At 38.7% G+C, this 119,531-nt stretch overlaps 1 protein-coding gene across 3 annotated transcripts; it reads right to left on the bottom strand.

Moving 5' to 3' along the window:
- Window positions 1-21,393: 21,393 nt before the first annotated feature.
- Window positions 21,394-119,008, bottom strand: Flrt2 (fibronectin leucine rich transmembrane protein 2). 3 transcript variants are annotated; one of them, XM_037210762.1, is made up of 3 exons: window positions 118,356-119,008; window positions 114,947-118,118; window positions 21,394-29,226 (listed from the first exon to the last, which is right to left on the bottom strand). In XM_037210762.1, exon 3 carries the CDS (start codon window positions 28,827-28,829, stop codon window positions 26,847-26,849), a length of 1,983 nt encoding a protein of 660 aa, XP_037066657.1. In that variant the 5' UTR covers window positions 28,830-29,226; window positions 114,947-118,118; window positions 118,356-119,008; the 3' UTR covers window positions 21,394-26,846. The 3 variants fall into 3 exon arrangements, with proteins under 3 accessions (XP_037066657.1, XP_028731703.1, XP_028731721.1); XM_028875870.2 differs by lacking the exon at window positions 114,947-118,118; XM_028875888.2 differs by lacking the exons at window positions 114,947-118,118; window positions 118,356-119,008 and adding an exon at window positions 72,425-76,118.
- Window positions 119,009-119,531: the final 523 nt, after the last annotated feature.

Below are 119,531 nucleotides of genomic sequence, written 5' to 3'. Positions count from 1 at the left end.
ATAACTTGTTGATATTTTCTCAAAATTATATAGTAAAATTTTGCTTGAGCTTCCTCCTCTATTTTTTTTTTATTAAGAATTCACAAAAGAGAACTAAATAATCCAGGCATGGTGATATGCACTTATAATCCCATAGCTTGATAGATAAGGAGACATGGATCAATACTGATGTCTGGTCAGCCAGCCTAGCCTACTTGTGAGCTCTAGGCTAATGAGATTCCCCCTACTCAAAAATAAGATGGGATGCACTTGAGAAATGACACTTGAGTTTAACCTCTGGCATGCATACATATGTACATATACATACATATGAATCTGCACATAAATGCACATATACACATACATTTATATATATATGTATATATATATATATCACCTAAAAGTGACATTTGAATAATCTCCAAATAATATATCAGTCCAAATACTTAAGATATCACCCAAATCAACAGTCATTAAAATAGAATCCAAATGGAAGTTGGATGTTTATGTACGATCGTTCAACATCAAACATGCTGTTAATACTTTTTCTTGCCTTCTGTCTAAGAAATATTGTTTTCCTTCATCATTATTCTACTTTTTAAAAACAAAGCTGATCCAATGTGACCTATTTGATAAACATTATTCTCTTAATTTTGTTTTTAATGCCATGTTTAATATAGAAAGGTTTATAAAATATATTCATTTGCTCCAAGCCCTGGTGAGAAAGCATATGTAAGTAAGCAGGTGGTGACCATTAATGGTGTGTCTGATGTTCCTTTCTTTGTTCAAAAAACAAGAAAGTGATGATTAATGCAAACTTTAAGTTAAAAGGCATGCTGAGAGTCTGAGTGAACCATTAACAATATAAGAAACAGAATGTGTGTGTTCAAAAGCATTCAAGAAAAATTATCCTTGGAAGAGACACAATTTAAACACATAGAAAAGCCAACTGTTGAGAAGATATTTAGAGGTTAATGCTGGTTTGGTAAAGGGATAACTATAGGTTCTCCTCTTATTGTTCATTACTGAATGATCAGCACTGAAAACATATATATAACCTTATACAGATTGAGTATGTTGCATTTATGTATTATGAATACACACAGACACATGCATATGCAATGATTTTTAAAAGAGGCTATACATTTGAATGAGTGTAAAGTGGGTACATAGGAGGGTTTGGAAGGAGGAAAGGGAATAGAGAAATGATATAATTATATGGTAATCTCAGAGACTAAATAATTATTTTAAAAACACTAAAAAATGATATGAAGAAGAAGAAATAATAACAGTAAAATTGCATGTAAATACATCAAAATATTCAAAGTTTAACAAATCAAAATATCTCTCTTAGAATGTGAATCATTATTTAATTGAAAATGAATAATTTCATAAGTTCATTCTAAAATAAATCCATTTAAGGTTATAGAATCAAATATAAGACATGATTGTCTGATATTGACACACATACAATAATTTAATTTGTCAACTTGATAATTGATTAAACTATCAATAAGGTACACAAATAAAAGTTTTACAAAAGAAAATATCAATTATTTGGAAAAGAGAATTTTCATGTATTACGGGTATAACAATTTGAAACTTTTAAGATGAAATATGGCCATTGAAGTTTTAGTCCAGCAATTCAACCACTAGACATCCATGCCAGACAAATTTCATACTTACAAGAAAAGACATTAAAATAATGCTTAGGAAAGGATTCTTTATAATACTGAAAACTCTAATACACTTGACATAAACATCCATATACTACAGGAATATTAGAATTAATTTATATCTATTAGGCAGTGTATAGGAATACATTGTAGTCACAGCAGTCTGCCTGCTACAGACTCCTGAGTTCTGAGATTATAGAAGTTGCTTATACTCTTTGCATAAAATGTTGTCTTTCTGTTGAAGCAAACCAAGCAAAACCAAATGAAGAACTCAGAGTTGATATACATGTATTAAAAATATGAATAATATTATTTTTTTCAATGAGGACAAGGTGTAAAGCATATAGTATATATAGTATTTTATTATGGAAGCATTCGACCCTTCATCTTTTGCTTACAAGTAATATGAAGAATACCCTGGCTCTGATTGTTTGTTAGACTAAATCTAGCACCATTATTGCACATCATTCAAAAATTTAAGCCACTATAATCCATGCCTCTCAGAAGAAATGTGCTTCAAGAATTCGTTTGACAAAATATTTTGTACCACTTTATGTTATGCTTCAAGACACACATATCCATCTTAGTTCCTGATTACTCTCTTGTTTTTAAAATTATTAAAATCTCATAAACCAGAAATTTAATGGATGCAAATAGGAGGTATTGTTATGTGCTTGAGGCAAATTCTTACAGCAAGCTATTAAATCATCAAATTTGGGTCAAGTGATTTCCACTCAAGTAAAGTATTACCCAAAATAAATGCATTGGGGCTTTGCTTTATAGAAGAAAATATCTAATGGAAAAATCAAAATTAGTAAGTTGTATGAAATTTAAACATTTAACATTTCTAAAAATGTTAAGTAAGTTAATAAGCTATGACACTTAATCATAGCCAAAATTAATGTGTTTTACATGGAATATGGATATGATTTTTAAAAGGCCAAGAGAATTTTTTTATATGCATAGTAAATATACTTGGAATACTTTGGACATCTAGTGTTCTTCATAAACTGTATCTGCAAGAAAACACATGACATACTCAAAAATATCTAAAGTATCAATCAGCTACTCATTTATGGCACACATATTAAAAAGAGGTACATAAACTCTATAGTATAGTCTATACTATTGTCTATCACTTGAAAATTTAAAGTAGTATGTGGGCTGTGACAATTTCTACCCCTTAGGGCAGTTGGCCATTTCTCATTTACTGTTCTCATAACCATGCTATCAGCAGGGAAAACAGACCACAGCCAAGGACTGGAACCTGAAAGTTTTCTCACCTGGAGATTTAGGTACAAATCTCTACTGGGCTCACATTCAATTTCTTCTGAGAAATGTGGGGATGTACTTTGTCTCTTTCCCATTAATGTTTCCACATGACACTTAGTACAGGAGTGGGTGGAAGCCACATTCAATATGCATTACTCTAGACCACATATCTTATTCTTAATGGCAGCACTCTCAATATCCAATGGTACTTTCAATGAAATGGTGCTATAACTGAGTCTTCAATAGTCCATTATCATGTTTTAAATAGCTAGGTGCTTCATGCAGCTGGTGGCACATAACAGTAATGATAGCTATTGACTCAGTCCCCTGGGTCCAATATCCAAGATTTTGGCCTCACCTAAAACCTATTCAAAATTCAGAGACTGGGTATGAAGAGAATATTAATATTTTAAAGAAGGCGTGATTTCATTTTAAAGCCCCAGTATTATAAACTATTAATATCTTTCAGATTTGAAATATTTTCCAAACTGTATGACCATATTCTTCAAACACTTTATGTGAATTTTTTGAATCACAGTAATTAATGGCAAAGATAGCAGCTTGTATCCCAGCATATGCGTGCTGGGAAGGGTCTTATTTTGGAATGAGCTAACTTACTATCCTAGATATTGGATGCATGTGTCTCAACAGCAGATCTACAATTGGAATGAATTCTTTCAAACACTGGAGAATTTAACATGTGCTAACTCTATTTCTTTAGATAAATTATTCCAGTATACCCAATGAACACAGAAACTCATGAAAACGTGGCAGGTGTGGGGGTTTTTCATGATCATTTTTTTCTACCTTCTTGAGTGCATTTGGATTTCCAAATTACTCCAAATTCCAAATTACTTAGGATGGTTTTCGGTCTCAGCTCTCCATCTTCAGTCATATGAAGTATTAAGTTTGAGACAACTTCTGGTATAAGAATGTCTTAGAACTGTGGAGTAATTTGTGATGTACTCATATGCTAGGATATAACTCTGTTCCCACAAAATTAATGTATTGGAAACTCAATCCCAAACTCATGTCAATGATCCTTACAGAAGAACCTCACTATGATAACCAATTTTAGGTAAAACTATCAAGTCAGTATTTCTCTCATGTCATTACTAATTTTATAAAAAAAGATGAAGACCCAAGCTATTAAAGTTACTCTATCTTCACCATGTTAAGAAGAAACAAGTTGGCATTCACCAGTTGCTAAGTAGATGCCTGTCTCATACACTTGCACTTTCCAGTTTTCAGTACCAAACCAACAAAATATCTATTCTTTATAAATTATCCAGTCTTGAGTGTTTTGTTATAGCAATTGAAAAAAATACTAAGGCATCATTAGTAATGTTGATGTCCAAGCATTTTGATTGGCCATTGGTTTTTACAGTAAAAATAAATTTTATATTACTAAGTAGCTGCATCTGATATGCCATAGTTCAGTTGACTTTTCTCCTGTATGAAATTAGTGACTGGAATTACCACTAGAGTAAACACCTACTGACCTGCTAGTTTTCAAGTACAGCCAATTTCTTCATGGGCAAAGGAAGGGGGTCACATGGAGATTATATATCTTGAGGGATATATATATATCTCAAGGACTCTATTCAGTTCAGAAATAGATTGAATGATATTATTATTCTACATTGTGATAATTAATCAGGTTTCTATTTGCTAATCCTGGCCTTTTAATTGTATAATTTGCATAATTCAGGTACAAATTAAGTGATTATTGTGCTCATGATGTTATGCTGAAAATTTACTACTCTTAAAGAAATGGGTTGCATCACTTTCCTCCTGTTATGTCCTTATTACTTAATATAGGCAGCATCGTTACAATGTGGCTTGCATTGCTATTTGTTCTTTACCACACGAGTATTACATCATCATCACTTAAACCCAGAGCTCATTTCAAGGGTGACATTCATACCTTTATGTATGTCTGAGAAAGAAAAACCCACGTTATGATTAATATTGATTGTTATCTTGATGAGATCTAAAAATCAATAAAAGACAAGTGTCTGGCTTCTGGGCATCCCTAGCCGGCTATCTAGAATAGGTGGAGTTGGGAAGATCCCTTTAACTGTGGCTGCTTATTGAACTGAATTAAAAGTAAAAAGTGATCTGTGAATGGGCATTCATTTCCTTTGCTTCCTGATTGTAGACACAGCATGGCCATCTGCCTCAACCCCTTGCTTCAATAATACCATGATGGACTGCATCCTAGAACTGTGTGAAAAAAATAAACCATGCTTATTTTAAGCCCCTTTTTATCAGTTTTATTTTTGGGTTTTCTTTTGTTTGTTTGTTTTGTTTTGTTTGTTTTGCTTTTGTTTGTTTGGTTTTTAGCCATAGCAACAAAATAAGTAAATGATACAGAAAACAGGCACCAGAAAGTAGGGCCATTTTTTAGATAAACCTTACTACACAATTCATAAACTTTTGGAACTGGTCTGTTGGAAGTATTTAGAACTTTGGGCTTGAAAAGCCATTAGATTATTTGAGCACAGCATTAAGATCCTTGCTGGTGGAAACTTGGAAGTCACGAATGCTAAGAAAATTGGAAACAGTGTAGCCCTGGTCAAGAGGTTTCAGAGAGGAACATGATCTGTATTAGAAGCTAGGCTATAAGCCCTTTGTGTAAACTATTCTGGCAAAAAAAAATGTGGCTGTATTCTACTTGTGTACTTAGAACTTGAATAACATCATATTTAAGATAATAAACTAATATATGAATTTCAGTAGAGGAGCTTTCAGGCTGTGGTATGACTACTGCTTATTGTAGTGTCCTCCAAAAGTCAGGTCTGCAGTGAGAAAGAGCAAAAATATTTTCAGAAGGAAACCTAAATAAAACAAAATAAAACTGCAATGAAAAGGGAAGGAGCAATTTTAAGTTGTGCTCGAGGAATGTGCTGAAAAGAGGCCATAACTGTTATGAAGAAACCTCTTGCTATATGTTATGACAGGAAAAGAGGTGGCTTGGGGTCAAGATACCATGTATCAAAAGCTCCAACTGTAAAGATGCAAATTTATTTGAAATGGCAAAGTCTGAACTGGGAATGAATGTGTCTTGCCACCCTTTCCTTCAAACAGGAAACTTTCCAGAACAGGAAGAGAAAAGATTTTAAGAGCTAGTAGGGATGGAAGACACCAAGGAAAAAGGACCTTCCAGGTACAATAGGAGTGATACACATAGGAACTCATGGAGACTGAGGCAGCATGAACAGGGCCTGCTCAAGTCTAAAGAAGATGGAGACCGGGCACTGACAGGAGAAGTGGACACAAGCATCTATTCCTAACCCAAAAGCTATCTTCAAGAAACAACTGCTCCAAAGGAAAAAAATTTTCTCCAATGGAGTATCTCTGGGTATACAAATCACATTTAAAGACAGGCCCTATGGCCAGCAGTAGATGGCCAAAACAAAACAAATTCAATGGTATTTTTGGAGGATATTGTCTCAAAATGCTTTGTTTGGACATGTTTTTATTTTACAAGACTTTTTTTTATTATTATGTTTTCCAATTTTGGGGGGGGGGTTGGAAATTCTGTGTGTGCAAATGCAAGTTTCTTGCATCTGTATGTTTTCTTGTAATTTTTCTGGATTTTGCTTTCTAGACTAGGCTGGTCTTGAACTCACAGAGATTCCCTGCCTGTGCTCTGGAGTGCTGGGATTGAAAGGCATGCACTACCACACCCAGCTATTTTGCCTCATTTTTAAATGTTGGCTTGTTTTGTCCTATTCTGTTTGATTTCATTGTTCTTAGTTATCTGTTAGTTTTATGATCAGAGAGAGAAAGAAAGGATGTAAATTTGGGTCAGCTGGAAGGTGTGGAGAAACTGGAAGGACTTGGGAGAGGGAAAACTTTGGTCAGAATACAATTTATGAAAAAGATCTATTTCAATAAAAAACTAAAATAACAAAAGAGTAACGAGCCACCTTTCAAAGTGTTTCCCCAGGATCAGTGTGAAAGGTACACAGATGCTGAAGGAACTGTGGTCCAAGGAGGACTAGGTTCCATATGGAATAGGCGGCAGAAATTAGCAGCACACTCACATGACATTGCTATTGCACACATAAAAGATACAAGATTTACAAAGTTATGGAGTATCGCCCCATGGTTCCCCATTGCCACTAAAGCTAGACTATGTAAAACAGGTTCAAAGTCCCTGCAAGGAGGCCCTGATAGTCCAGTACATAACTCCGCGGAGGTGACCTCTAAGCTGCATTGAGGACTTCAGGGTGTTGGAGATGTCAGGACATTGAGATATCTGCTGAAGTAGGCTGCAGGAATGAAACTGAGGCAGCCCAACAGAGAAACTATATGTATTGTAGATTGCAGAACTGGAGGGGTGAAGTATCCAAGTCCCCTGGAACATAGCTGATCCTGTCGCAAGCCCCAGATGTCTAGGATTTGGTACTTACCCTTCTGCATTTTGGACTTTTTTTTTTTTTGCTCATTCATTCCTTGTTATGCCCTATTCTTCCCTTTAGAAATGGAATATCTGCTCTGTGTACAGCATATACCAGATCTATGAAATTTGTTTTTTGATGTTATGAGGCCTCACAGTTTGCCTTGAGTCTCAGAAGAGTTTGGGCTTTTGAACTGTGGCCGAATTGTTTAATATTACAGGGATTTTTGAAGTTGGAATGAAGACATTTTAAACCTGGAGCCTACGGAGATAAAGAGGAGATGATTGTGGCTTGATATTTTGATACCAAGTTGACAAGGGGTAGATATGTAATGGTTATAGAGAGAGGATCTAGAGGCATCTGTAGTGGGTAGCCATTCCAGCTTTGATCTGGAAGTTCCAACCCCCATTGAGGCTTTGGTAACTGTCACGCCTACAAGGCGGGGCTAAGAGAGGACCCTGAAGACCTGAGATCCAGATGGGTCACTCTCTTGTTTCCTGGACCCTGGATGCTAGAGGTAGATGGAGGAGAGTTTTCCAGAGAACACCGCCGGACTGCGCTGCATCTTTCACAGAACCCGCAACCTACCTATCCCTTCATTTGTAAGTTATGCCATTAAATAAATCTCCCTTTTAACTACGTGAAGTGGCCTTAATAATTTCACCAATAGGCATCTAGTAAGCAAGCATTTCAGAACATCTATGCTGGATTACCTACAATAGGTTGGCCTCTGAGAATGCCTGTGAAGGAATATCTCAGTTGGGTTAATTGAGATGGGAAGACTCACATTAGCTGTGGGTATCACTATTCCACAGAGTGGGGTTCTGGACTGAACAAAAAGGATAAAGCAAGCTGAACATGGGAATTCATTCTCTGTGGTTGCCAACTGTGAATTCAATATGGCTAATTGCCCCAAGCTCCTGCCACCGTGACTTCCCCATCATGACTCTTACACTTAGAACCACACTCACCCTGTCTTAAGCTGCTTTAGTTAGGTATATTGTCACAGAACAAGACAAAAATAATAAAATTCTTACCTGGGTTTCAAAACATCGACTTTTGTACAAGACAATGCTAAACACTAAAATAGGTCAACATCATAAGTCACTTCAGTATCCCTGTTCCCCCTTTATAGGCTACAAATTTGAATCCCCCCCTAATCCCATATGTTACAATTGTAAACCATGGTGGGAAAGATTTTGGACTTGTTTGCTGGAAAAAAATGTGGCATGTGAACTGAGCCCTAAAATAGATAGTGCCCTTTAAAGAAGAGACAAAAGACACTTCTCTATTGTCTGTCTGTCTCTATGTCCCCTCCCTCATCTCATTCTCCACAAACACATGTGTGTATGTGTGTTGGAGGTGTGTTTGTTCCTTTACTGCATGCTGAAAGCAAGTCTAACTCTAAAGCTGGTAGTGGTGAGATAATAAGAGAAGTTCATGAGTAGAAATGTTCTTACTAGTCACCTCAGTGACTTAGTTCTCCAAAAATGGAAGAATTAGCTTACACAAAAATGGACGAGTTTCCTTTATTGGCAATAAAACAAATGCAAGTTGTTAGTTCACAACTCTGGACATTCCAGACTTCTGATCCCTTTCAATCAATGTCTCAAATTCCACAGGAGCCCGATTATGCTGACAATCAACCTCCTTTTAATACAACTGTAAATATGATCAGATACTGCATTTTTGTCAATAACAGTCCTCAACTATAAGACTATGAGATAGTAGTCATGGATGCTGCTTGGCTTACAGACTTACCTTGAACCAGTATTTAAACCTATTTGCTATATTTTTAGTACAGTTGGAAAGATAGTCTATCCCGTAATTGCTGAATTTATATTCTCATCATGAAATTCTATTGAAGCAATCACCCAGTTCATGAAAACCTCTGTTTTAATAAGCCTTGAATTTCATGTGACCTCAGGTGATAATTTAGTTACACAATATTTTTATTGTGTTTTCCTTTTTAACTGCAGAGCACTTTTGCTCTAGATTCACTATTCACTAAAAGAGTCTCTCTTCTTTTGAATTTAACCAGGTTAGGGAACCAATATTAAATTACATCCTTGAGTAAACAATTCTGCTATGGTATTAGTATCAATAAAATGCAGGAAATAGAAAGTATTCCACATGCTTCCCACAAGAAAATACTTACTATAAGCCTTACATTTGTGGGGAAAGATTGTAGTAACTCTCTCGAACAGTTCCATCCAAAGACACAGTAAAGTAGCCCTTCTTAAGGAATGAGAACTCTCTTGCTTCTACTAGACTTTTGACATAGGAGCACTGATTATGCCTTATCTCCTTGATTGCCTTTGTGTTTAAGTCTAAATTTTGCTGTGAAGATAACTTCTATCTCTGCCTTGAAATTTGATGCATGAACATATGGGTGGCAGAGATTAGTTCATTAATAGAATGTAAAAGGAAAGGATTCTATTGACTGGTTGGTTCTTTCCAGAAATGCAAGTGAATAGAATTAGGAATAATGAACACAGCAAATCCTATCCAGGGCTTTACCAAAAGAGTAAATCTTCACAGCTTGACATTTCATCCTTCAATATCAGATTTCCTTCTGTGTTTCTCTGAGGTTGTTATATATGTGAAAGCTTTCTTTGTTACTAGATATAATTTTCAGTGGATTGTGTCAGACATAAATAAGTCATAGGCTAAACACTTTGTGGGTGGTATTAGAAAAATTGGCACCTACATTATAAGGACATGTACTAGATGTGGTACAATCATGATGTACATTTTAAACTCTTGCCACAACAAGCCCCAAAGCTGTCTGGCCAGATAAATGGCAAGTCAAGAAGTCCACACAGGCGACATAGTCATCCTGGTTTAAAAAAAACCATGCAGGGTAAATGTAGTTCCAGATGCTTATTTATACCAAGCAGGGTAAGGCATGGGTAGCAGGGACTCACAGGTCTCTTTTAAAGATGTGTTTCTCAGAATGTGTAATTCTCTATGTTGTAGTCACGAGACTTAAATTTAATTGCAGAAATATTTGCCTCACCTTGCCCACAAATACTAAGATTATAAGAGGGGTGTGTGTGTGTGCGTGTGCGTGTGCGTGTGCGTGTTTGTGTGTGTGTGTGTGTGTGTGTGTGTGTGGTGTATTAGAGGTGGGGGAAATATGGAGGAGTGATTCTTTGCCCATTTTTCTTCCGTAATTTCTATGAATCAAACTTACATCCCTGCACTTGCAAGTACTTTACAGATGGAACCACCTTCCAGCTACACTTTTTCCACCTTTACAATGGATGATGTGTTTAATGGAGGCGAAAATGCCTGCACATAAAAGAATACTCAGCAGCTGTCAGTCATTCAGACTCCTGAGAAGTAAGTCTCAGAAGGTAGAAACAGAAGTCCTGGGATTCCTAGTAAGGTGCCTTTTGTTGTTGTTGTTTGCCTTGCAAGAAAGAGAGTATATTTGGACCTTAAATGTTTGATGGTCTTTAATGTCCATCTTCATTTTCCTCTTACAGTTAAGCCACTCTCCAGAAAAGCTGCTTATTTTAAAACCATAAACCACTTCAGAAGGAGAATTCAATTCTCTTTTACTCCTGTCAAGGCTCTGTCAACTTAACACGAAGACCTGCTCATAAACAGCATGCCATCTGATTAACTGAATTTTCGAGGAGTATTGTCACTAGAAGGAAAACAGGGCAACCATGAGTGAGAGAGTCTCCACTTTCTCAGCTTTTAGTCAGCAAGTGAGACAATTCACATGATCCTGCAGGCATCATTAAAATAATTGGCCAAAAGTGGCTGCAGAATACAGGCTGCCAGCTCCTAAGATCCTGCTGAATTTAGTTTATTTTCTTTTATCTAACCACAGCAGACACTTGCCCTATCACCAGTAAATTTGACTGCCACTGGCTTACAGGTTTCATGTAAGGTGATGAACAATTTCGTTTTGTTTCATTCGAAGGCATGGGTGTTAGGCAAGTTTTGTTTGCTTCTGCTCAGCTGTTTGTTTATAGCATTGTGGGGTTGTATCCTTGAAATTACAGTCATCACAGAAAGGTGCAATACTGACCAACCAACAGAGGTTTACGACACACTGATTTGTTGCAAAAACGTCAGCCTCTGATGTTCACAGTGACCATTCAAATTCAAAGAATGAGAAGAACCAAGGGAGGCTACAAAATGAGGTGCAATTTTATTTCACTTTTCTCAATAAGACAGGTAGTCCTTTGAGCTCAGGCTTTTAAAGTTATATAGCTAACTGTTCTATCTCTGCTATCTCTGATTAAATTTAGGACAGTTTTTTTTTTTTTTTTTTGTTTTTTTTTTTTTTTCAAAATCTTAATTGTCTTGGCAGTTTGTATTCTCAGGGAAGCAGACACAGGCAGAAATAAGCAGGCACAATCACACAAGGCTGGTCTTTTGAGATGGACACCATTCAAAGGCACGGTAAAGAGACAGGGTTGGTTAAAGGAAGAAGTAGTATCATGATGGCATTTAAATGAAAGCCTGAGATAAGCCTGCATCCCATTTGAAGTGCATGGCACTTTTGGAGTTAGTCTGTTTAGAGAAAGATGCCCAGGTGCCCCTTTCCTACTTTCTTTCTGTAAAAGGGGATCTAACCTCTGAGAAATCTCTCATCAGCTTGGTGATACCAACAGGAACTGACTGAGTTTTTTGTTTCTTTGTTTGTTTTTTGTTTCTTGTTTTTTCAAGACAGGGTTTCTCTGTGTAGCTTTGCACCTTTCCTGGAACTCGATTTGGAGGCCAAGCTGGCCTTGAACTCACAGAGATCTGCCTGCCTCTGCCTCCCAAGTGCTGGGATTAAAGTCGTGTGCCACCACCGCCTGGAAGAAGGAGGTTTTAAACTAATAATAATAACTCAGTAGAACTTACAGGGACGCCAAGCACACAAGCAAAGCTTGCTTTTCTCACTGCCCCTAAGTTGAAATCTTCCCTGCTGACTGTTCATTTGATTGGGTTTTGCTCAAATCTCTTCTATTTGCATTTCTACAATCTCAGTTGTCTTTATCCCATCCTGTATCACTTAATTTTTGTTAAGATTTTGCGGTTGTGGTTGGTTTTTAAATAAAATCTTGAAGAACTTTTCTTCACAGAGACTTGAGGAAAAGTAAGATTAATCAGGAATTAATTAACTAAAGGTCCAAGTGACAGGTGAGCAGCAGGAAGCCAGGACAGAACACACTGAAGAATCAGAGATGTAGTAGATGTGGTCCTAGAGACTTGTAACACTGAGAAACAGTGAACATCCTGGCTTTTTGCTGGGGAGTACCTCTAGCCTGGGTCTTCATCCTTGAGGTAGCATAAGCTTCAGTACTTCAGTCATTAAGAAGTTTCCTGGCTCTGAAATTCTTTCTCTTATTCCTACTAATCACTGGGATTAGAAGCCCATACCTCTGCCTATCCTACCAGAATACCTGTGAACCAGGGTCCTCAGGAAGTCCTTGGAGGTCACATTGAAGTCTAGTGGGTGTACTAGCCAGGCCAAGTGTGGTTCAAGCTTTATGGAGGACAGAAGGAGTAGAAGAGGAACCACACTGGGATGGAGGGTCACTACCAGGTTGCAATGTGAGGATGCATTTTGGGGAAGGGTCCCAACTTGGTTCTTCAAAGCACAACGGCAACTGACCAGCAAGACTGTCAGGTGGGTGTTAGTGGAGAACACAGTCTGTAAAAGGAAGTTAGCCAAGGGAAACCTAGAAGCCTAAGCTTCGAAGGTTCTGAATGGGCATATGAGAGAACAGAGGTCTCATGGCACTGTAGTGTATGTAGGAAAGGAAGTGAGAAGAGGAGAAAGTGGCACTAAGGGTACAACAACTTCAATCCTCCCTTAAAGACTCAAGCAATACAAACATTGGCTCATTTCCTCCACTGCCCCCTGCCCTTCCAAGGAGCTATTTATTGTCCCACTTGGCCACCCTTGTATATGCAGGTGTTGGGAAGATTGGTTCATCTTCCCATAGGCAGAGAGCTTCTTCAGTGACTCAAAGTAAGCTATAAAGACTTTCAGGGTTAGAAACAATCCTTCTGGAGACTTGATTCAAATACACAGTGCAAATCAGGGGTATCATAAGCAAGTACTCCACAAATGTGTGGCCTTTCCCCCTACTAATTATGGCTACTTTTCAAGGAGCTCTGAGATCATAATTCTGGAGGATTTCATCAAGTTCTCCATTCAGTTTCTTGATGCCTGGTCTGTAGCAGATTCTGGCCAGGTGGTTCAAGATGACCAGAGCCTCATTCACCAAAATGTCCACAAAAAATTTATTTTTCTGTCCTTACACAGGTTGTGCCTGGTGGCAATGTAGAGTCAGATGATGTTGCTCTGGGTCACCTTGTGGAACCAATCAATTAAGAGGGCAGTTTGTGAAAGGTCCAGGCCCAGCTTAAGTTTCTCATTCAGCCACTGGCTTCTGTCAGAGTGTCCATGATGTATTGCTTCCTTTCATGTTTTGAGTATATATATTACATAAACAGGCAGGTGGTATGAGACAGCCAGCAAATGTCTCAGGAACCCTGTGCCATGGGAATTGTGCAGATACTATAGTTTTTATCCACTAGTCCTAGTGGATCTGAGCTGTGAGTTGTAACTTTATTCTGGTACCTTGTAAAATCCGGGTATGGATGGGCTGGTGTGGCTTTGCTCACCTCATAATCTGCCCTTGACTAACACATTCATTCCCTGACATTTTCAAATCCAGCAGCTAAATTATTAAGCTAGGTGTCTTATATTAAAGACTGGGAAAGAGACTAGGCTATGTGTACACGTCTGGGTGATGATGCTTGGACTCAAGTGTATAAAGATTATTTTGGGTTGTTAAACCAAATGGAGGATTCTAGAGAAAAGAGTAAGATCAGAAATTCAAGCTCTCTTACTGACATGTCATATAGCTACAATAATTAGATCTTCTGTAATACTGGTATGAGATTAAATGTGAAAAGTTTGCAGAAGCCTTTCTACAGTTGTACATATTTAAGTGCAAAAACCATCAGTCATCATTTAACTCTCATTTCAAGTCAAATGATATATCACCATGCAAGGTATGGCAGAAATGAGTGATGGACCCATATTTGAGACTACATCACTGCTGCTCCTTCAGAGAACATGATGCTGTGGGATGTCAAGAATAGCAGTCAGGTCTTCAGTATTGGAGGCTAACTACTTTAAACTGCTTGTTAGTGCTTTTGATAACTTCTTAGTGTAAATATCACTTTCCATTGTTTTTATATTACACTGATTTAGATATGTACCCAACTCACAAATGTTTTATGACTAATGAATGTTTATTCATCCACAATCTATGTTGATTATTTTCTTAAATGCATGTAGTGACACAATTTACTTACTCACATTTTGTTCTTTTCTGCTGCTTGTGACAATGTGACCAATTTCACGTGAACATTTTATTTTTAAATAGACCCCTTCCTTATATTAATTTGACACATACTTTGGGGGAACACTGGCATTCAAAAACAAACTTCATAGTAATGAGTTCATTGATAGCAACTATATTTAACAAAGTAAATTGTTCCAAAGATGTATCTCTTCAAAACGTAATTATCTGTCACGGCAAAGAATTAGATGAGATTAATAGGAATGTGGCATCTTTTCACTCTCGTGACTTCACCTCTGATTTTCTGCTGTTAGATAGCAGTGTTGAAGTTCCTAAACTGCCAGGTAGAATTTCAGTGTTTACAATAAAAGTGTCACTAAATACTTTTATTAAATTTCCTTTGTGAAATTCCTTTTAAAAATATAATTTGCTTCTACTTAGGGGAACCATAATATTTATGCATTTTGAAAAATATTATTTTAATAATTTGATAAACTTTTATCAAATTTCCACACAGAATTAATTAAAGGTTTATAATTTCATGACAAAGAACTAGTTATTTAGAAATATAAATAACAGTTTATAAAAGAATAGATAATGTTACTTCAATTTCAGTCCTTTTGATTACTTTTCAATTGTACAATTAAAAGCCATCAATTTAAAATCTTAGTCATTAGACAATTATAAATTATTGGGAAGTCTACACTATATAAATATCTCTATTAAAACAGTGTTCCATTATTGTTCCAGGTGTGTGATGTGATCAAAAGAAAGCTGTTTATACACAATTATTGTAAAGTCTAAGCACTTTGAAATTATCATTTCATTGTTATGTGTTCCACAGTAATTTTATCAATATACTGAAGAAGTTGGGAAAAGAATCAACTAATTATTCTGAGAACTCATCCTCTGATTTTTTTTTAAAAAATGTATTGTTTCCAGAAATGGAGAATGGAGTGGGAGAGTTGGTGTTAAAATCTGTTCTGTTTATTTTAAACTACATGCTTATGATTTAATATTATCCTTTCTATTATTCTCTTAATTTCATTCCTCTAAATATGAAGCAAGTCCCAGCTTCCAGCTTCACACATCAAAGACTTGCAGAAATAGAAGACAAATTCAACATTTCAAGGAATGTAAATGAGGTTTTTTCCTCAGTATGTTTTATGACTTTATCTCCTTAGTTTTCTCTCTGTTGCTTGTGTAGTTTTTCAGTTGCAATGCCTGTCACTGACCTCTTCCCATCGCTAACTCCATTAAACCTTGAGACGTGTTAGTGTCCTGCCTCCTGTGTGGGGAAACCGAGCTTGGAGAGCACTGGAGAATCCCACATGGATTCAGAGTCAGCTACTTGAGATTCGATCACTCGTGTTCGTTGTGCCTATGTTTGCTCCTCCCCTAGCCTGCCTGTTTTAACGTTGTTACATTTTATTTTAATTTTTTTTTTAAATTTCATGTATGTCTATGCCTGAATGAATTTATATTTACCACATGTGTGCAGGAGCTCATAGAGACCAGAAGAGGGAAGCCAATTCCCTAAAACTGCAGTTCCAAATGGCTGTGAACCTGTTGACCGGGGTGCTGAGAAATGAACCCACATTCTCTTGAAGAGCAGTAAGTACTCAATGGCTCAGCCACTGCTCTGGCATTACTTGTTAATGTTTAACATGTCAGACTTTATAATAAAATCAGTGGCACTGATGGTGTGGGTATTCTCTGTATATATCCTCTATGCACCTTCCTTAATTGTTGATTTTTAAAATCCAAGGCATAAGAACAGGACTTCTGAGAACACAACAAGCTCTTCTGGTTTTTGACAGCAAGTAGCAAACAAGAAAAATAAGTGGCCATACCCATAGTCCACTAAATAACTGGTGCATATAGAATAAATTCTGAAAACCAATTCCACATATTTTTCAGTGACTGGAGTTGTTGTGTATTTGGTATGCACCAGGCACTGTGTTGGGCTGTTATCGTGGAGGTGAGTAATTTAATTCCCAAACCTAGTTGAGAGAAGCAATGTATAAATATGCTCTGGTTCACATTAGTACAAGCTGTAGCATCAACCTGAATCTAGCTCTATGCTGGGGATGTCTTTCTGTATGCTGTGAATGTGTTGCTCTGACTGATAAATAAAACACAGATTGGCCAGTAGCCAGGCAGGAAGTATAGTATAGGCAGGACAAGAGAGAGGAAAATTCTGGGAAGAGGAAGGCTGAGTCAGGAGTCACCAGCTAGACATAGCGGAAGCATGATGTAAAGATACTGGTAAGCCACAAGCTATGTGACAAAGCACAGATTTATAGAAATGGGTTAATTTAAGCTGTAAGATCTAGCTAGCAAGAATCCTGAGCCCCAGCCATGCAGTTTATAAGTAATATACATCTCTGTGTGTTTATTTGGGTCTGAGTGGCTATGGCCCAGGCAGGACTAGAGAAAACTCCAGCTACAGTTCTAGATAGTTTTTACCCAGGAAGTAAACAGATCTGTCATTTTTGAATAGGTTAGCATTTGGGTGGTAGTCTAAGGGTCTAGACTGGTGCTTTCATTCTCATGGGTCCCCGGCATATGAGCTGACTTTTTGGAACCTACACCCTATTGTGGGATACCTCGCTCAGCCTTGATGCAGGGGGCAAGAGCTTGGTCCTGCCTCAACTTGATGTGGCATGCTTTGTTGACTCCCATGGGAGACCTTACCTTTTCTGAGGAGTGGATTCAGTGGCCAGAGGTGGTGTTAGAAAGAAGGTGGGGGAGAGAAGGGGAGTAGAGGTGGGAGGGGAAACTGTGGTTGGTGTGTAAAATAAATAATGAACAAACAAATAAATAAAAATTAATGACTAATAAACAACAAAATCAAAACAACTCACTCTAGCTTCTTCTTACTTCAGAAAGACTAGGGAAACAGACATTCATCTTAGCAGTGAAGGCCAGTAAAGAAGCTAACAAAATATAAAGAACTGAGGGCCAGTCAAGCAACATTCGTCCAAAGAGAATAGAGATTGTTTCTATCACAGCCCATAATGCTGTTTCCTTGGACAGCTGGCAAATAATTTTATTGAAATAAATTGTACAATAAAATTAGGAGTGGGCAGAAAAATATGTTTCAATGTAAGAATGAAATGTCTGGCTTCCTCCATTTTTGAAAGAAGAAAAGATGGGGGAAAGGAACGCTGATGCAAACCACCGTAAGCAAGCTGATTTGACACTATTTACTTTCATTGACAAAAAGTATATTCAGAAAAAAAATACAAAAACAACATGACATGGTATGTAGAGATGGTTCAGTGGTTCCAGAGGACAAGCATTGGATTCTTAGCACCCATGTGGCAGTTCACAACTGTCTGTAACTATAGTCCCAGGAAATCTAAAGGCCTCTTCTGGTCCGTGGACACAAGGCATGTACATGGTGTACAGACATGCATCCAAGATAAAAACAACATACAGATGAAAGAATAAAATATTTAAGAAAATATTAAAGCATATATGTGACTATAAATTACTATCAGAATATAAAATTAAGAAGCTCATTGATTGCAAAAAGTAACAGGCAAGTGGTTAAAAAAAATAGCACCTGCTTTGCAGAGCCATAGAAATGTTCTCTCTTTGGGTTGCTCCCTGCCTGGCCATTGCAATCCCATGGTGGGTTTACAAGTTATGGTGCTGACATGGTGGCTTAAACTACCATCAAACCATTTAAAATAGATTTTTTGGAATTCAGAGTACAGCTTAATATAAGGCCTTAGGTTTGATCTTGAGCATAGAAAATAAAAACTAAACTTACAGATTTTAAGACAAATGCATTTTAATTCATGGTTTTTGGTTTTTGTTTTTTGTTTTTTGTTGTTGTTGTTGTTTTAGGGTTTTTTTTGTTTTTTTGGTTTTAACTATAGTATCTTCTGAATGCTCCATTCAGGGATGAATGCTTACATATCTTTTACTTTCCACAATAACCACACTTATTTGCATTCTGCATGATGGAGGGAATGGGCTACATTTACAAAGCAGTCTATACTCACTGCACTCAACAGTTGTTCAATGGTCCTTCTCACCAAGAAAGAAAAAGCCCACTATTTCTGTATGCTGTTATGAGTCAACTCACTTCCTTCAGTTCTTTCAAAACAAAAACAATCACAAAAAAATATTAGGACAACAGAAAATTGTCTGGCTGTGATACTCATAGTTGTGCACAATTAAATTGGATTTGGAAGGCAGCTACTTTCAAATAGATCATATCTACATGGAATTTTGTTAATTATTCTAATGTTGAATTTTCATTATAGAAGAATGAATATAGGCCACCTTATATTGAACAAACAAACAAAAAACACAAAACATAGGACTGAATGTCATTCACTTGGTGTTTCCTCAAAAGCATATACTGTGCCAACTGCTCAACAGGCTGACCCTTGCATGAAATATCATGATCCCCATTGACACAAAATGAAACAGGTAACTTCAAAAGCAAGCCATTGCTTCCATTAGTTGGTTGACTAATAGCAGGGTCAACTATCTCAAATTAATCAGACTAATTTCAAGTCTGACTTTTTAATTACCACGACTGTATTTTTCTGTAGGGAGAAATTATTTCTAGAAAGTATTATAGATTCCCCATAGCTGAAAATAAGACAATATAATGTGACCCTATGAGTGATCTTTGTGTATTTTCATCTGAGCTGTGACAGTGAATAACAATGGTCTGTTCTGATTTTACTGCTAGAAACGAAAGTAACATCTACCTATGCTTTTCAAATGTGGAAAATTGATTTTAACACCCAAACTGTCAGAATGTTTGACTTAATGTGGACTGGTACTTTGTGGACTTTTCATGATTGTGCCATTTTATTGCAAGATAATTTTAAAAGATATTCTTTTATATGCCATTAGTCCCAAAAACTAGCTCAGAATTTTGAATTTGCCTGTAACATAAAACAAAGTTCTTCAATTCATGTGATTTATTCACTCAGCACACCCTTGAGGCATAACACAATTCTTTAGAAAAATTTCAAATCAAATATATGGCCACAACTTTTTCTTGTAAAATGAATATGAATGGGTAGTCAAAGTTTTTTTTTTTTTGTGGTGTGTTCTGATCATTTTCCCTCTTTATATAAAGCACATTTTCAGCTATATGATCAAGGCTACCCCACATGGTTCAAGCTTTTATTTGTAGAAGGCATTTTTAGTTTAAGACTCCTGGGGTCCTGGAATTGTACTCAGCAATGGACAGGCTGAAAGAATTGGTAAAATATGTTAAAGATTTCCAGGGTGTCTAGAGTATAATGAAACAACTCTATGAAAAATTAACAGGACAATGGCTGGAAAGTTGACTCAACGTGTAAAAGCATTTGCAGCCAAGCCTGACAAACTGAGTTTGAACCCCAGGATCAAAATGGTGAAAACAGAGATCTGACTTCAACAAGTTGTTTTCTGACCACCACTTCCCAAGTGATGGCAACAGATTTTTTTTTCGTACTTCATCTTTATTTATTTATTTATTTTTTAATAATTGTTTATTATGTATATAGTGTTCTGTCCCCGCCAGTAGAGGGCACCAGATCTCGTTACAGATGGTTATGAGCCACCATGTGGTTGCTGGCAATTGAACTCAGGACCTCTGGAAGAGCAGCCAGTGCTCTTAACCTCTGAGCCATCTCTCCAGCCCTGGCAACAGATTTTTAAAGCAAGACTAGGTTCTACTCAGGCATTGTCTAGAGACTGTTTCCCTGAAGTGCATAGGGAAGGCTGAAGACAGAGGACAGAGAGGAAAAAAAAAATTGAAGAGCTCATGCAAATGCTGGAATGAGCTAAATTACCATTTAAATTTAAATGAGTTAAATTTAAACATAGATATGTGAACCCTTGAAGGGTGTAGAACAGGGAGAATCCGGGCCATGTGTCAAATATTTGCAGTTTCTGGGAGAGATTCTGATGCAGCATATTAACTCCCTGGAATACTATGCTATTCTGTACTCAAACTTTCAGCAAAGAGTCAATGAATGGTAAGGATAAAGCAATAACGGCAGATACTGCCAATCCATGGAGTTTAACAGAATCCAAGACTGTGTTGTGTATCATTAAGGAAAGATTACCCATTATTGAGGTTTATAAATCACTGAAATAATAAGAACCACCTTTGCCTGGAAATATCAATGTGTCCATCTAGTTAGTATTGGTATCCAATGAAAGCCTGCAATAGCTCTGTCATCAAAACTCTTTAAAGAATGAATACTATTTTATCATGAAGGTCAGCCTTAATCTAGACAATTAGTGGAGATTTTATGTAGTCCTGCTGGAAGCTAAATTCTGACTCTACCATCTACACTTGGAATTATGGACCAAACACTGAGATTTTCCTAGTTATAAAATCTGAAAAATTACTGAGAATGAACCTTATATGGACATCTTAGAAACACAATGGGGAAGGCAGAGAGGAAAGAGAGAGGGAGAAAGGGAGGGGAAGGATGAAAATAAGGAAGGCGGCAGAGACAGAGTAAGAGCCAACTTATCTCCATGTATTCTTCACACTTCCCATGTATGTTTATTAAATTTGATTGATTCCTTTTCTGGTTCTTAATAGAACATTAATATGTTGCATGTATAATTTGCAAATACAATTTCAATCTCGTGTTGTGAATTTGAAACCTTAACTCCAATTGAGCCCCAACTGAGCACTGTCAACATGTTTTCACTTTGTAACACTTTAAGACACTTTATGAAAAATGCATCATCTCACTTCCTCACTGGTAGATGTACTCTTTTATTAGTGTGGGTATACTGTTACTATAGGGAAATAGTGTAGAATACATTAGAATGTCTTAGAAAAAGTATTTAGGAAGGTATCTTTTAGTTCCTAAATAGCAAGATCATTCTTTTATGAGTTAACAGAGTAAAATGTAACATACTCTTGTAAAAAGTAGGTTAGTAGCAAATACATTGAGTACACAGATTTCCAGTGGGCTAGAAAGTGCAGGTGGTTTGTCTAAGATTTCATTGCATTCTTCTAAAGTCTCCAAAGTCACCCTAGAGCCCAGAAAGTGAATGAAGATCTTAATAAATTCTACTAAATGAATGATTCTTATTGGTTGAGAGCCTAGTTACAGCAAACTCCACAACGTTTCCAAAAAAGGGGGAAGATTAGCAATCACATTACTGTATGTAAAGGCTTCTCAATGTAGTAATATGAATTTCCTTCTAACCCTGGGTTTCACAGTTTACTGTCCAGTTGAAGTCCTATAATTACTAATGCTAGTTAACTGAAAGGTCATCATTTTATTTCCCAATTCATTCAGCTGATGTCAAATACATCAGTGGTGAAATGGTCAAGTGTTAGAGATCGTGGTTCTGAAAAATCCTTTAAGACTAATCAAGAATCAAATCTGAGTTATATGAGTAGATGCACCACCTTGAGTATCCATCTAAAAGTACAGACAAACAGTAAGCAATACTTAAGTAAAAGGGACAAGAATTCTCAAAGGTAACATTCAAAAATCAATAGTATATATTGTGAAAGAGAAAGACTTCTGTGATTGTGATTAAAGACACATTAGTTACATGTGTCTGCTTGTGTTGCTCAAACACAGAATGCTGTTCTTCCTGTGGTGGTGTGTTTATAAGATCATTTTCTGAAAACATTTCAGTGAGGAAAAAGGAAGGAACATTAGACTACCACATTATCCTCTTACACAAAAAGACCACTGTCTTTAAAAATAGATGTTGCTTTTACAGTAGGAGGGTATGGACACTTTACAGCCTGCTTCAATTTTTGCCATCTTTGTTGTATAAGAAGAATTTCTCTTTTTTTTTTTTCATTTGCATTATAGCAAAAGTACTGGTTACATTCCAGTGAATTTACTCAGATAAACACAATGGGTTTTCTTTTAAAATAAGCCTTTACTGAATATATCAACAAGGTACTGTATAGTGTAGAGTGAAGTTTGTAGTTAACAAAGTGTGCAACATGGTAGGTCTCAGAGGATGCATGACACAGAATCTTCCAGCCCCTTGCAGTCCCTTGTCAGAGAAACACACTAAACACAAACCAGAATCAAGTCAACAAAGGATTCAAACAGTAACAGATCATCAAAGTTAACGTTCAGTAAATATTATCTCATGAGGGCATACAGCAGTGATGCCTCATTTTGCCATAACTGGTTACAAATCTCACATCCCACAGACACCTTTACAAACAGCCCATGTATATGTATGCATGGAATTGCATGTTATATTAATTTAAAAATGCCTGTTGCAATGGCCTTGGTTTGTGCTCTTCTGGTGGATGTGCAGCTAGAAAACCAAATACTATAACAAAACAACCTGGTTTGCTAAAACAGTATCATACTGTGTACAAAATGTTTTACCCACAATCAGTGAAAAGCATCCCCGCTGCCAACAATTGCTTCAATCCTGCTGATGAAACTGGAGAAGGGTGTAGATACAGCTTCCCATCATTACTCATTTTAACTTAAAAAAGAAGAAGCTAAGTTGGACAAGATTAAGAATTGAGAGTTGTTATTTTGTGTGTGTATCATTTTGCTGTTGGGCACTCTTCTATTTTGCTTCCCCATTCAGTTGGAAAAGCAAGTAGGAGTTTATGTGTTATCCTCAAGTTCTAAAGCAACATCTAATGTCCCCTTTGGATAGGTCAGAGATAAACGCTGTAAACAAAGACATCAATGAAAATTAACCACTTCACTGTCAAAAGCTGCAGAGGATGCTGCAGCTGAAGTTTGCTGATCCAGTGTGGCACCTGCCTCTGAAGAAAACAATGGTGCCTTGTATTTGGAATGGATGCTCTCCTCATGTGAAGAGCTACGTTTTCTCCAGGGGAGAAGGAAGGTCTGGCTGTGCAACATAACTAAGATCATTATGACCTCCATTATTAAGAAACAGAGGTGTAATATTAGCTACGCCATTAATACATTTTTCCAAAAGATCACATTATAATTTTGGTTTTATCTTGAGAGAAAATATCTAATATTATATCGATGAATATCTGGAAAATTAGAAATAGCATTATTTCTCACAAGAGATGATTTTTCCACTTATATCATAAATAAACAGGGAACACCCTTCTCATGTCTGTCTTTGATGGTTCCAAGTGTTATACAGCCTAGCTAAGGCATGTTACAGTGTTTAAGTAAAATCCCATTGTCTCCCTAGTGTCATATGCAACTCTACAAGCAAGGAGGTATTGGTGACTATCTTCTGTTTAACTATTGATACATCTCTGTGACCATGCTTTTCTTTTTCTTTTTGCAATGTCCTCTGTGTAGGTACAGGTATTGTACTGACAGGGGGTGACACTATCTGAGATCAACTAAACTTTGACTCTTAACTAATCACCTCAAAATAAATAATGAGGCTGAGAGAGGACCAAACACAGAGGAGATATAACTGCAGGATAGTCTCCTGATTAAAAATGCCAGCCAAAATGTCATCCAGTAAGGACTGCTGCTCATCTGTTCTTTAAAGTTTCATAAGACAGTACAGATTATATGATGTGATTTCAACTCTGATGTACGAGTCCCTCAAGCACACTACTACAGATGGTAGTCTGATTTTCACGGTAGATGTCTTTGTCATGCTGCTCATAAGATCAAAATAAAGATTTTTTTGTCCAGAATCATCTTCTATCAGAGCAAGTTTGAAAGTGTCTTTACCATTTTACATGACTGGGCCTCTACAGTACCACTTCAACTCTCAATAGTGTTGTGGATGCCATACAATATTGTGGGAACCTCTCTGCTCTTCCTCCTGGGACAAAGAAATGACATTTCCACAGTCCCAAATCCCACTGGGAGTTAAACATACAATACAAACAGACAAGAATAATTATCTTGTTTATAACAAAATAAAAATCCTCAAAAATTAAAGTACCATTATATTTTTCAGCACACAGTTTTACCTACAGTGAGATGCAAGAGGACAGTGAAAAGGAAACAGTCAGCTAATACACAGAGCCCCATGTCACTGTCCTGATTTTAGATGATGTAACGCTACACTGATCACCATTCCAGATGGTCTTATTCCTTCACTGTGTGAACCTACTTTTACAGAAACCAACAGCCCACACCCTCTAGCTAATAGACTAAAGAGGAAACCCGAGTCACTTTAGAATTAATTAAATTAATTCATAACTATGTTCAGCTCTACTGACTGCACAGTTTCAATGCTTGTGTCTACAACATTATCGCTGCAGTTATATTTTCTGCTTATTCTGAGGGATGAAGGAGATTAAAACATATAAGTCAGGGTATATTATTAAAGAAAATAAAGCTCTCGCTATAAAGAAAAGCTTGCATAGCATTTTATACCTAAACTTTTACAAGAAGACACATCACAGTTTTATTTTGCTTAGAGATGAAGAGAAAGCAAGAAGAGTGTGACATTTATTTCATGAGTCCCTAAAGTGATAGATGGTTGTAAAGGAACACAGAATGAAATGCCTAAATGTGGCTTTGAAAAGAATTCCCCAAGGGTAAATTTCTTTAGACAATGTATGTGGTCTATAGCCCTTCTACACCTAAGGGATGACAAGAATTAGAGTAAATTATGTATCTTTTATGAAAATGGACTTGCTTCAAAAAATATCTAGCATCAATAATGGACATCCCTCTCGTTCCTATACCCTCTGCTTTTGGCCCTCCTCTGCCATGACTAGGGAAACCTTGCTTTCTCTGGCTTACTCATTTTTCACTGGTCGTCTTTTAGCATAAGATTAATTATCACCCTATGAGTACAAAATTAGAGGGATATCCACAATCTAAAAGGAACAAATGGAATTTAGTGGAAGAGGACCAAAGTTAATTCAAAATGGAAACACAGTATTGCTTTTTAACAATACGCATTGTTTTGGCCAGTTTTGGTGTCTTCACAGAACCATTGGCAATGAATGTCAATATGGGTTTTAATATGTAGAAAATACACGGGGATATTTTGTACAACCAAGATTTGTGTCCATAATTTTCTTTGAAATACCAAGCAGAGGGAGAAAACAAAGGTGGCATATACAACTTAATCACAAAAAATATATATGCAAGATGATTGGAAGACAACAATTTGAGAGGGGATATAGGTATTAATTCAAGCTATTTCAACATGATACTAGCAAAGTCAGCAGACACAGTGTAAGAGAATCATTGGTTTTTCTTCTAAGTGGTATTAATACTCTTTAAATAAACACATTACTGTAATATATTCCAAACACTGTTCTTTGTTGGTCTAAATACCATGTTGATATAGCCTTAGTGAATCTACCCAAATAATTTTCATTATCAAAAATAATTCCATTCAATATAATTCTTCCCATTATTTTTATTAGCCTCTTCTAAAAAATTATTCTAGAATATAACTCTGTTGGATATGATTCAACCTGACATGTGATTTGAATAGTGACAGTTTTGAGGGGAATTTTCTTGCTAGAACTGATCATATTGGTCCCTGAAGATGACTAGAATCAGACTCAGGTTTCCAACTCTGTTATCACATAAGGCCAGGGAAGCATGAAGAGTGATTTTGAAGTTCACAGTCAGAAAGCCAACCCTGGGGTTTTAAGGACATTTCAAATCTCTCACTTTCTTTGATTTGGTCAAGTAGGCCTAACTTATCTCATGGGAACTGGCTTCCTTGTGATGTTCTTTTTCTTGTACTGGGTCAAATTGGAATAACTACCTCTATTATTATATTATGGATTTTTCAAACAGCGTTTCTTCCAGGCCAGGAGGTATAGAAAACATAGAAATAACTAGGCCATTCTTTCTTTACTCAAACTATTCCTCTTACCCTGATTAGCCCATCTGAATCTATCCTTTCATATGACTATCAGCTCTACAGCTTCAACAGCAAAGTGGTTAATATGCATCTTAAGTATGAATCACTCATTCTTCTGCCTTGGCATTGGGTCCTCATTGTACAACCCAGTACAGTACTTCAGCAACATTTTTTTTTTTAAATTTTAAAAAGCAAAGAGTTACAAAACTGTTTGTAATTAACTTGAAATAGAAAAGATAGCACTTTTTTTTAAATCCCATTATATAGTACACCGTATAAATTACAGAGTATTCAAATGCACAAATGCATCTGGGTAACATTTATCAAATGTAATTTGCGTGTCTTTATGTGCACACACATGTGTGTTCTTGAGAGTTTGGTTGTCCACCTTTCTCACGTTGGACCTCTGGCTGTTACGTATGGCAATGCTCCAGATCTGGCACACTGCTGTTGCAGTATCGCATGTTGTTGGGGATGTGGCAGTCTGTGTAATTAATGCCCCCATTTGGGGTATAAATGGGCTGCAGTCTGAAATCTCCTTTAAGGAGCTGGTCGTTATTTAAGGAGACAATCTGAAAACTGGTTTCCGTCATCTCCAGGATGGAGTTGTCCTTTTTGGTGCCTGCCTCGCAATAGTCATCTTTCCGTCGGCCCCGGTTGTATTTCCACTTCTGGGAGGTGTAGCGTCCCTTTTTGTGCATGTGCCAGCAAAACACGCTGAGCAAAACCACGAGCACAAAAATCACTGCGCCCCCGATGAGGCCCGCCAGCAGAAAGGGGGAGCCCATGCTGTGGGAAGTTGTCTGCTCGTGGCTAGAAGCAGTGTTGCTGCCGTTGTTCAAATAGGAGGCATGCGTAGTAGCCTCCGAACAGATGGTATCTTCCACAGTGCGGTAGTTGAACGCATCCAGCGGCACTAAACAGATCCGGTAGGTGGATCTGGGCTCCAAGTTAACCAAACTCAGGTGCTGCTTCTCACCACTGACAATCCGTTCCTGAACAATGCCCCCTACAAGACTGTGGCCCATTTTCACCCACGTCAGTTTGTATGCCGTGACAGTAAAGAGAGACAGCCAGCTGACTTGCATTGAAGTATCGTTAACAAAGTGGATGGAAAGTTGGATCCTTTCAGAAATAGGTGGGGTCACTCTTTCTCTGCCATCCCAGTCAGGGATGGTGGGAAGTTTCGATGGGGTAGGAGCTGGAGGCGCAGAGCCTCTGCTGGGACTTGGGACAGAGAGCGTAGGAGACGGAGTTGTTGGAGCAACTGTACTGGGAGCCGGAGTCAGGATAGGTAGGCCAGGGGTTGTGGTGGGACAAGACAAAAGATTCATATTCAGCTCCCTGACAGCCATCCCCCGGACTTGCTCAGGACCTTGGCACATGAAACCACGCACATTAAGAGAAGAAGGGATATATTTGAGCCATTCTGTGACCCATTTAATACTGCAGTCACAAAACCAAGGGTTATTCCGAGCAGTGAGCTGTTTCAGGTTGGAGAGGTGATCAAAGACCCCTCGAGTTAACATTCGTAGCTGATTGTTAGATATATCTAGCCGTTCCAGCTTACGGAGGTTTGAGAAGGCTGTCAATGGGATGTGGTTTATCTGGTTATCTTGCAAGTAGAGTCTAATCAGATGCGTACCTGGGAGGTCAGGAGGTGGGTGGGAGAGCGAGTTCCGGACTATGGAAAATTCCTTGAGCTTGGTGAGATGGCTGAAGGTGCCCTCAGCAATGCCCTTGTTGGTCAGGAGATTCCCATCCACAATCAGACGCTCCAAGCTTGTGAGGTTCTGAAAGGCCATGTCTGATATGACGGCAATTCGGTTCTCATCTACTCTCAGCTCTTGCAAGTCCACAGGAAGCCCAACAGGCACGCTGCTCAGGTGATTCTTTGATAAAAACAACAGTTTGAGGCTAATGGCCTCTCGGAAAGCTCCGTCCTCGACGCCCACTGTAGATATGGAGTTGTCATCTAGGTGGAGTTCTTCCAGCTTCAGAAGCTGGGCGAGAGCAGCCCGCGAGATGGTCTGAATGTTGTTTTCCTGCAAGTGGAGGACTCTGACGTTCTTGGGAAGGTTCATGGGGAATTCATCCAGTTGGTTGCCATAAAGGTAGACCGTGTGCACTGACTGTACATTGTGCAGCTCTGCAGGAAATCCAGCATTATTAATTTGGTTGTTGTGGAGGTAGAGTACGGTTACGCCCTCCGGGATCCCAAGAGGCACTGAGGTCAAGCTTCGCTCATTACAGTAGACAAAGTTCCTGTCACAGCGGCATACACTAGGGCAGGCCAGGAGATTTGACACTTGTGAGTAGAGCCCCAGGGAAATCATAAGCCAAAACTTTAGTAAAAAAGCCCTGTGGCTGGGCCACTTTGTAGTCTGCAGGCCCATTGCTGAAGGACAGAAATAAAATACAATGTGATGAAGGGAGAAAATAAAATCAAAAGCAACAACAAATAACAGTGAAAACAGAAAACAAACGCAAAATGACTGGATCTTGTTCTGTCAAAAGTCTAGAACTTCTGTTGAGAGGAAATGACCTGAGGGCAGAGGGTAAAACAATCCTTCTGAGTGTTTAGTCTGATCTGCCTAGGTTGCCCTCACGCAGTGGTCCTCCATGTGCGAAACCACTCAACAGGGGGAATTTGCCGCATGAGCAAAGAGTGACGCCACGTGATAAGTACTGTCAACAGAAGTCCAGCCAGGCAGGCAATGCTTGCTTCTTCTACAATAAGTCGGGCCAGTGTAGAGCAGCCTAGGAATTTCTCGGTTAAACAGAGTCTGCAACCTGTTGTAGAAGAGAAGACAGGAGTCAGTTCAGGGTAACAAGAGGATAAACAGTAACTACATACAGCTATCTCCTGGAGCAAAACACGGTGACTGGAGCCCAGTCTCAGGATCCAGGTCGGTGGCATTTCAAAATGACAATCGTTTAGTTCCAAAGATGTCTAAGAAACAAATGACTGCAGTATGAGTTATTTCTTTAAAATGAGATGGGACTGTTGCATTTATTATCAAAAAATTCTTTGCACATCAATCAGTCCTTTTTCTTAAATATCTATCTGCATATCCTTAGGCAAGTGCTACTGACACCCTATTGGATTCCCGCTGTCTGTTAATGAAGATTAGTTGAAAGCTCTGTTATTTTAAGGTGGAGATGGGGGAATTTAAGAGCAATGACACGAAGCCCTACAGAATTATCAACTGTAAAAACGCAAACTGGGAATTAAGCCATTTGAAAATACAACCTTATTAAGAAATTCTCCTCAAATGTGTTGCATTCCTAAACATAGTTACCATGTAATATTTTAGATATGTAAAAAATCTAGAAATCTGTAAGTTTCTATCTCCTGCAAAATGTATTTTTAAATTCTGGTAAAAAAAAAAAATCTTATTTTTGCTTAATGTGGAATCTAGAGAATGCATTATAAAGGACAAGGGGGCAAGGTAATAAGAGAATAAGGGTATCCCAAGGCAAGCATTTACTTACTTCCTCTTTTCTGCTATGAATAAACACACACACACACACACACACACACACACCCCAAAAGTGGAATAAGTATCTAGCTTTGTGCTAGTTAACAGTACATCATGACTACACCCAGCATGATTAAAAATACCACACATATCTTTCCTCTGATAGCAAGATGAAACATAACTCAAGTATGAAGGCAAAGATTTATCTTTTATACCTGTCACCCTTTTTTCTCCCTGTAGAATACCTGAAACTCATTACCAAGGAGATTGACCACGCAACAATATAAAACATATTTCTACTAATCCCCTCCATGATGTAGATGCAACCAACCATCTTATTAAATAAGAAACACAGAACCAATGTAAAACAGAAAGCCGAGAGGTCAGAGCTCAGAGCTAAAATCTCACCCTTCCTCCTGCGTGCTCCTAGCTTCCCAAAAGAGAGCTACTTCCTATGTGTACGTCTTTCATAGTCTTTTTGTTCTGCCTTCTCATTGGTTGTAAACCCAAATACGTGACTGCCTCGTCACTGTCTGTATGTACAGCCCCCCAAGTCTTAAAGGCATATGTCGCCAATGCTGGCTGTATCCCTGAACACACAGAGATCTACCTAGCTCTTCTACCAAGTGCTGGGATTAAAGGTGTGTGCCACCACCGCCACACTCTTGCTATGGCTCTAATAGCTCTGACCCCGGGGCAACTTTATTTATTAACATACAATCAAAATCACATTTCAGTACAATTAGAATACCACCACATTTCCCCTTTTCTATTTTAATAAAAAGAAAAAAAAAGCAAAAGGTTATATCTAGCATATAACTTCTAGGTTTAACTGGCATAGGCCATTGTGATTGCCCTAAGTGTCAACCTGAAACTGAGAACACATTTTGTTTCAATGGGACCACTTTCCAGTGTGAGAGCACTTTCTTGTCGTTATAGGATGACTTTTAACAAGTTTTGAAAAGACAGAAGCTACAATGGAGGCAGCCAAGGCAATCCAAGGATAGCACTTGCGCCTTCCTGCTCCACAGTGTGTTCCATCTGCTTTTAGATGAAGAGGGAAGGAAGTTAATTGAAAGGTGCCAGATTTGATTTCCCTACAAAATGAGCTAACATGACAGGACATGGCGGGCTGCAAGTTCTTCACTTCTCACCAATAAGGATTGGAACAACTTGTATCCACAGCAGAACAGCTATGCTTTAAACTGTTTCTCTAGCTATCTTTAGACTTACAATTTGAAAATAAAAAAGGAGTACTGTAAATGTTATCTAAGTGCCAAAGACAGTATACATTTGTTCTGTAATTTAAAGGCAAAAAAAAAAAATGAAAGAAACCTTGGAACACTATATACATACATACATGCAAATATACATCTATATATCTTGGTGCCATACTTAGCTTGATTTGCAAACGGTCTTAATGTTTTCTAACACCTTGTTACTCAATTGTGGTGTTTATCTCTACAGCATGAGCCTAACATGAGTTGTTGGTAGGAACACAGAATCTTAGGACAGGATATGCATGTGAGCAAAAGCCTTAAGAGAAAAATGTAACAAGAAGCCTTACTTGTCTTTCCATTAACTTAACTTTCCACTAACTGAAGTTAATGCATAGCTTTAATCTGAATTCATGTTTTCTTCCATGCTCCTGACCCAGAAAAAATGTATATTTTTTATATATACATATATTGCTGAAAGCAACAAATACAGAGGTTGAAAGCAATCTTCTAAAATAAATGCTGAATATATTATTTATGTATATTGGTTGTTAAATAATGATATTTATAGTACTGTTGTCTGAGTCATTTGAGATCAGTGGCATCTAGTGACACAATATCCTGTAAAACTCTCTTAAAGATATTTTGTAAAGTATCTCATTCCTTCCATACATGTTGCTTTCTGTGCTGTTGAATAAAGACAGAGCAAAGCCCTTTATTTGGAACAGACACACATAGTCACACACAGCACATAGACATGCAAGGACAGACACAGACACAAACACAGGGACAGATTCACAAGACAGCCTTCAGGCAGGCACAGATTTCGATTCATATGGTAAATAGATATATAGATGATAGGTAGATAGATAGATAGATAGATAGATAGATAGATAGATAGATAGGCAGGCATACAGAAGACACAGGCAGGAAGCATGAAGTAAAACATTCAAATCTGGACTCACTCTTGATTAACCTACTCAGAGGGGAAGTACTTTCATTTCCTTCCTTAATGCAATACCTATGCATTATTATTAACTCCGAGTTAACTACTACTGTGCTTAATTCACACAAGAGGGCCCATGTGATTTTTTGGCCTAGTGGGGTTTAAAAGTTTAGTGAGGGGGAAAATATGTAAGCAGGGAATTAGCAAACTGTATCAAGAGCTGTGAGGTTACAACACCCAGAAATCTGGCACTATGTAATGGTCTTTAAAACCTAATCCATGGCTTACCAGAAAACAAGGGGAACAAACAAAAACATGCTAGAGGCCGGGCAGCCGGCGGTGGTGTACACCTTTAATCCTAACACTTGGGAGGCAGAGCCAGGCAGATCTCTGTGAGTTCAAGGCCAGCCTGGACTACAGAGCAAAATCCAGGACAGGCACCAAAGTCACATAGAGAAACGCTGTCTTGAAAAACAAAACACAAAATGCTAGAGACAGGATGGATCTGAAACATAGACGGCCCAAAGCAAGAGTCCATCTAGAGTTTGTGCTATGAATACAGACGGCCTGCAACTTGAATTAAGACAGAAAACCCAGCTCAACCCAGAGGACTGTAATTTCTACTGCAGAACACATTCTGCAACCCTTTATTGTCCTTTTAGAATATAATAAACTTTTCAAAATCATTCTAGAGTCCATTTACAAGGGTTTAAAAGTCAGGGTTGTATAAATATGTTTTATAAGATAAATTCAAAATATAGACAGCAGACATTTTTTTCTTTACTCATATGAATCCTATGTGGAATGTGACCCTCCCTACCCCAGGAAGCCAGATTACAAAAACAAGAATGGTTATATAGAACTTTCTGGGTAAAAACAGAAAGCTGCACTGATGGTGGACAGCACAAGACCAGAAGCTACAACGTACAAAAGCTGTTAGAAACCAATGAGAACATGGTCCATCCAATCTCTTCAAGTCGTTATTCTAGGCTACTGTGAGTTAATTCAACTCTTTTCAAGGGAACTAAGACTCAAAGCACATAAATCATGCAAGAGCTTTCTGCAGGTTTCTACCAAAGTTCAGCCTAAGAAGTGGGCCTTTTTAATTAATTCCAGAAGGCTGAATTCCAGGAGCGCTTAATAAACTCAGACTATAAAAATCACAGAACAGAAAATAAGATTCGTCAATAAGCACTGCCAATTGCATCACATAATGACACCAGGATAATCCTAATGAAATCTTCATGGCTCCAGAACTAGCTACACTGGCTGGACTGTGAGAAGAGAATGCTGAGTGTGATGGGATAGCCACAAGAAAGTCTGGGGATGCAGGGCATGTGGGAGTGCTGACCCACATCCACAAAGGCCTGGCTTCCATACCCATCACCATGTAAACTGACATGCTGATGCACACCGATGATTCTAGTAACCAGATCAGAAGTTCAAGGTCTTCCTTGGATACTCAAGGAGTTCAAGGCTCATCTACCACACATGAAACACTTGTTGACAGAGAGAGAAAGAGAGGGAGAGGGAGAGGGAGAAACAGAGAGAGAGATTTGTATAGGGAAAAGTTTTTCAGGATTGTGTTCCACTCAGACCATTTTTGGAGGGTAGCAAATCTGAGATTGAAATTGGACACTTACAGGTGTGGTGTCCACACAGGCAGCTAGCCTATAAATGAGTTGCTTGCAATCTGGACTCACCAAAGCAGTTTAGAGATTTTGAACACAGCTCTTATTCCTAAGCACAAGTCATAAGTATTGTGATATAAGGATGGACATGTCTTGTGAAATGACCCAGATGTGGAGTTAGAAAGGGAATTTGAAAGAACAGAGCAGCCTCTCCCCCATCTTGAAAATCTTTTTTTTTTCCCTCTTACAGTACATCATCAGGTGAATATTCTTCTCTTCTGAAGCAGAAAGGGGCATGAAAGGATGCCAGGGAGAAGAGAAAGATGAAGTGAAAAAAACGATAGTTTAAGCAGTGAGTCTTTTCCTGGCTCCAGTAAGTCTAGAGCTGGAAACATTAAAAGTAAAAATAAAATCTATTCTTGCCAAGCATTGACTCTAGGGGGCTTAAAAGGTTTTTCTCACATGGTTTCCAATTAGTTCGAATGGTAGGAATAAACTACTGCAGAGTCAGATACAAAAAAAAAAAAAAATTCTGAATATACATTCACTACTACCACCTTTCTGGCTCATTCCAAGTGACTGCCTTATCATTCCTGCAATATCAGGGGCTGCCAGAAATAGACCACGTTCCACCTTAAGCACCCTACAAGTTGCTTTGAGCCAGCAGTTATCATGACCAATTGTCTTGATGGATGCCCCTAAAACAATTCCTGATGACTACTATGAGAACTGTAGATTAGTAGTCATGCAAAGCAAATTGCAGAAGGAGGAAATGAAAAAAAGAAGGAATGGAATACAAAAGGGCATGGTGCATCCAGAATGACCCTCCTGTAGCTTATACCTATAACAAACATTATAGTTCATTTTTTTTAAGGTGGCAAGGCATGTATAGTGTATTGATGTTTCTTGAGTAACTAAGCGATAGTCTACCCAGCTACTCCCATCAAGAACTGCTTTCATGGCATCTAAACAAGATGTCCTTCTCTCTTCTGCAACCATCATGTAGGAGCTGATTTGGCATTCTGAAAGATCAGTGGGTTTGGAGTCAATCCAAATTGGGTTTGATCTCAGGTCATCCACTCACTAAATAAGAGCAGGCTGATGGTGCCAGGTTTCACTTTGGATTGGCTGTGTTTACAGAACATTGGGAAGATTAGATATAGAGAGGATAACCTGGGAACAGTAGCAACACAATGGTTTTAAGAGAGGTAGAACACAAGAGTGTACTGAGCAAGAGGTGGGCTTTGAGGACGTATAAACTCAAACAGCATTTCTACTTATTCTCTGTGTTAACTCGAATAGTTTGCTTCACCTCAAATAACCCAAATAATCCAGGTAAGGTTGAAGGAAAGAGTACCATCATCTCTTATCATCAACAGGATGATAAGAAAACGATGTTCACTATGTTGATCCTCCCTACCATCAGTTTAGACAGCAATACTTCTTGCACCTCAGAGCATCTGCTTCTCATTTGATAGAGGCACTTCTCTCAAACCCAGACAATTTCACTTTCCTTCTTCCATTCACTGATTGCAGATTTTCCCTTTGGTGTTATGTACCTCTACCCAGCCACTACGGCTGTAAATGTATGGGCACATGTAATGGCTGATCAGTGAATAGGAGACATGGCTGGAATCTACGAGTCCAGACATGAGCTGTAGGACCTTGTTCCTCCATGCAGTATCCTTGTAGGCAGAACCTGGTCAGCTTTTGATCTTGGCTATTTTTCCAGAACACACACCTGCATGTGGCAAGCATTATAAACTCTTTATAAAATATATGGATAAATCGAAGAGTGACCTTCAGATATTGCTCTGTTTGAAGAGGCAATTTATAAAGGTCTTTAAGGTCTTCAATCTGAGGTTCCATAAGGAATCATAAAGATAATATTTCAAAATGGCCTTAAAGGTTTTAGCTACACCAACGTATGTAGAACTACTGGGGGATAGAAAGATGAATGAATAGTCCCAAACTTTAAGAAACTAGGTGACCAGAGAAAGAGGCACAGAACATGCAACCAGAAAGAACTGCAAATTCCTGTAGCACTGTACTCGCTTTACAAAATAACACTCAATTCTATGGTCTTATTAACTTAGAAATAGTGTCAGTGTGAAGCATTATTGGAAACTAGGTTTCAAGGGGGCCATGTCAGTACCTAATGCTTCAGCTCAATGAGAACGTGAGCTAAAACCAGGAAACCATTGTGGTGTACTATAAAACGTATGTCTTTCTGTTCACAGAATATCAATAGCTTCTAAATGTTTACAGAAATTCATTGGGGCTGTTCAAGTGAACTTTAATTGCATAGCATTTTATCATTGTTCATAGTCAGTATCAATAAAAAATAGGCCAGTATCTTTGAGAGCTATAAAAAAAAGCCAGTGGGAAAAAATAAACTGAATCCAAAAATATAAACATGGCCTACTTCTCTACCAAAATATTTTACCACACATAATATACATATCAGAACAGAAAATCTTATGTCTCCTTCACAAGGAGAATGCAGATTTCAGTGGGCAATACTGATTATGCACATGAAATGAAATTACATACTGTGTTTTTCCAGGTGAGTTATCTGGTTTTGAGTCTAAAAAATGAAAAATTCATCACATAAGTGCATTTTTGTATCCTAGTCACGGCTCTGAATGGAAATGGTGTGAGATTCCTTTCTGAATAAGTAGTTTTTACAATGGGCATTCTCATCCTCAGGAAACCTGTCATATTTAGGTGTTAAGGCTACATTACTTGGGATATTTCTGGATTTGGGAAATGAGAAGTGGAAGAAAGATGATTTGTTCTTATCCTGTCCCTCTCTCCTTCTCTCAAGGATATGCTATCCCCCAAACATGATGGGACACAGGTTAAGAACAAATCATTCCCAAAGCTTAAAATAAAACCACAGATAAGCACAATCAGCATCACACCCAGGGTGGCTGTGGGATGCACAGAAGAAATTACTCCAAAGGAAAACATATTTTAAAAATACATAATAGATTATAGAAGCCTAGATATACAGGAGGAGGGGGAGGAAGACAGTGGAACAGACAAATATTGGTGATTGCTTGAGAAATCACATAGATATGTAAACATACAAGCAGATCCTAGTCTAGGTTATATACAGTCAGAACACTGTACTTGTACTTTATCCCAAATGCAATAAGGTTATGCACTCTGCACTCATATGTATATATTGACAGTTGGTTTAAGATATTTAATTCTAGAGAAGAGGAGAGGAGGGGGAAGAAAAGGGAAGAGAGGGGAGAGGATGGTGGATGGGAGGGAAAAGGAGGGGAGAGGAGGGGAGTAAAAGAGAAGAGACCATATATGAGACCCAAAAGAAAGAAAGTATACCCTTACTTCTCAGCTTAAAACTCAGGCTGCATTTTGATTTGGTACATGTCTCCAGGCCTATGTTATTAAAATTACCATATTACCATAGAGGTAACATCAATGAAAGGTACCCAAATCTCTCTCTCTCTCTCTCTCTCTCTCTCTATATATATATATATATATATATATATATATATATATATATACATACACAATTATATATTACACACACACACACGTATATACACATACACAATTCACATGAAAGATAGACAGTTAAGCTTCATTTTTGATCTTTGTTTTAGCCAGTTTATTCTTGGGTAGAACACCAGCCGTCTTCACTGCTAAATGTAAATGAAACAAAAATGTCAGAGAACAGTGGAAAGTGAGCAATAATAAAACAGATTAGAAACAGAGACGGTTATGAAGCCATCACTACATATTTGCACAATACTGGGCTACTCATGCCTTGGCTGAAATGTAGGCCCTGGTTGTGAGGAGTATTGGCAGAAGTCCACAAAATGAAGATCCTTTAATAAATTAACTTGGGGACATGACTTCACCATTCTGCACCTTTTATTGCTCATGTAACATACAGGAAATATCAATCTTTTCCAATCACCTAAACTTCAGAAAACAAATTTTCAGCATGCTGGTTCTGTTTATCTTTAGCTTTCAACAACAAAAGCAACTGAAGCCCCAACAGTAGGTCCCTCATGTGGTAGAACTGCATCTGCTGATACATTCAATTTCACTCCCTGTATTCCACCTATGGGAGTTTTTTGATAAAGAGCTGTGGAAAAATGAGTTGAGATGTGGCCACCATGGATGACATTTTAGAGAATGGAACTCCACTGTGAATTTAAAGAGAATGGCATCCAAGAGCAAATCTTTACCAAAAAAAAAAAAAAAAAAACGATGACAAGGCAGGAGTCAAGGAGAAGGACACACGTGTCAGAAGGATCGATGAGCAGATGACCAATTCCATTTGCCAATTACACTCACTGTTCATGTCAGCTCCCCAGTATTCACATTTCATCATTACTACCGAATCAAGTTAGACTACAATGCTCCCTTCAATGACCTTCCACTCCAGGTCCTCCACATTCAAAAATTTGTTAATATAAAATAATTAATTTAGATTAGAATGTTACTTGCTCTACAAGTGCACATTTCTGGCAGACAGTTTAAATCAAGATTTGAGTGAGGTATTTTAGATATTTGAGTGTATGTGCATATATGCATGGGTGTGTTATGATCATGGTTGTGTGTAGAGTGATGTGTGAATGGTACATATATGAAAAAGTTAGAAGACAACCTTGAATGTCACTTCAGGTGCCTTCCACATTTTTGTTTGAGACAGGATGGCTCATTGAGCTGGAACTTTGCCAAGTAGGCTAGGATGACTGGCCAGTGAATGTGGAACATTATTCTGTCCCCACTCCCATCTTGCCATCACTCAGGTTAAAGACACATGGCACTATGCCCAGATTTTTATATAAATTCTCATGATCCAAACTCCACATTTGTGAAGCCAGTGATTTACTGGCTGAGTCGAGTTCCTAAGCCTAGATCTTTGCTTAAGGCTAGTGTTTCTATTCCCGCATCCACTGTTTAATGACTCCTGTACAGTACAAAGCAATAGTGATAATGTTCCCACAGTCAGCACAGTCACATGAATAGGAAGAAAAAAATGTAAAAATAAAAAAGCAATATATGAGACTTGAAATGATAAAAGTATCAGTAGTGTCATGAAGGAAATAACATATGATATGGAATAAATAGAAAGAGATATAGGAGGAGTGGACTAAGAAAGGGCAGGTATATGAAAACCATCATGAGTGTGAGATGTGAGGACAGCTGTTAAACATTAGCACTCAGGATGAGGAAGGGCAGTCATTAACGAAGAGGCGGGAGTACATTGTCCAGTCCCAAGCCACGTACAACACCAACAGGGGAAAACACCTTGATTGCCTTAAGAAACTAAGGACAATTTAGCTAATGAAAAAGAAGAGACTCAGGAGTTCTGTTGGGTTAGGATGTACAAACTATGCTACTTTGCTGAGCCTTGAATAATATTCTTGAAGGATAGAAAGGCTGCTTCAGAATTACATTGAGCAAGGAGGAAATATCAAGAAAACAAAAGATTTGGACATTGTGTGGATGAATGCAGTGAAGAACCAGGAAAAAAAAGTCATAATCAACTAGATGGGTAATATGGTCAAGAAAAAGAAATTGAAGAGGAAAAGGATCCCCCAACCACTGTCAGAATTCTTTTAATGACAACTTCGATGTCTCCCAAAATCTACACATTTTTTCCAGCTGGCTAAGATTCTCTTTGGAACTAGAAGAAACATGAAGAACAAGCAAACAAATAAATAAGAGAAATACAGCTTTGAGTAAACAAGGACATTTCATGACAAAGTGATTTATTGGGGCTGGATGAAGGCCGTCATGAAATTAATTAGGTCTTCTTTCTCTCATGAGCATAGAAGCCTCCCTCCCAGCCTACCATAGTGCCCCTTCCACAGGGAAAGGCACAGGCCACCTTCTGTTCCCTGGCAAGTAAATCGATTGCTACCTATAAACTATTTGACATGGAAGATAATCCCTGGCTGCCTTTCTTTTACTTAGGCTCCATTTACAGCCTAGCAAACAACCATGGATCACTTGAAAATTAACTTTAGTAACCCCAATGATTAATGCAGAGTTTAGCAGATTTCTTGAAGGCTGCCCTGGTGAGAATCTGTGCTGCCTCACCTGAGCAGAAGGATGCAATGGGTCAGCATAAGTTCCATCCACTGGAGGCAGGAGCCCACTCATGATCTACCTCTTCCTGGAATCTTATGTGCTTCTAGAGCTCTGTCTCCTCACTAGTGATAAGTTGGTTTTGGAGACAGGTTGGGGACACAGGGACTACCAAGGCTGCAGAAACAATTGGCAGACTAGAGGGTTAGGGCATGATGTATATACTTTAAATCAGCTGTCTATTAACAACAAACTAGGCTCTCTTCTGGTGTTTGGAGAGTGTTGAGGAATTTTTCCCTCTCCGTGTTCTCTTGACCATTTTTCAAAATATCTGAAGTAGAGATCCATGGCCAGGCACCAGGCTGAGCCTGGGGAATCCAATCGATGAGAGAGAGGAAGGATTCTGTAGGCAGGGAATTTCAAGATCATGATGGGAAAACATGCAGAGATGACCAACCACACTAGTAGAAACACATGAACTGTGGACTAATAGCTATGGATCCCCCATAGGACTGGACTAGGCCCTCTGGATACGCAAGACAGTTGTTTTGCTTGAACTGTTTGGGGGGACCCCCAGGCAGGGGAATCGGGATCCATCCCTGGTGAATGGGTGGGCTTTGTGGAGCCCAGTGCCTAAGATGTGACAACTTTTGCAGCTTTGGTGCAGGGAGGAGGGCCTTGGACTTGCCTCAGCTGAGTTTGCCAGGCTCTGCTGACTCCCCATGGGAGACCTTGAGTTGGGGGAGGTGGGAATGAGGGGTGGATTGGGGGAGAGGCTGAGGGGCAGGAAGAGGGGGAATCTGTGGTGGGCATGTGAAGTGAATAGAAAAATCTCTTAATAATAATAATAATAATAATAATAATAATAATAATAAAATTCAAAGCTTATAAATGATCTCAAAACTGGTATTAGTTCCAGAAGTAGCTCAAACTAACCAGATCAGATCACCACCCCTAGACAAATGGTGCTCTGATTTTCAAAGCCTGGGATGCATACAGTCACAGTGACATACTTGATAAAGCCTCTTCCCTATATAGATAATACCCTAGGTACACAGCTTCCATAATATCCTATGCTAAACCTTTCTGGGCCTGGATAGCTCAGGTTATGATGTTTCTAGGCTCGTTGAAAGAGAAGGAGAGTGCTCAGCTGGCCCTGGAGTGTGTGCAAAGCCATCTGGAAGAATAAAGGTCCAATCCTACTTACATTGCCAGCTTTCCAAGCAGAACTTGATGGATTTGGAGAATTCTAATGTATAACGTGCCTGGCCTTCTAAGACATTCTGTGATGTAGGTCAGCCACAGTACACAAACTATATACACCTCAGTATAAACTGGTTAATAAGGTTTGTAACTTTTTAATAATTAAATCTATGGCATACTTCTCTAAAGGTCATTCAGAAGAGCTTTGCAAATGTCTCTGAAAGGCTTTCTGATGGCGAGGGCTTCTCACAAGACATGATGGCTCTTTACCTCCTTACATGAAGAGAAATTGTGCTTAATTATTGAATAAATAGAAACATCACTGAGGAATTTGGTTTCCTAACATATTGGCAGAGTAGGCAAAAGCACAAAACTTTTGAAAATGGCATATTAGTTAACTGTAGAATTTCTAACTCCTAATGCATACTAAAATTAAATAAAAATCCATTATCCATTCATGCATGCAAATTCATTTGTTAAAGTCTTTTTTTAAATCTTTTTTATTAAATTTTTAAATCTATTTTACATACCAAACACAACTTCCCCTCCCTCCTCTCATCCCGTCCCTTGCCTCCATCTCCTTTCTACTCTCCTACCCACACCTCAGAAAGGGTAAGTGAGGCCTCCCATGGGAGTCAACAAAGCATGACATAACAAGTTGAGGATGGACCAAGCTCCTCCCACCTGCATCAATACTGAGCGAGGCATCCAACCAAAGGGAACAGGTTCCAAAAAGTCAGCTCATACACCAGGGACAGATCTTAGTCCTACTGCCAGGGGCCCCACAAGCAGACCAATATACACAAATATTACCCAGATGCTGAGAGAGGGCTTAGGTTGGCCCCATGCAGGCTCCCTAGCTGTTGCTCTGGAGTCTGTGAGTTCCTAAGAGCTTGGGTCAGCTGTCTCTGTGGGTTTCTCCTTCATGGTCTTGACCTTCATGGTCATATAATCCCTCCTCCCTCTCTTCAATTTGAATCCTGGAACTCAGCCCAGTATTTGACTGTGGATCTCTGCATCTGCTTCCATCGGTTACTATATGAAAGTTCTATGATGACAATTAGGATAGTCACCAATCTGATTATAGGAAAAAGCCAGTTTAAGTACCCTCTCCACTACTGCTAGGAGTCTTAGCTGGGGTCATCCTTGTGGATACCTGGGAATGTCTCTGATACCAGGTTTCTCCCTATTCCCACAATGGCCCCCTCTATCAAGATATCTCTTTCCTTGCTCTCCCTCTTCATTCCTCCCCCAATTCCAGCCATCCTGGTCCCTCATGTTCCCATCTCCCATTTGCTCCCCTGTACCCCTTCATGCCCCCAGTTTACCCAAAATAAATCATCTATTTCCCCTTCCCAGGTCAATCCTCTTAGAGTCCTCCTTGTTACCTAGCTTCTCTGGGTCTGTGACTTATAGCATAGTTATCATTTTCTTTACATCTAATATCAACTTTCAAGTGAGTACATACGGTATTTGTCTTTCTGGATCTGGGATACTTCACTCACGATGATTTTTTTCTAGTTCTATCCATTAGCCTGCAAATTTCATGATGTCATTTTTTTTCTTAAGAAATTTTTTTATTCATTTTACATACCAACTACAGATTCCCCTCTTCCCTCCTCCTGCCCCCAAGCCTTCTCCCCGCAACCTAATCCCCATTCCCTCCTCCAACAAGGTAAGGCCTCCCATGGGGAGTCAACAGAGCCTGGTACATTCAATTGAGGCAGGTCCAAACCTCTCCCCTTACATCAAGGCTGTGCAAGGTGTCCCACCATAGGTAATGACCTCCAAAAAGCTAGCTCATGAACCGGGGATGGATCCCAATCCTACTGCCAGGGGGTTCCTTAAGCAGATCAAGCTACACAAACATTTTGCTTATACAAAGAGCCTAGTCCACTCCCATGGAGGCTCCACAGCTGTTGGTTTAAAGTACAAGACGTAATTGTTTTTATACTGCTGAGTAATATTCCATTGGGTAAATATGAATGACACTATATTTAGAAATAAAGGCCAATACCTCTGATGCTTTTATTTAAAAAATAGGAGAACAGGACATAAGAGTCATACTGAGGACAGTTCATGACAAGGAACACAGGAAGAAAAATGTTCTTATACAATCCAAGGAGAAGAGACAATCCACTTGCACTAACCCCCATAGTAGTTATGATACATATGTTCAACTAGAAGACACATTTTTCTACATGATGCCCATTTTGAACCTAATTTCAGTTGTCAGGCATCTCCCAGAGCACATCCTAGGAGCTGAAAACTGTCATTTCCCAGGTGCTGTGGCCTTACCAGTTCTAAGAATCCACCCACCACCTCCTGTCCAGGACAATGAGTTATGACTTAATATCTTCAATGACGGTCCATTAACAAAAATGAAAACTGCTGCTAAGTGTTCATTAAGATAAGTGATATCACCTAAGTCTAATTGCTTTCTCAGACTATGAAAATCACTGATGTAGTCTGATATTTTACTGACCCTCTGCACCAATAGCTTCCAAAACTAAGTGTCTATCTCAGGAGGGGAATATGCCAGAGAGAGGAGAAGGAAACTTTCACGCTGACATTTGATCAATCCACAATTAACATCATTCCCATGTTAACATGGTTCCCTGATGCTTGATCTGTAGAGAGCACAATACTGGGAACAGACCCTACATCCTCAGTGAGGGTAGTAAGCACCAGAAGAAAAAATTGGTTCTTGACAAAAGGAGAAAATTCACCTAGCAACATTATATTGTTTGTATTCCTCCAATGACATGAAACAAACAGAAGAAAAGAATGTAAGCTACCTTTTTGGATAACAGTAATGAAAAAGTATGAGTGACAGTGTCTTAGATCACTAATCATGGAAGTAATTAACGTTACAGAAAACCTGACATCATGTGAAAGGAAGTATACTACATGGCTGTGTGAGATCTGTCAACTGATTTCATCTTCCTGACCAGATAATGAAATAGCATTACTATGTTATCATTTCTGTGATGCAGAAACTGAATAGTCAAATATTTAAGTCACTTTTTTAAGATCTACGTACTGGAAGGTTCCCTGCTGATACTACATTTAGATACTATCTTCTCATGCCCTTAGTAAAATACACAGGCAAGGACCCACAGTCTGAACAGGATGCCAAGGATATATTTTTCTAATTTCTCTACCAGCACTCTTGTTTAGAAGTTGGATTTCTGAAATAGTGAGACCCACTGTGCAGAGCAGGCTGATCTTAAGCATCCAATCCTCCTGCATCAACCTCTTTTGTGGTAGGATTCCAAGTATCCAGGACATCTACGCCTACTCTCGACAGCCGAGGACAAGAATCCAAGATTATGTAACATCATCAATACTTCTTTCATTTTTTTCACTGTAATTATATAACTGAATAAAATTTTTTTGTAATGAAATAAAACATGGATATACAACTACAATGGAGTCACTTATGAATGAAAATGCAGTTGGTTAGCTAAAAAAAAAAAAAAAAAAAAAAAAAAAAAAACCAAACAAACAAAACCAAACAATACCAAAAAAAAAAAAAAAAAACCTCCCACATTTTCTTGACCCAATCAAGGATTGGAGGATGAAGTGGGGGAGGAGAATGGGGAGAAACATGAGTAACATACAATAAAATCTGTATGAAACTTAAAAAGTAAATAACTGGAAGGGAAGTAAGGTTGAAGGGAGACACAGTGGAAAGAATCTTAAAATCTTCATTTCTGTAGAAGAGGGAAAATGGGTAAGGAGAGCTGACTCCATGAGACGAGAAAGTAATGCTGCCTCGGTCAGTAACTCCATGTGAAGAGTGAAACCTGGGCTCCACCACCTGGCAAGTTCATGTCAAACTATGTATGGTTTATGTATAAACTGGCATTTAATGTTAAATTCCTCATTTTACTGAGGCAGCTACCAATTTTGTCTGACACTGGGTAACTTGATTACAGTAGCAATTTCCCAGTGCACGTGATGCTACTATGAGCCCTAAATGTCAGGTTTACTGAGGCAAAACCCCAAACCAATCAATCACCATCCAATAGAGAGACAGACAATTACCAGAAGAAATTCGTATCAAAATCTCCACCTGTGAGTGACTGGAAGAAAAGTACACCAGTGAGCATCCCAAACTCCTGGTGCCTTTAGACCAAAGCAAGTGTGGGGAAGGATGTGAGTTTTAACTGAGTCAGATGGAAAGGTCCGAGATGACATTAAAGGAGAAGAGGAAGATGCTAACTTCCAGGTCCACACAAATCTGTATATCTGCACTATTGATCAGGTTCATGACAGGCAGGCCCCAAAAGGGCTATGATCAGTCAGGGGCACTTACTGTGCAACGTGGGAGAACCCTGCACAGAAGAATCCTGTCGTTGCCAACAGAACTGAGGGTCAAATACCTCTGGAAAGTGTCCCATTTTCTCCTTTTGTTTCCTAATGCCTATATCTCAGTTCTTAGCACACACAACCAGTAAGGGCAAACCAGTGCCCCCACCCTTAGCTCTGTGGTTGTAAGCCGTTTTCGAAAACACTCCTTTAGCCCTGCCCCAAACTGCAGCTATTCAAAGAAATTTCACTCATCTGTACCCATTTACTGACTCTATAATTAGTCCAATTAAAAAAAAATACTAAAACATATTGTTGAAAAAAATCCCTAAGCTTCCTTTTAAAACTTTCTTGGTGGAATTTTCCAATTATTTCTCAATTTCTCCACTCATATCAACTGGCAAAAATAAATGCAACCCACAGTAATAATTCATCCATGAAGTATGGCCTATCAAAAAAAATTGTAATGTCAAAGACATGGGCTAGATAATCATCTGCCCTTAAAAAATGTGACCTACTGAAAATGATAATGTCCAAGATGTGGACTATGTAGTAAGGAGTCAAAAGATGTCAAAGATAGTATTTTTGAAATATCTTTAAAGTCCTTGAAAAATATAGACTTACTTGGTAAACAGAATTGGAACAACAGAGAAGATTCAAACATGTAGAAAACACAGGAAAAAAAAGAAAAAGAAATTCAAGATCTGGAGAAAAGGTGGACCTTCTCCTTTGAGTTCCGACTATGACAGAAATGCAGATGTGTCACTCAGATTTCATTGTTACCACTCAGGGTACCCTCATGGGAGTGAAGTAATCTGTTTTCCAACTTTAAAATGTGTGACAATCTTTCAACACCTATCTAAAATAAACAACACAACACTTTAAAAACTTATTAGACAGGTAGAATGGCTTCTTGAGATCATTTAGCTCATCAAAATAATGTAAAGAGCAACCGACATGAACATAGATGAAAGAAATATACCTTAATACAATCAAAATAGCCCCAATTACAACTCAAGAAAAATATTTTGTTACTTAGAAATCTGTACGATTTGTATAAAATTCAAGTTTTTAATTTGTTCTTTTCACATCCTCTTGAGAAAGCTTCTATTGGCAGTGGGCAATAGTGCAGAAGCTTTGTGATGTGATTATCAGATACCCAGTGAATCCTAGTGTTCTAGAAAGCACACACACAGTCTCTTCTGCCCTGTGTAAGAACCAATGCCTAGGACTTCGAATTGCCTTTTCCTTATAACACAAAGGGACTTCCATCTCTTCTCCTCTTCCATTGACTCCAGAAGAATAACGGTATTAGTTCATAAAAAAGCATGCAAATGGACATTGTATACTAAGCAGCTTTCAGGAACTAAAAAAATAAAGCATTTCAATGTCCACCTGCAAATTATTTAGGAGAGAGAAGACAAGGATGAACTAATGAATAACTGTAGGCAGAACATAAAAATGAGAGGTATCACCAAAGAAAGAGAAGCTATTTGGTTAGGGAAAGCTGAAAAACTGGACAGAAAGTTGCATGAGAGATAAAGCTGTGTTTGCCTGTCTATACTCCCCAGTGAGCTGCAAGAAAACTATCCTGAGGAATCCCCTCCTCCAAAACACAACCCAAGAACATGGATGGCCATTCATCCAGAGTTAGGTCAGATTTCTCTGCAATGTATCTTCCAATCGATTATTAGTCTCATTCTCCACATCAATAAAAGAGCTCCACACAGAATCCCATGCCTGAAAAGATGCACCATTTATCTGTGACATTACAAGTAATTTGTTTTTCAGTAAGTTTCCAAACCAATACAGTTGGTATGACAAAAACCACTAATGTGAAAGTGCAGTTGCTAAAGTATAATTACTCCCTTTTCAATTCATTCATCAAAAATAATCAGAAGTCAAATTATATTGCTCTTCCCTAAGTGTAGGACATCATTCAATGACTCCCACTTTGAAGACTCCAAAGATTTGGACAAACCCTGATGCAGACAAAGAGAGCAAAAAACGTAATCAGTCCTGATTTCTCCCAATTTGTTCTTTGAACTACAGGGGGCTTCTATGAAATCAGAAGTGCCATCTCCAATTTAAAAAAAAAAAAATCAGAGCAGAAAGAAGAACCAGTGATATAGTAGAACCCCATCCACAAAGAGAACTCTAATTACAGCAGAAGAATTGTCCCAAGCTTATATTAGCAGGATTGTGACTCTGAGAAACTGGACCAACATTTGAGGAAACACCTTAGTCAGAAGAAAGCACAGAAAGTCATCAAATATATGTGTCTGAGAAAAATCCATACATACTTGTCTTCATTTACTTTGTTTATCTATAACTAAAATATATCAGAATAAGTGGAATACTACCATATATCATTAATAAGCATTTAATGACAAGTTTTGTTTATATTTATATATGGTTAGAAAGGACACATCTATAGTGACCAAGAAATATTGTTGCACAAGACAGTGAAACCATCACTCAATCTCCAAGTGCCATTCACAGATCTTAGAATTAAGAGTCGTCTGTGGTATTAAAGGAAAACTTTCCCATTCATGAGTATCCTGTGCCTTGTACAGGGCAGTACCTCTGTTAGTACTTTTCTTAGCCATCCCAACCTCTGAAGCTTTGACAAAAATCATGATGATTAGTAAAGATCTAACATTTGTATGCAGCTCATCTATTAAACAATATTCTGATATACCTCACTGGATATGTCACAGTATATTGGAAGCAATATCATCACAGATCTTCCTTTTGAAATGACAAAACAGAGCCTTACCAAGGATTTGCTTAGGGTCCTCTAGGCAACAAGTAGCAGAGCTTAGAGTTAAGCCACAGTGTTCTGTTCCTTCTTTTGGGTTGGCAAAATCTTCAGTGTTTATTCTCTGGGTCATATACCTATGGTACCTTGCCACTAACCATAACTGCACCTATTAATGAGAGAGTCTCCACTTTTCACAGGTGATGGGTAATAATAGGCATAATTTTAGGCATACAAATCTGACCATATTTCTGAACCCTTCTATGAAGTTCTGGCCTTATTTAAAATTGAATGTGACATAAAAACAACTCTGGCAGTGGTGAAATATCTTTCTCTCAAGTTGAGCTAACAGCAAGTGCCTTTTGGTCCTGATGGTATGGAAAGCTATTCACTGCCCATCAGAAGGCAAACTCTGTTACGGGTCTCTTTCACAGTGCGCTTCCCCTGAATGTTTCTTTCACATTGTGCATCCTGTAACTCCTTCAGCACTATCTTATGCCCCATATCAAAACACTTACTGTGTCTTAGTCCCTTTCTTTATGAACTTAAATGCATCTCTCATACATCATCCTTTCTCACCTCCCTGTCTACACTAGGAGCCTGCTGCCATTTGTGCCTTTGGATTCATGATTCAGAAACACCTTCAGAATATAAAATGTGAGGAATATGTGCCATTCTGTCTTGACAAGAATGCTAAATTTGTCATTCAAAACCCATCCACTAAGAACTTGCACCAGGAAAGACATTGCAACATGAAGCATGAGCAGAAGATGGGGCCTCAGGCGCAGTCAACCTTGCAGATAAAGATGGCCAGGTTCTTACTGTTCCAAATCTCTTTCCAGTACTCACTAGAAATCCATCACCTTCCCACACAATCTTGCCTTTGCTTTCATGTAAATTATAATGCCTTTACTTCCTATTTTCTAGTTCCATGCACTTTCGCTCAGACCAAACTGAATTATCCCTACCACATATGGTCTACTTAAGTCTTTATCTTTACCTCTTTCCTGGACTCATACTCATGACCACCCATCCTTTCCCCATCCTCCCCCACCTATCAACGTCTTCCACATTTCCTTTGTTTTTCACCCATCTACTTTCCAGCCCCTGAATGCAGCACCTTCAAAGGAAACTCAATTGCTGCCACTGATTAAAAACACTATGGCCTTAATATTAAGAAAACAGAAGGAAAGTTTAAGACAGTGATAGCATTTGAACAGAAATTAAGCCCTATACCTCCAAACCTTACAGATACGGACCGTCATGTATTTATTTGTAACTCTAAACCTGTCTGGCTCTTCTTTAGCTTCTCCAGTTTGAGCCCTGTTGTTAGCATTCTCTCAGCCATCCAGAGCAAGAGAAGAAAGGCTATCACTACTTCATTCTATACTGTTTAACTTACCAGCCAGATGAAGCCTTTGTTAGAGGAGAATTTCTCCCGTGCCTCTCATTCTCTGACGACGACTGTCTATTTAAAAATGAGCTAAGGTGCTCCATCCCCTTAGTCCTCCTCTCTAGTCTCTCCTATGCCATGAACTGGAACTATGGACAACAATATTATGAAAGTATCATTATACCCATACCGTGACAATACCACGTCCCCTTTCCACAGGTGTGTGTAGCCCTCCTTTGTTTTTATTTTATTCCAGATATAGTATTTATTAACTATGTGATGAAGGATAAATCACTTTTACTCCCATGCCATGACTTCCTCATATGTAAAGTAATGAGCATATGAGTGCATTATAATCTGAAAGAGGACACACACATGAGGGAGAGAAAGAGAGAGAGAGAGAAAACTATTAGATCAGGTTAATAGTTATTTAGCCAATCCAATATGTACTCAAGCGGTACTCAATTCCTAAACATTTTTAGTATGTATGTGCTACTGAGAAGAAACCGAACTTCACCATGTTACTTTTTTCCCCCTACCAATATAAGGTAATAGCACTACCTAACTCCCAGAACTACTTTGAGAATTGGGAATAGCAACATGTTTTACCTTTGGTCGCCACCTACTCCACGATCTTTACTAAGAGCTCTCTCTCTCTCTCTCTCTCTCTCTCTCTGTGTGTGTGTGTGTGTGTGTGTGTGTGTGTGTGTGTGTGAGAGAGAGAGAGAGAGAGAGAGAGAGAGAGAGAGAGAGAGAGAGAGGGGGGGAAATGTATTGTGTGTGATAGATGTGCATGTGCCCATGTGTGTATAGAGAGGTCAGAGGAGAACAGTGGGCATCCTGGTCCTATAAATTTTCATATTCACTTGAGAAAAGGTCTCATTTACCTGGAACCTGGGACTTACTTCCTGGGGGGCTAGGCTGGTGGCCAGCAAGCCTCCAGAGATTGTTCTTGCTCTTCTTCCTTCAGTACTAGGGTTCTAGATGCTCCTGGTCATGCTCAGCTTTTTACACAAACGCTGAAGCTTTTCAGCTCTGTTCTTCATGCTTGGGAATGAAGCACTCTGACTCTCAGAGCCATTTTCCCAGCCGTAATAAAACTATTTTTGATATCTGTCTAAGGAACATGATTTAGGGTAGCAACCAAAATGATTACCTCTGACCCTGGGCAATATGTTTCGCCTATTAATTTAAAAAAAGTCACCTTAATTCTTTTCACCATCTTAAAATAAAGAACCTTCTTATTTCATCCCAACACATAGCTGCATCAAACAGACTGTACATGGTTAAGTCAACCATACAGTGTGTGTAGTAGAAAGAGGAGACTCTGGATTCCAGGCTTTAGATCTTTGTCTTCAGTCACTGACTAAACATCTTGATTGTGTGGGGTTGAGTATTTTGAAACTGTATCGGGAGGGAGTTTTCATAGTAAGTAAAGATTTATTCAGCCTGAGATCCTGAGTTCACTGATGAATGGATGGCTCAGTACACCATCAAGTCCAACTGAGAAGCCCTATGACCTAGAGAATGTCTCCAAACATCTGAATGTCACCACAAGAAAGCTAGAGCTTAGGGTGAATCCACTGAGCATGAAACGTTCATGAAAATGATAGAAAAGACAATTATTCCTTGTACATCTTTCGAGTTTCTGGGATTACTCTTGAATTGTGGCCAAGACTTAACTTGAAAATCTAAAGGAGTTTAGGATTCTGGAATAATCTGTTTTCTCAGCTAAGAAGCCTGCTTAATACCAGGATGAATGAACATAGTCAGACTGCAGATCCAAAGACTGCTCTGCTATTAATGAACTGTAGGCAAATATTTAACAAGTCATTTAACTTCTCAAATGCAACATTTCCTTGCAGCATAGTTGCAAAGATTACATGCATGAAGCTTTTACTTAGTAAATAGCCTAAATGGAGTAAGTGCTCAATAAAAGGTAATCATTATTTTCATCATTAGACATGGGTTATGTCTCTATGAAGTGACCATATTAACAGCACTGAGTGCAACACCATAATTCAAGGAGTGGTAAATGTACCCAAGCCATCAGAGACAAGTTAACACTGGGCCAATCAACTCGGCTTAGTTTCCAATAATGGACAAAAGTATCATAACTATAGATAAAGAAATGTTGCTGGTATAAAACCAATAGGAACAGTATCTATATTCTCTGCAGCTCCTTTCAACTGTAATATCTTATGTTGTATAATTTTAAGCCAAATATTACTGAATGAAACTCAATATTTTTATATTTATTTGCAAAAGTAGAAAACACTGAGGATAGAAATGCAGAGTCTCCATCAGCAGACTGAGATTCTCTGGTTTGTTCAAACCCATTAAACATCTTAGAGACAACGGCATGCTGACATTTCTTGTATTTATCTTTCAAATGAGAAAACAGTATTGTTTTTAAAATTAACTTAGAAACTATTGTGATTTTATTGAGACTATCCGCCAGCACATTGGAGAAAATGAATGAAGAAATTAAACTTCTATTGACATTTATACATAATATTTATCTTCATAATTCAATCAAACAACTCCAAACGACTTCATTTCAGAGAAATTCAGTTCTGGTGTCTGAGAATCAGCCTTGTACAGGTAGAGATATCTTGAGACTCAAGAAAGGCAAATGGAATCGCTTCTCGGCCTTTTGGCTAAGATCAAGAGAAGAAAGGCAAATGGTCCCAGAATTCCAAAATTTATGACAGATTTAAGGATTAAACTTTATCCTCCATGGAACTCAGCATCATGACAAGTATAATTTAGCCGCACCAAGAAGGCTGAAGAAACTTATGTAGTAATACAATACATATGGTTTGTAGCTGGCTAGACTGTACCTGGGCTTTCTCTCATACTAGTTACATGTTCTAATGTCAGTTAGAAAATAGTCTGGCCATCAGGTGATGGTACATGATCCTTGGGTGACTGTTTTAGTGACTTTGCTTGTCCTAGAGGGTTTGGGATGTACACTAGGGTCATTTGTCAAGCAAGACAGTAGCTATAACTAAGTTATCTCTTGTTCTAACAAATTACATTCTTATAATCTCATCTTATTTGGCCGCAAATTTCTCTAGATTAGTAAAATAATATATTGAGTAATATGTGTAATATCCTCACAATACATTTACTTACATTTTACTTGACATTTACATATTAAATTTTATTTGAATGATTTCTGAGTTCAAAAACCCTGAAGTAGTCATGTTATTGGAATGGCATTTTATGTCATATCTAATTTGATCTCAGCTTGGATAGCTAATTCTGGTTTTCCTAATTATATTTTCATAACAACAGAATGAGCCAAAACTAAAAATAAGGAAGAAGAAAATTGTTTCTGCCATTAAAACATCCCGATTTCACCTTGATTTTCACTATCAGGAAACAGTATCATTTTTAAATGTTTGCTTGCATTCTGAGAATTAGATCTTTAAGACATATGCTATCTCTCTGCTCAACATTCTCATTACCATTTAAAGTGTGCTTAAAATCAACTGAAAGTTAACACATCATATAATAAGGTAAAGCTAGCATGTTTGGATCTGTGCAATTTTGAGGAAACACCTGAATTCTCCCAGGGATCATGATGACAGGCAGAAAGATCTTAAACAGGGAAAATGTTACAAAACATAATCAAGTCTTGGGAAAGATGATGGGTAGTTTCACTAAAATTTCTAAACTTGTAGTTCTTTTATCTACTTGCACAGTGAACAAATCTAGAAAAAAAATTTCTCCTAGCATTTCTGTATTAAAAATGACTCCACAGGCTGAAGAAATCATTTAGTAGAAATAGTGCTTGCAGTAGTAAGCATAAGAACCTGAGCTTTGATTTTAAGCACTCATATAAAAACCTGGGCATTGCAGCAGTGTCCATAATGCCAGGTACTGGGTAATAGAGACAGGTAGATTCCCAGAGTCCTCCACCAGTCAGTCTATATGAAGCTCAGTGAGAAACCCTGTCTCAAAGACTAAAGTGGAGTTTGATTGAGGAAGACACCTAGTATTATTAGTCAGGCCTAGACATATACAACAACTTCAAAATCAGCTTATTTCTAATTCTGGTTTGGTCCACAATTCTAAAAAACAAAAATGACAAACAGCCAAATATATGTTTAAGCTTAAAAAACAAAAGAAAGAAAGTAAGGGAGGGAGGGAGAGAGACAGAGAGAGAGAGAGAGAGAGAGAGAGAGAGAGAGAGAGAGAGAGAGAGAGAGAGAGAGAGAAAGAAAGAAAGAAAGAAAGAAAGAAAGAAAGAAAGAAAGAAAGAAAGAAAGAAAGAAAGAAAGAAAGAGGACACAAAAGAAAGAAGAAAAGTACGTGGAACGTGTGTGTCCAGCTTTGTTAGAGATGTATATTATTCATTTTAATTTGTGTGTGTGTGTGTGTGTGTGTGAAGATAAGAGCAGATAGTTATTGTACTGACTCCACCCAAACCTGTGAGAACAATTTCTGTGTCTGTCTCCAGATCTGAAAGAGGAGATAACCAGTGAAAACAAACAGGGACAACAGCTCAGAGGTGCCTGCTTCCTGCACCCTGGGCAAGAGGCAGCCGCCCTGCCTTGTACAGGGAGATGCTGTTTGTTTTAGGGGCAGCAGTATTTTAAAAGACTCTTCCTGACCATGGAAAAAAAAAGAATGGTAATTTCCTGAGAAATGTAGTCACAGGTCTTTTCTAATATGAGTGAAAATAAGCCCAATGCCAACTGCAGAATCCTCAGAGGTGCAGACCTTCCCCCACAGGGACTCATACAGACACCAAAGAACAGAATCATCACCTGCCAATCAACCGACCATCTCAAATTTTCATGAAATCAGGAAAACATTTAAATGCATAGGTAAAGTCAAGAAAACATAAATGACAAAGAGTGGCTGAGATTTCCCACTGTGTTTCTTTATATATTCCCTTATAGGAATAACTATGAATTTTACTTCTAGGCTCTTCTGTATTAGAACTTCAAAGAAAATTTTAATATTAATCCTATTGGTAGGTGCCCTTTGAACATGGCCAGCATTTAGAACGTGGATAAAAAGAAGAGCATTAATTCCTGAGCGCATTTCATAGACTTCAAAAGGCTCTTTATTTTATACCATTGAGAGAAATCCATAATTTCTTATGGCCATGTGCATATGTGTACACATAAATAAATAAACGTTAAGACTGTCCTTGAAATGTGTGTGCATATTCTGAGAATATCCCCCATATCAGGCACCTTGTTGGGCATTTTATTATTATATTTTCTTAATAATCTTCAGAAAAATCCCCGGAGGTACTGATTACTCATGCATTTATGAGACTTTTAAGATGAAACAAAATTAAAAGTCACTCAACATGACGAAAATTATTTTAAGAATCAGCACTTCATCGTATGCATATGAGACTCTCCAAACCCAGGATCATAACAAATTATAATACTCGTCTCATGTTAGGTAATTACTAAGTGCGTTCATGGAACTGCTAAGAAAACCTTAGCCCTCAACCGGATTGTAAGGAAATCAATGGGAAGAGTGAGATTCAAAGGTTTCCAAACATAACTGTATATGTGAACCCACTTCAAATGACCAAAACAGAGACAATTCCAAAGGTTCTGCTTCTTGCAGAGTTCAGGAAGATATTTCCCAAGTGTTTTCTAGAAACCACCATAGTTTAAAGGAGCTTAAGATGTACAATACAGGCTGTATGGGAGCAATTTTGCACAGCCATGGCCAAGCTAACACTCAGCAGGCATGTTTAAAATAAGAGCTGCACACATAAGGGACCTGGGTCCAAAGACGTCTGTGGTAATCTCTGTCAGTTCACACAGACCTACAGGCAAAGACACATGTGCAAGTACATTCTACACTACACATACACCAGGCTTCCTAGCTCTCAGGATCACAGCCCACATTTCTCCTCCTCTACCTTCACTAAGAGCAAACTTGAAAAGCGGCAGAACCTGAATGAGACCCATGTGCTCTGCCAGTCACCCTATCCCGTCGTTTCCAACTTTCTTCTTCTTTTGATCAGCTTTTAACTCTAGTCTTGACATGAAACGGTGTCTGTATATTTTCTTCTGCGATTGCTTTGTGGATCCACCTTGACTCAGTTGCCTGGCTGCATCTCGCTTTTCTTTCCTGCAGACGTGTTTCACTGTCATATACTTGTCCTACATTAATAGCATTAGTTACTTGTCCTGTTACTGTGATTAAAAAAAAAAAAAACCCTACAAAGCAACTTAAGGGAGGAATTCTTGGCCAGCAATCAAAAGTACAAGCTGTTGTGGAAGAGAAGTCACAGCAGCAGGAGCTTGGGAACCTTGGTCTCATTGCATCAGTAGTCAGGAATCCTACTCACTTCACTTTCTCATTTTATTCAGCCCAGGACCCAGTTCACTGAATGGTGCCCCCAGTATTCTAGGCAGCTGTACTTACATCAGTCAACCTAATCTAGATAATTCCTCACAGACATGGACAGATGTGTATGCTAGGTGATCCTCGAGACTGTCATGTTGAAAATCAATATTAACCACTATACCAGTCAAGACATCCCAGTTAAAGACTCACACACTTAAAGACTGCCTACAGTCTTCATGAATCATTTTTAGTCTAATTTGGGGTGCAGGAAAGCCCCAATGTATTTCAAAGGAAGGTGACCTTGTTGTTGAGTAAGATACTTCTGGGCAAAGGTTTGGGGCAGGTAACCAGGTTCAGTGCTTCCGAGTAAAGCATGTAGGTTTCAGAATCCTCCTCCCACACAAGTGATATCATGTCTTCAATCAGAGAAAGGCACATATTTTGGACCCGTTAAGACAAGGCCAGTCTTCATTCTCATTATTGGTGAATTATGTATATCTACCAACCCAACCCTTATTTGAATTTCTTGTAGAAACTTGATTCAGAAGTTTAAATTAGCTCCTTGAAATACCATAATATGAGCAGACTTAAGAAATTTATTATTGTTAAAAATATAAATTCTAACTTAGGTAAAACTTAATTATTTACTGTCCAAATCTCACTAGTAGATTTCCTTGAGATTATTTAAATAATTCTATTTAAATCCTTATGTACCCCATATGTTCAGTAGTAATTTTAATAAATTTTAACATAATTTATTAATAAATAACTGAATATTCTTAGACAAACAAAATTGATGAGCTCTATAGTCTAAGGTCACTAGTAGCTTAAAATATATAACTTTTTAAGAATCAGGTGTTAACTGTCTTTAATTTTCACAGCCAGATGCAAAATTATTTCAAGAAAAAGGAGAAATATATAGGCAATTAAGAATCACTTCAACATTGCTATACAACCAAAAGAAATAGCTAAAAGTTAATAATAATATAGAATTGTTGGGAAGCTACAAAATGTTATTCACTAGCTTTCAGAAAGAATACAAAATACTGGGCAATACATCACAATACTGACCCTCAGAAAGCACATGACACAGTAATGTCCTACTAGCATGGCCTAATTTCTGCTCCATATTTTCCATCTCATCAAGGCACCTGACTTTCAGTTTAAAGAGGGACCTTATGAAAAGTATAACATGACTTAGACTAATTGCATAGCCATGCAGCCAAAAGATGTGGAATGAAAAGGAGGTTGAAAGTAAGATGAAATAGTAAGCATCTAGCTTCATGGACTTTCCAAAGCAACACATGAGTGCATATTAAATAGGAAAGCATGTAATGAAAACCAAAATTTAAAAAATTAGAGAGTGAAAAACAAACTGATTAATCCTAGAAAGTCATTTGTGCAAAACAAAACAAAAACATAATCTATAAACACTATGTAGATATCTTCTAAAACACTATTTATAGCTTTCCTGGTACAGTTAACCACAGAACTCTTAAAGAAACATAATACAAGCCACCGTCAATCATCTATCTAAGAAAAGAAGAAAATATTACCTATATTCAGTCAGAAATGAAACAGTATATAGTAAAGGAAAGAATATTTTCTGTATTCCCATCCATCCGCTGCTATAAAAATTATGAATAAAACATTTAGGTAATTTGGGTATGCATTAGAATACTTATTCTAAAAAGCCCTGCATTCATGAGACTCACATGGTAGTTTACTTTTTCACATGTGAATCCCCCAGAATACCATATAATATCCCCCATGAACAGAGGTAGAACTCATGGAGTTATAATTTTTTCGTGAAGCAGATATTTCCACATGCTGAGGATATCTGTTCTTACAGAAAGTCCTATTATTTACTATATGACAGGAAGAGAGATGGAGCCATTTATTTATGGGTTGCTTCATTGTTTGCAGATAGATTGCTACTAGACTTGGAGAAAAAAAAACCTGGATGTGTTTAACAAGATGCAAGGCATTAAAGGGGTGTGTTTGTCCTTCTCTGGACTCACTTTCATAATTTTTCATTTTACTTATTCTCACAATATATACTGATGAGTATTAAGGTATAAGAATGTAATTATCCTGTTGCATTTCCTTCTTAAAATATCCTCACAAAATGTTTTCACTGGATAATCAATGGGTGTGTTCTTTTCTGGTAAAGAGTATTTCTCCCACTCTGAGTATTCCTTAGTTACCTGTGGATCTCTGGGTATTCCTGAGGACTTCTGGGCTATGCCCTAGCTACATCCGCAGGTCTATATTTGTTTTCCTTGTTTAGCTCATGATTAGGCAGTCATGTTAGTGAGACTCCATAGGTGTGGCTTCTGATGTTTTAGGAGACATAATCTTAGAGCGGATCCCTGTTCTTCTGGCTCATGCAATATTCCTTTCCCCTCTTCTGCAAATGATATCTGATCCCTGAAAATATACATACAATGCAACCTGATGCAGACTGATCAGGTTTCACTTATGTCTTTAGGAAAAAAGTATGTATACTACAACATTTAATAGAAAAAAAAAGTGACCATGAATTTGAAAAAGAGCAAGGAGGGAGTATAGGGGAGAATTTAGTGGGCACAAATTGAAGGTGGAAATGATGCCATTATACTTTTTAGAAATAAAAGAAGTATTTAAAAACAATATAAAACAATCCCATTAAAATTGTTGTCTTACAATGATGATATTTTGGATATATTATGTAAAATAAAATGTCTTACTCATTTCAAAACATATTTCATCTTGTCATATCTGTTTTAATGACCAATTTCAAGTACTGCCAAATTTATTACTATTATGTAAAGAAATTGTTCATTTGACAATTCTTAAATCACTTAGCAATTTACTTTTGTGATTTTTCAATTAGCATAGTAAATTATTCATTTCTTGACTGTTATATATGACTTAAACAATAAGATAAATGTATGCTAAATTTATATAGCATTCTGTGTGAGGATAAGGTCCCTTTATTCTACGTGTCTGTAAGAGTCAAGTTTACCTGTAGAAATATTTATTAAACAATAAAAGTGCTATACATTCACCAATTAAAGCAATGCCTGAATTATAAATTAGGAGCCACACTGACCTGTCACTCAATAAATCAAAGATAATTGAAGAGAAACATGTAGTTGCCTATAACCCTCCCTGGATATATGAATATTTGTATTTTTCTGTTTCATGTATTAGTTGGCCATAGCAATTTGACAATCATTTTGCAAGCTTGAAGTAATGGGTCTCTCAATCTCCCAAGTGGTTCCCTAAGTTTCAAGTGCATAATAAAAAACTGTTCTGACAGGCACCAAGCAAAGGACAGTGCTGTGCTGGGTGCTCAGGCTGTTTATCTTTAGAATCCAAATCCCCTCACACTGCAGACTTTCTAATCAGGAAAAGACTTTTCTAGGGCTCTGTGCACTTTCAACTCACCTACAATGCAAGGTGTCTCACTGATATCTGTGACTCTCGGCTGTCCTGACAGCAAGTCACCACCTTCACTCAGATTTCCTACGGGTTTTGTTCTTATTGTTGTTCAAGATAAGTTGATTTCAGTTCACGTATGAGAAGTTTGTAGGGGAATCTTCCAGATATGCAGTGTTGAATGTAGATTTAAGAAAGGAGATAATTCCAATACCACTTTAAGTAAAAACTGCATGGGAATGAAAGAAACAGCTGGATATGTTTGAGCTGGTGGGTCAGTGGGGCTGCCGGGCTATGCTTGGAGTGTGAGGATTATGTGTGTGGGCCTGAGTCGTAGGCACTCACTGTTTAGGACAGTGGCTAGCCATGAGAGTTGGGGATGGCACAGGCAGGCCAGGGTCCAGGTAGTCAACCGGCTATACAAAAGTGAGACCCAGGTTAATCCTAGAGATTTGAAATGGTTTTGCTAGAGTCATGACAGATTAGAGTCCAGCAGGCTCAGCAGATTGGTATGTAACAAGGATGCTAAGCATGAGGCTGGGAGCAGAGTAAGAGTACTGTGATCCACAGCAGTCACCAGATGGAACAGGTGCACAGAAAGTGTCACCTGCCTAGGTTTAGAGACCAGTCCTCAAGGATTCCAAATCCTAAGAAAGTGTCTACACTGAGAAAACAGAAACCAAACAGGAGCTTGCAAGTCTTTGAAACCTCCTTGGCTTAATTATGCACATTAAAAAAAAAATGATGACTACTTCATATCAAGAATTAAAGCCAAAACACTTGATGCTTAGTGTTTGCATTCTTTCTCAAGCATAGTATTTAATTTCCAATAAATTAACTGACTTGGAATTTCTTTCAAACTACCTTTCAGTCTGCCCTTTGCAACTTACCCAAAGACAAAGGTAAAAGGAACATCAGATAAAGAATGGCTATAATTTCCTCTACATTAAAACAAAAAACAAACAAACAAACAAACAAACAAACCCAAAAACAAAAACAAAAAAAAGAGGAAACACAAGCAATTCAGTGACTTACTCAAGGCCACTCAGCACTCAGAGGAAACAGTGATTAAATGTCTGACTCAGAGGACTTATGACTACCACAAGTTCCAAGCACACACTCAGTGTGAATAAACAAATAGTGCTTCATATATGCCTCTTCATATGATAATATGTAGATTCTGTGGCCTTCAGATACCCAAACCTTTATAGGATTTTTAACTGAGTCTATTGACAAAGACAAGAGGGGAAGTGATTTTATCCATTCACTGAACCCATCACCTTGGGAAACAAGTAGATACTAGTGATTCAGTGTATAGAGTATAAAATTTCATGTTTAGAAGCAAAAACGAAACAAAAAAAGGAAAAATTTTAAGCTTGCAACTATTATTTCCCATAAATTAAAGAAAGAAGCAATTCTACACTTGAATCAAGAAAAAATAAATTAGTCTAGAACATTCCCAGCCTCTGCCGCATAACTAGCACTGTAGCTCTCCGTTATAACAGTTTTACCTCTCAGCCTCCACTCTCCAGACCTGAGCCCAGGGGAGACACTTCTGAAAGTCACAGCATGGGCTATGATTAGCACTGGGTGGCAAGAGAAAACAGAGATGGCTAACTCTCCTACAATGCATAACACAGCATGACATGTTGAAACAAAGATGTCAGTGTTTGGGAGTGTCACCTCGAAGGAATACTGAACTGATGACAGAAACTTGATGAGGAAATTAATTTTTCTGGGAGTCTTTGCATTCCTAGCTACATAATATTACTAATAAAACAGCATAGTATACCTTGAAAGCTACATGTTGGTGTGGCAATAAACAATTCAATGCAAATATCTCACTCAATTACTGAAAGGCTCCTGAAAATTTAACATTAATGCTACTCTGAAGACTTTAAAACACACACAAAAAAATAAGAAAATCTAATTCTGAAAAAAGTAAGCACTAGTTTTAAATTTATAATAGCACTAAGAAAATAAATTCCAGTACTGAAAAAAATCATACTTGGTATCTTTTAGAAGATCTTGATCTGGGCTGGAGAGATGGCTCAGGGGTTAAGAGCACTGACTGCTCTTCCAGAGGCCCTGAGTTCAATTCCCAGCAACCACATGGTGGCTCACAACCATCTGTAATGAGATATGGTGCCCTCTTCTGGCCTGCAGTCATACATGCTGTATACATAATAAATAAATAAATCTTTAAAAAAAAAAGATCTTGATCTAATTCAATCACTACAAATAAGAAAGGATGCTAAAATAAACAACCTTAGAACAGTCCCTCAATAATTGCCCATGCCACAATCCTGAGTATTTTGCTGAAAGAAAATGGCAATTAAAAATTATAGCCAGCATTAAAGCAGGCAAAATTTCCACCTGAAAAGGATGCTAAAATCATGACTGTATTTCTATCATCTTTGAAATAGGAGTTCCTATGCCAAGGTTAAAATTTTTATTTAGTCTTCAGGGATCTGATATGGTTTGTTTGAACTGTCAACTGTGACCACATCTGAAGAGGCAGTTTTCATTTGTCTCTGATCTTGTGGTGAGTTTTGAATAACAGGGATGTCTTCACTTGGGCAATGGGGTGGAGTGGGGGAGGGTGTTCTTCCTCTGGTCAGGTCATTCAATTGGTTGAAACAGTTGGCACTTGAAAAGCAAGTTTCTATTAAAATGACTTAAAAATCCAATATGTTTCTCCACTATAAGAGGTGAGGAGAGCCATAAACCACAAGATTACACAGCCAATGAACAAACAAAACAAGTCAAGAGGATCCAGACAGCAGAAGGAGCTCATCAGCAGCAATTCACTGCAACTATTAGCACATTGGTATCAGCTGTCAATGTCAATTAAAGGGTCCATGATGACCTCTGCTTTAAAATTTTCTTCCATTCCTTGGCCTGCTACAAACTAGATGACAAAGCAGTTTTAGTGCAAACACGGGCGTGTGCCCACTTCCTGAAATGCAGAAGGGCTGTGGATGTGAGCCAGTGTGCAAGCACACAAGCATTGCCTTTAAAAACCCAGCTAACCTGAGCTTCTTCTTTTGATGGTAAGAGGCAATCACAACACACTTGTCTAAAATACTGTAAAGCAGCCAGTGCCGTGTTAGGGGCTGGTTATATAAAACAGTTTAGATTGTGCTGCAGTTGAAGGAGAGACTATTGATCTGGAAAGGAAAACCAAGGAAAACAAATACAGGAACATAGCTAGCATTTTGAAGCTCCGTGGGAACTTCCTTGTCCCACAAGGCTCCCTAGAACAAGCCTTCCCTGTGTGTCGAACTTCTGGGTATGAATTTCTTCCCTATTACTTTGAGATCACATGGGACAAAATGCTAAGTTCATTTCCAATTGGATTTTATGTTGACCATTCCCACGAAAATGTGCATTTTGTACGTAAAAATTATTCATCTACTTTCATGTGCTTTATGTATTACATATGCATATATATACCACATTTTAAAAATTCATTTTATTTTTAAATTTATGTGCATGATTGTTTTCTTTTTTGCATACAGGTTACAGATGTTTATGAGCAAACATGTTGGTGCTGGGAATTGGGTTAGGGACCTCTGCAAGAGCAAGAGGTGCTCTTAACCACTAAGCAATCTCTCCAGCCCCATGAAATACTGTAATTTAAAAAATTGCATGACAAAAATTACATAAACACTGGTACATACAGAAAAGCTTTAAAAACCAATTTTAGCACCATCCCTTGTTTTAGAAATTCCACCATACTATGGAAATCACATCTAACACGTTATCTGCCCATTTCTCATACTTGTAACTTTTCTTTGTGTTTTTTGTTTGTTTGCTTTTTTTTTTTTTTTTGGTTTTTCGAGACAGGGTTTCTCTGTGTAGCTTTACGCCTTTCCTGGAACTCACTTGGTAGCCCAGGCTGGCCTCGAACTCACAGAGATCCGCCTGCCTCTGCCTCCCAAGTGCTGGGATTAAAGGCATGCACCACCACCGCCCGGCGAGACTTTTAACTTTTCAATGTGGCATTTTAACCACAGAGTGATGCTCTACTGTAGACTTCCATAAACTGTTCTTCTTTCATCCCTGAAACTTTAGGATTGCTGATTGAGCATGTTAGTTTGTACTGCCTGGCCAACTGAGATCAAAGAAAAGCTCAGGCTCTACCAGTAGCATACAAACACACTGACTGTGTGACTTAGGGATAAGTTATTTATGTTCATGATGCCTCATGGCCCTCATTTGACCAATGGAGGAGGTGAAATCCTTATCGTAGAGTTGTTTTAAGAATTAATTATCTGGGCTAGGGATATAGCTTAGTGGCAAAGCACTTGCCTAGCAAGAACAAGGTCTTCGCTTCAAATCTTAGTAAGAATCAATACTGTATTGAATACATAATGAATACATAAACACATGCGTAACATGTGTGTGTTTATATATTATATAAATGTTGATTACATTAATTACATGTTAGTTGTAGAAGACATTTAATGAAATGCTTCCATTTACTGATTCAAAGCATGAAGAACTGATGCCAAGGAGGAAAATACATCAAAACATTTACTGGAATTGTCAGCAAAACGGAAGCACTTTTGCTCTTCTACAGCATCAGGAAAGGCATACAGCCACTCATCTCCAGTTCTGACATCTTCTAGACCTTACAACAAGGGACCCTTGAAGCTTTATTTCTCTGTGTAACAAATGTCGTGTAGTTTAGATTTATATAAACATGGGGGAAAAAATGTATCCTCATTCCCTGAAGCCTAAATAATACTCTGAGAAACACAATACATAATAGAATACTCCTGTAGATACAAAAATAAATGCACCTAGGTGCACACACAATGATCTCTTCTGTGTACTGAGTTTACAGTGGCCGGTTAGTTTATTCTTTAGCTTTGGATTCTGAAAAATCATCAGTAATACAGTGTTGCTTATCATCTGAAATTAAGAAGGTTTCCATTTTAAAATGTAGATGGATTCCGTGTTACCATTACACTGAACATTAAACTTCCATTTGAATGGGGAAGTCAGGATAAGTCTAGTATAATGTAAATCCTCTCCTGAAAAAAAAAAAATGACAGTCTGGGATCACACAAACATGAAAAATATTCGTAGGGGAAACAGAATGTCCCAGCAAAAACTTGCCTTTCTCAACCTAGAGGGTCGACAGTCAACGCAGTGAAACCTGATGAGAGATGGTTTGCAAAGAGCAGGGCTCACAGAATGCTGATGACAGACTGGGTGGCAAGCATTATCTCCCTTAATCTCAGCCCACGTTGTAGGTATCACTAGAGTACTTTATGAAGAAGGCAATCAGATCTCAAAGTCACATAAAGTGTCAAAAGAGGATTCTGAAATACCTACATATTTCTTGGAACTAAGTCAAACATCCATTCTCTATATCCACCGTGTCACAGAAACCAAAGCTGCCTCTTGCCTTTCCCTGGTCCATCTATGTCCTTATTTATTCCTTTGCCATCCTCCCAGCTCATTCACCCTACACATTTTGGACATGAGCCCCTTTTCAGGGCAAAGTAAGCAAGGGTACAAAACCCACCCCTAGTTACCACACAAAAGGCCCGCATAAGGTGGGGCCAGCGATGCCTGAACCCACTAGCTTTCTCACAGAAGTGCAGCTGCAGACATGCACACCGACTCTGCAAGGCTCATAAAGCAGCTTTCAGCAGCACTTAGCACCCTGTGTGAGTATGCATCTGCAATAGCAGCCAGCCCCTGCACAGTGAGCGATTCTCTGCTGAACCCAAGCAGGCCTGCGTGTGAGCAGAAAAAAGGGCTTGGGAGCCAGAGAAGAATGTCCATCCTCTGTGGCTCTGGAGGGTGTATTGTCCCATCCTGAAAGACAGGAAGGGGAAAGCCAGCCAAACACTGTTCATGGAAGAACCTCAGCCCCTCTGTGTCTCCCAGCCTAGGCACTCAGTATCTGTTGCCGTACAGATATGCAGAATGAAGATGCAGAGGAGAAATCTTTGTGCAGCTCTCATAGGGCCCTACATTTTTCTCATTTATATCTTTCAGTGGTTTGGTCACGAAATATCTTTCCTAATTATTTAAACAAGGAAATAAGTATCATGTCCTGAATCAATATTCTACAATCCGGTAAATGCACATTCCACTCAGAACAGACATCTCAAGTCTTAGGCAAACATTAATCAACTCACTCATTCATGTTATGAGGTAAGTAGCTAAGAAGGCCTAGTTCAGCAGTGCTTAGAAAGGTTAAGACAACAGAACAATTTAATTGTAGAGCCTTCCAGAGCCTTCAAGCTGACTAGCAAAGGAATGCAGCAGCCCACTTGCCCTGGAAAATGAATAAATCTGACTGCAATGCTAAAGACAGTTCATACCATGGGGGCCAGTCAATAACAAGAAACCAATGCTAATCATCAGCTGTTCTTATACCATTCATACACTCATGGCCAGGTTCTGATTCACTTAAGGAAGGTCCTTGTTCTCCTAGCACATCCCCAGGAGGCTCTTGCCCTCTGTTCTCTACACTATGGCAGGGCATTTTCTGTACTCATTGACTATAACGTGAACTCTATTTCCTTCTTTAACATGCCTAGCGGCAACCTTCCTGGATGGTGCCAGAAACTGTGATTCTACCCTTACTCTTTAAGAGTTCCGGGATAGGCTGCTAGTAACTCTCAGAGGCATCAAAGGCTAATTCTGGAAGTACTCGTGGCTTTAAGCACCTGCTGCCAAAATAGAACTACACTCCTAAAATTCATTGTACTAACCCACATTTGAATTCTGATCATGAAGGAGTGTCCATCCATGGCTCAATGGATTAACCCCTTGAATAACTACTACTCTGAAAAATATGATGTTCCTGTCTCCCAGCAGCAAGAATCTGGGAGGGTTTAAGAATATGAGCAAAAATTAAAGGCTTTTGTAGGTACTTTTTAATTTCTACATTTCTGAAAATGTTTTGAGATACTTCACAAAAGTAAGACAGACACCACAAATATATACATCTCTCTAAATATTATTCATAGAAGTACTAGGAGAGACAGTCTGATCTTCAAAGTTGAACTTTGTCAGTAATGTTCATTATACATGGAGATTATCTTTCCTTGACAGTTCTCCACACAGTTCTTATATTCCATTCCTCAAGAGAAAATTTTCCCTAGATTCTTCCCAACTTTAAATGCTTATTATTATTACATTGCACATATGTGCACTACTTAACAAGTTATCAAAATGAGGGGGTTTCCTTCAGGGTTGATAAGAAAAAGTGGGAATTTACTGAGCACATCTTTAAAGTGAAAGGGTCTATACATGAATATCTCATGCTGTCCTCTGAATGGCCACTTAAGACAAGACTAACTGACATTGCTATTAAACACTCACAGTAGTGATTACATTAATAAGGTTTGAGGGAACTTAACTGTATCTGCGAGGCACAATAATTAAAGTGCTTTTGTTTAGCTCATGCAACAATACTGAAGGGGTTCTTTAGGTATTTCCAATATATAGTGTAAGAAACTGACACCATCAATGATAAATGATTCAGTTCCTCTGGAAATAAGTGCCAGGACTTTTAACTCAGAATGCCTGGGTTCTAGACTTCATAACCACTGTGTAACTCCACCTCAAATAAATGCTAGATACAAACAAAAATCAATGAGTAGAATTCAAAAGGATGTCTAAAGTTATTGAGCAAATAGCTGCCCAGGCTTCTATTTCAAACTTTCCACCCTTTTCCACTATTCTTAATTCAAAATAAACCACAGCTACATTATACTCAGAGAAAAATCACCCATGCACATCAATCAATGCTAGCTAATATTTCTTATAACCAAAATAATGCTCATATGACTACTGAACAGAATTATACCTGAATTCCACTTGCTTTACCTTACCACAAGCCTGTAATATCTAATAGAAGGACCCACAAATACATTTTATCAAAAAGGCTATAGATTAGTAGTCATCATTAAGGAACGATTTCCCATTAGTAGAGGTACCTTACATGTCCCTCATAGTATGTTTATACTGGGCAACATTTGTATTTGCATGTACATGTGCTAATCATAGCCAAGACTGCATCCTTTCAAAGGACATAACTTGGTAGAATTGAAATGGCACACAATTTTGTTTATGACACTTATAAGATGTGAGCAGAATGAAATGAAAAAAAATAAGAAGGAAGGAAAGAAGGTGGGAGGGAGGGAGGGAGAGAAGGAAGGAAGGAAGGAAAAGAAGGAAAGGAAGAAAAAGAAAGAAAGAAAACAGTGCAAAAATAGGATTTAAAAATTGTATCATATTTTTGTTTAAATGAAATATGGGAAAGGAATATTGACTTGCCATTCTCATAAGTTCTGTAAACAAGCACACTGTTTTCTTAAAATCAAACAAAGATAATTTCATCATGTAAAATTCATTTCTATAAATTAAAACATAAAAGACTCTACAAAACAAACAGGAATTTTTGAAAAATCACCATTTTTCCAGAGGGAAATGACACCCGCATCCTGGAATAAGTCTTTAATGCTAAGGTTACTGTAACGGTGAGCATGCATGCCTAAGAGCACTGGGGTTGTGAACTCTGAGAAAGGAAACCATCTCCACAACAACCACCACAGGCTTCCAAGAAGTTGAGATGTGGTAGAGCTTCCTGAACTGTTTCAACCAAAACTCCATGGCACTACCCAGTTATTGTTTTCCTTTCTTGACCACTAAAGCAGGACTTTTCTGAGCTGAGTGGCTTTCTTCAATGAGCCATTGCGACCACAAGCATCTCATTTAGAGCACTGTTTGTTCTCTTCTGGAATTTGGAATACCGATTGCCCTTGCTGCTGCCTCCAGACCATCACTGCACAAATAAGAAGCCAATTGGCAGAAGTTTCATTTCCACTTTATTCACCTTCTATCCAAATCTAGATCAGGATGGTTTAGAAACATCCCAATGAGGAGGTCACTAAAATTCAAGGGTATGTGTGGTCAGTAACTAAGAGGCACAGGCTCAAGAACTATTTGGAATTAGTAGTGGAAGCAAGAGAAAGCCTGTTGAAAGAAAGAAATAAAAACCTGAGTAACAATGAAAAAAGGTCAACATAAAGAAACTAGAATCACTACTAAGTTGTCCTATCGATGTTAGCTAGAGAGCCAGTCAACATTTATAGGGTGCCCATGAGGTATCCTGGGTATTTCATGTGTATTTCTGCACCTAATATATAAAAGAGTATAGAGTTATGAAAACATTAAAAATACTGTAAGAGCACAAACAAGATACAAATGCAGTAAAGGCCCATTTCCTTAACTCTCAGTCTGGGTTCAGGATCAGTCATTCTTTAAGAGCCCTTACCCATGAGAGGAACTGGGCTGCTAACCCAACTGAGAACTTCACCAATTCATTCAGTTTAAATTATTATTATCAGATTATAATATTATAATTATAAATTAATTATAAAGATAATTATAAATTATCATTATCAGATAGCAGAACACCCTAACTGTCAGGATAGAACTCTCATCCAGTAACTGTTGGAAGCAGATGCAGAGATCCACGCTAAGCCCCAGGTGGAGCTCCAGGAGTCCAGTCGTCGAGAGAGAGAGAGAGAGAGAGAGAGAGAGAGAGAGAGAGAGAGAGAGAGAGAGAGAGAGGAGGGATATTGAGACCATAATTAGGAAAAACACAGGAACAAATAGCCAAACTAGTGGAAACACATGAACTGTGAACCAATAGCTGAGGAGCCGACATGGAACTGGATCAGGCCCTCTGGATAAGTGAGACAGTTGATTAGCTTGAACTATTTAAGAGGTGCCCAGGCAGTGGGACAGGCAGAAGCTGTCCTTAGTGCACGAGCTGGCTTTTTGGAACCTAGGGCCTATGCTGAGATATTTTGCTCAGCGTTGGTGTAGGGAGGAGGGGACTGGACCTGTCTCAACTGAATCTACCAGGCTGAGCTGACTCCCCAGGGGAGACCTTGCCTTGGAGGAGATGGAAATGGGAAATTGATTGGCAGGGAAGGCTGGGGAGTGGGAGGAGGAAGGACAGGGGAATCCATGGCTGATACGAAAAATTAAATGAATTATAAAATAAAAATGTATAAATAAATTTAAAAAGTGGGTTGCTTCCTTGAACATTAACTAGCATAAACCTATGACTTTAAATTAAACCCTACTAAGGTTGTGTGTAATAAGCTTGATCAAAGCCATAGTAAAGGTATATCGATAGTGGTGCATACATACATGAACAGATATTTCTTGTGTACACATATTGATTGGGAGCAAAAACCACATTTCTTCGGAAACTCTGCAAAAGCCCCGCAACAACCAACCACACCTTCTCCAGCTCATCATTTCTGGCCCACATTTGCTATTGTCAGAAAAGCATTCACACTGTCCAGCCAGACACACACCTGCTTTTAGGCAGAATGTGCCTGCCATCTTGACATTCCATTGACTCTCCTCCAAAGCTTATGCAAAAAAATAGAAAGGTGGTGGGGAGGAGCAGCTCAGAGTTCAAAAGGAATCTCAGCCACAAATACTTTGGGGGAAATCCAAGCAACTAAAAACAGAAAGAAAGAAGATAATATGCAAATCTAAATGACAAAACTGAGACATAGCAAAATAGACCAGTGCATGTTCAAGGGTAAATCTACAAAGAAGCAGATATCCTCTTCTGACAACCACACATTCAGGAACCCCCAGCATTGTATGTATGGACCCTTAGCAGTCCCTTCTGCAGTATTGTTTACATAGTCACTAGAAAGTGTTCACACTGACTCAATAGTAGTGCCACGAAAGCCTATCAAATTTTGCTATTTCAGCCTCTGTGCATATCCCGTTGAAACTGCCTTGCCATAAACACAGCCTTGCTTATGACAAATGATTTAAGTCCTTATTTGAGTCGTTAGAATAAATCAGAAATTATTTGAAGTGCCTAAGCATACCACACCCTTTAATCTTCAAAACAACTACATGAACAATAGTTTTTTTGTTGTTGTTGTTTGTTTGTTTGTTTGTCCACTTTACAGAAAGAAAATTGCAGTTTGGAGGAAGAAAAGTAATCTGATCCATATAGCAAACAAATTTATGTCTAAAGGAAATGAGTATTTGCCCAAGTTCCAAATTCTGGCACCAGTGGCTTTGGATATAGGTGCTCACCACACCCTAATCCACACAAACAAATTCCCAAGGGTTACTGAAATCCTGGTGATTACTTTTTTTATTTTAGCAAAGAGAAATGACACATTTCAAAATAAAAATAATAAATCAATGAAAAGTGAGGAAGAGGAGGAAGCTATAGTTCTACAGAGCAACAGGGACTTCTCCTGGTTCTTATTTTCCTCTTCAATGTTTCACTTCACCCAGCCCACTGAACAACTCCCACTGACTTCAAAACCAGCTTCTAGGGGAAAAAAAGAGCAATAAGGTCTAGAAGGGTCAGTAGGAGGAGACCCTGATCTGGAGGGAAGGCAGAGAGAAACAGAGATTCATTGCAGATGCCAGTCTTCACAAATAGTGTGTTCAAAGCATCCTCCCAATGCTGATTTCTATCAAGGATCTGGGGTGGTTCAAAAAGTAAGAGTTTCCATCTGGGAGGGATGTGTTTCTGCTGCGCAGATATTTCCCAGGTTTCTAAGACTGTTCCAGGTTTCTGTGGGCCAGTCTGAGTTTGATGAAGAGGGAAAGGCAACCATATGTCAACTGGACTTAATTTACCCCTACCATGACAAGGCAGCCTTACTGTGCCTCCCACAGAGCTGATTGGTCTGTATTTGTGCACTTCCGTAATTTCAAGAAATATTTTCTTTTCCATAGAAGAAAAAAATGACCCTAGATTGAGATAGTACACAAAACAAACTTGTGATACAACACTAACACTTCTTACAAGAGGTTTTGTGTGTGTGTGTGTGTGTGTGTGTGTGTGTGTGTGTGTTACCAAGCCCCAGCCACTCCACATAGCTGTTTCCTCTGCTGTATCAGGGGTTAGATTTTGTCTGGAAGTCAGGGTGATGCCTCTCTCCCTCCTGTCAATGATTTACAGGCTGACGTCTTTGAGACAGCCATTTAGGCATTCATTCTTACTTTATCATCCATCCATCATTGTTACTGCTGCATCATTATTCAAAATCATTACAGACTTATAATGATGAGACTTCTGATAATAATGTTTGTAATAAACTTTCTCACTGCCTAGTTAATACAGCATGCCTTTAATTTCTGTTCCCACAAAAGCCCCTGAGCTTCATGTTTGTCTGCTTTTGGGATGGTTCCATGTAGAGCTGAGAGGGATAAAGAAAACAAGTCCATGGCATCTTTTGAAATAGTACACTGAGTGACCTTTCTTGTAGAGATGGCAAGAAAAAGTAATACAGATCCCAACACTAAAATCCACTGGCCCATTTGTTCTCAACTCACATTTTGAGCAACTCTCCAAGGATGCTAATGGCCATCTGCTGAATGAAGGCCCAAGTCTGTCCTTCACCTTCTCAGTCATGTCCTATTGGGAGTCAAGAAAGTAAAGCACATTCTGGAGGCAAGGCATGATCCTAGGAGACTAATAAACACACTATAAGACAGCCCACTGCCTAGAAAGTGAACATGGAGAAAGAGTGTGGCTGTGGGGAATTAGTAAAAATCCATGCATCCCCTTTTAGTCACAGCAGGAGTGAGCTTGTGACTAGAATCCTATCTATAAATGCACTCCCTTCCAATGTCAACAGGAGTTTTGTTACAGCTTTACAGAGTGAAATGGATTCATACGTCATTCACAATGATTCATCTTGCTTCCTCTGCTGCATCTTTATATATATTGACAACATATAAAAATACATTTTTAAAAAAAAATCAATTTTGTTTTGTAGTATTCTCCTGAAACATCAAAAGTAGCCCTGAGAATTAAAAGATTTGACAGCCTGTGAACAAATACTTAAGGGGGGTGGCCCACAATGGAATTCCACGGGCCTTAGACTCAACCAGCTCACAAAGAAAAGTGCAAGTGCTTAAGCATTGCAGATTGCTCTTGATTTATTTTGAGATTTGAATTTCCATTTTATTTTTAACAAGAGCTTTACAGTTCGCTGACAAATGTCCTGCACTATATTTAGAGGAATAATAATATTTAAGATCGGGAGCACACACTGACAGAGCTGGCTTTCTACTTTTTCTCTACAGACAGAGAAAGCAAATGCACACAGTGAAAACATTCATGTCAGTGGTTTGCATATTCTCGCAGAATTATCAATTCCTCACTGACCTCTGTAGTAAATGGTCTTGTAGGTGTGTCAGGGATGCTTTCAAGCTCCATCTATGATGTCTTTTCCCGTATGAACTACAAAATTTCCACCACCAAGCAGGCAATTAGTTTTATCCAAGGAGAGCTTCAAAGCTGAAAGGGAGTTTGAAAACAAAAATAAAAAGGACAAATAGCTTGTTAACCTAGCCCCAAACAGCACAAACAGTGTGTACTGCCTTTGCATTTGGAATTAGATTTTTCAGCAAAAGGAAAAACACTGTCTTTGGATTTCCTTGAAAGAAAGCTAGAGGCAAGCAATATGCTGATTATTCTTCAAAGAAGAAGGGGTGTTGAAAGCTTTTAATAACATGTAAAAATCTCAAGTTTGCAAGCCACAAACAGTACACAATGGTAATGTTTTATCACATTATAAATGTAAGTCACTCTGTGTACTATTTGGAGACAGCAAATACTTTCAAACAAATCTGAATGCCTTTACTTCTAAGCTCAAACAGAAGGAAACAGCCAGACACTTTGAGGTATGCAAAGATAACTGTCCTTACAAAATTATGTGTTTGTCCTGAAAAAGACATACTTTAAAAAAAAACTGAATACAAACAAAATTGATTAATTGAGAATTGATCATGAGTTTCTGAGGCTCCTTCTGTCAGTCAGATTTTTCAAGTAAGCACAGATTATCACTATTTTCCTCATGATAGTCATTGTGAGTTCCACAGTAGATCATTAATTGGAGGAAACACAGCACATAAATAAATAGGCCCATGGGTTCACGAGACAAGCATCCTCTGCAAGTCTAAAATCTGCTCTCCCAAATAGCAAGGAACCATGAAGATTTACTGAGTCCTTGAGGGCTGTTCCCCTGCCTAGTAATGTGCTAGGCTCTGAACTAATGCCATCTCCTTTAATGTTTCCCATGGTTCGGCCTAGTCAGTGAAGACACCACTTGTTACGAACACTTAACACTCAGAAGTGAAGGGCTATCTATGGCTGTGGTCCTCTAGTAAGAAGGTGTCTAAAAGGTCCTCTGCTTCCTTCCTAAATATTCTTACTGTGTAGTTCCCACATTGAGCTTTGGAACTGTGAACATTCTTTATCCACTAATCCTCTATTCCCATCGGAAGAAGCACATAAGGAAGGATTTTCTGCACAGATCATAAAACATTCTAGCTTGTGGCCTCGTTGATGCTAACTGTTCATCTCCCTCCACTTCCATGAAGGTCTGCTTAGCATGGATTGATATGCCAGTCCAAAATAGAAATATTTTCTTTCCCTACTTGCAACCTAACTTACCATTACTAAAAAGGTAAATTCAGTAATACTTGTAGGAAGTACAAAGACCCTTAATCTTTTTCTTTGAAGAAAACTACTTTTAAGGTGACAATGTATCAGTAGATGCAATGGAGCGGGAAGAAATATTTCAATCAGAAATGGTCAAACTATCAGTCTTGGAAACAGGGCATGGGGTTTGCAGGTACAGATGTCCCTACTTACCTACATCTACACTACATCCTTATGAATTCAGATGTAACAGGATATGTGCACTCAATGTTTTTGTGCAAAATAACACCATTCTTGCTTGAGACATAATATCCTATCAGTGTGCAGGTTCATCTGGTTTTGAGTTTCTCAGTCTTGGATTGTAAATGCCCAACGACGACAAGCATTGGAGATAAATAAAGACAATGCTAAGTTTGAGTCTGACCAGCTCAAGTGTTTCCTTGGCCATCCTAACTAGCCATTCCAAGTTCTGTATTAGAATCAGACACAGGCACAAGACATGTATACCTATGATGAATACAGATAACCACATAAGATAACTTACTAAAAGCCACAGAGAAAGCATTTGCTTATCCAGGCCACAGGACTTTTTTGCTGGGTGAATCTATAACAGGTGTGGGTGGTACCCAGAGATCTGAGTGGAAATGAATCCTGGTATTGTTGGTGTTGACCTGTTTTACTCTTAAAAGGTAGCCAAAATCTTTGTTTTCCACATTACCTACGATCATCCTGGATATTTTTTTCTTCTCAAAAGGAGACTGAAATGGTGCGATTAAATTACTGTAAAAAAATTCCATTTGGGATAATGACTGAGACGATAACAAAGTAGTCAATGAGGACATCGTGGAGTACTCATAAATCTCTGATCAAAATAAAGTCCTGCCGTTTAGGAGAAGGAATTGCACCCATATGAGAAAACCTGGAACAAATTTCCATGCAAAGTGATGACTTAGGAAGAGCCTTGGGGAGGGAGCCTTCAGCTTACTTAAGGAAAACAAGTGTGTATTGAATGGTCACAGAGCAATAGAAACGGAGGGAAAGGAAGGAAAGGTAAATAAGGCATCTTCGAATTCCTAATATAATGGTTCTAGAAAAGGTATCTGGACATGGGCCCATAGCAGGACCAATGCCTCTACAACGCCCCTGTCCCCGTCCTCTGCAACCTTTTGGCATTAATATTTGAGGGAAAGAAGGGTTTTGTGTCTCATAAAGGGCAAGACGAAACAAACTATAGTTCTTAAATGAGACATATGGGTAAAACACACACTATTTGTCAGAAATTCCAATGTAATCTAGTGTACTGAAATTTATTTATTAACACTAATACTGTATTAACAGAAAAAGCTGGCAGTCATGAGTCAAGTACTGAATGGTGTGTTCTTGGTTAATGATGCAAGTCAAAGGTCCTTATCTAGGAGAGCACTTCCCAGTTTCCTGGGACATATTTTGAAAGCATTAACTGTTGGGGGCTTCCCCTTGTGATCAGAATTCTTATGAATCAACTACTATTATGTTTATAGTCCCTGTGCATATCCATCTGGGAATGACTGTTATAACCCAGACTAATTAAAAGAAAAAAAAATTGAAGAACAACCAATACACCAAAGTCCTCCAATAACTCAAATCACTTCACAAGGCCTCTAGAGATAGACAGTTCAGAAGTCCCAACGCTTCGGAGAGCATCACCCTGGGAATGATTAAAGGGATTATGCCAATCCAAATGCCAGTCTACTTCTTTAGCACCCATATGAGGACACCGCAGAGAGTCAGCCTCACCTAAAGTAGCAAATGAGCAACACCAGAACAGAAGCTGTGGCACCTGACGCAAGAACGTCCACATGCTGTCACCGCGGAACAATTCCCTCCCGTGTCCTGTTTCTTCAACAGCTGAAAGAACTGGCACGCCCAGGAGGAGGAGAGACATTTTTCTGCGCTTAGGTAATGTGCTAACTCCTTCATGGCAGAGTGACTGTCCAGTCATGAGACGACATAACAAAACCCACGTATGAATTAGGGATTACCTCAATGGATGTCGACCATTTCTTCATCTTATCAGCAAAGGGGTAAAGAGCAGGAAATGTGAGGACAGAAAAATATAATTGCAGTTCAATAAAAATAACACCGTTTTTTTTTTTCTTCTAGGGATATGCATTGTATGTGGGCATGTGTGGTAAGTGATATGTTGTGGTGTAGCAGATTAGAGAAGGGAATGGCCCCCTTTGCTCTTCTTCAGAATGTCATTTTCCCCCTAACATAGTTAACTTCTTATATTTATTTTACTTTTAAATTAAGGATAATTACTTAATTCTCCCATACCCTGTCCTTTCTCCAATGCCTCCTGTGCCTTGCCTCAAATTCATGGTCTCTTTGTCTTTAATAATTATTGTTACATATGTGTGTGCATATTAATGAATAAATATATAAATACAGTTTGCTGAATCCATGTACTGCTGCTTATGTGTGTATGTTTTCAAGGCTGACCACTTGGTATTGAATAACCATTTAAATTGCTTATCTCTAGGGAAGATTGATTCCCTCTCTCTCTCTCTCAGAACTCATTAGTTGCCTGCAGCTCTTCATCTAAGTGTAGAGTCCCGTGAGATTTCTCTCATCAGTGTTGGCATCTCAACGGGTATCATTGAGCAGGTCTTGTTTAGGCAGCCATACTGTTAAGATTCTATGGATGTAGACTCCCTGTCATATCTAGAAGATACAATTTCACACTCTCCCTTTTGATATGTTCTCTAAGCCGTGGCTATAAGGATTCCACTATAAATGTACCAACTGGGTCTAGGCACCTCACTGTCCATTGCTGTGGCTTTTGGACCAGCTGTGGCTTCCTGCAATGGTCTCCTGATGAAAAAACAGTCTTCTTTGAAGAGGAGTGGAAGCTCCACTTAATCATCTTTGTGATGAAAATGCTAGGCTTTTAACACACCCTATCATATATGTGGTCATTTATAATTGATAAGAACTTCCCTGTGAAAGGGTATGGATAGCAATTCTGTTTTGCTAGGAATTTCAAACTTCTGAAATGATGACTCAGCTAGAGAGAGCTATTTACAGGAAACTCCTTGCAAATCAATTCAAAGAGCAACAAACGACTGGTAAGCTAAGTCTAAAGTGGGGATACCCATGAACTCAAAAGTGCACACAGGAAAGCAATGAGTAACAGAAGTTTCCTCTTGATAGTTGCATAGACCCATTCTCAAGTTCAAGTTCTCCCTTCACTTGCTAATGCACAGACTATTCGAACCCAAATCCTCTGAGCCTTTTAGTCATCTATTAAGAATAAGTAAATTTATATGTACCAAATACCCACCACAGAGAATACCATGTGTCAGTAAATGAGAAGAGCAGAAAACAGCAGAGTATATTTCTGTGCATCCAAAGGCTTTTCCAATTGCTGTATATTTACCAATTCTCAGACACAGATTTATTGTGTGCCTAGTTATAAATGTAAATTTGTGCCTATCTATGAACAGGACTAAGGAGCAACAGAATAACATCAAAATCTACCATTTGACTTGCCATTCATTGTCATATAACTAAGGAAATCAATGCATGTTTAGTAGAAACCCTTGCCATGAACTTGGCATAGGATTATTCAGATGGTACAAAAATCCTAAGGCATTTTTCCTCAGCCTACACATCTTGAATGAGAAAATAATATGTGGTTGGCTTGAAAAGTTAATGGGAATGATTAAAATCGCAACTACAAAATGACTGCATAAAGAAAAATTAGTAGCCAGTGAGTATTAGCCCAAAATGATATAAATGGTTTTTTTTTAAAAAAAAAAAAACTGAGTTCAGAAGAGAAAGAAAATACCTTCACTTAGAATAATCTGGGAATTCTTCATGGAAGATAAGCCACTGAAGACAGGCTTTGAAAAAGAAGCAGAGTTCAGATAAGCATAGAAGAGGAAATCCTTTACTTAGGACACTAGTGCAGCCACAGAAATGAGAAAATGCAGAGCCAAAAGATGACTGGCAGGCATTGCAGCCTATTATCGATGATGCTCACAACTTCAAAAACAAATGCCAATGTTGAGCCACTGCTGTTTATGGGTTTCCAACAGTTTGTTATCTTCCCAACATATTGCTATTTTAAAATAGTCAGATGAGAATAGTGTTCATTTTCAAACTACATAAAAAAAAAACCAACGAATTGGAATTACATCCCTTCAACAATATGCACAACACTCACGTTTTTGTTTCAGGAAATGCAAAGTAGAGGAGTTTCTGGACACATGATTTACGTCACTGCCATGGGGAATCGGAGACACTGAAAGCTTTGACAAGGCATAGTATAAAACACTTGATAAAGAAAGAAGGCGTTGATGTTGTTCTTCAGACATCAATTGCACAAGAAGTCAGACAAACATAACCTTCTACAGCTCTTCCCCCATCATTCTAAACAATTACATTTACTAGAATTCCTCCCTCAATATCACTGTGATAACATCATGGAACTAATACCAGATGAATAATGGCTATCTTTAATTCTACCTTTTTAGGAAGTAATTATTGACATAGCCTTGGGATATGTCAATCAATAAAAGGAGAGATCTCAGAAATCAGATGGGCAATTTTCCCCTATGCCTTTACCAAACTCTATCAACACGACTGGATTACATTTTGTACACTGACAATTTATATAGGCAATGGGAGTATAATAACACACAGTATTCAGTCATTTGATAATTCACTATCTCCCCCATCGCCACAACTTTTGGTTAATAGATATTGAGTAGTTTTGAAAAAAAACTATATGTATATACATGAATGTAATACTTTTCATTTTGAAAGAAATGCTAGAACATTTATATTCTATAAACAAGCCAGCTATAGTTAACACCACTATAGTCTTAAAGTGAACTGTTCATCTACAGAAACACACCAACCTTCTGTACAGAAGTAAAGCTTTGCTTTTTAAACCATTTCAACCTTGTTCAAAATACATGAAGCAAAGCATGATCCCAAATCTTTGATATGTGACTAGGCCCAAAGATCCATTGTTACCAATTTACATCACTCCAACAAAGACTGAGGAACTTAAGCGGGCATCATCTAAAGAGAGAGTTCTTGGCAGTTGCTAATAGCAGGAATAAGTTCAATGTCTGAATGCCTGATGTTGCACAGATTTCAGAAAAAAGTCTAATGAATGTATTATTTGAATATTCCTGTTTTCGAGAAAGAGTGAAAATTGAAGGTAAAATGCAAAGTATGCTCCAGTACCCTGAACACTGGCAGCATAGTGGTGCATGCTTTTGATGTGGCATTGGTAGGTAAAGGAAGGAGGGTCAAGAGTTGAAGGCCTATCATGAAAACATAGGGAGTTGGAAGCCATCCTAGGATGCATGAGACCTTGCCTAAAATAAGACATAACAAAACAGACCAGTAAGAACGAGGATAGAGCACCATGCACTTCATTCTTTGCTTCTTCATTTATTGCATAAATTAAAGCATAACAATATACACTTTTAAATGAGCAATGGATCCCTAAATGTGAAGTCACTTAGCTGCTTATAATACCATGCTCATTTTGAGATGAGAAAGCACAACTAAGGACTCTAATGTCTAAAACAAACAAACAAGCAAACAAACAAAAAGAGCTGAATTACTACAGTTCCGGTGCCCATGTGCATTCCGATTTATTTACAATATCCTCACATAGACTCTAATCCACAGTTGGGTTTTGAAACCTATTAAAAAAAAAAAAAAGAGGTCTCTCATCTTTAGTGCTCAATGGAAACTTGACACAGAAGCCAGAAAACATCTTTGAAAGGGCAGCAATATTACTCCTGTGTTGAAATGACAACTCTACACTCCTGGGTGATGGCTGTCAATACCAGAAGCCAGGGAGAAGAGTAGAAATGCCCATCTTATTTGATGTGAAAGCTTGTCACTTTTAGCTCCTGATTTTTCTCTAAGGCTGAAAGATGATATGCCCATTTGGAGAAAGACTGTTTAAAGAATGCTGGAGTAAACAAAATGAACAAGTAACAACTTATAAATACCTCTGAGAGTCACTGTCACATTCAATTAACTTGATTCCAAAATTCAATATAGCCAAAATATTTAAAAGAAAAGAGCCTGGTCACCACAGCTCTGGTGATCCTTTTCATTGTTAATGCAAATACCCCCCAAAAGCATGAGGGAAAAGAATAAAGTCTTAATAATACTGTTCCAGGATTAGCATTCTGTCAGTCTTATCAGTGTTTAGCAAGATACATGCAATTTTTAGTATCTCTAACAAAATCCTAACAAGCCATAGTTACAGAGGACCAGGTACAAAATAAAGCTCCCCTGAAAGTCTCAAAAGCACATCTTACTATGACTGCCTACAGTCTTGGATTAGGACACTCCAGCACACTATGTCCTGGCTTGAAATGGTCTCTGGCTGCAAACTTTCATCTGCACAGCTGAAATGAATGTATCCAATGTAGGTTCACGCAACATGAAATGACCTCTTGTCCCTGCTGTCCTTGCCCTGCTCTGGTCCCAAAGTCCCAGGATAGAAGAGTCTACTTCTGATTCTGCCCTCCTCCTTGTTTCTGATGCTATTTCCTGGTCAGCCAAGGGAACCAGAAGAGATCAAATTTCCCCTTCACTCCAGGTCAGACTGGAAAAAGGAAACCTGCATTGATAGTGGTAGCCTTGACAGTAGCTGGTCAGCTGCCAAGGATGTGAGGGAAGGGTAGAGCTGCTCTGGACAGACACATTTTCTTCTTTCTTCCTAGGAGAAATGAAAGCATGGTATTCAAAGGCAAAAGAGTGAGTACGTGTGGTGGTGGCAGTGGCCTCATTCTCTTTCCACAGGTCCTTCACTGCTGTGCCACATGCTTGCCTACGCAACATGCCAGCCTAGACCTAGACCAGTGTGTAGTCCTTCCTGCTAGAAAAGGCTGCGGTTGCTAGGAAATTGCAGTTAAACTATTCTATCATGAAAGAAATTACTGATACCACATTCTTTCTAAAACATTGTTTCTAAAGTAACAAATCCACTGACCTGAATATCATTTAAGAGAACATAATATCAAAATAAAGCAAACACTGGTAAATGAATGTCATTGATAGTGAGTAGGAACATTGAGCCAGGCATTGTGCTAAACACTTTAAAATACGCTTGTCTTTCAACCTCTGAGGATGACTTGGTGTCAAGACATCCCAGCTCCAAAATCTCCAACACTGAAATGCCTGCTATAGGTTGATAATAACTGCATGAAATTTATGCCCATCCGCCTTCAAAGTTATATCATCTCTTGATGACTTGTAATACTGAATGCAACCTAAGTGCTATATTAATTGTTATTCATTATATTTTGGGAGAATGACAAGAAAACTGCCCATGTTCAACACATGAAGATACATTTCTTTTTAATCCAGAATCAGTTAAATACATGAATGCAAAACACACACAAAAATGTCAGGCCTGTACCTCACATCTGTTAACTTCTAAAGCCAGTGATGTCTTTTGCACTTCACTAACAATGGCAATGGACTTCGAACTGTTAAGTAACTGGGAGCTGCCGGTGTGGCTCAGCAGGAAAGTGAAAGTCTATCTTTGTGTGTGTGTGTGTGTGTGTGTGTGTGTGTGTGTGTGTGTGTGTGTTACTATATATAATATTCAGTACTTATTCTCACTCTTGAATTTAAGCAGAAAGTAGGCTAAAGGAATTAGAATAACTATAAATGATCTGTGGACCCAATGTATACTGATCAACAATTCCTTTTGGTGGGGAGTGGGGGACTTATAATACAGAGGGTGAGCAGACACTGGAGAGGTAAGAGAGGACAGCAAAACTGAGGCTGGGTCCCATAGTAACTAACTGAATGGGAAAGAGAACAGGATCTGAACTTTTATCCCCTAAGAAATTTCATAGAAATAAAGAGAAAAAGACAAAACAAATATGTAGGTAAATTGTGTGTCTTATGGTTTGTTAAGAGCTACTCCAGGCCACTTGTATGAAATATTTCACATTGTAATCTTCGTAAACAGCATAAGGAAGATTCACTTAAAATAAAGACCAAATTATCTATCTATGACTGTTGTTTTGATATTAATGCTTCACATGCAATCCCTAGGATGTCCAATTATTTTATTATTTCATTGCAGATTTGCACAATATGTCTCTAATTTACAAGCAATAAAGAAATTCTCTGCCTGAAACTCAAGTGTTCTGTGCTTCAAAGTCCCCATTCTGCACTGGGCTGTTTCCTGCCTGTACATAGATCAACAGGGTTTTTATGAGAACAGCTTTAATTGGTCTTATTTGTCCACTTCTGGAATAGGATAGTTGAAAGATTCTCAAGGAACCCAAGTCAAGAACAGAGATGGTTAATTAACATATCAGCTGTCAAACTCCTCGTGGCATCATACAGGCTGAGCAGAACATCTGTGCTGAGAGGAGGGCAAACCATGAGGGTTTTACAGGACTAGTCAACCAAGATAAACCTTCCACTACTGTGCCCTACTCTAAACCATTTGCAGAAGGAAGCTTATAGACTTTAAAACTGCTAGGATCATCTCGCAGATCCATGCTAGAAAATACAGAGATCAAAACCATGTATAAGGGTTCAGGGAGGGTATGTCAAGTATGGCAGCTAAATTTGGATCGAAATTTAAATTTATGCATATATATATATATATATATATACATATTTCCCCAACTCTAGCCTCTTTCAAATAAATCCATATTCAATACAAACATTAGCATATGATTCATTTAAACAAGTTTTAAAAGATACCTCCTTCCTTCCACTTTCAATGATGTAGGATGAGAAATTTTGTATAACTAAACTAAGCTTCGTTGCCCTTTAATCCCAATACAAATACTATTAGTGTTTGAAATTTCATAGTATATTATCTTTCTTCTGGCAGAAATGGACTGCTCTTTAATTGTGACTAATTCTCAAATTACTACACCATGAAGTATTTATGCTTTCTTCATTTCTAGAAAGCTGATACATGGAAGGGATAAGTTCCTTTTTCATGCCAAAGATTTAATAAGACTGAACACTGGCATAATTTTTCAGCCAGTGGATGGAGCTTCTATTCCTGCAAATTAGGCTAGGAATTATAAACTCTGTAAACTCTACCATGAACACTTTCTCCAAAGTAGAAATGTCAGCCTTGTTTAAAGACAGAGACAGACAGACAGACAGACAGACAGACACACACACACACACACACACACACACACACATGCACACGCAAATGCACACGCACACGCACATGCACACAGAGAGAGAGAGAGACAGAGAGAGACAGGGAGAGGCAGAGAAACAGATATAGACACAAAGAGAGACAGAGAGATGGAGACATACACAGAGAAAGAACTATAAAACTGATAAAACTAGGTTGTCGAAGATTAGGCTTGAACATTCTGCTGGTGTGCTATTAAGCACTGAGAAATAAGAATGAATATTTCACTTTTTAAAAAAGATTTTATTCTTAGAGAAAAATCTCTAATTTGTCAAAAATGAAAGAAATGCTTTGTTATTTTTGCATTTTTCTCAATGAAATCTCCCATTGTGTACTTCTTCAATCAGATTCATCTATCATCTGTTCCCTAGATTCTAGTAAATGTCATTGTTCCCAGGCCATGTACATAGAGCTCATCAGGTTCTTCAGACCACAACAATGGGCTTTTCCCCCTGTAATAAATCTAGATGTCATCGTCGGTTTGGCTCAAGTATTTTTTTAAGGCCCCAGAACAGAATGAATAGTCAAGTACCATTATAAGCATCAACCTCTATCTAGGTGTAATTCCTCTGTCCCCTAGTGTGTGTGTGTGTGTGTGTGTGTGTGTGTGTGTGTGTGTGTGTGTGTGATCAAATTACACCATGAGAAAGCTAGTACTGACAGAAAAAATTCATAAATTTCCCTAAGTGCTTAAATTTTCTAAACTTTTTCATCTGTTAGCATGGTATATATTTTGGCAGAAGATAAAGCCCTCTATTTCATATTATAAAAGCTTGCAGGAGCATCCTTTAAAATTAAGTAAATGTGTGTGTATATTCATGCTCAATCAAAACCCGTCCTCAAATAGAGCATTTTCTGCCTAGGATGCTAACAAAGCAGCTTCTTTTTTCCCTTAACATAAAGCTTAGTGGTATTTTGCAATAAATTCCATCACAGATTCCAAGACCCCATGGATTCAACCTGTGTGAATACATTACTGTCGCACCAAGCACATTTTCCCTCGTGGCATGTAGCAGCTTTCAATCTAGGAATCCTTTTATGCTATTTCAAAATGTCTTTCAAGCGAGACATCCCAAAATAGGAACATTTATTTTAAGACTTAACAACCTATATTTTAAAACCTGTAACCAGATTTCAAGGACTCCCCCCAACACACACACACACACACACACACACACACACACACACACACACACACACACACACGCCAAAACATGTCTTTGTAATTGGTTCCTGATATCATGTGGAATGTTAAGAAGCAAATTGGTAAATAAATAAATTAGCAAGCATGCAGTAGATATAATAATATTCTTGTGAGTAAGATTTAAGAAACTGTCAGGGCTTCAGGTAGTATATAATACTCTGAACAGCTACTGCAAGGCTATTATTTCTACCCACAGACTATTTTCAAAACCTACAGGTTCTTCTTGTTTCACAGCCACATTTTAGCTTAAAATGAATGTGACAGATTTCTTATGAGAAAAGTAATAGCACACTAGTGATGTTATGACAAAAGTTATTTTTATTACCCTATATGTACTGAAGATTTTAACACCAATCTATGCAAAAATATATACAAAACACACACACACACACACACACACACACACACACACACACGGCAAAGTAAATCAGTTTGTTTTGTTTTGTTGTTCGGATTTTTTTTAATTATGTCATTTCATTCCTGTTCCTAAGATCTTTGAAAGGAAAAGTGGTGCTAAAACTGAACCTGTAGCTTGAATTAGGCTGCTGGGATTCCAAGGGCCTTGCACTTTGGCTCTACTACATATTATCTTAGACTCTGTATGTGAGACTGGTACAGTCCAGAGACCCATTGCTTATTTCTTGCTGGAACAGACAGTAAGCAAAGCCAGGATGAAATGAATAATCACATGGTAAATGACTTCTCTCCTCTGCAATAGGAAATCACCAGTATACATTCAACAGCTTTCTTTAGAATATCATAGAAATCAGGTGAACCCACCAAATCACTAGTTGGAATTCTCTTTTAATATAGTAGCAATAACATTTGAAAATCCCAAAGACCAGGCTAAGTCCTAAATTTATTTGCTTCTCAAGGAAGTCAGGATAGTACTTAAGAACTGATCTGTACCTATACAAGCTATACAGTAACTGCAAGAGACATTAGTGAAACAAAAGAAAATCCAATTGCTATTATTATATGAAATTAAGAAACAAAATGACATGAAATGACTCAGTGTTAGAACTCACCTTAGACACTCACAATAATAATCAGACATGGGATTTACATGTGAATGGGATTTGTCGACTTCAAAGTTACTTCTAGACAGTTTCACAAAAAGCCCTTGAGATGGGCACTATTACTGTCCTCAAGGAGTGGATGCAGCAGCTGAACCCCAGAGGAGACAAGGTTTCAGTTTAAGAACCCCAGTATTAAATTACATACTGTTTATTTCAGTCATAATAGCAATGGTAGTATACTTATAATATGGTTGCCAAGATTTAGAAGAGACCCAGACGATGGTATAATGGAATCTTGCTTTCAAATGCTTACTTTTAAATTTATTTGAGAGCATTATCTATACAGAAAAGAAAAAAAAAACAGTCTTTTTTGATGACATCAAAATTTCTTCAAAGAGACCTCGATAAACACACTTGAAATGGTATTGGTTGGTCCAATACCGATACAATGACTTAGTCTTTTAATCACATAAATAAATAACACTCTCAATGACTTTCTATCTAGTGGTTATTTTTGTCGTTTTTTTTTTTTTTTATTAAACTCCACCTTTCTAAAACAAATATTTTTTAACAAAATGAGATAAAAATGTGCTTATTTAACTATTTCTTTTTTTCTTAAGAAATTTCTTTCATTCATTTTACACACCAATCAAAGATACCACTTTTCCCACCTCCCGCCCCTGTTAGCCTCCCCCTTTCAACCCACCCCCCTCTCCCACCCACAGGAAGGCAAGGGAAGGGCTTGGTTTCACCTCTACTGGAGGTGCCTCCTTATTTAAATATTTCTAAACTGCTACTTGACACAGGGTTTAAAGAGCGATAGAGCTTCTCAACAGACAATTGAAACCGATCCAGCCAATGAGTATTCAAGCTACTAACAGGCGCTGGACAAACCAGCTCATGAGGAATGAAGCAAAGCATTTTGGTTCCAATATCCTTATACAGATAATAAGGAGGGGGAAGCCAGTGAAATGTATTTTTGCCATACGACTGGCAAACAAGTCAATGAGAAAGGAAACAACTGTTGCCAGCCATTGTCTAATGCTAGTCACCATACATAGGACAAGGACCATTACCCTGACTGTTCAAGCAAGTATCATATTCATAACTATCCTTTTGAGGACTTTCCCATGCTAAGCCTTAAGAAAAATCAATCAACATCTTCCTTTTACCTCCAGGATATTCATTGGGATTGACAGTTCATTATCTTCTACAGAATTATATAAAAGTAAGAGATATCCCCATGGTTTCTGCCTACAAGGCAGTGTTTGCACAGCTTCATATATTGCAGGAGAAGCTCCATGGTTTTTGTTGTTGTTTAGTTGATTTGTGCTTATTTGTCAGTATTACACGAACTATCAGGGTTGGAAATTAACATAAGATCTGATTTAAAAACCAGAGCAAGGATTCAATATATCTCTGGTGTTTATTACACAGCATAACCTATCCAATCAGTTGAATTGTTTCTCATTCCCATATCCTTTCTTCTTCACTATGCAGCCATGACAACTGGGTAACTGCTAGAATATCACCTAGGAAGAATACCTGTTATAATTCATACCACATTTCTTTCTACAATGACTAATCTGAGAAGGGCGCAATGCCCCCACAAAACATTAATTTTCTATACTAAAGTTGTTTTGAGTAGTAGGTATTTAATAACATGTTTTCATGAATTTTAATAAAAGACGTAAAGCCATATTTTTCTACTATTTATTTTTATATTTCACATTGTAGAAAGTCATAGAAATGTAGAAAAATGGGTCCAGGACTTGTCCTCTGCTGCTTCACAGTCCCTCTCTCTTTCTATGTGACCAGAGAGCATCTCTTCATATAGGGTTCTGTTACAATTTATTGATTTTTCACTTGCAGTAAAAAAAAATTTCCTTTGCCTAATTTCATTGGGCTATTTCCCCTGGGTCGTTCTGACCAATTATGTTCTTTGCTGTTTACACTGCTGAGCCATCAATAGATTTCACTCTTGAGACCAGCAGTGCGTTCATGTGATGGTATTGTTTCCTGCTACGGAGCTGTTACAACTTGACGAATGTCCCAAAAAGAAGAAACACGAACTATGCTCATGAGCATCAGACTCTTTGAAAAAAAAAAATGAGGAATACATTATAGAACTTAAAAAGAAAATGATAGAGATCCAAGTGAAGTTTTGGGAATAAGCATCCTGTAGCAGATATTACGTAACCATCTATTCTCTATGATGGTATACAAATATCAGCTCATCTGATCCTTGGAATTAATCTATGTGTCCATTTCATTAAATTAAATGTACAATGCAGACTCAATTTTTAGAAAAATCTGACAACTTTCAATAGAACCCAGACTCAAAATGTAGTCAATAATACCCTAGAAACTAACCAGGAGTGTAAGGACATCTTTTAGAAGCCACTGGTGATTTTGAGTCCATGAAAATTTTTTAGCCAGTTCATCAATCATCCAACAATCTCTTTCAGAGGAAACTATAGCTTTAGTAAGTAGTCTAAACCTAACTCACAATTTTAAAGGGTAAATACTTTTGTAAAGCTCTCTTGTAACATGGGTTTCAGTCAGAGACACTATAATGAAAATAAGTCTCCCCATCACTGAAACTGCCTTCACTGGTTAGGAAACATTAGGACACACATAACACTGTGTAATCCAAGTGCCTTAAAGTTTCAAGGAAGAAGCTTGCTGGAATTTTAGAAATAGCACAGCCAAGCAATAACAACCAAAAGCAAATGCAATAATGGAAAATAATTCATTATTTCTCCTAAGCTCAGATGTTGGAAAAACTGTTGATTTAGAAATTTATTTTTTTTAATTTTGCCTATAAGAGTGTTTGACTACCTACATGACTATGTACCACCATGTATGCAGTGCCTGTAGAGACCAGAAGAGGATGCCAGATCCCCTGGAACTGGAGTTGCAGGCAGTTGTGACCTACCATGTAGATGCTGGAAATTGAATCCATGTCCTCTGCAAGAGTAGTAAGTGCTCTTAATCATTGAGTCATCTATCCTGCATTGGGACTAATGATTTTAAAAGCTCCATTAGAATACATTTAAAATTAGGGCAATTTCTCATTGCATATAGAAAGTGATTATATTTTATGGCATTTCCACTTCATCATTGCTTTGGTGGCAGCCATTCTGTAACTATATTGGTTGTCAGCAGTATCCTGTGCTGTAAAAATGGAGGGAGAGTTTCCACACTGGCAGGAGGCATGCATCAGCGTTCCTTGTCATCCACCTGCCAGGGTTCAGGGAGTATTCTAGTATATTTCCTCAGCTCATTCCATACAATTCATAATCTGACAGACGGAATCATTAAACAGTGTCCCGATAGTCAGTCTCTTTGTAAACAAGGGCAAAGAAATGAATGAAACTATTGATTAGAATAATACATACTCCTTTTCCTTATAGTATGTTGACAAAGGCTGACAAATTTCCAGGGACTTAATCCCACAGAGCATGCACAGTAACGTTTTATAACAACATAAGCTTGTTAGATACCTTGATAAACAACGCCTTTCACACCCCAGGCTGTGTTTTACTTCCCTCAGTTACATGTACGGCGCCCATTACCATCAAAAAGCCAGAGAGAATTGCACACTGCTCAGATGGCTTCAGAAACTGTGGAGACGTTCAAAAAGCTGTATTCAGACCATGAGGTAGTGGAACACAAACACATCATACTGAATATATTACCATTTTCTGAGGCAAAGAAATATATGCTGTGTAAGAGAAATGTAATGGAGAAAAATTTTAACACCCTAAGACCTGACGGTGAACTAGCTATTCACACAGTAATACAACCAATATTGGTGTGATCTGCAGCTTGTATTTTCTGTTTGGAGAATTATGATAATATGACAAGGCTATCATTATAATTAGGAGTGTAATTATCAGAACTCAGTAGGTACTCTTCTGTCGGAAGTTTTACTGAGTCAAAAAAATCTAATTTTAGGAGAAAATAAGAGAAGTGGATACTCATATAGTCTTTTAAATTTTCCTACAGTTGTCACAAGAGCTCAAGGAAGCATGACGAGTCTTATGGACACATACACAGCTCCTTCTGTTTATGTTTCCTGTGAATAACTTCATGTTTTTAAGCAGTTACGAATTCCTGGTCCAATAGAATGGATGCACACATGTTGAGTGTGTGAGCAATCAGTGTTCACTTGTGTGATACCATTTCTAACTCTGTTAGATCAAGATATGCTCCTGGTTCTGGATACAATCGTTTCAATTAAATGAGTGACTACATGTTCTTCACTACAGAACTGGGGCAATGTCAGGTGATTTCCTTACATTGTGTGTGTCCATAGAAAAGGATGAGAATCATAATAAAGATTCAGAGGTGGTTCAGGCAGTGTGTCTGGTGGAAACTCTTTGAGGTGTGAAAACAAGGAAAAGGCACTAAGAGATTTATTTAAATTCCTGGCGACTTGGCAGAGTTGTGGGGAGTCAACACTTAGGATTTCCTAGGATGTCTGAAATAGTCAAAAGGGAGAGTAAGCCAGACACCCTAGGAAAGTCACTAACAAGATGTTGATAATGATCAGGAGGCCAGGTCAGAAATGCCATCTACAATCTGCAATTCAATCTGAGGGTCATGGCAAGGCAGTTGAATCCCAAAACTTCATGGGAAGGAATGATTCCTATGAAATTGCAAAAGTAACACTGTCTCCATTCCACCTTGTCCTTTCCTGGAAGACAATTGTCCCATTAATCTGACTTACCGGTGGTGAGTTAAAAAAGGTGGGGGGAGAAAAGTAGAGTGTATAAAAGTTTTATAAATAGCATATATATATAATATATATATATAATATATATATATATATATATGCCCACATGTTACACCTTGTTACACATTTGTATAAATATAGACATATTTATATTAGATATAATAGGTGTGTATAAATAGATTTTATACATTACACATTAAACTTAGACTTCAGTCAAGGCACCATGGCACAAACCAGTTCCCTGGCTGTCTTCCCTCAAGACATGAGCCCAGCAACTGAAACAATATCGGAATTATTTGAAATGAAAGATGATTTGCTCATGAGTAAATTTAATCCCAAAGCGATTACTTACTTCACCTGATATAACTTCCTATTGTTTGTGTTTTTATCTGATCCCTCTTTCTTTATCAAGAATCAGCTCAGAGGCCAATCCGTCCTAAAAACTGCCAAGGTTCCCTGGGAGAAAAAGCCTCACTTTGCTCTGTTCCTACCTATGCGTATATGTCCTCAACCATCAAATTATGATCTGTACTCTCATCATTGTCCACTACAGAAGTGAGCAACCTAAGAAAAGAGACCGTGTGCTCTAGACCACTGTTCCTTACACTAAGCACACATATAATCTATGTGCATTTGCATGCACATATGCATATATTCATGTGTGCATGTGCCTCCGTGTGTATTTTAGCTATGTAAACACATTTTAAACTCAAAGTCTCATGACTAAGATTCTAAATCCCCAGGAAGCCACTAGCCACCTTGCACACATTATCCTATCTAGAAGTTGCTGTGCAAATAATGAGCTCTTTTATTTCGGAATACATTATTTCCCACAGGTTGTGATCTGTACTGGTAATGGCAGTGCCATAGCAATCACGGCAAAGAAACACGGTGTCAGATACGCATGACAACAAAAGCGTCCCCCAAACAAAATGTTGATCTAGAAAGGATTCACGTAGCAGGAACCCTCAGATGAATGAGCACATCCATGCTGAGCTGGTACTCTGCTGACAGGCAATCACACTCTCTTGTGATGGGATTTGAAACCTTAAGCATTAGGCAGCAAGAGGTACTATAATTAAAGCTTCAGGGAGAAAATGATTGAAGAAACACTGTGAGAGACTTCTCCTTTGAAACCATATTTCAATTCTCCTCGTGTCTCCGTAAGAAAAAAAAAATGCTCTGACAGTCTATATTTTACCACTCTTTCATTTAATAATGCATATCGACATTTATCCAGGAATATCGGCCCCTGATTTACTTCTCCTTTCAAATCAGCTGAGCACGTGCCCGTTCCCCAAATTCTGAGTCTTCCTACTCCCATCTGTCCATTTTATCTTTTTTTGTTTCTTCCTATTTACTTATTTTTCAAATTAAGTTTAGAAACAAGGATAAATCTTGCAAGGTACAGTGAAAAAAAATTCTCTGGAAAAACTTCAGTATGATTGTGGGTGAAAAGATCACTTTAATTCTCTCATTTTGCTTACAAAATAAAATGACCACTAAACCTACAGAAAGCATGAACACAAATACATATGTACATATACACATGGACACATACACTCCAAGGGCAACACTGAATACCCAGAGGCTTCATTATCATAACAATCTGTCCCTACAATGTCCTGAGAGATGCTTTCTGTGGAAATTCATTCTGTACTTTATTTCCTGAAAATGCTCCCAGGTAGACCAATTCAATAGTCACTACTTTCCTTTTAATATGAACAAGTAGAAAATAAAAATTAATTAATTAATAAAAAATAGTTTTGAGAAGAATCCTTTTGGTTTGAGGCATCATATATTACCTAGGCCTGTGTATGACTTTGCCATTAACATGACTCATATTCATAATATGTTAGGGAAGAAGACATTAAGGAAGATATGGTCATCATTTTAATGCTCAGATAGGTGCTGCAGAGGTATCATAAGATGCAACAGTATCACCTTTGATTTTGTAAGATTAAAAAACTAGCATTCCAGCTATTTCATTAAAAATGTTTTAAGAAAGAACACTGCAAATCATGAGTCTTTTAAGCTTCTACACCAGTCGGACTGTCTGTTTTATACAGGTATTTGTAACAGCATTTAGTAGGCAAATTACAAGTGATACAAATATTGTGCCAAGGAAGCATCATTTATAACCAACAGTAAAAGCTAATACTTACCATGCACAACCCATGTTCTGAAGTCATCTATATGTTAACTCATGTAATCTTCTCCACTATCGCATAAGATAGGCATCCTATTAATATCCACATGTTCTGAGAGGAACTTTAAGATATTCAGAGACAAAAGGCTTGTCCAAAGTGATATGGTGCTTGCAAGAGATGGGAATTGAAAGTAGGCAGTCTGATTCTCTTGCCTGCTTGACATTTTCTGCAACTTAAGCATCCTTTCTGAGTATATTTATTATTAAGGATGGATGTGATTTTCTCCCAAGAATATGTTCCAATCCTAAACTACATTCCATTTCAAATGAACATATTTTAGCAACACAATTTTATTGATGTTTAATCAACAGCATTATTTGGATATGAAATTCAGGGAATGAGAAGAGAATTTTGGGGGAGTAAGTGAGAACTTTGAAAAGGAAAGATTTTTTTTTAAGTGCCTGTGGCTAAAATCGCTGTGTCGTGGACAATCCTATACAAGCTGCTTCCCAAAGACCCAGTCAGCATTCTTTCTGTATTGTTATTATTATAGACAGAGTCTATACATTGTCCCTGAGACATAATGCCAGGTCATTTTAAATGTCCAAACATCAGCAATTACTTCTGATGATTTGATATTTATTTTAAAAGAATCATCTAAATATCCCATCTAGTTCTATATAAGTAAATAACAGCATGACCAAAGTGATGCCTGTTTCCATTAAAGAGATTCTCTTAGATGATGCCATGGATGTTCAATCCACATCAGGGCATTCTTTAGCATATGACAGATAACCAGTGAGTAAAGATATGTGATCAAGGCAAATGATAAATTCTACAGGCTGGGAAAATGGCCTGATGGGGTAATGGCACTTCACACCAATCTGATGACCTCTGTTTGACACCCTCCCCAAGTTCACATAGTGGAAAGAGAAAATCAATTGCTCTAAACTGTCATCTGATGTCCACATGTGCACCATGTCATGTGCACACACACACACACACACACACACACACACAGACAGACACACAAATATTTTTTTTAAAATTAGAAAAGAATTTGAAACTTGCAAGATGAGATTTGCCAATTTGATGCTGATCCCCTAATTCTACTCACAGTGAACCAACATCATATTGCTAGAAATCAGAATGCTGCACAACCTTTTGTGTGAGAATATTCATGGTCATGAATGCCACAGCATCCATGTGGCAGTCAGAGGAAAACTTCCAGTGACAGTCCTCACCTTCCCCTGTATTCTAGTCAGGGCAGTTTGCTATTCACCACTGTGCACACCAAATTAGCTGGATTGTGAGCTTCCAGATATTTCTTCATCTGGGATTAACAGTATGTGCTCTTGTGTCTGATTTCTTACATGTAATCAGGGGATCCATACCCCAGTCATGCCTTCTACAGCCAGTGTTTGTCCCACTGAACTATCTCCTCAGATGATGTGTCCTTTTGTCGTTGTTGTTTTCTTTTTAATTGTTTTTACTTCTTGTTCTCATCTTTGAAATTGTTGTCAAATTTTTAGTTGCCTGTCTTCATTTTTCCCCCATTTTCTCACCCTATCAATTTTAGCATTTTAACAAGGCCTGAGGATTCAATTCTGAGCAGTGGCAAACAGTCACAAATACAACATTCTTTACTGTGTTTCTAAGTAAGGTATTCTTTCCTCATTTTCTATTAAGAGAACTTTTATAGAAAGAGAAAAATACAATTTCTAATTGCATACTAAATCTCTAAGGAACCAAAGTGCATTTTCAAAGTGATGTCTATTTCTAGGAGACGGGCAATATTAGAGGATGCCATGTTTTTGTTCTTGTTTTGTTTTTCATTTGGTTTTATTTGGTTTTTCATCTGCATCACAGCATTTTGCAGAGCACAACACATATGCAAGGGGTGAAGTTATGTGATCCAAACTCATGGTAAAGGCTAACCATTACCCTACGGGATAACAAGCTACCACTTTCCGCCATAGAGACAAGAAACCATATAGTCAGATAGCAGCCTTCATACTCTAATGATGCTCCACCAGGCTAAGTTCATTAAGATTCAAAAGCTCTTCTTTTTTTACTTTACATTCATAAAGGAATTACTAGAGAAATAAACATTGTTTAGACTAGGTTAAAGGCTACACTAATATTCATAATGTTAATTTTTCAGGACAATGAACTAAATTGCACAAATGGTTCAAGTAGAAATTATGTAACTTAGAGAGGAAAGAACACCTTTTGTATTTGATAAGTTGGATTCATAGTCATGCTTTTATGCAGGACTCAAAGTGAAGATGAAGATAGTTCTTCTCTCTTTTCACCCTACAGGTCATTTGTATATATGTTATGACTTCCAGTTTATTGCTTTTATGGGATTTCTGAGTGTGTGAATGAGTGGCTCTCTGTTTCTTGTGCCTTGTCTTGGGTTCTTTTCCTTGTGTTCATTTTGTCCAAATATGATATGTTAGTTTGTGTTCTATCACAATTTTATTATTATTCCACAGAAATTTGTTCATTTTCTAATGAGAGACAGAAAGTGGGTGGACTTAGATGGGAGGTGAGGTGGGGAGGAACTGGGAAGAGTAGAGGGAGGGGAAACCATAACCAGGATATATATGTGAGAAAAAAAATCCATTTTTCAATAAAAGGACAAAAAATAGAAAATAAAATGAACCTACAACCTCCTAAGATCTGAAAGTTATCTGTCATCCACTTGTGCTCTATGAAAATTTCATGCATTCTGGACAATAATTCATAGATATACTACTATGCCACAAATGAAGCATATATTGCTAATTGTTAGAAAGGGCATCAGAGCCATGAGAATTCCTTGATTAATGTTCATCTTTAACAGTTTGTTTTTTCACTAGATGACAGTTTGGTGAATCTCTCAGTAAGACCACTGAACTAGCTTTGAAACTTTCTGGCATTTGGAACTTCAATAAATACTTGATGATCACTGTCTCTGGCAAGAAAGAATCTCTCTCTCTCTTTTTTTTTTTTTTTTTTTTTTTGCTTAAACATATATGGTGTCCTGCAGAGTGTCATAAAACCTTCTACTAAGTTAAGCTCTTAAAAGAGAATAAAATAAGAAGTTTTCCCTTTCTTCTCCCCGAGAATGAAAAGAGAGGCTTTGCTTTGTGTTTCTGATAAGATTTTCTTTCCAATTTAAACACTCAAAAGCACATTTGACAAGTATCTATCCAACCTTGTATTTCAACGAACATAGAATCTATTGTGTTTCTTTAGGGAGAATTAACTTTTAATACACCCTGAAAATCACCACTTAATTCTATCTCTTTCATAGCCCTCACAAAGTCTCTATCATTCTCAAAGGTTAAAGTGGAAAATAAAAATAAAAACAATTTACAATGTTTTATTGGAGGTAAGCTTTGAGTTTTTTCCTCCTTACTCATCCCTAAAATCTTTCTCTTCTTCCTTTTCATCCCTCCAATTCCTGCCTTCCATAAATATTTGCTGAATCTTCAATTACTGTCAGGATCTGAGGATAAAAGTATGGATTTCATATCTATATTCCCCAAGTGTTTCAAGAATAGGTGGCCTTCAATGTTACCAGTGACATTAGCTCCAAGAGACAGAGAGAACTCCTGGGTCATGAGGGAAGTCTTAAGAAAGAAAAAAAAAAAGCAATTTTCCATTTCAATCTTGCCAAATCAACTGCCTTACCTACAAGTAATGGTTAAGTATAACCTGTGTATCCTGTCAGAGATTTCCTAACCATAAACAAATATGTAAGAATTCATACTCTCTTTAAAATTAAGTATATGGGATGAGATCATGCTAATTTACACCACAATGTCTTCTCTTCTAGTAGCATTTCTTGGCAATCATCCTGTATCCATGCATACTAGATCCACCTCATTTCTTTGTAGTGGTATACACAATAGATTATAAGAATGTATATTAATTTCTCCAAACATTGTACCAATAATAGCCATTTAATTTTACTTTTGTTTCTGTTATCTTTGTGTCATAGTTTGAGATAGGGTCTCGTGTAGTACTGTCTGGTCTTTGTAAGTGAGGATGACCTTGAACTCTTGACCTTTCTGCCTGCACCTCCCAAATGGTAGGGATAACAAGTGGGTATCACCACATCTGACCCTTTACATTGATTCTTTCATTGTTTTGTTTGTATTTTTGAGACAGGGTCTCTCTAAGTAGTTTTGCTGTTCAGGAGCTCAGTAGTAGATACCCTGTATTCACCACCATATCTTATCCTCATTCATGTTTCTTAGCCCATCAAACTTCATAGTTGCACCATTCATTGAATCTTTTTGGCCTTCCTGAATATTGCAAAGGATCGTCAGGAGCAGATTGCATAACCATCACTAATACTGATACTCACACTATCTTGCTTGAATCAAAAAGATAAGAACCAATATGTAAAAAATGAGCTGTTCCCTACAGCCCTATCTGATCCACCTTATCTGCTTTCCCTCAGTATCTTTAATCAAAAACAAATTCCCATCATTAAAATTCAGTGAAGGATTCATATGCCAAATGCTGCATGAAAAAAGATCATTGCACCTACAGTCTTCAGAACTATATCCCAGAAATTAGGCTATACATTTTCAGAGACTTAATACAATGGCACACAATTAAGATGGATGAGTATCAATGTCATTAGGACAACAGTTTAGGTGTCTTAGGATCTCAGAACTAACTAACTTCCTCCCAAAGCACATAGCTGTCCCTTATAACCTGCTATAATCCCACAGGTCTCCACATTTTACCTGTCTTCACCTGGAAGCTTCAAGCTTCGCAAAATCATCAACACTATCATTGCCTAAGGAAGACTTACTTTCACTTTGAGGAGGCCTGTGAGATATGTCAAGATTAGCCATGGTGGCCCAGTATTTGGAGTGTTTTTACTGAGCATGATTGAGGCTCCTGAGTAAATAACACAAGAATATAGCAATACCAAAGCTTTCTGAAACCATCAGAGATACTTGTCCAAATGTATTTTTAAAAGAAATCAAGTTGAAAAGCTTGGTGGTGTTTATTCATTTCTTACCTGTACCAAGTACTCCAAGAAAGGCTTCCTACTGAATTGTCATTTAATCCTCAGACAGCTCATTAAGATGCTTTTAATTAATGCTTCCTACACTGTACATATATGAAAAATGAGGCTCATATATAGGTGAAGTGTCTTGTCAACACGGCAAGATTATGAAACAATGAAGGCAATTATAAATCTAAAATGACTAAGTCAGGGGCCAAGTCTTTATCTTCCAATGTTGGCAACCTGGACTGTGAAAATCAGAGATTAGCCTCTGACAGATCAACTGAAGCCCAACATTAAGTCATTTCAAGAAACACAAAGAATTTCTTGGAAGCAGCATAAATATTAGAATGCAGTACTGTCTATGATAGAATTGGTCTGTTGATGAAATGCCTACTGGGACAGAGATGTGTGTGTGTGTGTGTGTGTGTGTGTGTGTGTGTGTGTGTGTGTGTGTGTGTGTGTGTAAAGAGAAAGAGAGAGATTACCTTCAGCATTCCCATCTGAGAATCCACACAGAAGAAAAAGTATAGACTTTGAGGGCCAAACTTTCATACAGATACATTCAGTTCTTGCATTCATGTCTTCATCAGTAAATTTTATTAAACAATTAGAACCTAGTAGTCAACAGTGAAACATACATAATACCAACGGCAATCTATTATATCCCTATGCAGACTACCGTGCTCAGCCTATTCCACTTAATTTTTCTATGAAATGCAATAAAGTATTCTCACTTTGTGGGAATGACTTAGATAAAACTAATAATATCCGCATGTTCGAGAGCCTATTTAATTCTAAACTGATGTGGTGCCTATAATCCCATCCACATAGAATCATGTTTGTGTGTGTCAAGGGAAAACACCTACCACCTTTTCAGTCCCTTCCTATTGAACAAGACACACAGGGGTGACCCTGCAGTCTCTGTTGTTATCACAAGGGTTTCGAAGAGTTAACTAGATGAAAGCAAGAGTTTCACCTTTTTAAAATTGTTTAACAAGTTAACAATGAGTGCCCCTTGGATAAGTATAAGGCCAACTCTGCAAAAGGACACACTGAAGGACTTTTTGTATCCCTAACAAACCTGAACCTTATGCAAGTACTCTCCTATTCACCCACCACTCATTTTCAAATTTTCCTGCTCAATCCTATTTCTCATTATTACTTCAACCATAATAAAGTGCTCCCATTCATCACCTTCCTTCCAATACAGTGCAGTGTTCTTAATTTCAAGGAGAAAAAAAGAAATGGTATTTGAAGATTGGATTCCCTTCATCTTCCCATTAGGAGTTCTGATAAAAAAGAAGTTGTAGTCAGAGTTGTGTCCAATCAACCACTCAAATAAAACTAGAGACTTGTCACTACACTTAATTATTGAGAAGTCTCTCCTGGGCACAGGGAAGAAGTATTTGAATAACAATTTATTTCAGGAATTTATATGCTATATTCAGAGAAATTCATTAATTATTTATCAATTTCAAAGCATAGAGCTAGAAAGGACAATGGTGGTCAACCTGTTTACACACTTGTCATAAGACAACTAAATGGATATTAAATCACCTAAGTGAGACCTTATGTTCTTAAAATCCCTAGTATGAAAAATGCTAGACGTTTCCCATGATACGACTTCCAGATCTCCAAAGTGTGTTCTAGTAGATCAATCCTCCCACACAAGGAATATCCAACATTCCTTTGCCTTGGGTCACAAATATATTCTATAAATATTGTATTTATGTCTGACATTGAGTTTCCAGATTGGAAAATTCTCATAAAAGTAAAAGAACATTAGGCTAGAGAGACAGCTCCATGGCTAAGAGCACTTGTTGATAATTCAAAAGACCCAGGCTATCTTCCACCACCAGCACCAGCACTCATTCCTATGCATAACTCCACTTCCTGGGAATCCAATGTCCTCTTTTGGCCTCTGTGGAAAATGCACACATGTGACATCCATATATATGTGCAGGTAAACCCGCACATACACAAAAAGCAATAAATCATTTTTTTTAAGAACAAAGGAATACAGACTACATTTTTCCAACCATCAAAAGGGGAAAACAACCTAAAATTATAATTTTACATTACTAATGATTTGGAAACAAAAATAACATATAATTTTAGATGATATTAATATCATGCAGGAAAGCAAAAACACTCAGTAGCTAACTATAATCACACTGACCCTATACACTGAGCCAAACAAAATGTGTGCCATACCACACCATGATTGAGAGAGAATTTGTTCATATGATTTACCTATTTATTATTTATTGTTTATTTCTGCCTTCCTCTTTACAACCACTCTCTCTCATTTGTTCATCTGTCTGTCTCCTAACAGTCACTCCCCAGGGTGCTCTAAAATACATGTTCATTCTCAGATGCTCTTACTGGAGAATTGCACCTAGTGGAAACCCTCGAAGCACTGTCCCCATAGAATACATCAGGAATCCTATAATGGCTCACTTATAGTGACAAGATGAAATTTATTAGAAAACCTCTCCTTTCTCCTACTATCAGCAGCCTTCCTCTACAGGCAGCTACTTTGAATAATACTTTGTTTGGGTAATTCCTTTCTACCTGTCCCAACTGTTCACTGTCTATGAAATGATGAGACTCTTGGAAAGATTTCCCTTCCTTCCTTCCTTCCTTCCTTCCTTCCTTCCTTCCTTCCTTCCTTCCTTCCTTCCTTCCTTCCTCCCTCCCTCCCTCCCTCCCTCCCTCCCTCTCCCTCTCCCTCTCCCTCTCCCTCTCCTTCTCTCTCTCTCTTTCTGTTCTCAGAAAGAGAATTGGCTTTTTGAGCAAAGAGGATCCTCACTGTGAGAAAGCGGTAACTATTTCGAGTGTCTTACCTTCCTCTGGACCTCAGAAATAAATATTGTTATAGATAAATGCACAGTGGCCAGACAGAAGGTTCCATTGGGATAACCAGCTACTGCCTTGCAGGACATTCTTATCTATGCAGCAGAAAACAGCAACTTAAAAGTCGAACTCCCTGTGACCAGTTGGTGGGTAGACAAGAACGGCCTTTGTTCCTGCTACTCGTGATATATGCCAGTGCCACATAGGCTGTCAGTTAAAATGGCCCTATGAGTATTATATATCCACTAATTAAAAATTGAGAAAACAGATACAAAGGGAAGGAAGCATGCTAACAAGCTGAGGCTGAACCAGGATTCAAATCTAGTCTAATAAATCCAAGCTCTCTACCTTCCTACTTCTTCACCCTAAAACATGTTCCCTGTTTACTATGGAGATAATCAAAATATAACCAAAAGCTTATGATTATTGTACTTTTCAAAACGTCCAGCTGTCTTTAAGGATTCCAGCAAGCTGGAGTCCATGGTTCTGCAACATCACAAGCATTTCTTTCAGAATAAACTACTACACCACTAATTTTGGCTATCAAGCTTCGGTTTTAAGAATCCAATTCAACATAATCAAGTTCTAATGTCTCTGATTATTCCTATTTGCTTTTGCCTGGAGGCCTGGAAAGAGTACAGGTTTGACAAATATAAACAGAGGGTTCATGATGCTCTTGGAATGTTCTACCTTCCTGTTTTCAAAGCAAGAGGCCACACTGCTTTGAAAAGTATTCCACTGAGAGAACAAAGGAAGCTTCTTCTATTAGATCATTTAAAAACCTCTCTACATCAGCATTATTTGTACAAACTCTGTAAATACTAATATGTTCAGCAATGAAAACCCCATGGGAGCAAGCATTCCTAAAGATGGATTCAGCCTGCAACAACGAAGTTTAGAGAGACAGACACCTGAGTTCAGTTCAGCTCCTCATCTTTGCAAATAACTTTTGCTCTGAGTGAGCTCACAGTCAGAAAGTAGAAACAGAGACTCTGGGAGCACTTTATAGCCACACTGATACTAGTAGAAAAATAAGTAACAGTCTATCCTAAATTTAGTTCAGAAACGATGAAGAACAAGTGCCCTTGAAAGACCAAGGAAGACTTTGGAAATAAAAAAAAAATTGGTTTCAGACACTGGAAATAAGTCTGGACCCCACAATAAGCGTGGAGTGAGGTTATCAGAAAGAATGGGAGTCATGCAACTGCCCTTGAGATCAGTGAAGGATGGATGAAAGGAGGGATTAGGTGGAATTCACTGCACTGGTCGCAGTTTTAAGTCTCTCTGAAGGACACTGAGGAAGGAATCTCCTCAGAATGCAAGAAATTAATGATGGGAGAGGTAAAGACGAATGAAGAATGGTCACTGTGACTCTAAGTTGACCAGCCACAGTAGGGAACACTTGTACTACCAGAACTTTGGAGGCTAAGAAGTAGGACCAAGAGTTTGAGGCAGACCTGAGCTTCAGAGTGAGACCAGCCTCACAAAACCAGAGAAGACCAGGTGACTCAAAGCAGTCGTCCTGCATAAGCAGCATCTCTTGTTTATAAAATATCTGTGAGTAAAGCATGAGTGGAACTATCCCAATAATGATCAGCTCAACCTAAAACACGCTGACATTGAAATTTGAAAAATCCAGGTAAGCTCAGCAATAAGAGGAGAGAAGAAGAGAGGAGTCTCCATGCCCTAGACTGACCTACTGATGCTTGAGGTGCAGGGAAATGGAGCTGCCCAGCCACTCTCAGAAGAATTGACACTGGGCAGTTATGGGTCATGTTGATATGGGCTTGATTCTTTCTAACTATAAAAATCAAGGTAACGAACATTTATAATCCATTCAGTGCAGAGTCCTAGATGAGAAACACTAAAATATTTACAGAGATCTAAAATAAGCTGTTGTTTCCAAGGTGTCACAGAGTTGGGGGGCTGTAAGGATGCTCTCCAAAATTTTCCCACACCTGGGTATTACATTCTGTCAGACAAACCCATAAGTGAGCTCATCTAGACTGACCTAGGTCAGAAATAATCTACAGCGGCCTCATGACTCACTGCAGCTAATGGGCTCTGGTGACAAATATGTGCAGGAATAACAGAAACTGCAGTTTACTGCCTTAAGGGAAGGGAAAGAATTAATAAATAGACCCTTTAGTTTCAACAGTATTAAAAGTACTTACATGCAAATATAATGAACACATAACTGGAGGATCTTAATTATAATTCTAGAATTTGGAAAATTACAAACTTTACATATGCAGAAATGAACTCTATTGGCAGAAAGTCAAAAATGGTGGAGGATGGTCAAAACACTTCAACAGACAGAAGCGCTTTGTTATTTTCAAGGCATCAACTTGGAACAAGTCTTTTCCAGCCCATCTCTGGGTCATTTTTTCACTCAATAAAAGTCTACCACCCAAGCAATTACATAGATTGAGAAAAGGAACAGACCTGACCTATTTATAACACAGTCAATTCTCCATTATTCCAGGCTCTCTCAAGCTATACACTTTATGTTGTTATCTGCCCTCTGGTCACTTCATTGCCCATTATCACCTCCGCAGGGAAAAGAGGTGAATCTCAAATCAATCCATTTAACTATTTATTAGTAATGCTGGTAAGAGGGCAAGGGGAAAACACATGAGAGCCTCCTCTACAATTAAAGTAGCCCTCCATCTCTAGCCTTCTACAGACTAGCACTCCTGTCAAAAGTATTGCTAAAAATTGTCATGCTTTATTTACAAATGCATGACACTTTTACTATTCCCATTTCACTGAATTATACTGAGCGATTCAGGAATCGTTTTCTTCACTGAAAACAATGGCAAGGATTACATCGCAATGTCTTAGATGGTTCCATTGTATAAACAAAAATATTAATAATTATAAAGTAAGATAAGGGAACTAATCCACGCTACCAGTTGTGCTATGTACAAAGCTGAGTCTTTACAATGTGAATCAAAAGAATGCATTTCACTCCTGTGTTGTAAAGAATTTAATGTGGTAGCATGCATGAATTGAATAAGCAGCATTTGAAAAGAATAACTATATGATGGATAACATTATTACTAACCTTTATTGGTGGTATTATTATTATTGATCCTCTGGATGAGAATGTGACCTCTCTAATACCCCGTGCACTCAAGACTAGGGAGAGGTCACTGCTTCACAGCATCCCACAGATTAACACTAAAAATTTGAGATGTCATTAGTCTGCAGTGTGAAAGACCTTGACCTTGTGAAAAATTGTCTTACGGTGTGAAAGAATGGACAGCATACACACAACGCTAAAGGAAGCCTAAAAAGTGCATATCAAAATATATCCCTCATCTTTCCATACTTTCTGCCTCTGCTTTCTTTGTTTTTCTGAAAAATAGGTAGAAACACAGACACAGCACTTACAAGCAAGTCATCTCTCACCACTAATTTGTTGCTCACCATGAAATCAGAACAGTACAGTTAAAATTGTCTTTTGACCCACAAAAATGATCTAAGGTTTATCCTCTCTAGTTGCCATGGTTAACTGTTAAATCAACTTATGCTACACATGTTTGGAAATCATCATAAGCTTCAAATGCCCTTTGCTGCACTCAACATGCAAATCCAATAGACTAAGCAGATCCTGCTTTGTGGAGGAAGAGTTATAAAGAAATTATGATTTCTAGTCTTCTTTTACCCACTCTGGAGAGCCACTGTCAACAAAGGATATGCCTAAGATAAAATACATGAAATAAAATCAAAGAACAAAAAAATATAAAAAAGAGAGCAAATGTACAAACTCTCACGTGTGCTTTGTTTTGTTCTCTTTAATTCTCCCAAGATAGATCCACAAAGTTAATCAGTGTGTTACTCATTTTATTCCATGTGAAAATACACATCTATATGAGCACCTATTTAACAAACAGTTTCATTTGGCATCAGGAAAGACATATCATGAAGCAAAATTCTTTCTTCAAACAGATCAGTGCTATGCGGCATCTGAATTACCTCATGTGTGGGTTGGAAAGCTTGATGCTGATCAGGGTTTGGTTAACCAGCAGGTGTTTGCCTGTAAAACCTGCTTAGAGCAAGTCAAAGGGGGAGGGCTATATTTCTTTCCATTAGGCAACCAGTGTAGGGGAATGAAATGTACTCTGACAAACAGCCCTTCTCTGGGACAGTATGAAGATCTTGTCCTTCATGATCAGTTTATGAAGTTACAAATGAACTCATTTAATTACACATGTGCAGAAATTGCTGCACCAGGCATTTTCATTAGCACTAGGAAGAAAGAACAACTGAGTCAAAGGTCTGGAATACAGTGAGAGACACAGACATGAGTAAAAACACATTATAATACAACAGGAGGCAGCAGCCAATGAAGTTTTAAAGGATGCTTGCTTGGAGAAAACCAGAGAAAGACATGATTTATGCTAACCAGGAGGAAAGCTTACACCCCATTGACTTTTACAGGAAAAGTTTCCTAAAAGAACAATTGGTTAATATTCTGTATAACAGATAAATACCATGGGAAAGGTTGATTTTCTTAAATTACTTAATACATGGAATAGGTGTTTGAAAAGAAATGAGAGTTTGGTTTGAGATCTGGATAATCATGGATCTTGCAAGAGAGCCCAACTTATTTGGATAGGCTCTGCCTAGAAGGACAGAGAATCCAAGAAACAGGTAAGATGATTGAAGAATATGAAGCAACTATCTTATGGCTTGCTTGATGTTTTAGTAAATTAATTCTGGGAATAGTAAAAGCAGTATGAGAATTCATGGGGGTACTGATGGAGAGAAAAAACATAGGACACTGTTGTTTCCAAGAGTGAACTCAACCCTGATACTGAAGATCAGAAGTATCCTAAATGGGAAAACACACACACACACACACACACACACACACACACACACACACACACACTCAGAAATCCCTGTGACTCTCAACTAGACTATTACATATCTACAGAATATTGAGGTCAGAAAGAATGAAATCTAACAGTTTCATTACAACTAAGGAGCTCTTAAGAGCCCATAATCCCAGGTTTTACTAAAGTTTACTAAGGCATAGTCTCCAATGCTAGAGTCCCAAAATTTGCATCCAGTGTCTTCATTTAATTCGACTGCGGGTTAAGCTGGCATCATTTTGCAAGCAAGGATGGAGTCTTGCTTAAACATTTATCCCAAATGCCCTGCAGAAAACTTAGCATGGTGCGCAGCACATGGTTAGGATTCAGTCTTTGCCCAAGTTATAAGCTCAGTTATAAGCTCCTGACTCCCACAGAAGTCTGTCTGGCATTCCTCAGAGCCTGAGATTATTAGCCTGAAGTTTTAAATTCCATTGCTGTCAGCACTACTGGACTTGTTCCTTACCTATTTGGGTAAAAAGAAAAATATTTAAAAAAAAATCATTTTCCAAAGAATTTTAATCTCTCTTACATGTTCTAAAGTAGCAAAACAAGGTCTTATTGTTTTATGTTGAGTTGAATTGTAGCTCAGAAGCCACTTAAAAATACAGTAACAGCTTGCACAGGGTACTCTGGTGCCTGCTGCTCATTGCTCAAATTTGATTAATTGCATGTATTTGTGTTACGTTATATATTATGTGGACTTAAAAGGAAAAGTTTCCCTGCATGGTAGCCTAGGCCTGGCTAACATTCTGTTAAAGATAATTTTTATTAATCAATACATTTATACACTCATAATTTTAAAAATAAGCAAATTTCATATATATACTATATAGTATAAATATATATTAACTTCTGCATTTTGATCTATAAGTATATATACATAAATACATATATAACTATAGTATTTTTTGCATACATATGTGAGTATAATGATAGTTTAAAATTGATTTTGAACAGTGTTTCTGAGGACTGTACTTGATGAGAAGCCTGTTATAGAAGCTGTGAAAGCCCCATTTTTAAATTAATTGAAATTGCCTTTGAAAGAAATGCTTTCATACTGAACCAACAGCCCAACAGCACCATCCCACATCCAATGCCCATCCTTACATCTGCGTTCTAGTTTGCTTTCTGTTGCTCTGAAAAACACCGTGGCCCAAAGCAGCTTAGAGAAGGAAAGGGTTCGTTGCAGCTAATACTTCCAGATTTCATTCCAGCATTGAGGGAGATCAGGCCAGGAGCTGAAGCACTTGGGGAAATGCTGATTACTGGCTTGCTCATTGGCTCAAGTTCAGCTAGCTTTCTAATACAGTCCCGATTTGCTGGCTTAAAAGATGGTACAGTCCAAAATAGGATGACTCCTCCCACACAAATTATCAATCAAGACAATCTCTCACAGACATGGCCTCAGATTAGTCTGAATGAGGTGATTCTTCAGTTGAAGTTCCCTCTTCTCAGCTAACTTCAGGTAGCATTGAGTTGACAATAAACACTAACCATGACAACTAAAGTACAATCATTGCCCACAGACAGAAAAAGTATGAAGAAAGATAGCAGTAATTACAGCGTTAATTTCCTACAAAAGAGTATTTTCATGACTCTGCCAAGAGTCATGGGTGAAGTGAATTGGGCAAGGCAAGTGCTTGAAATTCAATTTGATAAAAGTTGCTGTACCTTGGCAAAGACATAATCATCATAGCTCACTGTGCTCAGTGTCCCGGGTCAGAACCTGGTTTCTTGCAAACATTGGCAAAGGATGCAAGGGTATATTTCTATGTGTGAGAGCATATTACACAAAACTCTTAATAATCAAAAAGTGGTGCTTTCAATGAACTAGTTGGTGTAATGAATTTCCCAACTTGAGAGAAGTTCTTTACTCTGTTTCTCTCGCTTTTCCTAGCCCTATCTCAAATGACCTGCTTACACCACTCTCTACTACAAGGCTCCTTTTGTCACTGTATAAAATTGTATTTCCTTTCTTGTTCTCTATGCATTCCACTGCATGCATTTCCTTCCTTTTTTCCCCATCCTTAGTAATCTAGAAATGGACAGCAGGCATATATATGCTAGGCAATTTCTCTACCATAAAGATACATGCCCAGCCCTCCATTTTCTACTAAAAGAGACAAAGGCTAAGAAACAATTTAAAAATTGGCACCGTTCACCCAATTAACAAGTAGAAGAGCCAACATTAGGACCTAACTGAATGCAGAGTTCCTTTCATTGCATATTCCTGGCTCAGTTACTCATGTTGACAGCAATGTCTTCAGTCATGCATAAACCAGTGATGCATAAACCAGGTTCTGCATCACCCTCTCCTGCCACCAGCTTGGACCCTCAGCACAGGACTTATTCACTACCTACATCTGGACTCTCCAGCCATATTGGTCATGTAGGTACGTATTGTGTGTCTGGCCCACGGCAAGGGCTAAAGATTAACTGCTGAGTGAATAAGTAAGGTTTCTTCACCACCTGTAGTATACTTTCTGCTTCTAAAGTATCATTATCTACTTCACAAGAGACAGACCTTATTGTGGCATTTGGTACTTTTCTTCACATAGTTTCCTTTGACCTATATGGAAAAGAAAATCTCCAATTAAAGAACCGCAGGCAACTAAGGAGTGTAGAGAGTGGGGCAAAGAATCTTCTCCAGGGAAGAGCACCCCAGTGGGTGGTCTGATACCAAATGTTCAGTCCTGAGGACATGCTTGTGGGTTGCATTGCTCAGACTGAGCAGGTTATGTTTGAGAATGTGTGTGTATATACCTAAACATATACATATAGGCCTGCAGCAGTAATATTAGAGAAGCCTGGATTTGAAAGAGAGCAAGGTGGGGTGTATGAGAGGGTTCACAGGGCAGAAAGGGAAGGTGAGAAGTGTAATTATGTTATAATCTCAAAAAAAGAAAGAAGGAAAACACTAACACGATTGGTGAAACCTTATTATTTTATTATCTTGGAGAGACTACAGCTAAATTAATAACAGCTTATTTTAGTACTTCCTCTCCAGTCTCCAAGACTTAAGATGTATTTATATGTTGCAAAGATACACACTAACATACTAACTCCTCACACAGACACATATAAGCTCTTTTCATTTGATTACTTAATCTTTAATCAGTAGAAAACATCTTCTTTCTTGAAACATTATTATTAAACTATTTAATAATGTCAGACCCAAAAGTATTTTCATACATTGTACCAAACTATGAAAGCAGTTTTCCATCTTAAAATAATAGCTATGATCATAGACTTTACAAGATACTATAAAAATAGCAAAGTTAAGGAAGACTTGGGAGTAGTGATACGACTTTAACCCCAGCACTTGGAAGCAGAGGCAGGCAGATCTCTGAAAGTTCAAGGCTAGCCTGGTCTACAAAGTGAGTTCTAGGACAGCAAGGACTACACAGTGAGACACCCTGTTCCAGTAATCTCTAAAATAATGAAAAGTAATTAATAACAAAGAAATAAATAAAATAGAAAGTAAGACTAACTTTTAGAACTTGGAAAGGTAACAAATTACAAAATGAAAATAATTTAGAATCATTGGCTAAAATATCTGTTCTGACCAGAAATCATCATCTCTAAAGTGTTTTGCATACTTCACAAATGTACTATGTCTGTGAAACTTTGAATCAAGGGACATCAAAACATTCAGAAGTAACCTTCACAAAGGCCTGCATGTAAACAAATTAGCAAAGTGCAATAAATGTGCAAACAACTGTTTAAGATAGGACAAAAGAAAGAAATCACCGCAATAAGCCATAAAGAACTGGGTCACCAAAAGTTAGTGACACTAACAGCATAAAGTTTTGTAATATATGTTTCTATCATAGCAAATCAGATCTTTCTATTCATTGATAACAAATGAGTTGGTTTTTTTTAACCAAAGCACAAAAAGGACAGTCTTATTTTGCAAGATAAACTTTTTAAAAATGCATCATACCTTTTTCTTGCTGTTGTTGCTTTCACAAAAAATAGCTCTCATACATAAAGTTTAAACCTGGTCAGAAACAGAAGCAATTTTATTTCAAGGGACTGAGCAGTTTCTTCCAATAAAGATCCTTAATAGAATCCACCCGTGATCAATTCAGTTTCTGTCAGCTACTCAGTAGTTCAAGCGAAGGAAAATCTAGTCCTTGAATTCATCTTACCCTAATTACCTCTCAGGCTTGGAAAGAGGAGTGTCAAAACAGGGAAAGCTCACCAAAGATGTCAACCAATCACTAAATGAATGGAAGAAAAAAAATACATGGGTCAAAAAAACGCTTCATATGTTAGGTGAAACCACATACACACACATACAAGAACCATGGCTCCTGAAAGGGCAGAGGAATCTCTTGGTTAAACTGTTAATTAGACAGAACCTTGCCTATCCTAACACAAGACAGTCATGCGATGGTAAATGTTATCAACTTAAATAATGCCTCTTTATGAGAATGTAACACTGTATTGTTATCAAGGCATTCCACACACATAAATCTTATTTGACCTCTCAACAACTCTGTTGAACTCTGCAAAGAGAAATTAAGTCTCCAGGAGATTAAGTAATTCCTACAAGGTCAAATATAGGAAGGAGTACACTGACAAAAAATGTACATTGTATTTTTCTTTCCTCAAAAAAAAAAAATAAGAGTCATTTCTCATGCTCTCTCATAGTTGAGGAGCCAAATGCCTAACACCACAAAATTGATCAGCAGAGAAAAACCCGTAATCTTGTACAATAGTGGAAAGGAGATATTATTTATTTAAATGCTATTATTTAAACTGTAAATATATCAAAGACTGCCATGAAGTTTTTACAATTTAAAACAAAAATACCCAACTCTGAACATTTTTGGTGCATCTATAAGTAATGAAAATTTTGACCTATATTTGGAGATTTCTGCATCTACTTAATTAAGATTAAGTATGAATGTTCATTATTAACTGGGCAGAGCCAGATATCCCTTAGCTTCAAGATGTCATTTAAGCAGAAGTTGGACTATTGGGGAAGAAGAAAAAAATGAAATTTATAATAGAGTCTTTAAGGGCAATGTTTATCCAAACTATCCTCCTTAGCTCTCCTGTGCCCTACATGTGGTTAAGTACTAGAAACCCTTCATAATTCCTTTTTCCAAGCGTCGGTGTCCAAGTTTGAGAGCAAAATAGGATAGAAAACTATCACAAAGTTTGTCTTGACATTAGATTCTCATGAAAGTGACACCCACAGCCAGCTGGGGCTGAGTGACACCAACATGTGGACCTATTTCAGGACTAATACGTATCTAATGCTTCCCACGTGGCCGTGTGACCCGTGTGGACTCTGGCGAGCAGTGTACTCATGAACCCCAGTAGGAAACACTGCTCTTTCACTCCCCAAAGAGGGGCTCCCAGTGATCATTGGCATTTATGAACTTTAGGAGCTGCTATTTTTCAGTAGGCTTAACTCCAAAACCCTTCAGGTTCTTAGAAAGTTCGTCTGGGGGACTCTTTTATCTTTATGAAAGCTTGGATAGAAAGAACTGAACTATGTAACAATATAACTGAAATGAACAATTGGTCCTATGTACTTAGGTCAACAGAAGGCTTCTTCCAAGTTTCTTGCACATTCCTCTAAAATCACCATGAGAAGAAAATGAGAAGCATCAAGGAAAGAAAGGTAATGGTTTGCAGCTCCAAAGACGGACTTTGTGAATGCTTCCAAAAATGGCTGAAGTCTTTAACCACTAAGTTGCCAGGGGGGAGAAATGTATGTCCTTATTAAATATCAACGCAGTAACTGACCGGTGTTTGAGAACGAGGTGAATGAGGCCTCTGACTTCCTCAATTATACCCAAGGATTTTCTGTGACCTTCCCTTACTGCAGTTTGGTAACAACGATACTGCTTTGTTCAGGGGACCCAGGACACACAAGGCATTGCACACTTCTGCAGAAACACATCCCACATTAAATTAAGTTAGAGGTGGTATTTGAAAAATAAATAACGGAGTTCCAATTCACTGCAAATGGTACAGGAGGCCAGTAAGTAGGAAGCCTTCAAGAGAAGGACTTCTTTTAGAAAGATGTTTTACAGGACTTTTTCTGCGTCATTAACTCTCCTGGAATCCTGAACGTAACATGATGAATTTCCCTAAAAAGTAGCTACTGTTTAATTTTGAAGCACTTCAAAGAGCCACAGTAGAAAGAATCAAAGAAAACCAAAAAGACCAGTAGATGTGAAATTCACCAAAGAGTAGGGAAAAAAGGGGGAAAGGAAACATGAAGGTTCTAACAGATTTTGACCATGTACTCAAAATACCACTGATTATTTTGCTAATACAGTGTTTTACTGTTTCGTGCAACTGAAATAAGCCTCTGTATTCATCAGAACACAGGATATTTTTATAACAATATTTGTGTCATAGCCCTTAAAAAGAAACATACTTAGACCCTTGAAAAGAATCTGTCTGAAAATAGCCACTGAGATGTATATATGTGTATATTTTATTATAAACTTGGAGGTTGCTTTTTATTAGAGAGAGTCACACATACTGACAGTACTACTCCTACCCTCGACATGCAGTTGTAGAGGAAAAATATGATTTCACAAAAGCAAATAGATGGGGGCAGGAACAATAAGAAAGGAAGCCCACGGGGATACTATAATAGTTGTTTAACTTCAATAGTAACAATAATTGGTCTTTTAAAATGTCTTTTTAAAACCTGCCCAAGGGAAAAGAAAGAAAAAAACTCCTTAAAACTTCACATCCCAAATAACACTACATCAAAAACATGTGGGAAATGTCAGATAATGATATCCACCCAAGTTAAGAAATGCAGAAAACTTTGGCTTCAATTAACATTTCAAATAATCAACTAAAATTCAGATTTCTACTTGAAAAGCCCCAGAAGATAAAGCTGGACTAGGAGGCAGGTTTTCGGAGTCTCTTTAAAAGGACCATCCACTTACAAATGTCCTTCTCATATTCCACCTCGTCCCTTGTCTGTACCTAAGTTCACAGCAGAAGCCAAGATGAATTTAAAGACACATGCACACTGCTACTAAGAAGTACAGTTACCACATGTATGTTCTGGGCTCGTCTCGAGTTTCCCTTGTTATGTAAGCACTTAGGGGCAATAAAATTTCACAGACATTCAACAGCGCTGTGAGTCTCAACACAACAGTCGCCTTGAGTGTGCAGTTCTTTCAGGCAGTGTGCAATGCTGAGATTTAATTCACGTTGATCACGTTGTCAATGCTTTATGGAATAACCATTTAGTAGGACTCTGTTCGCTGAAAACATTTTTATTACTGTTATTAAATATCATTATCTGTGTTGAACTCTGTATTTGAAAAATCAAATCAGAAAAAAAGTAAAATATGAAATATTCAGAAAGATCTATGGAGCTAGTAGGTCCCCAGACACACATCATCTGTCTGCAGATGCTGATGAGAAGAAAGAAAAACAATGAGTATTCACTTCTCACAGATAGAGGTCACTAATGGGCTGAATTTGAATCAGTGTGGCAGAAACCACAAAGTTATTAAAGCAATCCTGTGTGTGTGTGTGTGTGTGTGTGTGTGTGTGTGTGTGTGTGTGTGGTGAGGGGGGGAGAACTTGAATTAAAATTAAATATACCAAAAAATGATCCTCCAAGAAAGCATGAACCAAACAGAAACAAGGCTCGTCACCTTCACCTTACTGGAATGTTCTAAGCAGACAGCAAAGTCTCCTCGCTGTTTCCTTTTATTTATTTATTTTGGACCTAAAGCACTGCTGATCACAGGAGCAGCCATTCTTCCCTGTGAAAGTAGAGAGAGCCGAAGAGTCAAACTAGATTAGATGCTGCAGCTGAGCCTCCACAGAATAAAACTTCTGGTGGTGGACATACTTGAAACCACAGCTTCAAACGGGGAAACTTAATCGCTGCTTTAGGAAGGTTGGTCTAAATCCTAAGTCAATCTATCCAGCAGGCCAGAATAAATGTAAAGGGAATCAGAGGAGGTTCAAATGAGATCCAGCAGTTCAAACTCGAATGATCATCTCAAACCTTTCATACAGGAAAAAAAAAAAAAAAAAAAAAAAAAAAAAAAAAAAAAAAAAAGACTGCATAAGGGACCCCAGAGACCAGCATTGGCATAATTTATTCCTTTAAAGCATCCCCTAGAATTTGTAAAACAGTAGTGAAACTATGTAAGTGTGAAGATATAGGTATCAAAAAAAGAAGAAGAAGAAGAGAGGAAGAGGAAGGAGGAGAAGGAGGAAGAGGAGGAGGAGAGGAGGAGAAAGGAAAGGAATAATGTTTGAAATTACATCTTCCAGATACTTGCACCTTGACATAACAGTCTGGTACTATACTGTCAACAGTCATTAGTAAAGACCCTTAAAGGCTTTTACCCTAGCCTATTTTGATTTCTTCTCAGGCTTCTCTAAAAAACAGTAGAAGGGAGAAAAGTTTTACACATTCAGGGGCAATAAAACGTGCAACTTTTCTTGGTGTGCATATTCCCTAAAGATTGATTCTCCTCTAATATGGTGGCCAGCCAAGCCACATGTATCTGGTAAATATCCTTGGTGATTTAGAAGACATAATCCAGTTCTAACATTTCAGATCCTGACCTAAAATTTTATATCCATACGGCAACAATCAAATACAGCACTGGACAAATGCCAACCTGGCATTCTATTTACCTCGGAATTTTGGGGAGATACTTCTTCGCTTATTTAATAAGGTCATACCAGGTAGGACTAGAGAGGATCCTGCTCTGATACAGAAGCCATCCTTCATATTAGCTTTGGGCTGGGGGAAGTTAGACATCATAAATTTAGCAATAATCCTGTAAGCGAGTGGACATGCTCTGAAGCTCACTAGAACCCTGTGTGATTTAGGTAGCTTCCCAGCTGAATGGGGAGCAATGGCTCCCATTTAGAAGAGGCTGTGAGCAGCAGACACAGCATGCAAAGAAATCTGATAGGCACCTTGAGCTCCTGGAGGAGCATTTGCAGGGATTTTCGCCCTGCACTTACTTGATTAGTTTACTGTTAGCTTAACGGGAGATTCCCTCTATTAGAACTAATCACAAGCTCTCAGAGAGATGATTTTCATTCAGAGAATGTACTAGGAGTTTCCAGAAGAATTAATAGTGATCATCATAATAAAGACGATACCAGGGCCTCAAGAGCTGCTTCAAAACTCTGTAGTGCCTTAAGGGGGTGGTGGTGCTGAATCTTTTCTGCCCTGGGAGTGAGCAGCAGCTATTTTATTAGCTAAAGTGCATGGAACTGCTGTTCAGAATTGTGAGTGTCTTCCCTCTGGTACCCTAGCCTCCTTACACACATGAGGCCATTCGGAGTTCCCCCACATCACTGAGCATCAGGCTAAAGAACGGGGGGGGGGGGCTCTGTGTAACATCACTAACCACAGGCAGTGGAACATACATTCACATCCATATCCATACCTCTCTTTTTTTCCCCGACTACACACACACACACATACACAGAAACAGAGACAGAGAGAGACAGAGAAAGAGAGAGCAAATTTACACCACCAATGGCTAACGTTTCATATTGCCCTTCAATGAAAATGTGACTTTTATAGTTCGTATTTTATGACACCAGAAGGTGAATGAAATTAGGGAAGACTCCGAGGATGTCGGCGGGGGTCGGGGGGGGGGAGATATCTCTCTCTCTCTGCTTTCAATATTCATACCCCTCTCCAAATCTAAGATTCAGAGAAAGCTACGAGAAGCAGGTGAGCAAAAGTAAGCTTCCTTTCTTTTTATAGGAAATAGGGTGAGAGAATGAGAGAATGGGGGGGGGTGAATGAAATCCATCTATCATTTCTCTGGATTCGGGCACACTTAAAAGTCCTTGGATACACATTCTAAATTTCCAAACTATACAGAATCAGACACTAGCCGGGGCCCAGGGTTTTCCTCCACTCGGGTGGGGGGATCGACTCACATCGTTGCCTATCTGGCACGAAGAAACACCAAGACACCTCCCACCCCCGCCGCCACACACTTCCATTCCCACCCCCAGCTAACATGACTATTGAATTGCCAGCGCTGGTATACCCATCCCTGGGACCTTGAACTTGGCCCCCGTCTTACTTTGAGTCAAACCTAGCTAACCCTGCTAAAGGCTTTCAAAGGATCCGAAGTCCAGAGCGGGAGGCACGGTTAAGGGTGCGCATTTACCTGCTAAGGTTTTCCAGGTCTCCCTTCAGCCCTGCTGGTAATCCCGCTCAGCGCAGCGCCCTCCCCCAGATCCAAACTTTTGCTGGGTCCTCCAGGTGGCGGCGGCGGCTGCTGCAACCCAGCTCTGCCTCTGGCTGCGTCGGAGCTCCGGGAAGCTGAGGCCAGAGCTTCTGAGTGGTGAGCGCCTCCCGGCAGCTTGCGGGCGCCCGAGCGCCCCGCTCGCCTTGCTCGCTGTCGCCTACGTCCCCTACGGAGCCGCGGCATCGTCTTCCCCGGTCCTCTGCCACCTCCGCCTCCAGGGGTCGGGCATGCCACTTTATCTAGGCTCGGGGCCGCCGCAGCTCTGGTCTCCTCTCCTCTTCCGTCTCCCCCTCTCCGCCTCGAACCCCGAAAAAAAGTAGGGCGATCTAGGAGGGCGGTGGAGCGCGTCCTGGCCGGGTCCGGGACTGCTGGGAGCCGGAGGACCGCGCGAGTCGGCGGGAGAACTGGGCGGGCGCTCGGTCGCAGCGAATGTGCGGACCACGCGCAGCAGGGCGTGCAGCTCGGGCTGCGCGGGGGCGGGCGCGGAGCTCACTCCAAGTGCAGCGTCTGCGGGGCGCGGGTCTGGAGGCAGCTCCAGCCACACTGCTGCCTTGATCGGACCCGGTCCGCTAATGTAGACTCCGAGGTCCCCACCCCCACCCCTCCTGACACCCCCGGGAGATGTTTACTGTAATGAATTCGCGGGATCGGCTTTGCAGCTTGAGCGCCCCTCCTCTCCCTCGGCCCCTGGAGCTCTGGCGCGCTCCCCTCTTCGAGCCCTCTTTCTTGGCCTCCCTCTTCTCCTCCCTCCCAAGCCGAGTCCCTCCCACTTCTCTGATTTAAAGAATGCTTGGGAGGAGCCGCAGCAACCCTAAGCTTTCCAAGAGGCAAAGTCAGATGGGGCTTTTAACCCTGTCCTCCCTGGAGAGAGTTATGTGCTCCCGGCTAACCCAGGAATGCCAACTTGACCCAGAACCATGCTTCTCCCTCTCTGTAAGCTTCAGGCGTCCTCCCTACCCTCAGCTTCTCTGAATGGTGAAGGACGCTTTCCCTGTAGTTCGCCTGATATACATCCACGCCAGAGGAGCTATTACTTAGAAATGATCGAAACGTAACATTAGAGGGTAAAAATATAGCAAGTCTCTCAACCAAAATGGCGTTATTTTACTCAGAGGCAACATTGGGGGTGTGCGGCACCTCCAGCGCATCAAAGGTCTGCTCATCAAGCTTTCTTCCATAAACTTTAATTGGAGGAATTAGAGTTTGGCATCCTATTTAAACACATCCGCTTTCCCCTGTCACCCTAGCTGCTCCTGGAAAGAGTGATGTTCAGTAGATGAGTTGTCTCTAGAAATTATAATGGACAACCGACAACGTCCGCAGCAATGACTATGAAAACAGGCTGCATAGTTAAAACGTCCAATCGGCACACCTTTCCCACTTGGGATTCTCTTTGCAAAGGTTAAAGAGTAATCTAAGAAATCTGAGACCTGTCTCTTCCATTTTATTTTTATTTTTTTCCTCTCTTTTTGGCAAGGGGGTGGTGACCTGGTTTGTTCCTCCATTCATTGCTGCCCATAAGTCTCCAGCAAGTTGCGATGTGTTTTAACTAGTCTGGAGACCGTCGGCATACTAACAGAAGGGGGAGAACAAGCCCGCACCGAGCATTAGGCTGCAATGAGGCGCACTGTGGGTAGAGCCCCGGGAAAAGCAATTTGCAAGTTGAAAGCTCGCCCTGAACCAACTCCCTAGGGATCTTCTCAGCATTCTGGACTGACGACTTTGGCAAGGGCGTTGCCTGTAACCCGCTGGAGATGATTTCCGGACGAACCCCAGGCGCGACCGCACTCCTTGTCCTCAGTTCAAAGTCTGAGTCACTTGGCACCACTTCCCCGATTGTTTTTATTTCCTTGCATCGCTGTTGTGTCTGCTACCTTCATGGACTTGAGCGCTTAAATCCTGGTAAGACGACTTGGAGAAACGCCCGATTTGTCTCCCAAGCCACACAAGGATACACCCAAACGCACCGCGACACACGCGTTCACACACGTTGGCACACACCACGGGGGTTCAAGAGAGCTTTGCCACTCTTCCCCGTCCTTTAGATATGCAAAGGCGACTAGAAAACACGTATGCGTGGCCTGTCTTTTCTCCAAACTTGAAGTGTTAACTGACAGATATCCAGGAGAGAATGGGGCGTGAATGGAGCCTCTAATCTGAGGAAAAGAGACAGTGAGAGTCATCTTGGGAGCTTATGAAGAGAAGCGCCAAGATGACAGCAGCGATGGCGGTAGCCTTCGGCAGCCACTGTCCCTTCCTGAGCGCCCTGACAGGCAAAATGACTTATCCAAACAGCAAGTGTGGGACCAGTCCTCCCTAGACAGACAGGCTCTTTTCCTAAATCTTCCTTCCCCTGATTGGTGCAGAGACCTTAGCTAGCTCAGACCCTTGATCATCGTGGAGGGGAAATCACAAAACAGAAGTGATTCGCGCTGGCGCTGAAAGCTCCTGGAAGAGCCCTGGACTGGTCAGCTTAGCTGAGGAACCTTTCCAGGAGGTCCCTAGCCTGGAGGGGACCCGAGAGCAGCTGGATAGGTTCTTCGCCTTACTACTCTGGGCATCTGCTTGGCCTTGCATTCCGCTCCTGGCGGCGTAGAAGGACCTTTCTCCACGTCCCAGGCATGCCGCGCAGGGAAAGTGATCCTAGTTCAGCTTTGGGAGCTCTGGGGGACTTCTCCATCCCCCGCCGGTTGAGTCAGGAAAGCGCAATTACACCAGCCCTAACACTACCAGTTCCTGGTGCAGGAGCAGAGGAGGCAGGGTCCTTGGTTTTGAAAAACCGCACTCGATTGGAAAGAAAACGAACTAGCATCCTCAGTTTTAGTGACTAATTGAACCCGGATTTGGGGCACAGGGCGGGTAGGGGTTTCAAATACCGACGCTTGATAATAATAACACTTCTGCCATTCAACACAGATGGGTAGGGGAGATTGCTACTTACCGTACTTAAGAGATTCATTCTAGGGGAAATGAGAGGCTGGAGTTCTAAAAGCATGGGGGATTCAGAAAACTCCGTTTAGGATCGATGTTTCTGGCAGGCAGCAAAGGAGCGTTGTTTTTTTTTATCCCCACAACTCAGTCACAAAACTCCCTAGAGGATGTGAATTCGACTTGAGAGTACAGAAGTCCTCCAAGTAGGGGTAGAGAGAAAAAGAAAACCTATTTTCTTGGGCAATAAAAAGAGACAAAACCTAGAACACCCACCCGGTGACCACCCACCATTTGCTCAAAAAATAATAATAATAAATCTTCCCAAATAACGTGGTGCCCTCGTAAGGAAAGCTAAGGCAGTCACTAGAAACTTCACCTGGCATTGCAATCCCTTTACCTGGTGGCCTTGTCTCCTTAGCTCATCCGAATCCGACTGGGTCGGGGAGGTGGAAAGGGAAGAAGCTGGCATGGCAGCAGAGGGACTCCCCGGGCATGTTATTGCTTTAGGGGTCGCCGCCGAGGTCCCTCCTGCCCATCGTTGAGAACTGCCACCCTGGTCCTGAGGCTCAGTGGGCGCCGCCGTGACCGGTTCTGAGGTGCTTCCTCCAGCTGCTGGAAACTCGGGACGGAGGACCAGAAACCGAGCGCACCTGGAAGCAGAGAGGAGCCCTGCGTGTCTCAGAGGCCCTGCACTTGGTGTTATCTCCCAGCGCACATTCCTCGGTGGTGACAATGGATGACGCCAAACTCACAAGTGATGGCGACCGCTTTCCAATGTACAACTAACTGCAAGGTACCCGGCAAGACAGAACGCTTCGTTCCCCCTCCCCCTCCTTTCCCTCCTACCGAGAAGGGAACTAGCTTAACCCTGTGTTCACCCGACACTCTGGATGGAAGCTAGATTGCGCTGAGAAACCACAGGCCGCGGCTCTCCCGGCAAAAGCTTTGTTCACGTGCAGTTCCAGTGGGCGTGTGGCTGTCCAGGGGCACTCGCGTGGCAAGACGCCAGTGGCGCGCTTTCCGAGCCAGACTCGGGAATTGGGAAGGAGCCTAGCGTTTCATCCGGACCAGACCCAGCCCTCACAATCTATTTTTTACCTCCAGTTACCGGATTTATTGAAGTTGCCAGAAAAGTTGGTTTTTTTATTCCTTTACTTCTGTGCCCCCCCCCCCGCCCCTGGTATCATTTCCTTTCCCAGCTGCTCTTTGAAGACTTGGAAGTCTCTGATCTAGTTCTAACTCTTAACAGAATTCCGAGTGCCGCGCGAGAGGAATGAAGGACGGTACCCACCCACCCCTGGCAAATTTAAATGAAACCACAAGGACAGCTGCCTCGCACCTATCCATCCCAGGCCAGTGTAAACTAAATGACATCACTCAAGTGAGGAAAATTGAGGCACCTGAAGACCCAGTGGAGAAGAAAAAATAAAGGAGGGGGGGATTAATATGTGGTTGGGGAAACCTGCAGAAAGGGAAAGGCTGGGGTGGGGATGGGGGTGGAGCAAGAATAAAATTGCAAAACATAAAAAAAAAAAAAAGAAAGAAAAAAAAGGGGAAATAAAAAGTGGGGACT

The sequence above is a fragment of the Peromyscus leucopus genome, chromosome 14 (assembly GCF_004664715.2).
Source record: "Peromyscus leucopus breed LL Stock chromosome 14, UCI_PerLeu_2.1, whole genome shotgun sequence".
NCBI lineage: Eukaryota > Metazoa > Chordata > Mammalia > Rodentia > Cricetidae > Peromyscus > Peromyscus leucopus.
Note: the sequence above shows the minus strand (reverse complement) of the source record. Positions and strands in the feature narration are given on the sequence as shown.

What these genes read in the sequence shown, in the direction of transcription:
- Flrt2 (XM_037210762.1), bottom strand. Translation starts at nt 28,829, where the DNA reads ATGGGCCTGCAGACTACAAAGTGGCCCAGCCACAGGGCTTTTTTACTA.